Source organism: Corvus cornix, chromosome 2 (assembly GCF_000738735.6).
Source record: "Corvus cornix cornix isolate S_Up_H32 chromosome 2, ASM73873v5, whole genome shotgun sequence".
NCBI classification, from domain to species: domain Eukaryota; kingdom Metazoa; phylum Chordata; class Aves; order Passeriformes; family Corvidae; genus Corvus; species Corvus cornix.
The window spans coordinates 70,069,922-70,185,657 of NC_046333.1; the positions used below are offsets into that span (position 1 = coordinate 70,069,922).

At 40.6% G+C, this 115,736-nt stretch overlaps 2 protein-coding genes across 2 annotated transcripts; one reads left to right on the forward strand and one right to left on the reverse strand.

The window, feature by feature from the left end:
• Window positions 1-19,723: 19,723 nt before the first annotated feature.
• Window positions 19,724-97,804, reverse strand: MYLK4 (myosin light chain kinase family member 4). The gene is made up of 15 exons (XM_039549268.1): window positions 97,531-97,804; window positions 83,300-83,558; window positions 37,304-37,370; window positions 36,383-36,851; window positions 35,530-35,549; window positions 32,670-32,775; window positions 31,729-31,822; window positions 30,599-30,708; window positions 29,334-29,475; window positions 26,994-27,064; window positions 26,129-26,257; window positions 25,455-25,607; window positions 25,037-25,109; window positions 23,406-23,481; window positions 19,724-21,131 (listed from the first exon to the last, which is right to left on the reverse strand). Exons 1-14 carry the CDS (start codon window positions 97,584-97,586, stop codon window positions 23,434-23,436), a joined length of 1,797 nt encoding a protein of 598 aa, XP_039405202.1. The 5' UTR covers window positions 97,587-97,804; the 3' UTR covers window positions 19,724-21,131; window positions 23,406-23,433.
• WRNIP1 (WRN helicase interacting protein 1) lies at window positions 86,852-112,145 on the forward strand. The gene is made up of 7 exons (XM_039549270.1): window positions 86,852-87,413; window positions 96,386-96,577; window positions 97,593-97,837; window positions 104,514-104,743; window positions 109,812-109,967; window positions 110,837-110,916; window positions 111,373-112,145. The coding sequence occupies exons 1-7, from the start codon at window positions 86,886-86,888 to the stop codon at window positions 111,646-111,648; spliced, it is 1,707 nt and encodes a 568-aa protein (XP_039405204.1). The 5' UTR covers window positions 86,852-86,885; the 3' UTR covers window positions 111,649-112,145.
• Window positions 112,146-115,736: the final 3,591 nt, after the last annotated feature.

Genomic DNA, 115,736 nt, shown 5'->3' on the forward strand with positions numbered 1-115,736 from the left:
GGATTTTGGCTAATCCAGCTGGATTGGCGCCTACAGAAAACACAGCCAGGGAGGGTGATGTCCCTTCACCAACTTACTCCAGGGGCTGAAAGGTTAAAGCACTCACTGAGGAGACCTGGGAGACCCTGGTTCAGATCTTTCCTCTGTCTGCAGTAATTCGAACCTGCATAAATAGCCAGTGTGCCAGAAGGAAAGTGAGTGATAGTGTCACAGGCCACACACAAAGCCTCCCCTTGGGATGAATGATGCAGATCTCTGTATTCCCACAAAATGCTCTGACCTCTGGATTTCTCCATTCTGGTGAAGAGTTATTACCAACAAAGCAAAACAGCTTCACTGGTGGGAGAGACTGGGCCTGGGACACCGTGCACAGCCTGCTCATGACTCAAATACACCTTCATGGGAGGTACATTCAGATCCCCTCAAACAGAAGCAAGAATTAAGCTAAGATTTGACACACCCCAGAGTACTCTTCAGTGATGCGATCTGTACCTCCAGGCCATGGCTGGGACACTCATCACAACTTCTTATCTCAAGGATGCCCATAAAAGCCCTGTGACAAATGTCCTGGCTTACCAGCCATTGACTGCCCAACAAGCAGGCAGGTACAGCCACCCTTACAGCTGTAAGAAAATCCCAGCTTAGGTAGCTGTGGTCAGACCTGCAAATCTCAAACAGAAACATGCTTTTCTAGAGTGTATGAAATGTAAATGTTACTATCCTGAGCACTATGACAAGGAAATCTTTTTGAGGATCCTTTGGGTGTGCCGAGATCACAGAAGGAAACCCAATTTCTGCAATGTCCTCTTACAGGAGAGGGAGGATGAAGTAGAAAGGTGGAGCCATGCACATTTCTGATCCTCTTCAAATTTTCCTCTTTTGTGTGTGTGATCCCAGAGACACTGTTACCCCAGTCTGAGTCTTCTGTGCATGCCTGTGCACAGGTGCTCACAAAGGTTTGTAGTGTCCCAAGTAGATGCAGCCAGGTATATCCATTTTGTGTGAACATCCAGCACCTCCTGGTGAGGGGCAGATATAAATACAGCTATAATCCTTCTTGAATCTGAGGAAAAACCTGTAGTTCAAGGGTGTTTGTGCATAATTTCACAGATTAATGTGAAATAACAAGCAAATTCCCATGTGAGAAAAGCTAACCCGAGTGAACTTCAACAAACTCAATTCCAAAGGCTTGGGATTTACTCAGAATGTTGCTCCTAAAAAGCTTTTGTGTTCACTTTTCCTGGTAAGCAAGGTAGCTCTCAGCAAACAGAAGATGTTCATGGTATCCCCGAGCTAATCAGCAGCTGTGAGTTCCAACCTCAGAATCCTTTATTTTCTTCTAATTTAGCTACGATACCTTCAGAGCAAGAAGATTGCATCAGCAAGAGAAGAGACAATACTTCATTTTTTACCCCTTATCTACTTAGCCAGGCCCTGAAGAACCGATTCCTTGGCCAAACTCCCTGGAGCATGCTCCCAGAGACTGCAGTCGGTGAAAAAAGGGATCAAGCAAATGTGGAGAACAAACTCCAGGACCAATCCATCAAGTCAGAAGTCAAAGTTGTTTTAGCGCCTACGTTTGCGCTCCCCAGATGGAAGCACATTCCTGTGCAGCAAGATGTGGGAGCAGACAAAGCAACTGGGTCTTGTTCCTGACTTCATACATGTACATGATCCCTGAAGTGAGTGTCTATGTCAAATATATAGGTAAAACAGCACCCTAATACACAGTGTTGCTGAGGCAATTCAGAGTCCTGGAAATTAGATTGTGGATGAGCAATAACAGAGTGTTAAAATTCTTGGTCATGGAGAGTTAATCTAATGTCTCATCTATAATTCGTAACTACTTTCTATTCCTGATAATATTCTTTCAGTGTGCCTCCGTAAGAATGACCTATGGTCTCTTCTGGTTCCTGCATCACCAACAGAGTTTCTAGGTTCACTCAAAAAGAGCAAACTGCTCCTTCAGTTGTGTTTGGAACTGGAGGATGTAACAGAAACAGAGTGCAGAATTTGATTTTCAGAATCTGTACTATTAATAATGTCTCTGAAGCCAGCAAGATCTTAGTCTGATTTTTTTAGATCTAAGGTGAATCTAGAGCAAATTAACTTCCTATTTGTTCATCAATACATGTAATTCCACATTTATTTCAGCTTTCAGGGTACAAAGCCATGTCTTACTTTTCAGAGTATAATTGTGCTGTCCAAATCCTTAAAAAAATGCCGTTTCTTTTACTGTCACCCCTGTGCATTAAGTAACAGTTTTCAGGAAGAGAGCGTGCCGTAAAATATAGCATTCTGTTCTGCTAAATACTTTGGTGATTATCTCAGATCTAAAAGCAGCTTTGGCTTCAACCTTTGGTTATAGACTGCTCTCTATTGCTTCTGTGTTGTAGAAAAAACATTTGCCCTGTTCCCTTGATAAATAGTTTTCTTTAGTTTCGTCCCATTGCATTTTAACCTTTTGCTACAGAGTTAGCAGAAATGACTGAAGAAGGAACATTTCTTAAGGGCTTCTTATGTGATAGACTTGGAAAATAAGCCTTCACATGCTGCCAAGACTGGAAGGTAAGGAGAGAAAGGGCATGTTTTGGGCAAGCTCCTTTGGCAGGATGGGAATATTTTGTGGTAAACTGTCATTTTAATCTGAGGTATTTTAGGCCAGACAGCTACAGCTGCTGTCAAAGAGAAAAGCTCCTCATTTCTGCTGGTCTTGCAACTCTGGAAAACATGTATTTGCTGCTGCCAGTAAAGCCAAGGGTTCTTCCAGAGGGCACTGCTGATCTAGAGGGCAAAGCTATATATAATATTTTTTGGTATGTCATGATATGTTGGTCCTAAGGGAACCTAAGCATCCAGGAAAGATTGAAGTTAGAAACGTGGGTGGAAGCTTTGCAGCCCACAGATATTTCTAAGTCCAAACGACATCCTGAGGAAGTGAGTCTGGAAAGGGGCTTTCTCATGCTGTTCTCTTTCCCAGCTATTCACAGCATTATGTGCTTCGCAGTACCATTCATGCACCAGAAATGCAATCACTTATCAGAGATGAAGGCTATTTAATCTATTAAGGAATGCAGCCTTTGGATTAATGCACAGCATGCTGCTGCTACTCTCTCTCCAAACATAATGTATTGCAGCCATAAATGGTGAAATTGGACAAGACAGATTGAGGCTTGCAGCCTAACTCCTGCCAGACGGGTTTGGGGTTTGTGTAGCCACCCACACTGAAAAGAGCGTCCTTGGCCCCTCAGATATTTTAGGCACGCTTGGAGCAGTCAAACCTTGAAAGAAATAGTCTGTTTGTAAGAGGCACTGATCAAATCCGGCACTTGGAATGAGATATGCAAATGTATAAGGAATATGCTACTCCAGTGTCCTGTGCGTGTCATTTATGCACTTATCTTTTGAATTTTGACCCAAGTCTATGCTACTAGAAACTGGGCTGCCCAAAATACTTGTTAATAAGCTGGCTGGAGCAGTAACGTCACCTTCATTTGACTCTTTGGTGGAAATTTCCTTGGGTCTCTCTTTCTTTAGTCAACCCCATTCAGTCCAAATGAGATCTCTGTCATTGTTCCAGATATCCTAAAAGTGGGGCCATTTTTTTTACGTTAGTGTCTCATCTCTCTGCCCCCCAGGGAGAGGAATGAATAGTTGAAAGCAACAAAATGAGGGAAAAGGCAAAAATAGCATCTGCAGCAGAACAAGCGATGAAACACATACTCTTTTTTAAAGTCACTGTGTTGGGAGGGGTCTGTAGCTATGCAGTTGGACTCTGCAGATGACTGGACCTGTTACTATGAGAAAAACATGGTTAGCACATGTTCTGCCTGGAAGACTTGGAAGTATTTCAGATTAAGAGATTTGGAGCCAGTAAACCTCATGAATTAGGGACAGGTTAGAAGGAAAGGGTTGGGTTGATAGCGGCAGCTGTGGTAAGGTGCTCAGACATCTACAAAGCTGAGTATTCTGGAGCCTAGGTGACACCTACCTGTCATAATTCACTGCTGACAGCCTCAATAGAAATGGGAAGGAAAATAAATTGTCCCTCCTCCATTTTAGAGGTCTCCAAAGATGAGATGAAGCCTCTTGATAGGGCAGATGTTTATAATGTCATGTGTGTTTTATTAAGATTTTTTCACTACTTACATTTTTCACAAAAGGGATGTTTCTTCAAAGAAAGGAGCACCACCTATCTGCAAATGACTTAATAACCTGTAAAAAAATTATAAATTCAGAAACTCTTACAGGAATAGGACAGATTTTCTGATATCACAAAGAGAAACTCTGCATCAGAACAATGTCTTGTCATTACAGATGTGTGACAAGTAGCTCACTTGGCTGCTGCAGGTTTCAAAATGTTCTCACCATTTATTGTGTATCTTTTCAAAGGTTATTCAGCTGGTTCATTAACAATTTACATTCCTTTAGCTGTGCTATTCTCCTGCCTATTGTGGTCATTCTCCATCCTCCTGTTATACTGTGGTAACATCTGCTGGTGGGAAAACTCTCTATTACAGTAAATGATTGTCAAATACCAAGCAACCACTAAGCAACTTCTAGAGTCAGTTTAGCAAGCTACCTTAAAAAATAATTCTAGGAAATGCTTTTAGGTAGTGTGGATTTCGAACAAAAAATTAGTTCAGATCATACAAATAAACAACAGGGTAGGAAGGTCAGTATGTTCCAGCCGAGGAACAGAATTTATTTCCCCAGCCTCAGAGTTACAATAATATTCAGGGTTCCAAAAATTTTTCTGACCAAATATTAAAACCCTCCTCTCTACAAAGCAGGGTTGGCAATTTTTTTTTTTTTTTTTTAAATAAGGTAGAGGAGCAAGGCCAGAGAGGACATGTTAGTGCTGGAGTTGGGTGTCAGGAAATTTTTACTGGGACACGCGATTTACTATTTCTTACAAATGTGCCATTCTAGAAGGTGATGCTCACAGAAACCATTTTGTGGATATAAGTTCGTCAGTATGAAATCCAGATTTCTTACATCTAAAATTCAGAGATATGTCTGACTTAGGACATGAAGGGCTGTGTTCAGGTCAGGTACCTTTGCAATCATGAATACACCAAACAGTGTAAAAACGGGGGGACCATGAATCTTCCTTCACCAGACCTTATGCCAAGCCAAGGAGTGAACTTTGGAACAGACCTGCATGGAGGAGACATGGTTTCTGGTCATTATGCAGACCCCTCCATCAGGCATGGAGTGGCTGGGCTGGAGACCAGTTTCTCCAACTTGTCTTTGCTCAGGCTTTTCTGGCAGCAAAACTGATGTGGCATCAAAGGGCTCTTCCACACATCAGCACCTGCAGGTCTTAATGCAATGGGGATGATTTCTTTTCTTCCCCTCTGGATCAGACCCTCCATGTCTCTGGTGCTTCCCAAAGTCCCTAGGAGATTATTTCCTGCTGCCTCCAGCAAGTTTTAAATGAAGTGGAAAAAGAAGGAAAGCAGTTTTCTGCATTGCAGAAATGACAAAGGGAGCAGCTCTCCCATGTGCTCAAGGGCTGGGATTGTAAAGACTGATTTGGTGTTGTCTCCCAGCCACAGGTGTGGGTGGTTTATTTAGCAGAGAGGTGAGGCAGGGGGAACTCAACAAACTCATCTGACTTCCTTTAGTTCAAATATTTCTTGTCAGGACTTACTGAGGGAAAATAAGTATTAAAAGAGCAAAAGCAGGAAAAGGCCATTGGGCTTATCTTGTTCACTTCCTGAAATCCAAACAAACTTTCAAAAAAATCCATATCACACCCTATCCATTCACCCTGTTTCCCTGCACTGAGGATGGGAGAGTCTAGACAAATCTAGGCTTTGGAAAACCTTTGGAACTTTTTGGAAAATATGTTCCAAATGTTTTGTTAAAGGCTACGAACATGTTGGAAAACACTTGCTGGGGGCTTTTTGGGTTATTTATTTGTTTTCACTCCAAGCACCATTGCCAAGAGCACAGGAGAGAAAGGCTGGGAGGTCTGAGCCAACGAGTGATTACTCATATGAGGCAGTCTCAGTGATTTCCCCAGGACACCATTTGCCAGTGGTGACTCACCCAGTATCACCAAAAGTCAGGAGCCAGCCCCGGTCATTTGTGGCAGCTCTGCTGGCCCTTCCATGGCAGGTGCTTTGCAAGAGCTCCTGCCCTTATAACGCTCACTCCAAGGTCAGGAGCGTGGTGTTCCAGTGTTTACCCACTTGGCTGTGCCCTGTGGCTTCTCATTTACAGTGAAGTTCATCTGTGTGGCTTCACTTTTTGGCAGGAGATGTCTGGTGCCTGGGGTAAGAAGAAGCAGTTCCTATATCAGGCTTGCACTGTCTGGAAGCCAGGTCTGCAGGCATACACTTCATTTCAAGCGAGATGCCTCAAAGCCTGTGTGAACCTGGGGTTCACTCTCTGGTGACCCAGGGTGCATTTTAATTAGTGGATGGCACTTTCTAGACCAGTGAAAGTCCAATTCTTCTTTACAAGTCAGATTAAACAAAAACAAGATCAAAACAAAAAAAAAAAAACAACCAAAAACAAAACAACCCCCCCCCCCAAAAAAAACCCCTAACAAATGAAAAACACACACAAAAAAAAAAAAAAAAAAAAAAGAGAAGAAAGAAAAAAAGAGCAGCATCAGAATTATCCACCACAATATTAGGGAAGTGAATTTCCTCAGATTGTATGCCCAGCTTCTCTACATGTTCACTCCTCTGGCCTTCTGCTGTGGTTTCCAACTAATAAATGCATTCTCTTATTCTTGAGTTCCACTCTTCACAAATAATCTGTTCTTTCTCATGTCACGATGGCAGAAATGTGCCAGAATGAGCCAGTTTTGTTTGGTCTCCTGGAAAACTTGTGGCTGCTAACTTTATGCCATAAAATAGAAGCAACCAGGGGAGTCTCTTCAGTACTTGGAGAATTAACTGACAGTTCATGGAGCTAAGTGATGGAAATTGGGAGCCTTCATCACAGATTTGACTTCTTATTGTGTTAAGCCCTTATTGTAAGAACCAGGGAATGATCATGTTCTATCCTAGCTGGTTTAGGTGCCTTATCTAATCAGTCTTTTTGCTTAAACACAACAAAAATGAATAGGAGGATTTCAGAACACTTTTACTCCTTGTGTCAACATTTTAGTTTTATTTTAAACACTTGCAAATCCTGATGCTGTAAAACATTTTTTGACCAGCTTCCTAAGGTAATTCACAACTTGAGAAAAACTGTCAGAAAAAAACTCCTGAGGCGATATATCTGGGAGACCACCAGGATTTAAGGGAAAGTGTCACCAACAAGGTGATATGAAGGGAGTTTTGAGCAGTTTCCAGTTAATATGAAAATCAGCAATCATAACACCACATCGTGAGACCCTGAAGTAGCCCAACTCCTTCTTTTACATTATTTAGCAGAGACTAGATGGCTTTGGGGAAAAGATAGCTCACATGTTCCCCTGGAATACAGGCTGGGCTTTGGAAAGTGTGGGAAATGCATGTAAATGTTTTTCACACACTTCAGCATATTTTACATTTAGAAGTGGAAGAAGAGAGAGTGAAACCAGGGTGGGTATTTAGGTTTTGGTGGATCTGTGCTTCTCAGATATCCAAAACCAAGACATCCTGGGGAACTTATAAAGAATCTCTTTCTCCAACGAAGCAAGGACTAATATCCAGTTTGGCCATACAAAGTAACAAGTTTGGCTAATTGCCCAAAAGTTTTGATTAAATTGTTAATAAATTAAGCTTAAAGAGCAGCCAAAAATCACATCGCACTACTAAAATTAATTTTTGATTGAAAAATCCTGCGGTTTGACAGAGGAAGGAATGTTGTGCCAATTTAATGTTGTTATTTGGATTGACATTTATTTGTCTCTTCAGGAGAGGTTCTTCTGTCACCTGTCCCTTGCTGGAGCAGAGTTGGGGAGGGGGGGCACAGACCTCTCTGTCCTCCCCCGGCCCCTCACCTGGATCATGCCCTGCCACTTTTTGCATCAGCAAGCTCCAACCCTGAGTGGACCATGCCTCATTTCAGACAGAGGAAGACAAATCCAAGGCACTCAGCCAGTTTCTAGGGATTAACAGGCATAAATAGCCCTGGAAATGCCTGGAGCTCAACTGACTCCTAAAAAGGAACAAAAAATGCAATCAAAGCCCCAACCCACCCTGTAAATTGCAGCACTAGCACAGAACTTAAAGTTTCATATTTGTGGTCCTCGTTTTTAAAAAGAGGCCTTCCACTGAGCAAAATATATAGGAGATGTTTTTCACATCTTGTAATATATTTTTGACAGGAACAGAGATAGGATTATAGAACAGAGCAGTCCAATACAAACTGTGGTCTCCAAAAAATCGAATCCCCAAACCTTGCACTGTGGGCCTTTCCTCTTTCCTGGCCAAAAATCCCTTTAGATGGATTAGCTTCTGAACGCCCTTCATCTGGTAACTGAGATTTGGTCAGGTAGAGCTCACTGAGTACCACAGAGACAGAGGTGCCTTTTGACAGTTTAAAAAAGAGGGGCGTGGGGGAAAAGGGACAAATCCAGTTTTTGAAAGTTGGCAGAGGCAACCTGCCCGCTTCTGTAGACCACCACTTTTCACCTCTGAGCCAATCCTCTTGCGCAAATATGACCAACCAAAAAAAGGTCAGGCTGGCAGAGCTTTAACTTTGGGACAAAGGGACACACTGGCGTTATGTTTTGCTGTTTTCTTTGGTTTCTTTGTTGAGAGGGTGGGTTATTTTGTTCCTCCTAGTCTGAGCTCCAGTGATTCATCCATCTCCAAATGTTGACATTTTAACCCGATACAAATCCCCCTGCCTAGCTTTCTGTCTTTTCCATTTTCAGTTCAGATTTCCCTTGTGGACTTGCAATTCCCTCTCAGATCATTAATATCCTTTGCTGGCAAATCCCTCTCTGTGTACAGAGCAAGAGCGCTTGCTGCCAACTGATCTTCCTTCACCTTTTACTTCCAATGAGGAATGTAACCTCAGCTGCCTTTCAACATTTCCGGCTTCTATTTTTCTACCTATCATTCCTAGTTGCATAAAGGCCACTTTACCTCAGTTATCAAGGTTCTTTATTACTGCTCACTCACTGCTGATGTTTGTCTGTAACCTCACTTTTCTAGAGGGTTGGCAGACAGGAGGCAAGACAGACTCAGGCCGCTGAGCACAGGCTTTTCTGAGGATCCAGGATGTGGCATAAGCCAAGAAAGCTCCCCCTCCTTCCGAAGAAATATGGACAGGGGGAAAAAGGAAAAAAATGAAGCAGCAAGCAACTCTCAAGACCAATTTAAGCAGAATGAATGGGTCTTTGTTCTCTAGGGCAGGGTTTGCATTTATATTTGCTGTGTTAGCCACGGTTGTGATTTAATTGCACATCTTAATGACTTTCGGTGTTTCCCTTAAAGACCCAGAAGCTGGAATCAAGGGAGTCTATAAGACCCTTTGCACTCATTCAGAGCAGAAGGTAAACCTTACTTTTACAACAAAGAGGAACAAAATTCTCCCCAAAAGGCTCCAAAACCCAAAGGAAAATAAAAGGAAATTGACATTTGTTGTTTTTAAGAAGTCTCAGGATCTTTAAGCCACTCTCAGGATTTTGGAAGGCGTGATGCTTTGATGCTCAAAATTGACAATGCTGCCTTTATATTGAGTGTGCCACCATGCACAAATTTGCTCAAGAAATTAGGACTCATTCCATATGCTACACCAGCCCTTTCAACTTGTTCCTTGTTCTCTTGATGCAAGTGGCAGCAAGGAGAGAAGCCAGTGCCCATCTCACCTCTGTTGCCTTTGGCGATAGCCCATCCCTCACAGCTTTGCTAGTCAGACTCTCATGACCTCTCACCATGTACAAGAGAGCTGGTGTGAGCACACACTGTACACTTTGGAGATGTTTAAATAGTATAGTATTTAAATGGGAAGAAATAGGATAGTATTTAAATGGGAAGACATGAACACTGGGTTGGGGTTCACAGGAGAATGAGACCAATGGATGATCTTTCACTGTCCCTGGGTGAGATCCTTCCCTGCAGACCAGTGCAGCCAAAGACCCTGACCCTGTTGACAAAAATCACCAGCAATGCTGCTGTAACTTCAGTGGTGATCACTGTGGCAGGAAGCAGAGTGTAAGTGTCCTCCTGTGTCCTCCACCTTCTGCATCTAGTTTGTAACTTTCTTCATCCTTTTTCTGTCCTTTATCCATTAATCTTCAACCAGATTCATCACTGAACCACTGGGTTGCTGAGGCTCACATTTACCTTTTTCAAGGGAGCTGGCCTCATTCCCTGTGCATGCCACAGATCTATGCAAGCAGCATGAGCTGTAGCTGGGATAAGCTCCAGAGACTGGAGCCATCATCCTTCCACAGAACGTGCTGACTGAGCCACCAGCTGCAGAGGAGCTGGCTGTGGGTATGAGGAGCTTCACCCAGCCCTGGCTGCTCACTATCTTCCCTCTGCCAGAGCTGCTGTCAGAGCTGCCCTTTGGGCATTTATCAGCTGGTCTCTGTCAGCGTGAGCTGGGTTAGCAACGATCTACTGCCCAAGCTCAGGTTTTACCTGGAAAAGGCTGTGGAATGCTCACAGTAGCGGTGAAGCAGCACACCTGCTTCAGGGTGTTTGTGACAGTATGGATGGGTGGTGGCCAGCAGCTGGGAATGTAGCTTATTGAGACAGGACTGGAGACGAGATGTGTGACCAGACCTGCAAGAGGTCACTGGACTCAGGTCAACAACTTTGCACCACTGCTCTCCTTGCTGCCTTTGACTTGTTTGTCTACTTGGATTGTAAACTGTACAGGCAAGGGATTCTCTCTTAGCTGTGGCTTGGCAGAATAAATGACAGCAGATGAATTTGGTCTCAATTCTTTTATGACCTTATTTTAAAAAATTCTGCTAAATCCTCACGGCAAATATGATACTGATGGGGTTCTTTCCCCACCAGCATCATGTGCTTCCAGTAAGTCAGATTCCTGACTTTTTTTAAGGCTGAATTATTTCTACCTTGTTCCCATACTGTCTGTGGACAGCTACCTTCCCCCGGCCCTCACAAAGAGGGCCTTGCCTGATTTATGTCATGTTTCCATAACAAGTCTTCTCTGTTAACCCTAATTTTTTTTTTAAATTTAAACTTTGATTGAAAGAATATGTAACCCCAGCTTGTTGGTGGCTGAGGTGAAAACTGACCTGAGACACTTGTCACACAGGCTTTTCAACTGGTATGTAGAGAGAAGGTGACGCCACCCAGTGCAAAATTACATTATTTCTGGAGTCCAGTGACACTGCTCTCTGTGTAGCAATGTAGTTAACCAGATACCAAAGGAACACAGGGCCTGCTTGTGGGCTGTCCTGGCTAGCAGGGAAAGCCAGGCACTGGTAACCTGCAGGTCATAGCCAAAATTTAGTGGCCTAACAACCAGTGAGGCTAACAGTGATCAAGAGTGTGGGAAGAGACAAGTGAGGAATTAATAGCAAGGACTTCAAGCTCCTGTTATAGCTGACACTCAGGTGACATTTCCTGGTTGACTGTGTTGTATTACAGTGCCTGCAGAATAAAAATGGTTTTGGAAAACCAACATATACATAAAAAAGAGACTTGTGAGGACATTTTTAATGTTCTGTGGTGGTTCTTATTTTTCCTGTGGTGAAACACAGGAAAAGGCAACCCTATGTTTTGTAAAGAGAAGGGGGAGGGGGGCTTGGACAGTCAGTCTAGAAGTATGCAGATGAAGAAGCATTTGCTAGCAGGGATTTGTTCAGTTTGGCAAATGTAAGGCAAGAACCAATGGCTAGAAGGTGAACAAAATCAGACAAGAAGTAAGTTGTTTTTATTTTTTAATGTGCCATAGTGCAAGAAGAAAATGATTGTGGAAGGTCTTATGTCATACAATGTACCGAAGATCAGATGAAGCCATCACAAAGATCTCTGACCTTGTAATTTCTGGTTCTATTAATGAATAATCATTCAGCTTCTATATGAATAAAGAATTGATAATACTATGGAACCTGAGACCTGCATTCTTGCTCTGTTAGCACAGCAACAGGACTTCGCATAGGGCGAAGAAAAAATTAGTGTTTTAGTACAGAAAGAACTCAACCTAGTAGTTGCCTAATGCTCTCACATCCCATTCAAACCAGCAGAGAAGTACCCATGGTCTCACTTGATGTGTTCAGCTTCTCACAGGATCTCTTTCTCAACACACAAACCATATCGTATGGAGATTTCTATTTACAGCAAGAGTGGGCAAGTTTCTCCATGTTTTTTCTACTCCTGTCAGCTGATTTACATGCAAATCATAAACTACATCTATTTTCTGTTTGTATTCTGCAGGCAACCTAAAGCAGTGCTACTGCCAAAGGGAGAATGATGTAAAATGGCAGTAAGGAAGGAGCACTCCCAGCTGCACTGCACATCTCCCCACACTGAGCAAACTCTCCAACCTTTTTCTGATATCATTCCTCAGGCACTTCCCTGCATCCTTCTGCTTGGCGTGCTAAGGACAGGCTAGGGATGGGGAGTGGTTCAAAGCTGTATTTAGTGCAGTTTTTGCCTGAAAAAAAATAGTGGTTTATTAGTCAGAAATATTTTAAAGGTCACCCGCCTCCACATGCATTGGTTGGCACGGTGGTCCCTAAGTGGGATTTAGGAGTGCCACTGCACTACATAACGCAGCCGGCGCTGGCAGCTCTGGGTGTAACGTGCCTTCCCAAAGCATCCCCTCCACAGACGAGGAAGGGGCCGCTGTCCCAGCTCCCGAACAGCAATGCTGGCCTCTGGTGGCCGCGCCGGCCCTTTGCAGCGCGGTGTCACCAGCCCCGCGCAGCCACCGCCGTGCGCCTCCGGCCCTGGGCAGGGCTGCAAAGGGAACAGGCACCAGACCCACACACCATCCCTCGAAATGTTCCCCACTGTGGGGGCATCGCCTTCCCACTGGCATCAGCTCCCTCCTGGTGGTACTGACTGACTGACTGACTGACAGCTTTGGCCCCAGCTCAGGAGGGTGTCCGCGGTCAGGACACACCTTGCTGTTATGGCAGCAGTCGCTATTGCTTTTGCTCTGACTACGAATGCCTGAGGGACTAAGTCAAACATTTCAGGCCATCTGAATAGCTCTGAGACAGCACTTTCACTAGCGTAAAGATCAAAAAAATCAACAAACTCCTACAATTAGAAAGCTTCTTCCAGTCCATGGAACATGGGCATCTGCAGGGATTAAGAGCAGAGTAGATGAGAGCTCCTTGAAATGGATATTTTCTGCACAAGTGAACCACAGCAAAAAATAAAGCTAAACGCAAAATGAAGAAACTTAGCAAATGTCAGTGCCAGTTAAATATCTCCTTTCAGCAGTATGGTGGTTTGGCTTCCCCACGGTAACCCATGACATGAGCTTTGTCAGTGAGGGATTAGAAGCCCATTATGAACTGCCTGACAAAGCAGAGGGGTTCAAGTAGCAGGTGACATGGTAATGCAGTAAGATTGCTCAGTTGACACGAGGCCACCATATTTTTACAAGGCAAGACCCTGCCACCTGTCTCTAAATTGTCCCTGACCCCTGAGACCACACAGAGTGAAATGGGGTGAACACATTCAAGGCTCAGAGCAGGGGTGTCTTGGTACCCCCTCTGTGAAAGTACTCATGTTATTGGAGAACAGAGGTCATCCTGGAAGTTGTTTGCCCTGATCTGTTTACAGTGGTCAGATGTCACACCTACATAAGTCATGGAGACAGACAAAGATCAGAGCTCACGAAACAGTGACTGGGTGCCTAAAGCAAAGGGAGAATGTGCATTTAGATTAGCTGGTGATGAGTGGACAGCTCTGGAAAAGAATGTCTTTCACCTTCCCTTCCTCATCTCTGCCACAGTCACAGCTCTGTGTCCCCAAGAGGCAGCAGCATGTTGAGCACCGGAGACAGCCTCACATCTGAGGCAGCAGTGAAGATGTTCACTGTGCACCCACTGAAGATGGGCACAAGCTGGAAGCCTGAGGGTGGACAGAGCCCACCCAGCACAGGAGAGGCACTGCTGGGGGTGGTGGCCCTGCTGTGGCACCCGGAAGAGCCCGCACTCCAAATACAAGATGGCTCAGCTCCTGGATCAATTCTTACTGCATTCAAGAGATGTGAGTCACCCGACAAAGTGATTTCCCCCCACCCCCTTTTTTTGGATGAGGAGGCTTCAAGAGAGGAATTTTGAAATATCCAGTCCCTTTTCCAAAAGCTTTCATTAAAAGAGCCTATAAAGTTTTTCTGGAAAATTAAGGAGGCCTTTAAGGAAAAAAAAAAATTAAAATTAAAATTCAGTTTTATTGAATGAATGGGCAGCACTGAAAATATTCAGAAAATTAAAATTAATTTGAAAATAATTAAAAATAAGAGAAGCCTAGTGTATGTTTCCAAGTTCTGGGTAATATTAAAGTAGCACTAAAAAACTGCAAAGGAAATTTACTGTGAGCAGGTGTTTGAAATAATTGGGGGAGAAAAAGGGTTGACTATTAATTAATGAAGAATTATGAATGTCCCTTGTTGGATTTTTTTCCTGTAGTCAACATATTTTTAACCACATGAACTTAGGGAACACATTTTAAAAGTGTGGAGTTGCTTTACAGACACATAGAGGGAGCTGAGCGTCATTTTAGCCCCATTTATTTTATTTTGCCAGTGGCATGCATTTAGCAGGAGCTGTTGAGAGGACCAAGGTACTACAGCAAAGTATTCCTCATCAGTTTTAAAGCACAGATGTTAACATTTTCTGCACAAAAACTCCTACACCAGGGTCAAAGCCACTGAAAACTAAAACACAGCAACTGGTTTCAAGAAAGGCAAATGAAGAGCAAATGTGTAAGGCCTGGTCATGCATAGGAACTCGCTCTGGGCTGTCACCCCAAAAGACTTTCAGGCACCTACTGAACTCCCCAGGGCCCCGAGTGGACAGATGCTGGAGCACAGGTTTTGCCTGGGCTAACCAGCTAACCTGGGCTCCTGTTGAAATGGCTGGTGGTCTTGGGGCTGCCCTGGGCAGGTGTAAAGGGGCAGCACTTTCATGTCCTGTGCTTGGCTACTGTAAAGTTGTTCTCTTGTTGGTTCCTTCAGCCCCCAAGCTCTGCCAGGCGGATTGCGATGGCTTTGTTCCATGTCGGCCAGGAGCACTGAGCTCTCTGGAGAATGAATCCAACCCTTTGGTTGATTTAACTTACGGCTTCATCAGGAGGGTGTCATCTTGTACACTTAGATCTTACACCTGCAGGCCTCAGGCTTGTCAAATATAGGCTGGTATTAAATGGGAGCCTTCCAGTGTAAGAAGCCGAAGTTGTTTCTCAAGTACAGTGCATGTCTCAAGTGCTGCAACCAGAGCTGTGGATAAACCAGCCAGAAGAAGTGCTACTGACTGAATATAGGCCAGTACCAGTCAGAGGTTGTTTCCTGATTTCTTACCCTGTAACCTTTTTCTCAATTTTTACTCTTGTTCTTTGTTTTTTCACTAGCTACCCACTTGAAATTTGATTTAACTCTGTGGGAAACAATATTTCTGATTCCAGACTGTTTTGGTAGTCGATGAACTCCTAGATGGCGTAAGGTTAAAGTGCATTCCCCAGACAGCAATACTGAATAGGCCAGTGGTGCAAGTGTGACAATTTAGGGAGAAAAGTACACCAGGTCCCTTGAGTGACCAAACACCAGAAATTTCAGTAATTTCTAATTTCTTCCTTAGTAACCTGGTCTTAAGGACTTCCAGCAAGACTGCACCTCAAGTCCCAGTTACTTGCAGAGACAGCCAATGTTTTATTACGAGGAGTGAGTACAAACTGTGAGCCTGAGTCAACCTTTGATGTAGGTACATTTGTTTAAATTGAAATTACTTTTCTCTTCATTTATCTAGAGACAGTAGTTGGGAAAAAGGCCACGCTTCTTTCTATCACTAATATAGACAACAGGCACATTAAATACAGCAAACAAAAACCCTGGAGTAAACAAAATCAGCATTTATTCCTCATTCATCTTTTTACAGGATTTCTTCATGATTTTCACAAAAGAACACATACCAGAGATACATGAGTTAATCTACAAAACCAGATATGCAAACCAAAGTGATCAGGTACATGAAAATCCACATGCTTCATGGCTTAGTTGCCACATGCCTGTCATCTAATTTCAAGGGAAGTTGCCATGGGATACACAAACATTAGTTCTGCCACACCAAAATGTGATCGCTAACTCTACGGACACAGCTAAGCAACATATTTACAAAGCACTATCTCTACCAGTCCTCATCTAAGTTTGAAACAGGTAGCTAGTTGTTCAGCTACCAAGCCTTCATGGAAGGTGAAACAGTCCAGCATTCCTAAACAGATTCACGCAGTGTTTAGTTTTATTCACAGGAGACACAACAACAAGTATGTATCAGTGATGATAAAAGTAGTACATGATGATGCATCATCCTCCTGGAAGGAGTTTGGAGCATCGGTGCTCATTCATTCATTCATCACTACTCTGGGTGCAAAAACTGCATCCGTTACCATGTTTTGAAAGTCCACGAGTTAAGAATTGCCCTGCTCACTGGGTCCAGGGGAACAGAATCCAATGATTCCAGGTCTCCATCAGTGGAGAAGAGCTGACAAACACCTTCTTTTCACAGAGCTCCTGGTGGGGGCCATTTTGCTGAAAGAGGCTGCCAGTGATTTATAGTGCCAGCATTCAACTGAAAATGCTAAAATAACTTGACTCTTACTGCAGCAATTTAACCACTGAAGAAAAACTATTTCTTGATTGAGATTCCTTCACTGTTAAAAATATTAAGATTCTTTTTATTTCTACTGATCATCACTGGTGCAAAGTAGATATTTTTGGCGGGAAGGTGGGGTGGTTAAACTGGGCTCTTGTACTAATCACATCACAGAAGGTGGACCTAGCACTTCCCTTATTTATTTCTGTGAGCTATCCTGTTATTCCTGGTTGGAATCAATAATTTAGCTTGGCTTTAACTTTATTCAGCTTCTAATATTAAAGGGAATATGAAAACTAAATTAAAAAGCAGCTGCTCTTGTAATCTCCAGAGTGGATTATCCAAGTTGCCAATTGCTTATGTCGTGAGGGTACCCAGAGGAGCAACTCACTGCAGGTGTTCACAAACATGGACATGATAGTATGGAGATCTTTCTGCAGAAGAGGTTTTTACCCATTTCATAATTTTCAGGATGTAAAACATACAAAGACAGTTGAAAAAGCACTAGTGTCCCATCTTGTGCCAAGTATATTTGCCTCTAATCCTGATGTCAATTTTAGACTACTCTAGTATATCTGGCATCCAGTATACCTACTGCATCTATAGGAGTGGTAATAACAGCATCCTAATTCTTATGAGTGCCAAGTGACACTTGTCATGTTCCCAGGATATGGCCTTTAATTTTTACATGTCAGGAAGAATGCAATGGTGTGCACAAAACAAAGACTGTGTCTGGGCACTTTATCCCTCCCACCACAACTGATGTTTCTATACCATTCTTGAGGCACCTCCAGTCATCCCCGTCTGTCCATGAGTATACAGTTAGATGGAATAACAACAGCTAGAACAGTGCCTTTCACACCCAAACCTGCACAGCAATTCACAGCTTGCAAATGCAATCACATAAACCAATAGGTAGCAAAAATTATAAGCATGCTCACACAGACGTAGGTGACTTATTAGAGCCTAGTAGCCTTAGTATTATTATGACCTAGTAGAAAATAAATGATGATGTGTCAGAACAATAATTTAACACAGCAGGCTTTAGCTATTAGTCATTACAGAACACATTTAAATCATAAAATCATAGAATCATAGAATAGTTTGAGCTGGAAGCGACCTTTAAAGGTCATCTAGTCAAACCTTCCCTTAGTGAGAAATGATGTCTACCACTAGATCAGGTTGCTTAAAGCCCTGTCCAACTCCACCTAGAACGTTTCCAGAGGTAGGGCAAAGTAAAACAGAACCCAAACCAAACTTGCATATGTGAGAACACACACAAAACAGCATGCTGCTCAAAGTGCAACAAGACACAATTAGGAAGCCACTAAAAAGAATCTGTCTCAAGCTATTATTTAACTAAAATTACAACAGCCATAAAAGATCACAGAATTACAGAATCATTAGGGTTTAAAGGGACTTCTGGAGATCATCCAGTCCAATCCCCCTGCCAAGGCATGGTCACCTAAAGCAGGTGACACAGGAACACATTGAGAGGGGTTTGGAATGTCTCCAGAGAGGGAGACTCCATGATCTCCCCGGGCAGCCTGTTCCAGTGCTCTGCCATCATCTTAATGTAAAGAAGCTCTTCCTCATGTTGAGGTGGATACAAGACAAAAATGAACATCTCTGGAGACATTTTTCTCAGGCACATTGCTATACACAGCAGTAATGATTACACGGCAGTCTAATTTTTTACCCTTGGTAACAATAAGGCCCTAGGTAATGTACCTCCCTTTTGACTCCGTGCTGTAAATCCAGCGTCTGTGGAGCAAAAAGCAGAAATGTGCTTGGGATTCTTTCCTCCTCCACTGCACACCTGCAGGTCCACACTTGGGTTTAACCCTGGGCACCAAATGGCACCTTCAGTCACTGCAGAGACTTGCTCAGTCCAACCTCCTCTGGCTGTCCCTCCCTCAACTTCACCCCCACTGCAGGAGCTGTTCCAAGAATGAAACAGTGGGACAATTTACAGACAAGAATCTAGAGTGTGATCACCATTATCCATGTTATTAAGAATGGAAGTTACATGCCTTGATTGTGTTAGCACACTGCCCCGTTGCACAAGCCAGAGGCTGCTGAGGGGTCCCCTCCTCTACTCATGTCTAAATTCTCGAGGTGGGGGAAATACATTCAGCTCTTCTATCCTCCCATGTGCTCCTATTTCTGACAGAGCACTGTACAGATGAACTTGGGGGATGTGCTCAACAGAGGCCATGTTTTCCTACAGCTCCTGGAGGATTTGTGGCTGACTCAGTGCAATGCACTCTAACACTGGGCTGATCTTAATGGCACTAAGCTCTTAATTACTACTCAGATGTATATATCAACAAATAATAAATCCTCTTAATTCAAGTTGAGCAACAAAGCAGAAAAGATTGTAGTCACACTATTATTCTAGTATAGGTAATAAGAGTCAAAATTACATATAATTTATTCCTATCCATGTAAAATCTACCACAGGAAAAACAAAACTCTGATCCAATTCTACAATAGTGGCACTAAAGTGCATAATGAGATCCTGTCATTCCAAAGTGGTTCGCTGCATTTTAGTCTGAGCACTGAGTTGTTTACTGTACAGAAAGCTACAGTATCTTGAAGACAGTCAGAAGAGGAGTGGCATCTCCAGCCCTAACAGAAAGGTAGCTTTTCTATTTTTTTTTGTACAGGCAAAAATAAATGGTGACTAAAAACAAGCAGCCCAGCTTCTATCTAAAAGTCATATGCTCCTTTTCTTGCTTTGAGACTGCTCAATCTTTTCCCAAAGAAACTTCCGTTTCTGCTTGTCAAAGTTTACTTAAGACTACAGATGAGGACTTGAAGGTGGCAGTGCTCTATATTGTATAAAAGTTACATGGTGTGTCAGTGTGTGATTGCAGTATTTGCAACCTCTGGTGCAACACATCAGTACTACCATGATGTCACAGCTGTAAGAAGCCCGGTTCATTTGCAGGAGCAGTCTTAAGAGAGGTACTACAATGATTTTAAAACATCGTATCAAACTGGCTGTAGAGAGTGTGATGGCCATGATGTCCCATTAATGGGCCCCTTTTTATTTCAAAATGAATGCTATCCAGAAAGGACAAAGGTGTGAGAAGCAATTCATTGCGTGGTGATGAATAATACTGTTTTGTCTTTATGTTGATCCCTTTTTTAAAAAGACAGAACTTAAATATATAAACTTATGCAATGCATAGATAAATATATAGAGATAGCAATGTTAATATGTGGTTTGATCATAACTGGATAAAGCAAAGACAGTGTAAAGACACCTCAACAGCATGATTAAATAAAATACTCATTACAATTTGCATTTATGTAGTTCTGAAACCAAGCAGTAAGAAAGCCATATACAGCAGGGAATAAGTCTCTTATTTTAACTTCAGAGCCTTGGCAATTTAGGCTCAGATTCACTTAATGATAAGCCATACTCAAACAATCTCAAGTAAAGAATTCAGCTGTTCTGACTTCCGTTTTTCTACCCAATTAAGAATCAGAGAGGCTTGGGAGCAAGATAAGAAAATTTAGAAATACAGAGGATTTTTTTTTGAGCCAGTAGACAGAGGTTATAATGAGCAAAGCACTGACTCACCTCTTTGCAGTGGTCCTAATCAATTAAATTAGCATTAAACAGATTAGCTGATATAAAATCACCCTCGGTTAAAATAACTTTGAATTATACTTGCGTTTTGAAGAACAGGGTCTGCATGGGTACAAGTGAATAGCGCCTTGTTCTCTTTCTTGTTTAATTAACCCAAGTGTATTTACAGCAAGCAGTAATTCATCAGGCTAAAAATTCCTGAAATGTACCATATCACAGTTGCAGCAAATTCACCTACATGCAAGGAAAGCCTCATTTCTCCCTTTCACTGGTGTTACATTAACATGGCTTTAACTCTGGTTGAGCTAATCCTTAACTCATTTTAGTGTGACAGGAAAAACAAACTTCAAATCTTCTACATAAGGCAGCTTTAAATTTGTTGCTTTTTTTTCTTTTTCTTTTTAAGTTATTTGACTCCAGTGTCAAATGAACCTTGGCCAAAGATACAACATAGTAACCGATTGCCTTCTGGGCTCAGATGAGAAACAGTTAATCTTACACGATAACTTAAAGAGCCTTTGATAAGTAAATGAGGATATAAGACTAGGTAGAGAAAAGTTCATTATGAAACCAAGCTAATGTAGCACTCGCAGGCATGGAGAACATGCTGCTCCAGAAGAAATATGCTCCTACAACCTGGAGGAATACTTTCCTTCTTTCAACAGCTGAATAGAGAAGAAGCAGCTCCACAGTGCTGGGACTTGTCCTGCAACTAAGGTGTTGTTGGTCCATTTAGTAGAAGTCTCAGTCATGGCAGGGGGGTAAAGCACCGAGACTGCTGATATTTTCAAATCTCTTAGCAGCAGTAACCACACAGCAGCTTTTCTGCAAAATAAACAAAAAAAGAATCCAGTTAATTCAGCAGTATATTTTTCATTTGGTTAAGTGTTCTAGGATGACCACATGGTGGTTTCTTTGTGCATGAAGAAAAGAAAGCAGCACTGAAGCTCCCTGCTTACAAAGGATTCTCACAGACACCTTTTCTCTGAAATATTTTATACAATATGAAAAAACAATGCTTCTTTGTTAAGTGGAGAATTGAACCTGGAGGTCTCTCTTGAAATGCAGCTACTCTGCCTTTTTTGCCTCTCTTGTCATACAGATCACAGTATGCAAAGGCATGCTGCAAACCTCTCTATTTGTGTTACCACTGACAGCATTTATAATGCCAGATCTAAATCAACTGGCACTTGAGTGCATTATTTTGGGTTAAATGTGGTAACCATACTACTTGCCTGAAAAAAACCAGCTAAAGGGATTCTTTAAAAATAAAGCACAGCCATGACTTTAGATCCACTCATTAAGTAAATTCAAATAAACTCCAAAAAGAAAAACACACACAGAGGAAATAACACTGCAAAAGCCAAAACCAGATTTTCCTGCAAGTTAGATCATGGGTAGGTTACTATGTTACAAAGCTATTAAAAGTTTATTTAAAAATAATTTTGACTGCTGTTGGACACTCAATTTATCTTAAAGTTGACTTTGGTTGTAATAGAAAATTGTGTAATACCATGCTTCCTGCATTAGAGAGGGAGAATTTTCACCATTTTGTTGCCTTGTTTGTTGCCACAATTTAGTGGCTTGAAATGGGAAATACAAACACCAGTCTTGCAAAAGGGCTGGAAAAGCTGTTTAGAAAACTACTGTGTAGAAGCACACAGGTGAGTGGATCAAAGCTTCATGGAATCTGTCTCAGCACCAGTGAAGTGAGGGTGAGTACTGAGGATCACCAAGAGGTATAAATTCCCAGTGGATTTCCACTCCAGAAGTTGATGATCAGATATTACCGTATCAGGAAGTTACACAGCTTCAGAGAGCAAGTAGAATGTAATAATGGTGCCTTAGTCCTTACTGGCTTCCACTGTATCATGGAAAGGCATCTTCACATCCCCGAAATAGCTCATATAAAGATCATTACCTTCTGTGTTACTGCACTACACTGTATAAAATCTGCTCTAATCTTACTTAGTCAGAACAAAAATTCCAACCTTTCAAAATACTCTCTTTTTCACATCTTCCTGGAAAAAACTCATTGCAAAAAAATGCCAGTCCTTCCATCACTTGCCCTACCAAGCAGATGATGGATGATGGCACCATTAAAAACTTGGTAGTGGTGAAAGGTGGACTACTTTTATTTTGGCATCCTGTTGTTACTCATGACGCACTACTAAAAGGAAGTGGTTTTACAGTGTATGTGTGTGTTCTCAGCCTAATTCACATCTTGACCCTCCACTGAGTTTTGCCCAGAGATGGCCTCCAGAACCTTTGAGTAGTTCCCCTGGTCCTTGAACAGAGCCACCAACTTCTGTGGTAGTTGGTGAAAGTGGCTGTGGGAATTGGAGTACTGGTTTATGGAGACATTTCACTGCCGGAAGTAGCGCAATTTCGAAGTGGCTGAGTGAGTCAGGGACCAGAGACAGAAAAAAGAGAACAGACTTGAGTCTCCCTGATCCCCAGGGGAGGCAACCAAGCCAGCATGAGAACCACTAATGAACTGTTAATGAAAGGGCAAAGACAAGGAGCCAGGGAAATAGGACAGAGAGATGCTCTGTCAAAATAGTTTGGGTTGCTAAAAGGGAAGGTAAGTGCCCTGTCAGAACTGGGCCCTCGGACACGTGGAGCAGCTTCTTTTAGGGGACACCTTGCTTTGATTTCACTGCAGTTAGTCAAGCTGCCCCGAGGGTCTGGCCCGTGCCTCTGCTAAAAAGTTATTACTTTTCATATTTCTACCCTTTTTAAACTTTACTTCTAACCACAGCATGAAAACCCGAAAGCTTTCAACACTGAAAAATTATTGGGTGAAATCTTGCCCCATGAGAGCCAGTGGGAGCATAACCATTCCCTCTAAAATGGCAAGGGTTTGCAGCACATATGGCTCCATACCCATTAATTATTTTGCACATTGCTGTTACTTGGTATAAGTAATAGAGCCAGTTTACATTTTGAATGCTTTCCAGACAGCAGCAGGGATGGTGGTGGTAAATACAATTTGGACCGTGCCCTTTGGACTATACAAGGTTTTCAGCTGCCCACTGATCCCTTCCACAGGGCCTACAGCTTTTACATCTGAAGGAACATTTGGGACCTGAAACAAACCTTCTGTTTGGCAGCTCTTTCAGAGAGGTTATTGAGCCAGGGGTGCTTGAGACACACAGTCACCTTTAGCCTTTTTCTAAGGAAAAAAGAAAAGAAAACAAAAGAAAGAAAGAAACAAACAAACAAGATACCATTATTGGAGCAGTAACTGAAGATCAATCATACCTTACCTCTACTTAAGATAATGGCAGAAGAACACTGCAACATCAGCATGTTTAGTGAAGCTACTTTGCAAATACTGGGGGAGAAGATGCAAAGGAAAACATGAGCTATAAGCTTTGCATTAGGGTAGGCTTTCCTGAGAAAAAGCTGGTGGTAGGAAGAAGGACAGCAGTTTGTGTTCTTGCAGCATTTGGAAAAGCCAGTCTATTCCCCAGATTGAAGAAATCAGAGCTTCTGAAACTGGAGCCCAACTAAAGGAGTCAAATGGTATCCTATGAAAACCTCTGAAGATACATTAACCATGATAAACTCTCCTATTTTTACTGTGCACACACACTTACAAATCTTCTAATAATCTCATGGGAGTTGCTGTTCGGGGAGATTACAACTAAAAGTAAATTTAAGTGAAAATTAGAATAATTTATTTGATTTTTATATTCTATTTTATAGTAATTCTGGTTATCCCTACTCTATAACAGGAATATCTTGCAAGGACAGAGCTGTCATGACACTATTCAGACCATCCCACCACCTCATCAGCAGAGCTGCCTCTGCTTGATTATCATAATAATCTTTGTTCTTATTTTAATAACATTATTTTGTTAATTAATAAGATGGTCTATTAATTCTTAATGCTGGCCGTATATCAAGATGCACCATGACATATACATCCTAGGCAATGCAGCAGTCATTTTATTTAACACAGAAGTGCTTTGCCTGCAAAGGAAGAAGTGAATATTGCACTTCAAATGCTGTAAAAAAATTCTGAAACCTGTTTAAAATTATCCCCTTGTGAACCACTGACTCACAGACTGGACTCAGAAACAGCCAACAGCGGTGTCACTAACAGCATGAATCTCCAAAAATTACTGACACAGGAATAACCAAAGTGATTTAAAATCTTGTTGCTCCTCTAGCTCAGCCCAACTGAGTTGTTTGCTTGAGCAAACAACCTCTCCTTTTGTGTTGGCCACTGAGCTGGTTACCATCGAAGGGCAAGAAGGTGCTTAAGTGCAAAAGTATGCACTAGGTGAAGTTCATAGCTCTGTTGGGAAAGGTATCTCTTCGGAAGAGGTAGGATGAAATCTAACAGCACTCATGGGGGACTTCAGCAAAGCCTGAAAGAGTTTTCAAAGCAGGAGCAAGAATCATCCCCAGCTGGAAAACCCTTTTCATATGGTGATTCAGTGCTCATTTTGCAAATACTTTTATTTTGCTGAGAAATTGATCCACTCAGCAACACACAGCATTGCAGGATCTTATATTTCCTCTCAGACATGCAAGAACTGATGAGCAAGTGTGAGCATGCAAATTTTAACAGCTAAAAAAAGCAATGGGACACATGAGGCTCACAATGGCAAGGAATGAATCAGCAACAAAGACTCAAATTAAGAAAAATGTCAAAGCAAAGTGATGTGGCAACACAAGAGGGCAGCAGCGGAGGCACAAGGATATTTAAATGTAGGGACCTGGAGTCTGTAGTGGAGCTTGTGGTCTGTTAACCATGGGTGTTTTAAGGCAGCAGTTGCACTTAATCTCCAGCTAGAGGAAAACCAGAACGCCATTAAGAGTTTTTCCCAGAATCTTACAATTCAGCAATTGTCTGCTATAGGTCATGTGTTCTGCCATCATGCAACGTTGTCATTTCAGAACAGTATGACAGATGGCAGATGAATTAAGTCTTATTTCACAGCAAAAACGTATTCAGTTCATTTCAGAGCATTTGACGGATACAATGAACATCATCAATGAAGTGTCATTATAATACTGTATGTGGACATAAAAAACTTAGATAAGTCATATTAGTTCTGCAATGGAGCAGCACAAGTGATACAACTGTGTCATGATGGCATGGCACACACATTTCAAAGATACAGGATTATTTACCATTTTTCCTTGATGAGAAGCTTTGATATGAAATCTTTGGCCTCATCAGAAACATCTCGAAATTCCTCATCTTCAAAATCCCAGTTACAGGCCAGGATATTGTTGAGGGTCTCATTGTCATCATCACCCAAAAAAGGAGACAATCCAGTGAGGCTGAAGTGAAAAGGAATATGTTCAGTCCTCCTGTCTTTCCCTCCTTGTGTACATGGTCTCCAATGTGCCAGCTAAGATTGTTCTGTTACTCTGGCCTATCTTAAAAAACACTGCTGTCTAACAAGGTCTCCAGACCATTCCCATTTTTTCAACCACATACATTTTTAAATAATCACCCATCTTTTCTAACACACCAAACATTACTGTCTTTCATGGTAGGTCATATTTTCTAGACCCCTGACCACTCTTGCTCTACCCACTGGGAATTTACCAAGCAGTTTACATTATTCTGGAAGTGTGATGCTCAAACACTCCTGAGAGATATGCAAAAAAAACAAAGATGAAAAGTTCATGGCAATTGGAAAAGAGGAGAGATTTCTCAATATGGAACTTGGAAAGAAGTCTACATTTCCTATTTTGGGTACATATTTTTTCCCTTTTCCAATATAACAGCAAACTTGGATGACTGACACAGTTTAACCTGGAAACAGCTTACAAAGCAGATACTGAATCCTACTTACAGCATATAAGCAATGACTCCTAAACTCCACATGTCTGTAGGAAAAGAGACAAACTCATAATTCACAATTTCAGGAGCAAGAAATTCTGGAGTCCCAAAGTTAACTCGAAGTTTTTCCCTGGGTTTATATCTAGGAAGTGGAAACATTAACAAAAGACATAAATTACAGTTCTTATTAAAGTTGCATCGTTAATTATCTAGCACTTAGAGGAATTCCAGAAGCATACAGAAAATTCAGTAGGAAAACAAGGACAGATAGAGGTACAAACTAAAAATAAATATGCCCATATAGAGAATTAAAAGTGTTTGCAAGCTGTATATCATACAAGGACAAAATGCAGCTGCCATAAAAAGGAAGAAATTCATATTTCAAGGACTTCTCAGAGCAGCTCTTACCATCCTTTTGGGACATCCATATCTTAGGCATGAAATTTTTAACCAGTAAATCCTTCACTGAGATTATAGCACCTAATTAAACTAGAAAGTGATATGGCATGGAATATATTGTAAGAGCCCTCGATAGTATATTACACTCTCTTTTGAAGAGTCTCTTAATACTGGAGACAAGAGACTAGACAAGATGTACCACTGGTTTTGTCCATTTTAGCTGCTCCAAGATACTTTTATGTATGCTTAGTGAGAATCAGCCCTCTTTCAACCTTCTACCTGAAAAGAAGGTTTCAGGACAAATCTTTTTCACTCAGCTCCAAACATTCCATATTAAAATATATCCCTGGTTAAAAGAAACAAATTTGTCCTAAGAACAGTAGAAGACCATTATGTATCAAATACATCATTGTAGGGATGCAATACTTTTTTCATTGTTTCCTAATTCATTTATGATTAGTGAGAATACATGCACATACCTTCTTGCCAATCCAAAATCAATAATTTTTATTTGATTTGCCTCTCGGTTCACACACAGGATATTCTCAGGCTGCCAAGAGAAACAAAAGGAAGAAAAACACTTGAATGAGAAACAAGTATGAAAAACTGGGCTTTTAGTAAACTGTAGGGAGAAAACCACTAATAACAGTGAAAATATCTCATAAGCACCTTCTGCTTTCCTCCTTGTTCAGATCTCTCTGCATGGGTACCCCCCTTGCTGTCACACAGCAATTGGAGCTGAGCATTTTGTGCCTTCCAACTGCTTTTTCTTCTCCACAGCTTTTCAATTTGACATAAGGCAGCAGTTCAGATAAAGAACTCGTTAGGGGGAAGGGGACAGGGAATGTAGACTTCCAAAGAGGGGTTTCAGGATGCTGTCTGTGATTTTACAGACCTTGATAAGCTCACACTGATTTAAAAAAAAAAAATTAAATATTTTAGGCTTTGAAATTTATCTTACAGCTTTACATTTCTGAGTTCTCAAATGTTTATGTTTTTTTCAGGTATTTTAGCAAAAGATAGGATTCACAGGTTAAATGTCTCTGGATTTTCATAGGGCCAAATGCTACTCTTCACTTTCCTGGCAGGAATCCATTAACTTCCAAGAATTACTCCAAATTCTTATAGAAGGAACTGAGAGAAGGATGTGGCCAATTGTCTTTGAAATGTAAATACCTAATACACAGTCCCATACTCACTGCCAGCACTTTTCTAGCTGCTCTGTCTTATTGCTCAGTGAGTCCTCTTTGAAACAAAACAGCCCTCAACACTTAAAACATTAGTTAACCTTTGTCACCATTACTAATTCATTTTACATGTAGGACTTTTAAACACCATATGTTCATAGTTTCTGAGGTCCTGGATGATTACGGTCAAGACGATTTTCTTTCAATTTCAAGCTTTCTTTCCCAAACTCATTTGTTACTGACAGCAATCTATGAACAAGCAAAACAGAAGGGAGAAGCCATAGCTGGCAAGCACATGAAAAGAGATCTCTGGGATTAATTTCTTGGATTGTATATGTATCTTTTTGTCAGCAGTTTGACCTCATACTAAAACTGTGCCATCTCAAGATCATAATTAATGTGTCCCAAAGAACTGTGTGAACTTCTGTTTGACAAGTTTCTAGGTAACTGGATGTTTATAGAGAAAGAGAAAAGTAAGTCTGGTCATTGATCGGCTACTGAAGCAGGTCCCAACAAGCATCTGCTCATTTCCTTAACCACTGCAGTAATATATATGCTAACAACATTAAAGATGTACTATATTAACTCAGTTATTACAAGCCAAAAACAGCAGCTGTTATAAAAATCTCACCAAAGAGAAAACCATCTTCTGCACTTCTTGTTTCTTTTTACTGTATTGTAAAGCTCAGGGATCAATAGGAAGCTTTCTAGCCAGTCATAAAACTAAAGACATCATCCCATTTTATTCCTGCACTAAATAGAGGTAAGAAACAAGTCCATTATTTAATAAAAATTTGGGCTAAGGGAAAAAGAGCCAGCCCAAGTGTACAGTTTAATGAAAAACAATAACAAATGTTTTCCAAGGGGTGGCTGTTGACCATTTGCAGTTGACCAGAGTAAGAATGTGCAAGTACATGGTAGAGTACTTGTACATGTGTAAGTACGTGGTAGAGAATCTGTCACCTTTCTCTGGGCTTTCAGCTACACTAGCAGTTATTGTCTAATCCAACATAGACACACTGTATTGGTTACATTAGCCACTGACTATTTTTATTCCTTTCATTTTAGAAAGTACTTTTTAATGTACTTTCCCTTAATCTGGCTGTCTACTGATGCCTTTTCATGACAGCAGCAGTTTAGTGTAGTTCTCAGAAAGTTGTGTAGGCCTTATACTGATCCTGAATGACCCTTGAATTTAGTTCCACTCACTCATGCCTTTCTGCATAGTAAAAAACAGGGATAATTGCCACCCCATGGCTGATGTGTAAAACACGTACCTCGTGCAGCTGAATTAAATAATATTTGCACAGTATCTTGAGATCTAAATATTGTAATTAAAAATAGCGATGTATTTGTACTCAGCAGCTGGCTTTCTGTAAAATCAGTCTGTGGAAAATTTAAGCACTATGAAGCTTGATGACATATGACCACAATTTTCATCTAATTTACTTAGTCCTGTAGTAATTTAACTGATCTCAATGTGGTTAAAGTAAATATGCATTGAAATAAGGAAAGCAGAATAAGGCTCTTTGTTGTTTCTGCCACAGGAATCTGCTAAGCTTTATGGCCTACCATTAAGAATAGGAATTTCCACATCTGTCATTGCACAAAACATACATCTCAAAACTCTACCTTGAGATCCAAATGAAGAATGTACATTTGGTGCATGTACTGAATTCCATTGCAGATCTGTTTTATGAATGAGATAGTATCCATCTCTGTCAAATTGTAGTTTTCATCAATAATTCGGTCAAATAACTCTCCTCCTTCCACACTGAGGGGAAAAAGACAACAAAGCAGTGACCAAGTTCAAATCCAGTCCCACACAGTAAGACTAATGCTGAAATTATGCTATTGACTATTTTTATCATTCACAGTCAAGTTCAGTAAGATGAGCTTGTACTCAGATCTGAACTTTCTAAAGACTGGGTTCTGATGCATACTGTCCTGAACCTCTTCAAGGCCTGAGAGTCCTGTCTTCCAGCCACTGAAAACCATGAAAGTCTTGAAATTTGAATTTTATGCTGTCTTGAGTCATCATTTTGTACCACTGAAATTAATGAAGTTCCATGGAAAATCAAGACAACATGAGGGAGAATCTGAATTTAAATCTGTGGTCTCTTCCCTCTGAGTTTAAGAGGGACAGGATCCAAAATGTCAATCTCAAACTACCTAAAGTCAACAAAAATTACTTAATTTCTCTTCACATTTCAGTATGCCTCCAGTTTATCTGTTCATAGATACACAGATACTTTTTTTTTATGATATGTTAATCATGTAGACCAAATTCAGAGGATTATCTGAGAAGGTCCAGAACAGTCAAACTCACCCAGTTTTGAAACTTCTGCCATGACTTTCAGTGTTTCGGTTTTGGCCTTGTTGGCTTCCCTAAGACAGCATCTGCTTAACTTGACCTTGAGGCAGGTATTTTGTGCCTAACTAGCCTGATAATCCAGCATACAAAGCAGGTTTATCCTTTCAGGCACCCAGCAAAAGGATTAGGCACAACACCCACATCTGGCTTCTCTTTGGTGTAAGATGCCTTCTTGTTTGCCTCACAAGAGATATTCTGGGAGGTTTGTTTCTTAGCTTACACTAAGATAAATTAAAGTATTAAATGAAAGATAAGATATGTAACACAGCTCCATCTTCAACTGGAGCAGTTGTTTTACAGCACGAGGAATGTGGCACACTAATTGAAAAAATGCATTAATGCCTGCATGGGAAAACTTTTCTCTTAAATTCCCCTTTTTTTCTCTTGTTCATAAGAACATATTTCATATGTGTTTTCTACCCATAAGAAGTTCCATTTCTAATTTCAGGAGAAAGTAAGAAGGAAGCTGACAATTCTAACAAAAGTAGTAAGCACAGAAAGGAAAAGAAAAGAACACACTTACTATTCCATGACGAGTACAATATCATTTTTAGATTCAAAGGCATCATATAACTGGATGAGGTTCACATGATTCAGCTGGTTCATGACATTGATTTCATTTTTTACTTCATCCTGTAAAGAGCAATGAGTATTGCTTGAGATGCCTTTTTTCCTAAGAAAGCTACGTTTGAAGCAAATCTACATTATTTCGTGTTTTCACTTGTGGCAACCAAACTCAGGGCTCCTGCAGTGGTAGAGGTCAAGGCTATAGGAACTAATACACTGAACTCAGAGCTTGAGTGAGGTGTTTCAGTAATAAGGTATTTGCTGGAAAAGGAAGAGACGAGCCCACATGAAGAAGTGGTAAGCTCCCAGGGATGTAAAGGGAAAAGAGAAACAGAGGAAGATTGTTCGAACAGCAGTAGGTGTACAAAATCAAGCTAAGCCCAGGACAGTCCTCAGAACCTAACTTTGCAGTCAGAGGAGAGAGACTAGTGCCTCCATTCAGCCCAACTATTTTAGACATGCTGAATCATTCTCTGAAGGTGTCAGTCTCTCTCCATTCACTCTAAAGGGATTCTTGGTGGTCAGCTTGGCCACAGCTATATCTTAGCAACCCCAGTTATCTGAGACAAATCCTACTCTTGAATGCCCTTAATGACACTGATGTCACACAAAGAGGTTATGCATGTCTTTCCTGTGAAAGCCAGTCCCAGATGGCCAAGAGGTTTGCAAAACAGCCCAGACTAATTCTTCTCATCTGCATTTATGCTGATGTCAGGAGCCCAGATCATGTCTGTTATCAGCATCCCCCACACTGAAATCAAGTCATTGCAGCAAAGGCTACAGTGTGCTTGGGAGGGAATACACTATGTCACAGGCCTGACAAATGTTTTTACCATTAAAGAAAATACTAATAGAACTAGAAGCAGAAAGAAAAAAAAAATATTTAAAAGAAACAGAAAACACCCCAAAAATAGTACTTTGATGGGCTACTAAAAGTTTTGGAGGAGAAGGGAAATAGAACTAGGATTAATGGTAATCCAGCAGGTCCTACGAGTGTGTGAGACACTTGGTCATGATCTGTTGTGTAGCTGAAGAACACTGTGTGAGCACTTGGAGAACAAAAGACTAATATCATGCTCTACCAACCTTCTGTTTTGGACCTTGTGCTTTTATAATTTTGGCTGCCAACTTGAGACCTGTTGCTTTCTCTTCACATTTGTGCACTTGTCCAAATCGCCCTCTAGAAAAAAGGAGGGAAAAAAATCATCCAGCGGTACAGGTGTCAACTCTGAAAGTAAACTACACTATAAACAACCATAAATTATCCTCTCCCTACTGGCTTTCATTTCAATTGCTCTGTGTTGCTATTTTATCTTGTAGATTGTACTTGCTACTAGTCATTTAGGCACACCAACATCACACACTGTTCTATCGGGTACTACTCCACTTGTGTGATTCACTATACTCACCTCATAATATGCAATGACTAATCCCAGGGAAGTCAAGGATGTACTGTAAGGATAATGCCTCACTTATGTGCACCATCTCCCCCTCTCCATCACATCGTTCTCCCCCATGGGAGCGTTGTGATTTCATGATGAAACAAAGCCTTACCCAAGAGTACGCTGCCATGAAAAATTACAATATCCCACTCTCCTAAATAATGTCAGCATGAGAGATAAGTAACTGCATGGCCTGTCAGATCAGCCTGCTAATCCATCTGAAAACATGCATGTTCTTCCTCACTGAATGGAAGAAGACTGCAACATGTCTCTACATACTGCTGGCTGTAATTTGAGGTAAAGTATTACAGCATCCTAGGAGCCCTGTCATAAAGCCTGAGGGCATCTGGCTGACCTAGAACAATGCCAAACACAGGCCAAGTCTGCTGGTGCCAAACAGTAAGCCAAAATTCACTCACACTGTAAAATCAGCCTCCTCTTTTCATCCCTCTATAAAGCACTGTAACAGCTTAGACTTTCATGACTTCAGCTCTAGAGGGGCATGTGGCCTCCATTGACCTCCCAGGGTGCTTGGCTGTAAATTTGCGCCTTGCTTTCCAAGTCGATTTACTTCACCTGACTTACCCTCCCAGAATTTCATCCTCGTTGACATTATAATAATTGCTGATCCCCACCCTTTTGGCTGAGACAATCCGGTGATCAAATGGTGCTGATGGAGTAGGAATATCATCTAAAAAAGACAAAATACACAGAGAGCATATGAGTGGTCACATGCAGTGCTTGTTTATCTCATATTTTAGTTCCTCTTTTTCCCAGATAAGTTCATTTAAGAACTGAATACACTTACTGTAAGCTTTATAGCTAGGTCTTTCTCTGTTATTGAAGAAGGGTTTTATTTCAGAAGCTCTGGCTCAGAAAAAGAGGTTATTGTTAGGGAGCTACACTACCAAGACAAGGACTCCTTTGCTAAGCTATCATCTTCTGTACAACAGTAGGGAGAGACAAAGTGAAGACCACTGGACTATACCACTGTAGCTTCATACTCACAAGGGGCCTCTGCAATTCAGCCTAATCTCTGATTTTTTTATTACTTTTTCCTCCTCGGGGACAGTTAATAGGCGAGTATGTACTGTAACTCTCCAGTGGGGTAGGGAGAGAAACAACTCTCCTGCAGGCTCAGCTAAGAGAGGCTATTTCCCAGCTTTTGGTGTTCACAGTGAGGAATCCCCTCTTAACTGATTGACAAAACTTGTCCTTCTCCACAGTGTGGTCATCACCTTTAAAGATCACATTTAGAGCTTGTGCACATGAGGGAGTTTCACCCTGGCGGACAGCACTTGGGGTTTCCAATATGGTTCAGGACACACGGTAACTCATATGCTGCTCTGAAGAATTTGTGTCCTTAAAAAATGATGGCAGATAAAAGGTAAAGACGGGCACAGAAAAGTGATGGTTCCCAACATCACACTGCAGCAGCTATGGAGCTTTGGCAGGTCTCTGGTTTCTGGAGGTTTCTGGACCTCCACATGATGGACCTTTCTGCCATCCTGGTGTCAAAATCCCTGCTGGAGACCAGCCCTCCATGCCTAATTTGAACTTTTTGCAGGCTGTTGTGACTTCAATTTCATACCCACATTGTTTTTCATTTGATTGATATTCCTGAGAGTGACCTTTGGCTGACCAAGGTGACAAATACTTCTTCAACCGTTTGGGAGGGCTACAGCCCCAGTGTTTCAACATGAGCTCTCTGGTTTGGAATGCCAGCTCCTTTTTGTGTGAGGCTTGTTGAGCAATTTTAAAACCATTCATTACTCCAGTGAAAATGATCAAAAACACAAACAAGAAACCCCATGACAGCATGTAGCTGGCAGGAACACTTTGGTCATTAATGTAGCTGTAGATTGTCCTTATTCACAGTGAATGTCCATTTTTCCAGGACACAAGCTGTGTACCTAGATTTTTTTTTGACAGTGTTAATAACTTACATGGTCAGGAAGTTAGTTCATGGTCAAGGAATTGTGAAAAGCTGGGGCTTCTGGAAGTTTGCCACCTACTTGGGATTCTGCAAAGTTTGAATTGCAAGTCTGTAAGTATGGGTCTTTGCACGTTACCGAGACCCACAAAATGCCAAGAAAACCTCTAACCTAAGGCAAAATTTGACTCTAACAACACAAATTCCATCAGCACCAGCATGTAAGTGACAGAAGAAAAGGTCTTTTTGAAAGCTCAGCTCAAAACATTACCAAACTTTGGGCAAGGAAATATTCTTTTAAAGACGCCTGACTGCTTTTCAAAACTATGCTTAAGTTTTTGCCTTCAAGATGTTCCCCATGACAGACCCTCTATTTTTCTTTTCCTACAAACCAGAGGGGATTTCTCCCTATTCAAGAACAACTTTCTATTACAGATCGAAGATGCTCCAACAGAGACACTCTAACCTTAACATCATCCCTAACTATCTACCAGGGCTCACAGCAGTTTACGGATTTTAAAGCTTTTGGGCTATCTCCTGTTTTCTGCTACAAAAACCTAGCACAAACCTGCCATAAACATTTCCCTCCCACACTCTCACCCCATTCCCAAAGCAGATAAGTTCATCCTGAGTCCTGTGTACGCACATGCACACACATATAGCTTCAAGTCTTTCACCTCCTCACATGCCATAATTTCACATACAGGAATAGGCACCGAAATTCTCAAACTGGAGGTCTAATATTAGAAATCTCTGCCTCACCGTGGTGAACACTGCTTCAGAGTTCGGTGCCTGAGCACCGTTTATCTGACTGCTCAACAGCATCACTCAGGCTTCCACACAAAAGTCTGTATTTCTTTGCTTTGTAGACTGCAGTTGTTCTCACTTCAGATTACAATGGTACAAATATGAGCAAGCTGGTTTTTCAGGCTATGACCACAGCATTGCAGATTCTCTGTTAACACACATTCTCAACACTTCCACAGGTCGACCGAGTTTGCTGCACCTGATATAATTTCTCCCTCCACTCTGTACTTAGGGGTTTTAGCTCTTTTGTTAAAAGAAAAGGGAGAGAGGGTAGTATTAGTGGAGTAATTGTGGCAGAAGCAGATTAATTGTGAATAATTTCTGACAGAACAGAAGCCTCTAAGATGGAAGCAAGCAGAATCATGTTACTTCTCATCAGTTTAGGATGTGGTCCATGAACAACTGTTTCCCATCAGAGGAACCATGCACACCTTTTTCCGCTACTAATTACAATCACAAAATCATTCACTTCTACAGATACTGCTCTCTGCTCATCACTGCAATACCCATGAAATCAAATGCTTTGCCTTTAGGCTAGTTCCTTGCTTTTTATAGTTTTACATATGCCATCAGTGCTTCCTGCAACTACTCTGCTCTTTTTGTTGTCATCTTTGACTAGGCCTTCATCATGCACTTGATGCTCACTGCTATCACTATGCTCAAATTGGCAGGTCTGCCCAGGGATTGAACTAGAATTTCCTGTACCTTTTTCGCAGCTTTTACACCTGCAAGGACAAAACATGGTATTAGTGCAGAGTACACTTAAAGCAGAGCAACTTTAGAAACATAGGTGAAAAATGCCTACACAGCTATTGAATTCAAATAACATTAAGCTATTTTGTTTCACGGTGTAAAATTAACTAGTTTAATATTCACCTTGAGAAATAAAAATGGCTCTTAAATTAATCACGACAGCAAAATGTTTCTCAGTTACTGAAAACCTCACCTGAGTTCTTCTAAACTTGACATTAGGCTATCAATCTCACCTTTAAAGCAAGGGGAAAGCATTGGAATTCCACTTTGTACATACAGGTTCCTGAGAGCTTAAACCTGTTTATCCCTGAAAGGCTATCTATTAAATCCAGGAAAGAAAGAATTGCAGTAAACAAATTTATCAGGTCAATTGCCTGGGCAAATTATCACATTTTTATGTTGTCCTTTAAGTTACTACATTTTGCAGTAAGTTAATTCCCAGCTGGCAGATGGCCTAATCTATTTTGCTGATGTTATATGATGTTGCAGTATATAAACAAAACTATGGGAGAATTCTCCTCAGAGATAAAGAATAGCCTAACATAATTCCCGTGTTCCTGATATATTTCCCAAGCAAACAACCATAACACACTGCTAATACCGTTTGTGGTAGATTGTTTGCCAGTCTTTTTTAAGAGTATCATTTCACTTAGATCAGAGGCATAAACATATTTTTCACTTTTGTATTGGGCTAAATTTTCACCAATACTTATACAAATCAGCCACTTGGACTTGAAACTTGAATTACACATTTTTTTGAAGCAAGGGTCTCTTCAGAATGTGTAGTTTGAATTTCAGATCTTACCTTCCCTCTGATACCTCATCATCATGACTTTGTTCTGCCACATTTTCCTTTTGGGAAGGAGCTGGTGGTTCCTCAGCACCTTTTTTACTCTTATCAGCATTTCCTTCCCCTTTATTCTCTTTCTCCTCTTGCTGTTCCTCAAATGCATCTTCAGGCACTTTTTCCTTCTTCTTCTCATCTGCTGGGGACTCACTCTCTGTCTCCTGCACAGTTAGTTTTTGACAAGCATCATCAACAGCATCTTCTTCCTGCTGCTTTTCTGGAGTGAAGGATTCCTGAAAAGAGCGTCTCCTATATTCATAATGGCTTCCTAAAGACAAACTTTCTCCTTTCTGCTCTGACTCTTCAGTATCAAATTTGGGAGGATCCACTTCAAGCAGAATGGAACTTTCCCTCTTGGCATTTTCCTTGTTGAGCTTATCAACTTCCTCTTCCCGAGAACAGGACTCACTCTGCTGGATGCGCCCATCTATAAGTAAAGAGGATGCAAAGGAATCTGTCAGTGGTTTCCTGATAGTCAGTAACAGTATTAGAGTAGGGCTGCACACTTAGCATAACTCCTGTTGAATTTTGAACTAGGCATTTGCTTTCCACTCCCACTTTCAAGGTCCATACAAGTGTCACCTAAGCAAGAGCAGACTACTTATTTAAAACTGGGATTTCATGGGTCACAAATGCTTTCTTTGAGACACAGCACTAGAAAATGTTTTTCTCATGCAAAGTTAATGTCAGCCAAGTCAAGGTCAATAAACTCCTCATGCAAAGCATCTTGCCGAACAGTTGGATACCCTGTGCTCACTTATGCTGATGAACACACATGTATTCCAAGCAACTTCACTGGAGCTGCTCAGGAAAGTCATGGCTATTTCTGTTCTATTTCTTAGGAACTAGAGGTTGATCAGAGAAAAAAAATAGTCTAACCTGTTGAATCTGGTGGTTTCTTTTCTTTTGTTTCTGTTTCATTCAAATGTGACCTTTCTTTGATGACCTGTGGGAAGGCAATTGACATATTAGTCAATTTATACAGTGCACATGTTGTGTTCGTCCTCATGAAATCACAGCCATCACAGCCTGTTGTTTTTTTTTTTTTTTTGGTCAAATTCTCTGTGTTCTAACTCACACATTTCTATAAATGATGGTCCTTATTTTAATCACTACAAGCCGATTGAATTGATACCAGTGCAACGCAAGAGAAATTATCTTGGTTGTAATCAGCATCAGTGTTGGCATAAAAACAGCCTAGAAAGGATCAGAACTGAACCTCAGAGACCAAACCAAAGAAGAATCCAGGAATCAGCTGCTGCCCTGTACTAGCTTTTGCTGTTAAAAAACTAGGTTAAACCAGATCTCAGAATATTTAATATTCTAGTAAAATGTTCAGTAATGATCTTACTGACACATATCAAAAATTTTCTTGCTGTTTAATCAACCGTTGGTAATGACTTTTTAAATGATGCAACAATTTATTAAGGGCTGAGACAGTAACCAGGATTTGGAGCGTATAAGCCCGTAACTTCAGCTTTGTACCCTTGTCTTACCTACATTTTACAATGTTGCAGTGACATCTAGAGGTGCTTCATACCAATCCAGGTCCTCACCTCTGCAATTACTGTTCCCTTTGTGGATATTAACTCCTGTTTCTACGCTGTGTGCTCGATATGTTTTTTCACGGGCCACTCCTAGACTGGTTTAGTAGGTGACCACAGCACAACCTGGTACTTGCTGTTGCTTGGTGCTCCTTTTTTCACCTGCCTTCTTCCTCTCACAGTGCTATGGAACTGGCACTGTCATTATAACTATTATTAGATCCACACAGTGTGAAAAGTGCAGATACCTCCAAGTACTTTCCGGACGGACTACCAGCTAAAGCAGTATTGTACACATCCCAACAAAATATACAGGTTCAGGCACTTACTTTTGAGTGTCTTAACCATGTGATCAGTCCCACAGCTCTGGCCACCAACCAGTCCTATTACTAAACATTTGTTCTGGTAAGCCCTCTGCATTTTTTTATGCTTTATTTTTTTATTTTAATTTCATCAGGCTATATAGAAATTAGGCATGAAATCAAAGCAATGTGTATCCACTATAAGCAGAGTTCAAGGGAAAGGAAATTCCATGAGAAGCCAAAAGAGTGGAGACAAACTGAATGTAACTGCATGGAGCGATTTCAACAGGACTTGTTCACAAAATCTTGATCTGCAAGGGACAAAGAAACTGTAACAAAAGCATAAGACCTGAGACTGACAATTATTTGGGATGCAGTTTGTCCCAGGAAACTGCAGGCCACAAAATGAAAAAGGCCACAATACAACCAGGTAAATACCCTCGAAATATAAATCGGAGCCTTGTTCCCACAGAACTTAAATATAAATGTAATGTTGCCAGATGGAACACAGGGAATCAACCAGTGCTCTAAAAAGCAATAAAAAAAATAAATAAAATAGGGAAAAGCCACAGACTTATTTATTCTGCCCTGTGTTGGCAATTAGTAATGCACTCGGATTCCTGTAAGTATGTCAGCCTCTCTGTACCGCTGAGGACATCAGCTCTGATCAAACACAGTCAGCTGAGCAAATAACCAGGGAAATGGCCTCCAAGCTCTTTGATGCACGAGGCCAGGTTTCACTTTTGCATTCAGAATTAATTGCAGACACACAGCACTTCCAACTAAATATTGCTGTAGTTTTGCAGGTGTGAAATACAGAAGCCAGCTTTTGAAAATCCGTCTAGTGGAAGGAACACTGCACAGTGCTGAATACCTGAGACTGCCAGGGCATTACATAAATTACTACCGTGTTTATTCAAGCACCATTTCTGATCTCTGACATTTTACCAGCAGATGCCAGCAGATGAGGAGTTCATACTAATTTAAATGAAAAAAAAAAAAAAAGAATACAAATGAATTATTTACTGATCTCCTTCAGAATCAATTTGCAATAAATATAGGGTCAAGAGTACACTAGAGTAAGAAATACAAATATAAGGACTAGATATTGAAGTACTTGTAAATACATGAGTAGTTTATATATGAATAACCCAGTTTTCTCCACATTTTGCTGTTTGTAGCAACATGTGACTTCAATTTGTCAAATCTTGACCAGGCAATAAAAGCAAGAACTTTTGCACATTATTTCTCCCCTCTAAAGGGTGGGGGTTCTCCAGGTTCTCTAGAGCTGACAGAAATCAAATTATCCTTCCCATCCCAGCCACAGGCGGTACAAAGACCTCCTTGTAGTTTGTCAGGGGCATGCGTGATGTCCAGCCCCAGGCAGCTGAGCAGCTGCTCTGAGAGCCCACAACTCCCAAAAGCTGTGACACTCTTTGAAAATCTCATCTGAAAGGTGTGGTGGTTTGTTAAAGACCTCTATCCCACCTAACTACTCTTCACACCACTCCTCTTCCCTCAGTCTGTTAGAGCTTTCTTAAGGCTCTTTTTAACTTAATCCCTAACAATGTGTTATTTATTTATGTATTATTCCTCCAAAATAGGTTACATGACTTTCTACAGTCTGTATTTTCTAAAATGACTGTAATCAATATTTCTTAGTAGAAAACATTTTTTCCCCTTTCTGTAATGATTTGAATATTAAAAAAAAATTAGGGAAATGGCAAATAGTACTTTTTCCTAGTCATACAAGCCAAAAACTTTCAATGAATTTTACATTTTCATTTCACAAATATAAAAGTTTGTGTTGTAACCCTGTAAAGTATACCACAGGAAAAAGATGTCTGTATCTACACAATTTTTAATTGTGTCTTCAAAAAAAACATTTTCTAGACTTAAACATATTCTTTCACAGAATTCTGCCAGACCCTAAGCAAGAGAGACAGATTAAAAGCCCAGGTGATGATACAAAATAATGTGAGATAGTCCAGAGGCTGAAACTTCAGTATAGACCAATGGAAAAAGAAAAAATTGGAAATTATTTAAATTGACTTTAGAAACCTGCAGAAATTAAGCAAAAAGCAATAATATATATAAATATAATATATTCTAATAGAAATTTCAAATGGAGCAAGAAATTAATGTCTTTTATAGACATCTGACTCCATTTTAATGATCTGTACATGGTTAAATTCCTTCTTTATACTGAAGCAGTCCTACCCTTGGAATGTTTTTTTAGTTAACTTCCAGATTTTTTTATTCACCTAATAAAACTCTTTGATTCTTTTTTTCCTACTGCAAAAATTTCTGTAATGAATGGCCTCATGAAGCAGCCACAACCATTCAGTTAGAGGTCCTTTATCACCCCTTCACATTTCACTTGATACCAAGACAATAACCTCAGCTTCCATTTGCCAATACCAAGACACAAACCTTTGCATATGCCTAAACCACATTTTAACTCTGTGTCACTTTCTCATGTTCTTGATAGTTTGCAGAGCTCTATTATGTCAAGATAACCTGGTTTTGTGTAAGATCTGACCACCACTCATTTATCAAAATTATTAAGTTACTTGAGATTTGCAATTAATGAGTTTCCCTAACAGCCAGAACCCAGCCATGGGCTTTGCCACCTGAGCACTGTACTGAGGATGCTCCCAGTATCTCCTCACTGGTTCCCAGGAGAGTGCAGAACGTATGACAGAGCCCTCGGGGCAACCACATGCATGGTGATGTCTCCTGTGCCATCCACCAAAGCTGGAATCCATCTCCTCCTGCACTTTCATATTCCTCTTCAATACATACCCTTTTCTTCCCCCACCCCCCACAGCAGTGTAAAATATTCAGTGAGAGCATTTTTGATACAAACTTGTAAGTGCTAAAAACCATACACATGGGAGTTCTGCTTTTATTGGTAGGTGGTGCATCTGCTTCCATGTCATTATTTTTTTTGGTACACTATAACAACTGCTGGCAAAGATTCTGACTCTTGCATGATTTTGATAGAGCTCCTTGAACTAGATAAAGAAATCATTCCTCTGTAAAATAAAAACTCAATCTACAAATATTTTCTAACCACACACAAAAAATAAGCTCTGAACCATGAGAATTGTGATTCCCCCAATACAAAATACAAGAGAAGTTCTATGTGACCTGCTGCTTTGAAAATACGTAGGTAATGAGGTAACAACCTCTGTATGTGAAAAATCCCTCAGAGCAATATCATCCTAGGGAAGAAGCAGAAAATCAGTGAAGCCAAAGTGCTGTCCATTCCCCACGAAAGTTTGCTGACTTCCCACCCCCTGTGCTGGAGAAGAAGTGGCTGTCCTGTTTCAAATGGATGCTTCCTCCTGCCAGGCCATTCTTCTCAAAACCACGAATCTTACACAGAAGAGTAAAAAAGGCTTTCATGCAACCAGGCTGAGGACAGAGACCATAGCCTTAGTGAAGATGCAACGGGTTCCACTAACAGTGACAGGTTGGTTCTAAACATCTTACTTTTGTCTTGAGGTCTAGTTGCTGTCATTTAACAGAGTCATTTTCAGGCACAAGAAGAGCTCTGGAGGTAGATCTTTTAACTCCAATTGATTGGTTCCCTTTTAATGTCTCTGGAATACACAGAGGCCTGTAATAATCACCAACAAATCTGAGGCTACTGAGACACCCACTAAGACCAGAGTACTCATCATTATCTGGCTTTGACACATCCTTTCACTGCATCTGGGAAATCAAATCAACCAGTTACTATCATTTTTGAGTTTCTCAAATCAGGAGCAATGTCAGGCAAGCACAAGTACTGAAGATTTCAGCTACTTTTCTTACCAACACATTGGACAGCCTCACATCTATCCCTTCTCTATACTGCTCAATGTCCTTACATGTGTGATGACTGACAGGGTGCACATGTGCCTCATATGCACCTGTGCCACTGCTATTAAATGGGTCATCCTCCTAAGTGGGTTCCAGTACTGTCACAGTGTGAGAAAGGAGGAAAAAATTCCATCTTGAAAGCCAAATCACCAGCAGATCTTTATAACTGTGGGGACAAACCACCCACTTGTCAAACTACTCAGGCAATTTTTTTACTACAGTATCAGTTAAGTAGCCTCACTATTAAGAGAGTATTTCTCAACTTAACTAACTCAGCTGAGCTAAGCAGGCAATGGTATGGATGGAAAATATCTTCACACTCTATGAACTGCCCTTCCTAAACTTTTCTCCAAGATCACACAGTTGTGAGATTTCCATCCAAAGGGTTATAAACTTAAGAAATCATCTCCTACAGCTTTGATGACTCACTTTGAATTGGACTCCAGAAATGCAGGTTTCCTAACAATTCATTTAAGAAGAAGGGAGTTTGGTTTGAGGGGAAAGACCTGTTTGGGTTTTTTTAAATTTTTCCCTTTATAGAAAGACTGTGGTCCTGTGGCACCTCACCATGCAGAACCCAGCGAATGAAATGTGGTGGGGCTCATTCCAGGCTCTCTTGGGGCTGCTGCCCAGCCACCCATCACTGCTCCTTCTCACTACTGCATGTGTATGCAAAAGCCAGGGTGCTGCCAGGATGGCACCAAATTAGTTGTGTTTCAAAGCAGCCACCCTTGTTACTAAAACTCAGTGTGGTGGAGACGCCACATTTAGTTGCAATAGCACTCTGCTACCAGAGGATATGGTCAACCATGGTACCCCTACACTTTCTGATAGGGGCTGAGAGGAGCCATTACCAGAAAACTGCCTAAATGTCAAGGATATCTGATGACAAAAGGTGAATTTTAGATGGCTGCAGTGGACAAAGACTTCCTCCCTGAGCAAATCCCTCCTACCGCTGTCTCACCTCTTTGAGTAACCTTCTGCTTTTACAGGACTGCTCTCTGATGAGCTGCCTTGCTTTGCTTTCCTGCACTTAGCAGTTATCTCTTTATCTTCATCATAACGTCTCCCTAGTTTTGCAAAGGAATTGTAATGGATTCCTACAATGGTCACTCTAACACATAGGCATTCATGTCAAGCCCGAAACCCGTCCAATGTGGCATGTAGGTATTTAGGAATTAGCTGTGTCTACTTTGATTTCACACATTTTCAGACTTGCAGAGACAGAAAAACCCCAACAGTGTTCAGGAAGGGATCCTACGCAGGGAACATCGTACAGCAGACAGCAAGTTCTGAGTGTAGATGAAAACAACGTTAAACAGCATTATGAATTGAAAAGGCACGAAACAACTCCTATGGCTGTCACTAAGGGAGAGAACAGGGCAAAACAAGATGGAAACATTGTCCTGAGAAAACTTACCAGTTTTAGAGAGAGAATTTTAACTCTGATATACTACAGCTCACTCAAAAGCTGAAATTCTTCTACCAAGATATTTAAGTAAAGGCATCAGTCCTGAGGGAAAGAAGAGCATTCTCAAGTATAATGGCAACTGAGAGTGCTGACCAGCTGCATTGCCCAAGCAACACGCAACCCATCTGCTGAAATTCTGCAGAAATCTCTACTATTGAAACCACTGACCACAGCAGAAACTCTTGCAAATAGATTTTAAAAAGAAAAAAAAAAACAACCCAATTCCTACTTATTTGGCTGAAAGAATAAAAATACACGGAACATGGCCAATTTGGAGAGAATTTAAACAATACATAAGGGACCTGTTAGCATTTGTAGGCAAAATGAAGGAATCAGAACAGTTATAGACTGAGGCTGAATGGATCTTAAAACACATGTGGCAAACAGCAGTTTCATTGTGGGCTCCTACTAAAGCAGCCAGTGACCTGCAATTGCAGTGTGATACCTGCGCAGGAGGTACACAGGGTTCAAGCAGAAAACACAGCTCCCACCGCTGGCATGTCTTTAGTGTGGGAAACAGCCCCAAACTGCTAATGGTTGTTATTCCTCAAGCAAAGCCTGTAGAAATATCAGGAAACCAAAGCTACAGACACTTGCAGGCAACTGCAGGAAGTTCAACACTACTTTACGATGGCAACAAAATGGACTTTCTGGCTCTCCAGATGAGTATTTGCAGGTTAATAGTACAGAATCTCTAAACTCTTTAATTTGGAGGAAACAAGTGAAGTATTATTTTACCCTCTTTCTTCATAAGTGAAAGAAGTAGGATGGAAAACGAGTTATAGACAGGAACATTTTGCAACAGGATTATCAGACTACTTAAAAAGGTGAATTTGAGGAAAACCTCAAGGCTTTTAAAGACACTTACTGTAGAACTGCTGATTTTCCTGAGTGGCAATAGTGACAAAATAACTTAAACGATGAGTAGTACACGCTACTCCTCTCAGCCATGTGGTGATAAGGTCATGCTGCACTCAGTGGAAAACGACTGGGAAGCATTTGGCAGCATCGACAAAGCATGAAGTGTCTCCAAGCTATACCATATAACAGCTTCAACCCAAACCAGAAAGAAACTAAACTCCTGTATGAGGCAGTGGAGGTATTTCAGGATGGCAGTAAAAGGCAGGAAAGCAGAAATTTGCTTCAGAAGAGAGCAATCCCTATATTTTGCAAGAGCACAAAATATGCCTGTGGAGTCTGTGATTAGGAAACTGTTCCAGCTGCTGCTGATGCCAGGAGAGAGATTACACACCCCAGCTGCTTACTGCTCTCTCATTCCCCATCTTCCCTCTCTGTTCTGCCTCTTTCACAGCTCTCTACGTAATATGGTTCTGTAAAAAGAGACAGTTAGGAAAAATTAAAAAACAGTACTACATTAAGCAAAGAGCAGCACCTCTCTAGAGAAGGAAGGATGGAAAGACAGGTAAGCAGTAGGTAAACACTATTCACTGCCTTATCCTGTTGTACCTATGGCCACCCACTGCACCACCTACTAGTAATTCATTCATAAGTTATGATTGGATTATTTTGCAGAACCAGGCTGGGGACAGACAAACATTTTTCAGACAGCTCAGCTGTTAGAACTAAGAGATGGCATTTACTCATAGCTGGAGCAGGGTGGATGACAAATAGGAACATCATCCAAAACATCTGACCATCTCCAGCAGTGCATAGAAGTGGCTACTGTCCTTCTGAACTAACTGTAGTGAATAGATTGCCTTGTTCGTGGCTGTACAGAAACAGAATAGGACTGTGCATGTCTAAAGGGATTGAAGGGTTGCTCAGTGTTGCCACACAAAGTCCACCTAGGATACAAGAGGTGTTGTTCTTACTGCCTGGCAGCTTGCACTTCTATGGGGTCAGCACTGTTCAAAATTGTCATCTAGAGACAGGAACGAGGATTCTGTTAAGAGAAGCAAGGATTGGTATTTGCACATTTGGGTAAATTTGTTCATTGCTACATCAGGTATTAGTGCTGTATTTCAGGTGTAAAACTCTTCAAGGGTGAGATCCCCTATTTTTCTATTCCTTTGCTTTTCCTTTTACTTTAATCACAACTATAGAAAATATATAGAAAAATATGGAGATCCAGTTCAAATATGGAGGCATGAGCAACCAACTTCACAGTGCCTCCTGGATCAGTATTTTCACTAACTTGCTCAGAGATCCTATTCTTACCATCTCACCCAGAGGAGAGTCTGCTTGCCCTAAATGCTGGTCCACACTGTCTCCTACTAAGCTGACAGCCAAGCTCAGCAGTCTCTGCTGAAGGATATCATTCCATGTTCTGTTACTCCTAATGCAGGGCTGACTTTAAGTCTGTTTTTACTTAAACCTAAGATGACTAAGTGTTTACCAAAGCCAGCTGTTGTTCACAGGATAGCCTGGTAATTTTATGATGCTCCTTTTCTAATAAATCAAACACACAGAGAGGAGGTAACGACAAGCTAACATATGTATGCTATCTCATAAAACAAACAAAATATAAACATAATAATATCATCAGCGTGATTCCAGACATGCTCATGCTGCCTTTCCTAAGCCCACATGCTAGACAAGTTCCTACCAAGTCCACTCAACATCTCCAAGAGTCTGCCTAAATAAAAATGAATCATTGAGGGGATTACAAATGTAGCTGCTGTTGGAAAAAGACAGAGACTCCACTTACTCCCCTCTTTACTGGGTCCTTGTCTGTAGGCTACCTGTTTTCATCACGTTAAAGGCCCCTTGCCTCTACTTCCAGGTCTTTCATAGCACTGAACTCTCCATGGGGCACCTGCATCTCTACCATCCTGGCTCCTCTCTGACCCACCAGGAGCACAAGCTCCTCCTGTTCTGCTACACCCGTTGGTTACCACAAACTTACCAGCAAAGCCTCCAAGGTCCTCTCCTTTCTCCAAACCAGTGTTTCTATTGCAGAGAGCCTTGCACCTACTCTGGTCTCTAGGAGCTGCCAGTTCATTAATGTGGCAGGCCTGATTCAGTTTACATTTATAAATAGTTTAGATGAATATATACTTTCACCAAGATAAGTAGATCTCTACCAAAAACTGCAGAGATGGCAGCATTACAGAGATGACCTGTGGGTCTCATTCCAATGGGGCTTTTACAACAGAAGTTTTCATTGATGTTTTGAAAAGTAAAAGAAGGCCTAAACTCAGATGCTCAAAATAAATAATCTTTTCTTATCCAAGTAATTGTATAAAACAAGAAAACTTCTCTCTTGTTGAAACTCCTTTTTTTTAAACCAGCCCAGCCTGATGTTCAAGAAGGGCCAGTGATGACGATTTTTGTTGTCAGTCTTCTTTGGCAAGGAAGCTATTTTTCTCTTCAATTAATGATGCTCTGGAAACAAGGATGCACAATTTATATCCTTACATAGTGAAAGATCAGTCAGTTCAGCTGATAGAGCTTTACAAGATGTTCCTCTGTTGCTACTCAGCACTGACTGATATTTTTATAGTTTCCTTTGCAGGCTCAAATGCTTCTTGTCTATCAAAGAAGTGGGGTTGCCTTAGGGTAACCAAGCTGAAAAGCACACGGTTTGCTGACCAGGCTATTTTGAATAATATTGGGTGCAGCGCTTCTTTTTTTCAAGGAACGCTGTTTCCATTAATACCTTCACATGATGTTTTTCCTGCTCAAAAACTTTAGAAAAACAAACTCAAAAACTATTCTTTAAATGAACCAAAGAGTAAAGCCTGCATGTGAATTTTTGGGAGAAAAAAAATTAAGCAAAACAAAACAAAATATGAAAGGCAACCTTTTTGGTTCACTGTGGGTTAATTAAATACCAGCATACTTTGTCAGAAGAAATGCCTTAATTTTCTTTACCAAAAAATAAATACTCAAGCTACCTTACAAGAACTTATTAGAGTCAATAGAGTCTTTCAAGAGATTTTTGGTGGCTTTTAATCTGAACTTTAAAGAACATGATGGAACTCTCATTATGGTAACACAGGCATTTTTTTACCCAGGGAAGTTTACACAAGCCACAGCTCCAGTTACGGTAACCCTACCTCAGATCCCAGTTTAGAAGTCCCCTAGTCCTCACCAATGCAGAGAAATAGCAGATCAGAACAGCACACTTAAGATGTTCTTTGAAATAAAGGACAAACATATGTACATGCCCTGACCCAAGGAGGCTTTTTACCAGTTCCACTAATCTCTAGACCCTGGTGCTCATAATATGGCTGCTGCAACTTGATTCCCCCAGATAATTATAAATCCAGAAAAGATCATTGTAAAATTCATGGCCAGGACCCAAGACTCCTGAAGCCTGTCAATCTTTGTTATGTTCTTTGTTGTTGCGTTTTACAGCTGCAAAGGAATAATTAGGAAAAAATGAAGGTCTGTATAACAAGTAGATTTTTCTATATCTTTTCCACTGAAACTTGCTCAGCTTGTCCTTATACTTTTCACTTCTAGAGCACATTGGTTGTTCTTTCTTAAATGTCAACAAAACGAAAAAGCTGAGCATATAGCAGAACACATCCGTAGCTTGCAATGATTCCTGCCAAGATGAAACACAAACCTGGCTCACCTTTTCATTTTTCTTCTTGAGCAGGTCACCAGATGTTGTCTCTGAGAAAATGTGCATCCTAAAGGGATGTCCAGCTCCTGCCTTGCAAACTTTACGTTTTTTAACATGATGTTTTACACTTGAATTATGAATTATTAATGTTTTCACCTTCTCTACCAGAGGTCCTACAAGTTTCTGTAGTCCAGAAACACTTTGTTCAAGTCCATCTAGCCTTTTAACCTGCTGCTCTGCTTTCCTGTTTATATCAGAAAGAGATTTTCTCATTTTAAGGCAAAGTCCCTTCATTTCGTTATTTTTCAATTTTTTGTTTCTTTCCATCCTTAATCCAGGTTCAGATGCTTCCGCCTTTACCATCTCAATGTCTTTTTCAATGCAACAGATTTCTTGGGAAACACTGTTAAGCTTCTTAAGGACATTGTCTTGCAGAGTCAACAGTTTATCAATTTTCTCTTCAAGGGAGGCAAACTTCACATCCATGATGTTGAAACTTTCAGATGTGCTGACATTACTTCTCGCAACACGAAGAATTTGAGGAGGTTCCATTCCATTACCTGGCCCTTGGTTTTGCAAAGTGTTTGGATCGAATATTTTGGCCAAATTGTTGACCATAGACGTAGAAGAGCTCTGCCTGCTGGATGTGGTCATTTTGCTGGTTTGGGTATGGGAAGGAAATGCTCTGATGATCAGCTGCTTGAGGACAATATCAGTTGCAAAGGCTTTCCATCCAGGCTGCTCAGATATACAGCCAAGTTTGGCAACTCCAGCTCAACTAATTTAAAAACTACTCTCATATATTTGACTAAAACAGAGAAAAGAGACACTCAAATTGTTTAGGAGAAAAATGCCTTTCATCCATTCTTTTCTTTACAAATATTTATCTATCTGTTTCTAAATTAAGTGAATATGGAGATGCATATCCTAAATGCACTCGGTTCAGTGATATCAGCCTAGCAAGGTCTGAACTATTTGCACTCCAATGGCATTTGATAGCAAAAAGGCTACGCGATACATGAGAAGTCATTAAGGGTAGAGAGAATTTGGCAGTGGTGTTGCTGCTTTTCAAAAGCCTAGCATGTAATGTGACCCCTGCTCTGAAGAGAATAAGGGTCCTTACAGGGAATTTAAGTGTGGATGCTTGAAATTGCTATGTTTTAAGGTAAATTTTTCAGATGAAAACTTCTATTCCTTGAAAAGCCTGTTATGCCAGGCAGGAAGTCAATAGAGTGGTAAAAAACAAATACATTAAAGAAAGTAAAACAAGAAGGAGATGCTGGAATGCAAATATTTGGGAAAAAAAAAATCAGAGCCTTTTTATCTATCTTATGTCTCAGCTATCACATAGTTAGCTGTTTATGCACAAGTAGTTAACTCCATAGCTAACATCTTAATTTAGTTCTGTATTTATCAAGACTGTTCTAATTTGCTACAAATTAAGAGACTTGTGTTTTACTGTGATCTGGTCATACAAATACCAAAATAGAACATTTGATACTCAGCTCTTCTTTGTTTCCCTGACAGTAAATGTCTTGTGACCAGTAATTAGTATTCCTAACTCAAACAGTTTATTTAAGTTTTGCTTTTGCAAAAAGACTTCCGTTTCTTTCAGAAAGACAGCACTGGAGAAAAAAGAAATTCCATTACTAGGAAGAGGATTCCCCTAAGGGTAGGTCTGAATTGTTGAACACCTTTCATGTTGGTTAGAAAAATAAAAACAGAATTTGAAAGAAAGAATAAAACCAGCATTTCTCATCTCAAGTCAGCTATACTCCACAGGAGCAAGAAGCAAATCAGTATGGATCAGCTTGATGGAGACAGACTGCCTCTGAAACACAAAGAAACAGCTACCTTGGACAAATGTCTGCCATAGATTGACCACACATAGGCCAGTCTGCACTGCTGCCACATCTTTGATAGAAATAAACACATAAAGTTGGCCAGATGGTTGAAAAACAGCCAGACTGTTGCTCTGCTCAAAGGATCAAGAGCTTCTTTTGTGATCCCTGTGAACTATTTCTTTTGACAACCCCAGTTTCTCCATCCTTTAAACAGGGAGCATGAGGGATAATTAGGTAAGGGACATAGTGAGTTCTGAATACCTAACACACTAAATAGTCTTTCAAAATTGCATGGTCTTCTCTTCAATTTTAGGTGCCAAATGTGTCTTTTAGAGTCAATCACAGCTGAAGTTTTCAAAAGCTTCCGAAGGCATTCTTCTGCAATCATTTGTGACTCAACATGTAGTCAGTGTTGATAAGGATAAGCCAATTCAGGAGTTTATTCTCCAGTTACTGCAGGTTCATAAGTACATTTGTCACCACCTGGGATCAGTATGTTACTGCAAGTGAAAGTGAACTGTGTTCATGCATGACCCTAAAACATGGATTGAATGTTTTAAATAACAGACATTACCAAGAGCTGGCCATCATGTGTTACTGTGCACAGCACATTCACTGAGAAGACTGAGAAGGTTAAATATTTTTTAAAATAGGAAACAAGATTAAAAAGAACCCCAAACAGTCTAAAGATCTCTATTTCATGAAAAGAATAATATACAGGACAGCAGTTAAAAAAGAGGAAGTAATAACAAAGCAAAGAACATCACATCAGTTCAAGCAGAGTAGGTATATTTGAAGACATTTTTCTTCTTCTGTTCATCTCTGCTAGAAACATGAACTAAACTCTCCTGGCAGTTTCATATCTGCAGAAGCCCCTGTTGGACACAAACTTCCAGAAGAGGCATTTGCATATCTGTAAACTGGCCAGGTTTGAAAAGCCATTTATCTTGGATGAAACATCCCTGCAGGCGTTCACAGTCAGCTTTCCCCTGTCCCCTGTCCTCCCTGCACACAAAAAAAATAGGTTAGAGATTTATTAGATCTTGCCACCCATCCAGCTAGGACTCCTGATCGGGGGAATTTCAGAGGCAAAGACTGTTAGGCACAAGGATCCTCTCCAAAAGGAACATTTTGTTGAAGCAAGAAATTATTAAAAGAAAAAAAAAGGACATACAGACAGCAGTGGTAAAAACATGTGTTATATTACTGTGCACAGCCACATATGTTAAACATTTAAATCTCTGCTAAGAGTTGCCCTGGGAAATGCTATGTGAAGTACCTCAAACCAGTACTATAAACACTAATAAAAATTTTAAGCTCTCTGAGGTAAGATCCTATTATCAAGTATCATCTGTAAAGTCCTACTGATTTAATATTTTACCATGACATACAAAAATGCCAGACACCGAAAGGGTAGAAAGCAAACTATAGAAATGCTTCATTAAAAGTTCATCAGTATGTTTGTGGTTCTGTCTGAAGCTGAACTGAGAGAACTGCTGTGTAGGGGCTTGAAAATAGGAATAAATGAAAGAAAATGAACATCAGCTTGTTTTCTAGGCTCAGAAAGCTCTTGCCAGTAACTTCTTCACAGCAGGGAATCTGTGATCCCTGTCTCTTGGACTGTAAAATTGAACCAATCTTACATATCCAGATACTTTTCAGGAGTTCAGTGAGAATTAATTACTTAAGGGAAAGTGATCTGTAAAAAACAGTGTAATTTAAAGTATTTGAACATTTCCTTCTTAGTGCTGTGAATTATTACTGCTACGCTATGAAATTCAATAGTACTATATGTAAATAATTTGAGCCATTTATAATAACCAAATAGATGAATGCAGCTTTCCTAGAAACGAAAATAATCTCTTAGCACCTGCACCTATCATAAATGCACAAAATAAGCCCATATAACAGCATTCTTATTTTCATCTCACAAACTTTAATGATGACTGATCATTGGATTTGCACAGCACCAAAATTACTTAAAAGTCTGTTGGAAACTAAGGGTGTAAGCTGCAGCAATGGTTACTTTCCATGAATTGAAAAAAGAGAAACACAGCTGACTGAAATACTTTGGAAAGAAAGCAATTCCACTAGTTTTAAAGATTACATGATTCCCCATGTTCCCAACATTGCATAATACTACAATTCAGAATATTAACACTAGGCCGCTGCACCATGGCAGAGACCATGTGAGCTCAAAGGCTGACATTGAACCTTGGGAACTTTTGCACACAGGTGTAACCAACACCTGCTAATCAACTGAGAAAATGTATGGTATTTGATAATCTGCCATACAGCCTAATTTCTTATATACAGCTGCTGCCGTGTTGATGATGAATTCTTTTGAGTGGTTTTTACATAATAGAAAATTAACCTGTAGTTCTCAATTATTTCAAGGTCAGTTGGAAAAGGCCTTAAAGCAGTGTATATTATTTTCCAAGTATAGTGGCATTGAAAATTAGGAAGAAATAGCAATTAAGTACCAATGGATACACAGTAGCTCCTACTGTGGCTTTCACATTTTTAACGTATCTGCAGACATGGTACAGTGAGCCTGTAAGAGATGTTACAAAACTCTGTACCTTACATAGACATAGTTAAATGGGCTATAGGTGAGGATTGGACAGACTGGAGAAGTAAATTTTTCTTTCTGATTTCTCTCTTGAGCTCAAATTGCAGCCAGTGTTATTTTCTCTGCACACACAAATATGGAAAGCTGGCTAGCATTAGGAAATTATCCCAGCATACCTATTTGCTCCCTAGCTCTATAAGCTGTCTGCTTCTGAAAGTGATCCTCCAGTTCAGAGATGCCCAGACCAAGCTTTTAGCACATTCTGCCCCAAAGCCAGTAAAAGGCAGGAGGACCTCAGTTCCACAGTGTTTGTATCTCAGTTTCATAGGCATTAGAGAAAAAAAATGGAAAAAAAATGTCATAGCCCAAAACATCCAAACAGTTTCTAATCAGTAAGAATATGTAATATTTGTGGTTCTTTTAATTTCACGTGACAACTTACCAGTCCAAAGAAAGCCTGCCTTCTGCTTAAAAAAGTTGTTCACTAAGTTTTCACCAATTCTTGGTCCTCTGATCATACAGCTGAGCTGTTAACTACCCTGCCTTACCTTATCTTGTTCTACTGGACCCATGCTACCAGGAGTTACCCTCTCCCTCCCTGCTTTTTTAGACTGACTCTTTTCAATTTAGTTCTGTTCAGTTCTTCATTTTTCCTAACAATTAAAGGTCCAGACAGTGCACCTCATAAATTTATGTCTGCTGGCATCAAACATTATAAACAAGAACACAAGTGGAAATGTTTGAGTTGTAGAGTCTTATTCCAACGTTTTTGGGCTGTAAGCCATGTATCAGGATATGCCATATTTTGTGGAAGACTGCAACCACTGAACTTTATCTGGAGAACATGGTACACATTCATCAATCTTGAGTTGTGCTAGATAAGGTATCTCCAAAACTCCCATGTCCAGTTTAATATTTTACTGCTATGGAGGAGGTGTTTTCCCCTCAGAAATAACATGGGGACACCTGCCATGCATGAGTTTGCAGCATGTGTGTGATGCACGCTCCACATTCCAGCCATTCCTCACTCATATGTGTAAGCAGCATATGTTCTCCTGACATTTCTGTACCTAGGTCCTGGCAAGAATTGGGTTTAAATAGGGAATATATTAAGGAGAGCAGGCTGCAGGTATGTGAACAATTAGCTCTGACTTCCTGAGTTTTCCTAAACCACTATCTAAATTTTCCTTGGTGCATGCAACTGAAGCTGATTTCTTCCTGTGCCATCCATGATGACTAGAATAACTTGTTCTCTTCTCTTCTGAAAATACATTTAATGTATTTGAAGTTTATTATTATGTCTCCCTCTCAGTATTCTCTCAAATATGTAGTTACTTTGCACACAAAAACATATTACCATTTCCTAGAAGTGATCAGTATTAAGAAAAATGGGGGGATTTTTTTTCTTGAATATTTTTCTGGAGAAGTTGCCTTCCTAGATGAAAAGAAATTGCAGATAGTCTGTGTTTGTGGATTTTTAAGAAATTCATTTGTGAAAATTGTACAAGCTGACATGTTACGCTGTATCTCCTAGAAAACAATGTTAGATTTGTCTTTCCTTAGAACAATGGATCTTCTTTTCAATTAAAAATTTGTTTAAATCTTTAAAATAAAACCTCAGGACAGTGAAAATAAAAACTGCATAAACATATAGCATGAGTCAGCTTTTCAGGAGCCCACATAAAATTACTACCCATTGTTTTTTATTTCAATGAGTTAAAATAAGACCTTTGTAAGATTTTCTACAATTATCTTACTTTTCTGCTGACTTCTCATTTATTTTTATTCTTCTCAATGTCTAGTTCATGCCTTATATATCCCTGCCCTATATATCTGGAACTTCCATATTCTTCTTCCTTCCTTAAAATTAATTATCTCCTGCCATTCTGACAACTGTTTTGTCTTCAGCCTTTATCTTATGGTTGATCTGCATTCACTTAATGAAAACTCATTCATAAATTAAGAAAGATCAGGGAATATTTGTTAACCTATTTTTATGAAGTTCTAGTTCAAATTAACTATTTTAATGCTCTATGTTCTACAAATTAAAACAAAAAAACCCAAAAAACCGACAAGACAACAAACCCAACAAACAAACCACTCCTTTTTCTGAAACTCTGATCAAGAGAAATACTAATTTTATTCTCAGATTTTCCGCAGAAATGTGTATTTTGTGGCTGGACTGGTCAGAGCACATCGCAGAGGAGTTCCAATAGTATCTTTTATATTTGAATCACCAACTGTGTTTTAGAGATAAATCACATCTTTGTATTCTTCCCTATTGTGATAGTGGTCATAAACTGTAGACATCCCTAGAAAACAAGTCTGTCTCCTTTAATCAGTTGCAAATAAGGTGTTTTGAAGAAGACCCTTATATCATTCACAGAATATTTCTGTAGAAGTCTCAGTAAGATCCATATCTCAATAAGTCTCAAAGAAGGAACAACTTGAGACTTTGGGGAACAGGAAAGTCACTATCCAAAGTACTCAAAGATTTCTATGTGCTAGTCACAAAGCAGAGAACATACACAGTAGTGCACGTGAGAGCTAAAGCACATCTGCACTTTCTCTAGTAGGCAAAAACAGCTCCCTGAGAAACAGTTTAAGCTTACAGCTGCTCAGCTCTGAAACAGATTAGAAAGCAAACATGAAAGCTATGAACCAGACTCAGAAAGTCATGCTGTTTACTGAAAGTTCACAGATGTCCGTGATGGTAGAACAGAAAAACCATTCTCTTCCCCCTGCCCTCATTCCTCCCACCCTTCCCAATCAAAAAAGATCCATCAAGATAGATGAGGAAATTTATCCAAAATGATGTATTTCTACAATCAGCAGTCATGTTGGACTCCTTCACTGTGGGGGCTGAAATAACTGTGTGCCTAAGATTAAGTGACATACTGTATCATAAGTGATATACCTTTATGGCTGCTCTGGGGTCTGCCCAAAACACTTGTCTAGAACTCTGCTTAGGGTCAGAAAAGGAAACAGCTTCATACAGTGCAGGAGCATACAGCAAGAAAAGTCTGGCACCGAACTTCATGAGGTAGGACTAGGGAATTTACTGCTCCACAGGGCTCTCTGCACACAACTACTCTACGACCTGTTAATTAATTATGAATTCTGACTTCCTTTACTGTAATGACTCTGGTAACTAAGTACCCTGGAATATCCTAGTGATAAATGATGAGAGCAAGTCCCTGAAACAAACTACAGAGAGATCCTATTATAGTTCAGTGATCAATCTGCAGATGTCTGGTACTGGTCTTTTAGATATACTAGCACCCTCAATTTTGAGCCTCTCTGTAAGGGTTTATGTGACCACCTTTTGCAGGAAAATAAACGTTAACTGATCTGTATATCCTTCTGTAGAAAATATCTTTGAAGATGAAAATGATAACAAGGCAAAATCCATATTTTGGGGTGAAATCTGTTGTACTCTGGAACTCTGCAGATCTCTTTCATGTGGAAAAGCATTTGCACAGGAAAAGTAGTGCAACTGCAGGTTGCATGGTGCAGCATGCAACATTTATCCAACATTTATCCAACAACTAACTCACACATTACATCCCATTGTTAACAGGTTTCTTTGGATGAATAAGAACCGCACAGTACATTTAAAAAGTCACCAAAATCAGCATCTGTATGCTTAAAAGCCGAAGTTCAAAGCATTTCACCATCAAAGTGCAGAGCGTTCTTTCACTGAGGGTTGGTCTCCACTATCATCTCCTGCTGTCAAGATATCACATCAAGAGTCTCACCTTTGCTTAGCTGTCCACAATTAACTATACTAAAAACAAAACAAACCTCAAAACCCAGAGTTTCTTAAGCCTGAAAAATACTGTGTGATAAATTACCCATTAATAGCCTAAAACTCTATTTCCAGGAAGCCTGTTTAAAGGAAAATTCCTGACTTTCTGAGGCTAAAGCAGAGGTGTCATAACTCTGAAGCAGAGCAATGAAAGAAGTACTGTCTCCAGGTGCAGCAGGAGCTGTACCTCATTTCATCTGCTGGGTAGACTGGTTAAAATCTTTGGTTGCAATCCAAAACTTTCTGGCAGCTAGCATCCTGTATTAAAATTTATAAACCACAAAAGGCCTTTTCTTACAAAAAAGTTAATTCAGGATGGATAGGCTGAAAAGACTTGAAAGGGACAGTCATCAGAAGTGGTTATATGGAAAATTGGATGTAAGTAACACCTTTCCCTCCATCAGAACATACTAAAAATACAGTAAATGCAATTTCAGTGAGAAAGGGAAACTGTGCTGATTAAAAGATCTTTAAAAGAGCTGCAGAGAAGAACCCCAGAGCCGCCTGTCCTGTTGGGAGGTAGAAGTTCTACAAAGCATATATTATCCTCTTCAGAAGAAACACACTGATAGCTCAGCTTTCTTCAAGCTGCAAAACTTACCTGCTATCTACAATATCTGAGCCTTGGTCAGAAACAGTGGACATCCTCTGTGGTGACTGCCCACTCAACAGGCAGAGCAGTCAAGACCCCTGTGTGCCTTGGGCTGTCACTCTGTGATCAGCTGGCTTTACAAACTAACCCTTACAATGCAATTATCTTCTGATTCCCTCAGACTTAACCCATATTCTCTGCTATAAGAACACTCCAAAGATAACAACACCAGGCTAGTGAAGATCCCAGTGTGACAAAGAGTGCTCTTCTGATGAATGACTACTGATTCATTTTCACTTGTGGTGTTTGTTCCCTGCTGCCTTCTACTGTGAGACCAGCTGTGGCAGTGCAGAAGTGGGAAGGAAATTTTGTGGATTTTTGTTTGTTTGCTCCTTTAGAATAACAGTAAACACTACCTACAAGCACTATTAGCCCAATTCTGTATCATACACTTACTGCACCAAAAAACAGGAATTCACTCATTCTGTAAGCCAGCCAGGGCACCAGTTATTTATTCAGGCAGACTCTGCTGAAGCAAACATTTTTTTACTACTATGACTGCAACCAGAGTTGGAATTAAACAGACTTTAACTAAGTAAATCAGCACAAAAAGCTGCATGCAGAAAATGCCTTGACTCATCTCTTGAAAACCTAGCACCAGAAGAAGTGAAATAAATGGCACATTCATATTAAGCATGGATGTCAGAATCCAGGATGGTGTAAAAGAAAAAAGAAGAAGCACCATGAGATGCATAGAGTGGCAACCAGTGTTTTCAGGAAAGGGGCAATTTGAGCTCATTTGATCTGTAGGGTTAGCTAATTCTGGTGAATGTCGATATTTTACAGATTGTAACCTGAGCTTGGCAAGTTTCCATAGCATTACTTTATGCTTTAGGGATGAAGAATTCAAAGGAAGGGTGTTACCTAAAATTTAACTTCTGGGCTGTATTAAAAAGCCCTAAAATCCAGGAAGCTAAGTATTAAAGTATTTCTCCCCTTTGATCTATTTGTTTTATACCAATACAAATTGCCCATTCTGCTCAATTTCATGACAGAATGAATAGACATGAGGTAAATAAAGGTCACAGAAATCTTTTTCCTTGTCTTCCTGTTCTGCCCAAGGTGCACATTAATAGCATTTTGCACTAGTGTATATTTTCAGCAACAGAAATGTCTTTTAGCTACATGTCTTCTTTTTTGGCTTTTTTCGCCCCTAAAGTGTTCATTCCAAAATGAAACATGGCAAGTTCCCAGCCTTATAGCCGAACTTTGAAAGCCATCACAATCATCACCTATTTTTGTCTCCTCTAAACCCCATATATTTCAACTAAATGGTCATTCCAGATGCCCAGCCACCTGGCTGCAAAGATTAGCCACATTCAGTGCCCAACCAAAGACATTCAGCAAATTAAGAATATCAACAGCTGTTACAGAGACTCAGCATGTCACTTCTTCAATTTTGAATTACCTGGTGACTTCTAAAAGGTTCTATTGTAGCTGGTAGGACACTGATACACAAAATTAGCTGAGATTGACCAAATATCTTCTAGAATAAAGCTTTTTTGTTTTAATTTGCCAGGTTTTGTTCAGCTTGAAAACTTCCGAAGATGAGCATCAGTCTTGGTCTCATTGTCGTGGGAACTTCCAAATTAAATTATTTCCAAGATAAAACAAAATTTAAAAGATGTTTTGTGTGTACTAAATATATTCTTACGACCATTTACACAAAATCTGGGGAGAGGACTGTTGCTGTCAAGTATTTGCCTTTGCTAACGGAGGAGGACTTTCCTGGCAGACACAGGGAGTTTGAGCAGGATTTACTTTGCAGAGGCTTCTTTCACTTTCAAGAACCCACAGTGGCCCTGGCAAATGCATCCCTGAACACTGATATCTTTTCCTCCCATGCTTTCACTTCTCTCTACGACACCCTTCAGGAGTTGTAGAGTATGTAAAGAACCTTTTTAAATGTAGCGCAGTGAGTATCATGGGGAAGGATACACTAAATAAGAAGAAACAAAAGTTCTGAAAGTCAAGCTGTTGTAAACAGGCTTCTGTTTACCATCCAGGAAGGTCCCAAAAAAAGTAGTATGCATCCAGATGTCAAGACAGTCCATAAGAACTGGGGGAGAAACCCTGAGGCTGCACATTTGCCATTTTCCGACTTCAAGTGCTTTTCTTGGGAAGCACTGCTCCTTAAGGCAGGCCAGGAATAAAATAACAGCTGTGTCATCCAGGAAAGAAGAGCTAAGGTTTTATTTTGTGGTGATGCTACAGGAAAACTGCTTTCAAAGGTCAGTTTGGGCATCTGGTGAGCACAATGACACAAAGGACACAGAGTTGGATCACAGTGAACACAACTGAAACACTATTTCTCTATCTTAATGCGCAGGCTAAGTAAAATCATGTAAGATTTAAAGTGCTTGGCCTTTGGGCCAACTAGCTAAGCAAAAAGAGCACTTGCTTTGGCCAGCTGTAGCTTTTCCCAGACAGAAGTTTCTTTTCACAGAAATTTTATCAACATGTAACACTGGGTAAGTCTGCAGTTTGAATAAATAATAAAGTACACCAGTGTTACAAAAGTTGGCTAAATAAAACAGAGGCTAGTATTACTAATTCATTAATATTCCTGAATATTAATGTGTTTCAGCCTGTAAATACAGAGGAAATACTGTTTTTCTTTTTAGGAAAAAAATATTTCAGTAGTTCCATGTTGCCTGCTGAGAAGCCTCACCTTCCTACCATATTGTATCACTTACACACTTGCAGTCCTACCTCTTAAATCTCTGATTTCATGCAACTAACAGAGTTTTCTCTTTCTTTTTTCTTCTAGAAAGTCCAATGGAGTCTTTAAGGACTTTAAAGAACTCAGTAGTCAGGATTATTAAACTAGAGTCCAAAATGAAAGCCTTGTGTTAAAAGAACGGCTTAAGTTAGATCACAAGTGCCAAAGGCCAGATTTTTTCTCTCAGTGAGTACAGAAGAACCAAACCAATGGACTCAGTCTGTCTACTGAAGCTCAGCAGTTGTATCACTTCTTTGCCAAAATGCAGACATTGTGCTTTCCTGTTGTCACCTGCTCCAAATTAAAACTCTGTTACAGTGCACACCTGCAGGCCACCAAAGTGAAGGCTCTAAGCCTTTGCTTGGTTCTTGCTGTGGGATTCAGTATTCATTTTATGAGGATAACTTTAAGCTACAGACACAGGAACTGAAGTATGAACCATATAGGAGGGCCCATCCACACAGGTGGCCAGAACAGGTGCAAGGTAACCTCTGCTGACAGTAGTCATGTTTCAGAGTGTTTCACCATCTGACGTCATTAGCTGCATCCAGAAGCATTTCTGACTGCTTTTTGAAAAGCCTTTGGGGAGAAGCTTTGCCTGCTGCTCATACTTACTTGTATGAACTTCAGAACTCTAAAGCCTTCTGGGGTGTTCAGGTGAAAACAACTGTGCTGCTGTGTGATAGGAGTGGGAACCCTTCAGAAGCTGAAGAAAAGAGCATTCTGAACAATTTATGCAGGACACAAGCCACGTGCACTGGTAAGCAGGCCTAGCTCCTTAGTGAAGCAGATGGTTGGAACAGTGCTCTCCTAGAAACTTGTCCAGCAAAAAGAAAGACAGGTGAAGAGTTTGTACCCTTATTTTTCCCACTTGCTCCATGTAGTTGGCCCAATCACTATCTGGATTTCTTATCCTATCTGAGAACAGAAAGGGGGATGATGATGTCTAGACACCATGGCTTTCTTGCACCTGTAACTTCCCCACAACTTGCACCTGTAACTTCACAACTTCTGCATAAGAGGGGCTATAGGCTCTCTAACTTTAAATGGTTAAAATGCAAAGAAACAGCAACCAGAAATGTTAGGGGTCTTGCTGCATTGCACAGCTGATCACAGCGAACATCCTGTGTTATGCAGGAGTAAATTATTTTATAAACCTCATAAATAGGAAACTCTGACTTGAAAATACAGCAGGAGTAAGAAACATTATACCTATGCAATAGAAGAAAACTAACATTTCCTAAGAGCCAGACCTTTTGCATTTACTGAAGTGTTTTCAGGCTAAATTGTTACGTAATTTTTGTATTGAAAAAAGGAACCATAGCATTGCTTAGAATAGGTTTGTTGTATTTATATTAATGAAAGATCAGATCTGGATTCCTGAGTGTCTAGTGACTGCTTCTGGGACAGGGAAACACGAGAAGAGCAGTCATGTTATGAAACAAACTCTCCTCTTACCTCAAAGTCACTTTTCTCTCTTCCCCTGACCTATCCTCATCTGTTCCCTGCTTCTATTTGCAGAACTCCATTAACGTTACACACTCTAATTTGATCACAAGTTTTTGGGTTCCATACAGAAACCCAAAAACAGAAACTCCTGGCCGATTTCCATGGCCTCTACACCATGGAAGGGCAGGCTGAAAGATAAAAATGGTCCCTTCTCACTTCATGCAACTGATGAAAGCCTATGTTATAGGCCTTTTTACCTTTTAAACCCTGTAATATTTTTGGGATCACAGATACAAGTAACACCCTCTTTCTCTCTCCTGTTTGAAAGGAAAGCAAAGATAGATAAAGCCCTAATGATATCCCTGTCTGGCTTTCCTCTTCTTCTTAGCACGACAGCCAGCTATTACGCCTGTTAAAGCTGAATATAAACAAAAGGAAATGAAGTTACAGAACCTCTAGACCCCGTAAGATAACTCTAGTCATCTAAAAGATGTTTAGCCTAAGGTAGGCATTCTCTATAGTCAAGGGAGAGAAAAAGTGAGCAATGTCTACAGGACAGTTCATCCCCAGGTTATGATGGAGCACAAATGGAAAGAAATATCTGAGGTGGTATTGCTCTCCTACCTGACTAAAGGAGGAAACCTGTTACTGTTTCAAGGACTAGGGGCAGAGATGACTAATCTCACTTTTTGCCCTCACTACAACAAAGCTTAGAAAACAGTCTGTCATCACAGAAACTTGAATCATAGCTTTCAGCATTGTTTAAGTTATGTCTGTCCCTATCCTGGGCAAGAGCCAGCCTTGTAACCTTCTTTCTACTGCCCTGTCATGTTAGGCTCTAATGAGAGAGCACAATGAAACAGCCTATTCTCATCTCAGAACATCAAACAGTGGGCTTTGATTTTGTGAGATGTGGCAGATGGTATTTTCATCACGACTTCTATCAAGTAACTCTCATGAATGTTGCTAGGAAAAATGGCATCGGCAGGAATCATGGATTAAGTTTTGTCCTAAGGGTATGAAATATAGGAGAACTGATCAGAAATCACAAAGTATTTCATCACTCTGCCTACACAACACAGATGAGCACTGCAAAAGGGACTGTTTTTCTCAAAATATCTGATTTTCACTCTTTGGAAAGGCAATTTCCACAAGCTGGAAAAAAATCCACAGTCTTTGGAAAGGCGGGGCAATTTCACAGAGCAATCTCACTTTGCAATTAGGCTCTGTTGTTCAGTTTCTTATTAGTCTGCTTAGCTGGTTTAATGGTTTCATAAAACAGTTCATTCCTCTCTCACTTGCTCTCTTCCCCCTCCCCCCCCCCACCTTTTTTTTAAAGAAATACCTGGTTTCTAACTAATCCTTATGCCTTAATACTCACTGAAGGGTCACACATACACCTGTGAATAGTGTCTTGGCTCTAGAAAATCATGATCATTGTGACAAGATTAATAGGGAATGACTGACTGCCATCTCTCCCAGTGCAAGAGGATACAGACACTCAAAACAAGTACTGCACATCAGTTTCAAATCAGATTCTCACCCTAATTACTTAGGAGGAGCTTACTGCCACAGAATATTGATGAGGTGGTGGAGTAAGGGCAGATAAAAAGGCATTGGACAAAATTATGAAGGACAGTTGCATTAGAAGCAATAGCAAAGATCTTCTGGCCATGGGCTTCTGTCTGATTGAAGCTCAGAAGGTCTCCCTGGGTAAGAATCTCATCTTATGTTCCCCAATTTTAGATACTGCTACTAGTCACCTGCAGCTGGGATGCTGGCCAACCTCTAATTCAAAAATATTCACATGAAAACCCCTGCTTTATTGCTTGTAAGCCTTTCTTTCTGCCACTAGAACATAGTGCTTGCACCTGGAAACATTTGGAAGCCTTGCCACGACCTCACTCACCTTACTGCCTCTGGGATTCAATTTCATGACTGCTGCAATTTTTTTTTTACCTAAATTTTTCATCTGACACTATGGAAAATGAACTGTGATTACCCAGAGTGCAAGCCTCTATTCCCTGACCAATTCATATGATCCAACATGAGAATTAAAAATAATTGTCACTGGAGCTAACCAAAGACTTTTGAAACAAAACACTGGAATGTGTTGGAAAATTATGGCTCATGAAAACAGAAGACTGACCAACACATTATGTGCTCTTCCAAGTAAAATTAACTAGGGAAGAAGGCAGAGCAATACTTGCAACCCTGAACAAAGCATGTCTATTTTTCATTGCAGTGCACTTTTTCTATTGGAGCCCTCTCTTCAAGGGCATGGAATTATTACAATGAAATTCAAAACTTTCTGAAATGAACCAGATTATAAATTTCTTTGCAAACTAATTTCAACCAGCTTGCTTAGTCAAAGGCATTTTCTATCTTCTGTAAACCCACTGACTGAACTGGAATGTATTTACTGTGAAATAGAATCAACCAAACTTGACATAAAAAGACAATTTTACATGAAGCTGAAGGAAGCTAATTTTGGTTTTAGATGCCAGTCTGTGTTGAACACAGCATACAGAGTTAAGAGCGGGAATGTCAGAGCAGGAAGCTCTGACAACAGGTAGAAGTGCTGGGATCTGCACTGATTTTTTCAATATTTCCTCTTTCTTTTCTCCTTTTAACCCTGCATCTCTACTTCCTGCTATTTTCCTTAAAAGATGGCGTTTCTTAACATCAAGTTTCATTCACAGTATCTGCAGAGCACAGCAAAATTCTTCAATTCTTTGGTTCTGCTGTACTAGCTGTTTCAAGTTTACTTTCAGTGGTAAACATGCCACAATGGGGAACATCACCATATATCAAGTAGCTGTAATCAGGCAGATCAGGTAGCAGTAATTTTCCTAATAGAGATCCAGTGTCAGAGATCAAGCATGAAGGCTCAGATGTCTGCATTGCCACCGTCCAGAATCAAGTGTCAGGGATCGGGATTGTAACTGCCAGGAATGAAGGGTCACGTGTGGCAGAGCAGGGAGAGGATCCCACCCCAGAGCTCAGTGAGGAGGCTGTGTCTCCACAGATTCACCACTGGGCGTCGAGGACTAACACAGCAAAGGCAAAGGAGGCTAAATGTTTGTCTTCCTGGGGGAACCCAGTGCTTCTTTGCCAAACACTGATTTGTTCATGCAGGTGTGTCTCTGGGCAGGCAGCAGCTGCAATTCTGTGTGTGCAGTTAATCTTTCCAGACACTGCTAGTCATGCCTTTGGCTTGCTGCTCAATATGTAAGTACTTGTATGTTTTCTTAAGGAATACATCCTGAATGCATGTAATGGCAAGGGAACATCCCAAACTTAAATGGCTCCTGAACGGAGCTAAAGTGTCATAATTTCTTGAAAATGTTCAATTTGTATCTCAAGGACCTGCCAGTGCCCTCTACTCCTCTTGAACATATTATCAGAATGCCCAGTGCTTTAAAACTTAGTTGAAACTGTAGTAGAACATGAAGAAGAAAAATAGGAAGAAAAAATCCTAGGATATTTTTTTAATAGTAAAAAAAAAAAAATTGAAATATTTTCTCTCATTTGTATCTTGTTTCAGTTCAGATTTTTGACATCAAGGGAAAATAACAGGGAGCTAAAGTCAGTCAGCTGTGCGTCCCCTGAGGAAGTTGTGTAATACCTTTCTGATTCAGTTTCTCCTTTTTTTCAAACAGGGATAATAATACAGAACTATCATTCAGAGAAGCTTTGTGATTGGAAGGAAGCATCAGGCCACGAAAATGCAAAGACTGTTATTCTGAAAGCTCTCCACAGGAGCAACTTTAACTGTCATGGACATAATCAGAGCTGGAGTGGAGTGGATATGCATCACACTAAGAGAAAGAACAATTATGCCTCTCTTGAGTAATGATAGTTAAAGTAAGCAATCTATTTTAACCTTTCCACTGTTCTGAAGAAGTGCTCATATGATTGCTTATTGCTATGAACACAAAGTCATGAGTAACAGCCAAAGAGACGTGATTCTTTGAAATCTCAAAACGTGATTTTAACTTGAATATCAAGGACCAGTCAGCCATCTGCACCTCTCAAACACATTATCACTGTGCTCATATCCCTGTTGAGAAGCATGCTGTGCAAATCTGTTGAATCTTGTAACCTGGGTGTTTGGACCTGACAGAACACCCAGTGGCAGCATGCTCCCTGGTCACACTAACTCCACGCAGAGCAACCCTTAGGCTCTCAAAGAATGAAGAAACATTCAAAGAATCATTGACTTAATCCATGTGGTAATACTGAATAAGTGAAGGTTAAGTAGGGAGAACCTGGTAGGCTCTAAATCCACACCATTTCAGTGCTCAAACACATGTTCACCCACTTGAACGGACTAATCCAAATCAAGGAAAAATTTCACCAGGCAAGGGCACTGAGGGAGCATTACACACAACAAACAATTTACATGAACTTTGAATACCCTACTCCACTGTGAGGTACAATAATTTATATGTACCAAATAGAGATTGAGATATTAATGTGAATAGGCTTTAATATGAATAAACAATGCAATTTCTTCTCAGGGTTTCAGGACTCATTAGAAATTGCAGAGACAGAGTTAAACCTTATAGCAAAGTAAAAGTTTCGGATGCTTCATTAGTGCTGCATTCCCTCTCATGGCACTGTAAGTTAGTCTGCTGAAGCTCAGGACAGATTATTTGAATACAATTGTTTTAAAATTTAGTTTGTCTTTTCAAATACTTAAGAGAAGAATCTGAGGCAACAACATACAAAGAAGAAAGACAGAATGAAAAAAAATAAAAAAAGAAATCCATCTATTCCCTCATTCCTCTCTCCCCACCTTGCCTCTCCAAACTATAGGTAAATATAATTGTCATTTGGAACAAGAAACCCTACAAATGCCTTTAAATTGCAAAGAGCTCCAGTGGCTTGCATCCCAGCTTTCCTTCATCCAAGGTGGGATACATACAGGTTTCCAAGGAAGGCATCAGAAGCTCTGTTTACAGTGATATCATTCACTCCTTATCTAGACAATGATCATCTGGAAGCACGAATCTTGTTTTTGCCCTGCTTCATCTTGAGCTGGGAAATAAGGTTGGTGGATGCAAGCAGCTTTACCTTTTTTCTTAATCTAATACACAAAGCCACAGATCTGTAGATTTTAGGATAGGATGGGCACCTTATAATCATGTATTCCAATTAGCTTGCATTACTTCCTAAAGATTATCTTGCAATTCTCAAGAATCACTCAGAAAGCAATTAATTGTCAAGATGTGTACCACTGCTGAATCAAAAAAGAAACACCACTGTCCTCAGGAAGCACTTGTGGAAAGTACTGGCACAAGTAGGTTCATGGAGAATATCCAAAACTATAGTTTGAAGCTATGACACATTTTGATAGTGCTCGGTATTAAGTCCTTGGCATATGAGCCATCTGTAAATCCTATCTATTATTAGCAGGGATAAAGAAATATGACTGGAGCCATTTAAGGAGCAGAAACAATTGGGGAGAGGTGGACTCATTAGAGTTAACATTCATATCACTGAACAGCACAATTAGAAAGTCTCATAAGCCCACAGGATTCATCATCATCTGCAGGTACTTCAGTTCCCAGTTAGCTTTGATGTAAATTATTTATAAGCCAGAAGAGCAGAGACAGCTACAGCCATTGCACCCCTACATTTCACGTCATAGGTCTGAACCTTTGTCACTACAACACCTGCTGTTCTGCTGACAACTACAGTCTTCTAACTGCTCAAGCTGCTCTGACACCATCAGCATCTCTTCAGAAGTCCATGGTGTCTCAGAAAGGCATGAAACCTGATGTCTGTGTTCCACTGCCCAGAGATTACCAGTGAAACCAGCACATGCCTGCCACAGCAGAACCATCCATGGTTATGTCTATCACCAGTTCTTCATCTCAACTCCAATCTGAGCCTTGATTTTTGCCAGCCTGGATAATCAGATGAATGGACTATTTTTATACACGTTTACTCCACAGCCATGAGAAACATGCATTCAAATTCTAGGCATTTACAGGGTTCACAAGGAGATTCCCAGGAAGCTAGCTGGCACCTTGCCAGCATGGCACCCAACCTCCCTTCCTATAGGATTTGAATATTCCCATTTACAAGGATTGTTACCCCCTTGCAGCCCAGATTAAGGAATGCAGGAATATGGTCAACACACTCTTTTACACTGACAGCAGGATCTTTCATTGTCAGTCACTGGGGTTGTGGCAAAGGTACAGAAAACCTCTGTAAAAGAAATACAACAGCACCCAACTGATTTTTTGGAGAAGGACTTAGAGAAGAGACGGCCCAAGCACAATCTGTAGTAGAATATTTTGTGTTTTATCTTTCAGTGATGTGTTATTTAATTGTTTCGTTTGTTTTCCAAATTCTAGCCTATCCCAAGGAGGACAAGGCACTCCAACAACCTCTCAAATACCATCTCAGAGGTCCAAAGAAAGTCAATGAGAATTAAAGATCCATTATAATCAGCCAAACTTAGTTCAGAAAATCAGCAAACAAGATTTTGTGCAAATTCTGAAACCTGATCTTCATTCCTGTTTGGATTTTATTCTGTTTATCTAGATATTCCCAGGAAAAGGCAACTCCCAGTATAACCACATTGGCAACTCGGAATATGTCCACTCAAGTAATGCACATGTGAATTCACATCCACAGCAGCTGTCTTAAGTCTGCTGATTTCTGATCCCTTGCATGTCTACCACAGAGCACAGTTACTTGGTATATGAAGTACAAAAGAATAGAAATAAATCATCTGGGAAAGGCAAGTGATTCCTGTGTCATATTAACCCACAAAAATTTCCTCCCCACCCTTATAAAACCACAAATGACCTGACATCTTGACTTCTCTTTGTAGAATCCGGCTCCATTTTCCTTCCTGAAGAGAGCTGTCTATTTTCTACCGGGAAAGGTCAGTAATGCTGAGAAATGGAAGTAAAGAGTTACTCTGTGCTGCCCATAGCACACAAGTCAGTGTAGGCAAGGACAAATATTCCTCTATTAAAATTGCTGTGAGGGACTCTAAAGCATAAAGGTATAGTCTGCCTTGAAGAATATGGAAATATTTTCCCTTCACCCCCAATGGCACATTCCAGCATCGATTCCAAAAATCTATTCTTTCATACTATTTGTGGGGTCTAGGCTAGCTAAATGGCTAAACCCTTGCAGAATCAACTCTCAACACAGACCACAAAAGAAACCAGCTTAAGCAAAATGCAAAAAGTCCTCAATGAACAACATATGTAAATATATGGGAAAAACAGAAAGAAAGATGTAGAAGAAGCTTAAAAGAAATTATGATCATTGAGCAGACTATTAAAAAATCAAGATTTCTGAGGGAAAGAAGAGCAGAATTGATCTCATGCCATTATACCAGGAGACACCTAACCAAGCAAAGCTTCATACAGCTCATATACAATATGGCTCCAGTAGGACTATTGTCAACTATTGTCAGTCCAAAAAGTAAGAAGATTCTGAGAGGAGAAAGAAAGAGGAGAAAGAAGAAAAATCCAAGGTTATTTTTTAAAAAGCAGCAACAGAAACACAGAACAAAACATGATAAATTGGAATGTGTTATGTGTTATTCTTTATAGAAGTGAAGCTGCATCACCTAAGCCCTCTGAAGAATGACTTTCAGATAAAATTGGTTATTAGCTCTGTCTTTCTTCCAAAAGAGGGTTTTCACCACTGGAGGTCACTGTAAACTGTAGTTGCTCTTTATCAGCCTCCCAAAAGAAAAGAAAAAAAACACTGCAGGCAAGTTTTCCAGGATGCAGGATCTGAGATGAGCCAGAACTAAAATTCAAATTGTAGATAATTTGAAAAACACCCGTAGCTAATTGGTGAGGACTTGTCTCTGCTGGAGACAAACTTAGACTTGTTCCAACTCATTCCAAGCAGAGCAACTGGCAGACTGCTGAGAGTTGAGACATGTGCCTGCCTATACACAAGAGCCTCGTTTTCCATGTCAGCTTGCCTCTCTTACTGGTCTTGCAGACACTCTCCCTGAACACCGGCAAGCTAACAACAGCTATGGTGATGGGGACACAGTGGTGATGGGGACCTATCATTGCAACTCATGAAAATCCTGGGGTTTTTTTTTAGAAAGCCAGAGTGGGATTACCTGCATTAGGATTAGGATCTCTAAAAAAGACAAATGTTTGGCAACAGTTCCTAATAAAAACAAAAGCCTCTAGGTTTGAAGGTTTATAGCCTATATAATCCATAGATCACAGTTCATCTGAATGCAATTTTCTTCCCTCATTTCATTGCATTCAGATAACCATTACTGGGAAAAATCTTCCAAACATTTTCTAGCCCACCACATTCAATCAGATAGCAGTGCATACATACTGTATACACTGCTGATTTCAAACTGATGCTCAGACAGTGGAGGGAGGTTAGTCGGAGTTTCTGTCTCCCGTACTCTATGAGTCCTACTGATATGAATATCAGAAGGAAGAGCCAATGCTCACAAAACAGAGGTGGTGGGCCACTTTCAGGGGAAACAAGTATGAAAGCACTGGAACAGAATAAAGATAAATGATCTCGGCTAATTCCCAATGAATTTAAAAAAACAAGCAGCTTCATAAACAAAGAATTTACATTTCGCGTACATATCTGAAACTCCCACTTGACCGCAATTCTGACAACGCATCAGTGACAGCTGGGCAAGTTTTATCTGAAATACACCATTTTACACACTAAGTTATGATTTTTGAGATGGAAGGGGAACCATCCCAATGCAGGTTTCTGTATTTTCAGCTCAATGAAACACAGCACACCAATTCTAGGCTTGTGTCAACCACAATAACACCAAAGGAGTTTGGCCTGGTTTGATCTAAATTGAGAACTTCTGTAAAAGACAAATAATCTAAGTGTCTGAAAAATTGGAAGAAATTAAAAAGGGACCAGCTTTTCTTCACTCCTCTGATTTATCTTTTCGTTTTCTCTTTATTCTTATGCACTTTAACCTATTCCAAGGAGTCAGTACCTGAAGGCTTATCACACAATCCATGGTACAGCAAAATCCTAACAAAGACCAAACCCTGCAGAATGAAGCTTGAAAAAAATCCTCTGATGCGATTAAAGCATTGCCCCTGTCAAGCAAAGGCTAACTACAAAAACAAATTCACTGAACAGTAATGTTATTGCTTTGTAGTGTCACTCTCCTCTCGTTTACATTTACACATAGAATATGAGCTCCTTGAAAATGCTGTTGTCTTTCCACTGGATGTATGCTCAGACAACCTCAATGTAAATGAATGCATGAAACCCAACAACCCTGATTTAACAAAGCATTTCAGCACATGCTTAACTTGAAGTATGTGAAGAGACTCACTGTAAATAATGTGTAACCTGAGACCACCCACATGGTGAGATATCTCTGGCCATATCCTTTTAGCATGTCATTTGGACTTACTGGAAGGTAGAAAATCCCATCTTTCCCCTGGAACAAACCATACTTGCTTGTTTGCAATCATAGTTAACAAACAGAGAGCAGGACATGAAATGTCTTACATAGCTCAGAAAGCTATGCTTTAGTTTCAGTTAGTTCTTTCTAATACTGAATGAACCTTTTGAGCTACATGGAGTACCACAAAGACCAAACAAAGCATGCTTTTACAAGCTGAGAGAAAAAATTAACCAGGACAGATATTGAACAATGGATAAACAGATGCTCCAAAGCAGTAGTTTTTCATTTGGGTTTTTATTCCAGAAAACATTTATTTGGCATAAACTTCAGTGTTTCCCTTGACAAATTAATTCTCACTCAAAATTCATGCTGATAAAAGTTGTTTGTAACACTACAGACTTGCACTACTCTTCTTCTTGACTTCCCTTGCATTGATGGGTCTTTATAAATTATGATAATTTCAAAGACAAAATGCAGTTTCTAAAGTCAAATGTTATTGAAAGATTATGCCAGGGGGAGGTTATTTTTAAGAGTCTAATTTTTTCTATGGTGTCTGCTGAACATTTTGGAAAATTCATAGTTCCAGACACTGCATACATTAAGAGTGTGATCCCACATGCAGGATGATCCTGGAAACTATAGGAGGATTGGCAGACATGGAAATGGAGCTTAAATCATTATTGCCATCCCATATTCTTTCAATTATGCATTCCAATGATTTTTGGAACCCAAAGATAGCTAAGCAGCCAGTATTCTCTACTGCAGTCACATGATGCTGAAATGGAGATGACTGAAGAATTCCTGGGGGGGGAAAGTATATCCCACATACTTGGCAAATGCCAGCTGATAACACGAAGGCTTTCATACAGTGTGCCTCAGAGAATACAGTCCCAGATATAAGAAACAGGTGTGATAACCAAGACATTTCTTTCACTGCAAGGGGGTCCTGCTACAGTAGCAGCATGACTCAGGCCCCAGTCTGGAAGTTAGAAAGTCTGACTCCCAGCCCTGTTTCTGTAACAGATCTGTTGGGTCACCTTGGATGCTTATTTCCATCCTTCTAAGCCCCTGCTTCTCCATTCAGTTTCATAACAGCCTGTCTACTTAGACTGTTGTGTCTCTGATGTGACAACTGTCACTCACAGTGTCCATATATAATCTCTGATACTTCAAAACTTTGAATTGTCTGGGGATATAAGGAGCAAATTGTCGTTCTGAGCTGGCTCCTGAAATATCTAACCATCCATGAAATTACTGCTAATGAAGCAGGGGGACCTTGTAAAGCACAGTGTGAGCCAGGAAGAGTGCATCGCACAAGCTTTCTTTACAAGTCCCATGCTGGCCCTCAAACATTTTGAATCAATCTGTTGGCAGTCATTGGCAGCTAGAACACCAAGCTAAAGATTTTCATGCCTATTCTCTGGAGTAGCTGACCAAAAAATTGTAGTGCAATTTTTATGCAGCATTAAGTGCACAAGGCATTCTCCTTAAGTAAGAAAAGTGGTGTAAATACTGTGTTTAACAAGCCAAGTAACTAACAATGACAGGAGAGGCAGTAGTTGCATGTGGAATCAGCCCACGGAAAAGAAAATGCTTTCAAAAACCTGCCCAATTTAAGGTTTTGGAAAAATTCCTGCCTTTCCATGTTTCTCTATTTTAACAGGCACTGAACTGTTCTATAATTAAAAATGAAGTGCACACACAAGGGAAATTAAAGTTACAGGTCTTGGATGTAGTGCTGGAAAGATGCATTTTAGGGGCTAGAATATTGTCTTGAAAAAAGGACAGCTTAAAGGATTAAAAGTGACTAAAATAGAAACATAAATTTATCATTTTAGTAAATTTGTCCTATTCATTTGTCCTAATCTTCTGAATTTTGTTCATTCTTCCATTTTAGTAATACTATATGAAGTTATGTTTAGACCCCCAAAACTCTTTAGACGCTCTCATCATCAAGTTACATTTCCATACTGTACATTTCTATTCTTATAGAATAGGTTTCTTATGAAACCATTATAAAACCCTGCGAAGATACGAGTTGGAAGAAATACATAGGGTAGGTATAAATAGGAGAATGTAGGATGCCTCTATTATGGTCTAAAACATGCAAGACCAAGAGGCTTTAGGTAATTGCTCCAGATTTAGAATTACCAAACATGGGTCTACCACAAGTTTCAGAAAGGCAGCAGAACATGTTTGATTTGATAAAAGCAATAATTCCCTTAGTGAATATGTCCTTTAAAATGTTGTGATGATAATAAGCGCTATGGCACCATCAAAGGTCAAGAGAAAATCATCCCACACCTTGTTGTCTCCCTGCAAAATAGTTGTTTAAAGACTGAGATTTTCTCTATCATCTTCAACTACACTCACTATTTAAGATATGAGGTAAACTAGACAGACTCGTAACTAGGTAGGGTCATAACTGAAATTAAACCTATCTGCCCACATACCTGCTCTATCACTTAGTCCAGGCATGGTGTTAGGGAGATCTCGTGTACCAGCATGTCTGCTTAGTTAGCCTTGAAGACAGGGAACTATGGAAAAATACTCTCTTCTTTTTTATTGTCAATAACAAATTAATTTCTGTGTACTATAACCACACCATGTGCATTTTCTTTAGCACAAGGTCATTTATAAAGCCCCATTTTAATTTCTCTCAAGAATTTCATTTGTAAATGTCAAATAAGCACTTTAATGCACCTGCCTACACAGTACTTAAAAAAATCCTCCCTTACCTATGATACAATCCATGCCAAACTTATGTTTTCAATATAAGCAATCAAGCAATTTCTTTAACTCAGGAGAGTAAAAAAAAAAAAATTTTCAGCAAACACAGCTGGACCAAACACCAGGAATTACATCAGGTTGTCCACATAAGGGAAAAAATGAAGATACTGAACCTCTCAAAATGCTCCTTACATGTGAGGTTTCAGTTCAAGGTAACAGAAATGTGACCTCTCCCATGCAAGTGCCCTTGTTTGGAATTCTCATGCCACACTCAGTGCTGGAAAGTCACTTTTACTGCACCGTGACTTCTGCTAAATGTGTCCACAAGACATCGCACAAGGGTGCCAGAAGAGAAAGGTCACAGGGACAGTCTGAATGTCTCTCCCTGGACCTCTGTGTATTTTACAAATTGGTTGGGTAGGTAGTCTGTAACAAGACACTTCTGAATGATCATGGCCAAAAGAATTCTTTGCTAAGCCATGCACCTAAGGTCAAAAAGATGTTTTTAAGGGAAGATAGACAAAATGCAACATCTTTTACAGAGAGATAAATATATATGCCTTTGCTGTATTGAAACTGATCTAATTTTCTGATGTTTTAACAGTAATATATTCCAAAGGTTACAATAAGCCTCTAACCATGGTATTCATAGGATCTAAATAAAAACCAAGGAAAATTAACAGGGTGAGGAAAAAGTGAATTGTATGTAAATGAACCCCAGAAAAATAAAGAAGATATCTGGAAGATGTTACAGATTTTTTAAATTTTAGATCCTGGACCAAATGGTGTGCAAGAGCTTTGTGAAGTAATCAGCACTCGTGAAATGACTGGGATCCAGCAGGCGGAGGGTTCAGAGGTATGCCTCCCCTCAGATCTCAGCATACAGCCATGTAAAGAGAACACTAGACAGAGAGTCAGCAATTTCATTTGCATATTGCAGATGTCTCTGCACAGATGTCACAGATGACTGAGAGCATAACCTTAGCATCATCTTCATCCATCTCCGTACCTGTTTTTCATTTCACTTCTCCCTCACCCAGCTGTTTAGACAACGAATTCTGTGGAGTGGATCCGACCTGTACTAAGCCTTACACAATCCCAGTGTTAGGGACACTGTTTGCTCATAATAACACATATAATTATTACCAAAGGCCCTTTACAACCCGCTGAACAAACACAGGCTTACCAACAGTACAGTTACCTCCTGCTGGCAGTAGTGTTCTGCTGTAGTATCACACACAGAAACAAAATGGATTTACTGCTAGTTACGTTTTATAGCTCTAAATCTTCTTCCTCAATTAGCACTTCTTTGGGGAAGGAGCATCATGATCAAAGGGTAGCACTGTTCCCTTAAACTCTCTTAGGAAGCCAAACCCATATTTTCACCAGAACCACAGAAAAATGAGCAAGACCCACAGAGCTCTTTTGATGCGATCCCCAGTTTTGCTCACTTTGGGAGTTTAAGGAAGAACCATTCTCAAATATGAATGCTGGTGAAGATCACCAGCCTTTCTCATCACAGCAGTCCAAACCTCCACAAGTCTGAGAGCCATGGGACACATATCAGCATGCAGAGGGACAAGGGAGCTCTAGGAACTGTTTCCTTGCGGGTGACAACAATGCGTCTCTAGAAAGGGAGAGGGAAGGATGAGTCTGGAATGGACATGCCATGGGGTCCTGAGATGACACAATAATCTTGGTTTCAGGCAGCTGTTGACTCATTTCCTCCCAAAGCTAAGGATTCCAATTACCCAGGAGTACTACTGCATGAGCACAGCCCTACTGACAGTTCCTGGAAAGGACACTTGCCCTGCCCTTGGAATACTTGTGAGTCCGTGCCACCTTTCTATCTGTGAGGACTTAGGAGAGAGCCTGGGAAACTTGCACTTCATGAAGGACCTTTTAACTCAAAAGAACAAGTGTAGCATATGCAGAGAAATAAAAAAAAACAAAAAGGAAAAAAAAGGTCTGACAGATATTACCACTCTGAATTTCAAAAATGGGCTCATGATGATGTGCAACAAAACTGGCAAAGAGCTCTGACAGTCACTGACATGCTAAATTCAGGAAAAAATACTTTAGTTCTGATAAGAACTAGAAAACAATCTCTGGTAGTCTTAGTACAGGGTATTTTAAAATGTGTTTTCTTCACAGTACAATGGATATAATTCTCTTGCTACCAAATATCACGTATTATGTTGGCGTTAAGTCTTAAAAAACTGAAAAATAAATTGACCATGGCAGAACAGTAGAAATGCAATACAAATGGAAGGAAATTAACAGGAAGGGCAGTGGAATGAAATTAATTTCTTTTTCATTTCAAATTACAGTTCACTCAAGAGAAAATGCAAAATCTTAATGAGCTAGGCATAAAGAAAAGAGTGGATCTTTTTTCAAGTTCATGTGCAAGTGCAGGAACAGTTTCAGACAAAATGCCAACTACCAACAACAGATTTGACCTTTTTTTTATTTGCCAGGTGATTTCTTCGTGAATCTTATTCATCTTGAGTGCTGATATGTGTAGCAATATTTCAATTATTCTCCTTATCACTATACTGTGAGGTCCTTACACCATGCACGAAAAATTCTTCTATAAATTCACACAATAGGTCATGACTCTTTTTGGCTGATAACACTGGAAGAATATACAAGTGTGAGGTTGCAGACTTTTCAGACCTTAAACCTTTGACATGAAAACACTTTTGAGATTCTGTAGGCGGATCTCTTCCCAGAAAGAAAGAAAAATGTCATTTGTAGCAAACTAAATAAAATCCTAAGCATTTTGGCAATCTACATCCTTGGAGATACTTCAAAAAAAAGTGTCTTCCTTTTTGCCTTTCTAAACTCATCTATTTCTTTTGTTTAAATAATGTTTCCTGTTAGGAATTCTTCTAAAAGCTCTTGAGCTACTACACGATGGGTGATCCCTGCATTACTTTCTAGGAAATCACAGCAAACAGGTATACTATCTTTGCAACATGATGTAATAACTAGTGATGCTAATTCTTTGGGGAGATAACTCTACATTCACTTGACAACAGCAGGAAAATCAGGGGCTTACTAGGGATCTCTGAGTCCCACAGCAAGGGCTGACAACCTTGTTACCACCATGCCCACGGACGGTAACCTTGAGCACTCCCTTGTACTGCACCCAGCAGAGGTCACTAGAGGATGTTTTAATGCCAAGACAAAGCCTTCCAACTGAAGTGATGCACCTTCCGGAAAAGCACATCATCTGCCTAGGATTTACTGCCAGGTAGACCTAGATACTGCCAGTGTGAAAGAGAGAAATAAATGCTGCTCCAGGAAAAAACAAATAGGTTTAACTGGCTACATCCAAACACAAGCAGCATTCATCCAGTTAAACAATACTGATACTGAGCAGTGAAATATATCTCATTTATTAAAAGTATATCTACTACCTGTGCATTTCCAGATGCAGGGATCCCTTTCTTTCTTCCACAGCTTAACACAGTCCACAAGGTTTGCCAGAGATATGAAGCCAAAAGGCAGAAATTATCTACAATCCAGGAAGCATTTCTTTGCAGGATTACATCCATTCCTTTAATTTTAATCATCTGATTAACTTAGCTCTCCTGCTGTAGCAGATGCAATTTGACAAGCACCCTCAAAACCCTCCCCAGCTCTGCAAGTACCACCTAGCTAGACAAGGCTTGGACACACAGCAGGGTCCCATCTCACACTTCAATGCATTCCCTGAACCTATAAGGAAAAGAAGTGATGGATCACTGACAAGCATGAAACAGGTGGAGGGATCTACACGGGATGTGTATGGCATGCACTTGAAGGCAATTACTCTGACATTCCAGAACTTCTCCAATGAAAGCAAACTGTTAGCATAATCCCTTTGCAGTTAGCATTTCAGGCCACTGATAATCTTTGTTTTCCCTTTTATTAGGCAAGAAATGGAAAAAAAAATTCAAGGCAATAACCTAAAGTGTGTCATGGTGCATATGCATAGAAAGGTCAGTTTGAAATGCTGTAGTTTTACTGTCTTCAGTCCCTTCTGTTCCTGTGCTTGCAGTCTATCTACATTGCTCCTATATCCAAACCCACACCATGCAGAAAGGAAGTCCTAGCTGCCTCCCCTTGTCATATCCAGCATCTGCTCACCTGCCAGCCATCAATTCCTTGATTCAAAGGATAGAAGGTGCCAGATTATTTCAACCAAATGGATATGAAACACTCAGTATTATCATAAAAGTGTCTTCTTTCCCCTAAAATTCCCAGAAGCAGATAGAATGCTTTAGTTGAATTTTCCCAAGCAATTCAATGTGATGCAAATTCTGCATGGAAAATATTTACTTGAGCAGACAAAACCTGGGAAATTTCTAAACAACTAAAAACAAGGTATTAAAACTGGAAATGGTAAGTAACTTTAACAAAAAAAAAAAAAAATCCTGCTGCCAGCTCCATTGTAAGCCCAGGGAGATTTATTTCTAGAGATCACAAAATAAAAATCTGAGGAACATAGCTTGGTGGGGTTTATTGTCTAACACATAAGGATATATGTAAGGATTGTGAAGAACCATTACATAAGGTCTCAGGTCTATACTTATGGAAGGAATTCCTATATGTAAGGATTATACATCTTCAATGCAACAGGTGCCATTAATTACAGCGCACTAAGAGTCATTGTAGAAGATGAAGCAGTAAGAAGAAACAGCACCATTTCTTCTCTGCTTGGGTATTTACCTGATCAGAGGTGAATAAGCAAAGAACATGAGTACCAGAAATCTCAAGTGCTTAAAATTCGCAAATCAGCCTACAAAAATCATGATATCGCTTGGAAAAGAAAGTCATGAGATTAAAAAATTTTAATGACTGTTGTCCTTTCCTCAGTCTGCTTCTGACTTCTGTGACTCCAGAGCACTCTCAAGCCACCTTTGAGTTTGTATGTAGCTGTTATGTTGGGAAGGGTCAGTTTAGTGATAGGTTTTTTCAGCCGGGAAACATTGATATTCCCTTCTTTCTTACTAAGAACGACAGACAAATATTCTCACAAGCATGGGAGCCAGGAGCATTAGGTAAAACGAAGCTACCTGGAATCACGGAATCACACACATTGGCACATGACAAGAGAGTGCCATGAACTTGGGACGTGAAGAGGGCACCACAAAAAGGATATTCTGTAAGCTGTGCCAGGCTGAAGTTGGCAGCGCAGTATCCCATGACAGCATTCCAAGCAAGCTGAAAAGGCGCTTGGTAAAACAAAATGGGCCCAAACTTGGCTGAAGTCCACTTCCAATTTCCTGACCATACCAAGGCAAGCTTTAGACACGGTGCTTCAATTTCAAGGCTGAAGAAAGCTATGATGGTTTTGATCTCTTCTTCATTAGTTAAGAAGTTTTACTATAAATGTACTGAGTCCCTTCCAGGGTTTTGTTAAAAAGCCATTCTTGACTAAAACTGGAAAACCAGAAACAGGTTTCTGTCAAAATATATAGCTCAAGATCTTGAACTGTTTTAGGGAGCAGAGGAAATTTATTTGAAGTTAATCAGTGATCATATTTTCTCTGTACAAAATATTGCCATGACTCTGGCCTCCCCCGGAAAAAGGAACTTGTTAAAGTATTGTTACCACCACAGTCATTTCCAGCACAGAACCTGCAAGGAAAGTAACTGCTAGAGAAAGGGTGGTGGTGGTGAAGGAGGTGAAAAAAGGCTCAAAGGAGACAATACTCATCTTCTGACTGGAAACAGGGAATTAGAGGACAATTAGCCACCCCCAGCCCTAGCTTAACTGAACACCAAATACTGAGGGTATCCAATAGTTCTAGATGAACTAAATATTTATAAATTAGTCCTTAAACTGTTTTCAGAATATCAGAAAAAGGATAGTTTTTCATAGAAAATGCTGTAAAATTATCTTCTTTGGGATTAGTGACTTGTGTTTAAACCTCGGCTCCACAATTCACATGTGCAACTTGATTGTTTTATAGTAGCGATGTTCAGAACTATAGAAGCTCCCAGGCTCCTCTTTACCCAGTTAACCCACCCACACTGGGTAATAATTTCATGACCACTTTTTGCAGATAGCAATTCAAGATCAAACAATTTGAATTGCATTCTGACACCAAATACTAACCAGGAAAGAGCCAGAGGTAAGAGCCAGAAGATGTGATGACCAACAGTGAGCAGCATTCACTGGGCCATCAAAAGCAGTCCAGGTGTTAAACTGGAGCTCATTGGGACCTGATGCAGCTGGGCCAATTGTGTGGCAGTTTCACAATCAATTTACATTTGCACAAGCTGGTGCTCTTGTCAAAAGCAATTATTTCACCTTCTCATACCTGCTTGTTCCTAACCTGTGCCACCCCCTCCCTTGGACCGGCACGTTCAGACACCTTCGTGTGTCTATTAAGTGCAATGGGTCAAGGACAGGTCTGGAATTTTAGTCTTCCTTTAATTTGGTTCTCAAACATCAAAACAAAAAGTCTCTTACTTGCTAATGTATAACCTGAAGCAAAACTTCATGTTCATTAAAGATATATCTCAGCCAAGATACAAAGACACGTGCTGCCAACAGTACAACTGGGGGACGAGAGAGCAATCTGAACAAAGCACACGCAAAACGTGTAAGGAGAAGTTTTGTCATGAGTTGTTTCGCCATCCTGTCCAAGAGGGAAACGGTCAATTGAGAGCTGGAGTGGCAAAGGGTGCCATCTAGAGGGCACCGACGGCACAACTTCTCGACAGCACCAATCACTCATAATTGATGGTCAACGATTGAGGGGTTTGCTTTCCATAGTAGCCTTCTAATAGCTATGAAATTATGGTGACGATGATGATGATTATTACTGTTATTACTACTACTGCTACAACATTGTGTTTGGGATTGGGTGTTTTTTATAAAAATATACGGTACCAAAAGATGAAAAATATGTTTGCTTTTATATATATCAAAAAACGAAGTCTAGAAAAATAGTTGTTTTGAGGAAGTGGATCATTTTCTTTTTTAATTATAATCAGGTCGTTTCAGACAGAACTATTTCCTCCAGCAAATACAGACTTTGACCACTCTCCCCTAGATGGTCTCTTGAGCTCCAACACATTTCCATTTAAGTGAGTGGATGTTTTGTCATTGCTTTCACCTTCATCAACAGAAAGTACACACATAAGTGCATACACCTGGGCAAGGTTTACTATATTTCCTGCCAACACCCTCTTCTTTCCTTCCTTTCCTGATCAATAAAATAAAACTGCTCATCAGGCCAGCAGACCAAGCTAAGAACTTTTAAGGGAAGGTCTTAGTTTTCCTTTTATCAATATTAACAGACAGTTAGGGCCCAATTTTTTATCCCACTGAGAAATTCCTGAAAAAAAAAATAAAAAAACAAACCAAAATGCTGTGTGAAAGTCAAGTTTTAAAAGCTTAGGAGAAATATAACCAATGTTTATGTATCTGGAAGCCTCACTCTAGTGAGGTATATTACCAGAGTTCAGTTAGATTGTCTTTCACCTTTGAAGGCTTGCTCCCAGGAGACTGATGAGCTAAAATGGGAATACAGAGCTATTTCTCCAGCTTGCAATTAGCCACCAGCTGTTCATTTTCTAAATGTATTCCTTTCTCCTCTACTGCACCACCAAAAACTCCCTACCCTTTCTTACAGCGCTCTTAAGAAAGGGCCAGTTCCAACCATCAGACTAAAGAAGCAAACATCAAGACCATGAGTCAAGAGACTCTGAAGCGCAAAGTGGTGAAAAATCCCAGCACCTTTAGTGACTATCTGCAATTCAGCATCAAGCTCAGATACATTAACACAGGCAAAGCAGCTCTCTGTCCTTTTGCTGACCATTAGGCCCACAGGAAGAGCTACATGGAAGAAACAGCAGTTTTTGCTGTATCACTTGTGCAACTTGTTATTTTCACACTGGAAGTATACTCTCTTAAAAGAGCCAATAACATCTCCCAAACTCCAACCACCCAATTGTGGGGGTGTTTTTTTAATTTTCACTTTCACTGTAACACTAAATGAAACTCTCCAAAATAAACACGTCCTACTTATATGAAATATGATCTGTTTGTTTCAATATGAAGTTCTCTTTCTATGTCTACAAAGTAAAAATTGTAGTACCTTACTGAAGACTGGAATAATTTTGAACAGAAGTGACTCAACAGATGAAGGAGTATTAAAAATTCAGTTTCTTGAGTTGATAATACAAACGGAAACACCATGAAATTTCCTTTACACCAATGCTCCAGGGTATCATCTGAACACAAAAATACTCAGAATACTTGAAAAACTGCTCTACCATATCAGCACAAGCAGCAAATAAACAGCCACAGCACAAATTCTTCAAGTCTTTTCAAAAACTGGTATGTAGAATTAATCTCTTAGTCTCCTACTGCAAGTGGATTTTCTCAGTTCTTATCTAAATGATGTGTCAATAAAAATACTTTTTCCTCTAGATTCTCGCATAGAAAAACCCAGAATACAAGGAAATTTGCTATTATTTCTAAACACATTTTGGCTGATCACAGAGTCATTTTCCTACCAGAGACCCCATACCATGATGCCCAGCACCGTTCTTAGTGGAGACAGGTGGAGAACAGAGTTACACTGACAACACTCAGCCCTGCAATGTGACATTCAGCATGTAACCGTACTCTGCTCTCCAGGCAGTGGGAAGCAAAGGACAAAGCTGCCTCAGTTCCTTTTGGGAATCTGCTTTTTCCATCGAATTCATTCAATCTCCACAACTCCAGAGCTGTTAGACATGTACTTTCAAAACATGAATCCAACAAAATCCATGTTTACCTTCTGATTTTGAAGAGAACACACAACCCTTTTACAATTTCTGAATATTAAGTCCAGTAGTAATTAAACCCCAGAATAACAACACATGTGTTTGCTTCTACGAACACAAAAGATTAAAAGATGCTGACCAGTCTGTAAGAACCTAAAGATCACAGTTGCCTGTCCCAAACACTGTTAGGGCCATAAAAGGACTTGGCCACAAGATAAGCACAGAACAGGGCAGCAGTGTGGGGCTAACTCCAGACCTGGCAGAGGAGAGATCTGGCTAGCACATATTCAGGAATTCATCCACATAAAAATTCCCAGTGTGGCAAACTGTGTAAAGAAGCAACTGTTTATATCCCAAGTTATGGGAGAGATGGCATCTTCCACCACCAAAGCCCTCCCCCAAACAGTTAAGCCACTGTAACTTTCAAGAACTTGAAATAAGATAAATACGTTACTATTGTCTGAGTGTTATCTCAGACCGAGGAAGGGGTTAACAAAGCTGGGGGAGAAGAATGTATCACTGAAAATGGACACAAAGACTGCAGAACTTATGGGCCACAAAGAAAGCCAACTCAGCAACTGTGCTGAAATCAGCTCTGACTGGATAAAAATTAATTGCAGCAGGGGGAGATTGCAACTGCCCACAACTCAAGAAACCCACTGACCCAAAAGAAGAGAAACACTGAGCATGTGCATTACTTAGTATTAGAAGTGAGGAAATCATCTAACCAATAGAGTAAGAGAACTGTGTAGCCAATGAACTTCATTGAAAGACCTTAATTCCTTTCTTTGCTAAGATATATAAATAGTGAAAAGTGTTGAATGACCTCAGGACCTCCACCACTGAGAAACCACGGGTGAAAAAGGACCAATGGGACACCATATGATTCAGAGGTGGTGACTAGCTTCTACTTGATCTCTCTTCCCCTCTTTTCCATTTTTATCTCTCTACCTCAAATTCATTATTAAATAAAATCCATACTATTGACTTTGGCATAGTCTCATTTGCACTTTAATGTGGGCAGAGGCATCTCTCAATAATCAGGTCTTAACACAGTCTTTCACAGCTACAATACATTTTGATAGATGATGATGAAAAATTCAAGTCTACTGGGAAATACACATAGTAAACTCCTTAACTAGCTGAAAAAAGAGGCAGTACTTTGGGAAAACAAAGTTAATTATGCAGTTAGTTACCTTTTTATCTTCTGTTCCAGGATCTGATTCACTGAATTTTTCTTCCTGAAAGCTTCTAGTCATCTTCATTTTCTCCACACTCTGAAAAAAGGCTGCTTTTTCTAGTCTGCTTGCGCTGAATCGTGTATTTATCTCTTCCAGCCTGTTAATCTTAAGTAGCTTCATACTATGTCCAGTTAATTTACTGTCTGTTCTCCTCTCCACCTTAGACTCATAAACCAGTGAACACTCGTAACTTCTGATTTCTCCTCTTTCTTGGCTGTACAAAAGAAAGACAAATAAGAGATCTCAGTGTTATTCATGCATTTTGGCTTTCCAAAAAAAAGTGTTGCAACACTCTATATTTCAACTCTCTCTCCTTATACTTGCTGAACAAATACACAAAGTATACGGCACTAGCTGTTCACAGAGACCATTCTACATTGAACACCAGATAATTCAAGCAGGCTACAAGACCAATATAATTTAATTTGTTCATAGAAACTATTTAGCTCAATGAAATCAATACCTACTGCTGTTGCTGCAGAACTTGCTTATGGAGCATTCCTCACTTTTTAGCCACCTTAGTGCTTCCCTGTTGCTCAACGTATTTTCTTTTCTGCTGCAGTTACAGTAAGCTGATATGCAAGGACCCTGCTATCAAGTCCAGAAAGATTTTAGATACCAAACAAAGTAGTACAGGCTTGAACACAGTCCTTTCCTCTCTCTTCCCACTATCCTGTACCACAAAAATAGGTAGTTACCAAAATGGTGGCAATTTCTGGCCCTCTGTTGAAGGCTGTAGAAGAGCACAGTCCTCAGCTGGATTCTTCCCCACTGCAGGACCTTGCAATGTGCCTGATACGTACAGGATGTAGGATCATTGAGGCTTGTCTAATGGTAGGATTGGTTGGAAGGCACTTGCAAGTCAAGCTGTTAGCACTGACTCTCTGTAGAAGGCTTTTTATTCCTCAGCAAGGTCATGGGTTCCCACCTCGAGTAATCATTTGGCTACACTTGGAATATATGTCCTTCTGAACAACTAACTTTTGTAAAAGAGTAAGAGAAACTACTCTAAAATTTCAGCATCTCTTTCTACACCCAGGAAATAGAGGACCAAAACATTTCCATTGCTATTATTGCAACCCTTCCTTTGCTGTACTGGAAATGCAGCTACAAAAGCACAGTGCTAATGCCTTAGCTCTAGAAAGCTGAATCTGTTAAATCTCATTACACAACTCATAGTTTTCAATTTAACTTGCATAAATACCATAAATTATATGGTGTAATTAAGAATTTCTATACAACTTTACAGTCATTGGCAGCACAGAGAAACAGCTTTGAGTGTACAACAAAGACCCAATTAAATCAGTTATTTTTTACCCAAACACCTTCTAACAGAAAATGTTCCTTAGTGTTTTGACCCCACATCTGTGCACGTGCAGCAGATTAAATGTGTACCTACACCAACTAACTGCTCTACCCACAGTTATCCCTGCAAACTTCCCAGATGTGAAAGATGCCACATGCTATCCCATGTGACACAGGAGATGGTTGGATAGTGGTGACATTTACAGATGATGGACAGCAAGGAACCATGCAAGCTTGAAGTTTTCAAATGAGCCTTCCAGAGAGATCCCTGCTACCATGTTGTTGTAGTCCTAGATTGTGCTGTTAATATGGGAGATGCAGGGACACTATCATGGGACTGTAAGGCATTCATCATCTGAAGTAGTTGTGCACCCAGTATGTAAAAATGTCCAGGCTGCTGCTTCTAGCATCTCTCACCAGCTTTCACAGTTCTGGCATCCCTCCCTTTCCATTGCCATCAGCTGAAAGAACACTTTATGAGATTTTCTTCTCCCATTTCTCAAAAGCAGGCTCGTGGGTTTTCTTAAAGGCTCTGACAATTCCAGGTGAAATACCCAATGGCTCAGTCTGACCTTCGAGCCATTATTCTACAGCTCGTTTGATCTCCTCCACGACAAGGGAGGATACAATATAATCAAAAGCTGTCAGAAAAAACGGGAAATGTTTCCAGATGCCCTCCTGCTACCTCCATGTCTGCAGCTACTCAAATCCCACAGTGATTTAGAGAGACCTGGCTGTGAAGACTGCTTGTGGCCTGACAGGACAGCAGCCAAGGAGAGCTGATTCAGGCTCTCCATAGCTCTTCACAGAGCACATCATCCTCTGCGCTCTGATCACCAAATGTGGCCATCTATCTAATGAGAATGACATGTCCTGATTAAAGGACATGTTTCTTCAAGCTGACCAGTGAGTCAGTTACCTGACTATTAGTGGGGTGGCAAGCTCAAATGTCTTACTGGGCTCTATTACCAAGCAGAGACTAGGACTGAGTCCAAACGTGATTGTCCTTTCCACCATCATTACCTTAACGCTTCCCTGAAACAAAAAGCTGAACAATGGAAAGTGAAATTTGTTTGCAAGTGCCTCCTCCAAAGCCCCAGAGAAGAAATCTCACCCTGGTCATGTGTCACTGAGCAATGGGAAACTCTAACCTTCACATGGTGTGAAGCTCCATTTCCCCCAAAGGAGGGTGAAAACCTTCCCCCAATCATCTACATTCCCCAGCTTTGGCCTGGGAGATACTTTTCTCTGGGTCATCTTCAGCAAGTCAATCTCTTACTTCAAGCAAAATATCTTGCTTCATGAACCACATTTTTACTTACAAGCTCAGAGACCACACATGTCATAAAACCACTGCCTAGTTGTAAGCACAGGCAGTGCATACCTGTGGTCCTGCTGCTTCTTCTGCCCCATAGTAGCAAATCAATATATTTGCATTATAAAAATATAAACAATATAGTAAGTGTTTATAAAACTGATCAGGAATAGAAATGGGTAGGCAAAGAGGTATTAGCCAAAAAGTAGAACCTACAAACAACCCATTTCACTTTCAACATCTGGGTTTACGTTGCAATCCCTTCAGTCAGAACTAGGTTTACATGATGAGCTGTAAAGCACTTTGCTTCAAACTCAGTCCTTTGGCCTCCATCATCAGTTCAAATAAAAATTTTATTTCTAACCTGTTGGCCACTTTCTAACCAGCCATTTTCAAATTTTAAGCCTGGGGGTACTGTTAGGCAGTAGCTAGACTTGTTTACCTCTTAATACAGCTGACATTAGACTGACCTGAATTTTACAAGCTGGGAACTATTATGTCACGGTGTATAATTAAACCTAAACATATACTTTAAGAAAGAAAACAAGATGTAATAAGGAAAGAATTGCCAATTAGGTCAAGTTCGGGTCATAAATTAGGATGCGAATGGTACCGCTTACTGTGCCCATCTTTGAAATACAACCTGCCCCGCATTCTGCATAATACAAGAGGTGGGTTTTGAATCTAATTTTTTTTTAGTAGCAGTAATTTATTGATGGTTTTCCCCACAGAGAATGACGTTTTCACATATTTCAATGAAAGACCAGGTAGACCCGCAAGCCCAGAGACCGCGGCGATGTTGTTTAGCACGCCCCGAGAGGCAGGGAAGTCCGGCTGCCGGGGCGGGGAGTGGGCCCGGGCGGACTACAGCTCCCGAAGGGCTGCGGGCGGCCCCGCTTCCTGCCCCGGCCGCGGGAGCCCATGGAGCCAACGGAGGGCGCCGAGGAGGAGCGGCTGGTGCGGTGCCCCGTGTGCCTGCGGGAGCTGCCGGGCGCCGACATCAACCCGCACCTGGACCGCTGCCTGCAGGCCGGCGGGGCCGAGGCCGAGCCCCCGAGCAAGCGGCCGCGCCTCGCCGCTGCCCCGCCGGGCAGCCAGGCCGAGGGGCAGCCGGAGGAGGCCCGCCCGGCCGCCGGGCCCCCGGTCTTCTCCCTCTTCCACAAGGGCCGCGGCGGCGGGCAAAGCCCGGCAGCCGCCGGCGGGAGGAGCGGCGCGGGGCGGGACGAGGCCGCCGTGCAGCCGGGCCATGGATGCTCGGCCGCGCTGTGCGGGGAGAGCCTGGCGCAGAAGCTGGAGGGGAAGCCCCTGGCCGAGCGGCTGCGGCCGGACACGCTGGGGGACTACGTGGGGCAGGAGCGGGTGCTGGGGGCGCAGACCCTGCTGCGGTCCCTGCTGGAGTCCCACGAAATCCCCTCCCTCATCCTCTGGGGGCCGCCGGGCTGCGGGAAGGTGAGTGCGGGCGGCGAGCGCCCAGCCCCGGCTCACAGCCTGCGGGTTCGGCCGGCGCTGCTTCACGTGGCTCTTGAGGCCGGCGAGCTTAAAACCTGTTAATTTCCGGAATCGCTCTTTTTTTCGCCCCTCTGTCTTCTTGGTTTCTTTGGTAGTGTCCTTGTGTTGGCTGATGTCCAGTAGTTTTCACTTAAGAGTACAAAAAACACAGCCTGCCTCGTGAATAAAATAGTTGGTCCACCCCCATCAGCTCCACTCCATGCAATTTGCACTTTGATTACACAAGGCCTCTCTCGCTTTCAGATAACTCAGATTTCGTAACTCCAAAGTCCGTACCTAAAACATAAGCCGTGGTTTAGTTAGTGGCTGAGAAGCTGAGAAACAGGAACAACACAGTCTGTAAACTCTGAAACAAGGTGAGATACCAGCAGATTAACACAGCATGGTTTGCGAATGCTGCATTTGCTTTAGCCTACGAATTCTTGTCCTTGAGAGAAGGCAACACTGGTGTGGAAGAGAGATAGCCAGACACTCATCCACTTTCATACACTTTTAGGCTGGTGGGTCTTTGCAGGATCTGACCACTACATCTTCTTGTTCTGCCTCCTTTAAGATACGTGGGGCCATTGTGAATCCCAAAAGGCCCTATAGCACAGCTGTGAAGGGATTCACAGTTGTCGTGAGGGAAGGACCAGAGGAATTCCTCAGGTGTGGTCGAGCACTCTTTTAAGATCTTGCCTTAATTTTGTCCTGTTGTTCCACATACTTCAGACTTGTGGTGTGGCAGGGCAAACAAAATACACAGTTTTCTCTGTCAGTCTAATGTGTTCACGGCATTAAGTTTCACACATATATATAATTCAGCATGTCGGCTGTATGAGAGTATGTTTGAGAAATCTGGGATAGGGGAAGTAATTAATGCTTAGCAGAGGAGTTAAGGACAGAGCAGCAGCTTGCTCTTCTCAGCATACTTAATTAAAAATAAAAAAATACTTACTATGTGTGGTGTTTGAATAATAATGCCAGTAAAACACAGTAAATAAGGAGCAGGCAGTAGAATTACATGAATACCATTAGCAATGATGCAGCAGGTTGTTTAGGCTAGATAACATACACCTGAAAATAACCAACCAGTGAACTTAAATAATTGCCACTTCCTTTAAAATAACAAAGTAATAGCAGAAAGCAAGAGCTCAGAATAGATGGTGTAAAGAAGAGCTGTTTCTGGAAGTAATGATGAAAGTAATGAAAACTGATTAATGGAGAGGTGGATTGACTGAAGATGGCCAGAGGGAGAAGTGGAATTCAGCTCTTTAGCAAATAGGAATTCTCCTTGCTGAATGAGTAACACATTCAGGGGCTTGCTGCTGTATTTATTTGTGCTCTTTTGCCTTTTGTTTCTTGTTGTCTCAGTCAACAGCGCGTGCTTGCTCTTTCTTGAAGCCCTCTTTGTACAGGAAAAAAGCTGTTACAAGTGCAGTGGTAGCAAAGCAAAGGCTGCAGTACAGTCTCTGCAGACTGGCACTGATTTCAGTGGCCTTTGGGTTGTGATCTGATGACTGCACCTGGCTTTGACCATGAAAGTGCTTTTTCATGAGCTTGTGACAGCTTAACAGTTGTGTTTCAGGACTTCTTTAGGAACCTTTGGTGGTACTAAAAGTGTCTTTGAGTAATGGGTGATCTGTTTTATGCCTGTAATATCACAGCTTTCACTCTCTATTCTTATGACCCATCCTCCTCACCCGTGTGCTTTATGCAGAATTGTATTTAGTAAGCTTGCTTTTCACAGAGTTTAAATTCTGTTGCTCCTCACTTGTCTGACTTGCATAATTTCTGTGCCTTTTGACCCATCAAAGAACAGTTCCACAACTTACCTGTTACATTTTTACTCACTAAGTACTTAAGCTATTGGGTAACTCATCTACTTTCTAGATTATTCCTTTTCAGCAAGGAGTTTTGAGTCTATGTGCTTTCACCTGGCTCCTGATGAAACATCCATTATTGGCTGAACCAGAAACTCCCACGAAAAGTTGAACTTTGCCCCTTCAACCATGTTTATCAATATTTCTAGGATGGTGCTATAGTTTTTTCTCAGGCCTTCTTCCCCATGAATCATATTGTCTGTCCCAGTTAAATATCTGCAAGTTCTGTCCTTTTCTTGGATTTTTTTTATAAAATTCCTCTCCTGACAGATTTAACATGCAAGCAACGTAGTCTGCCTAAAGATGGAAAAGGAGATCTGTGCTTGCCTGCCTGTCCCGTTCACGTATTATTTGGGTTGTATGTATACAGTGTGCCTAAGAAAGCATTTCATGAGAAAGCAACTTAGTGCTTGAAAACTTGGAAGATCTTGTGAAAGAGAAGTAAGTGTTCTCACTGCCTCAGGACCTGGTTGGACTGATCAGCAAAAACTTCTGTTAAGTACAGTCCTTTTCAGCAGGAAAAGTACTAAGAAATAACTGCATGTTATGTAGCTTTGTATGTAACAAGGCCACATGCTAAGCTCTGCTCACCAAAGAGCTAAAACAGGAGCATAATTAGATATGTTGGTCTAAATTCAGAAGTGCTGTGTAAGATGGTCATACACTTTTTAAACCTCTTCATGCTCTTGCTGCCCATGGAATCTGGTTATTGCAGCCCATCTATGCCTTCTTCCCTTTCTACAGCCACATGCCATGCTACCTGATACTTTGGAAAAGGGTAGAGCAGGACTGTTAAAAAAAACCAACTGAACATGGAATAAATCATCAGGGCCAAATTTCAAATCAATTTATGTATTATTTTTCAATCTGGACCTTTGTGAGATAGTAGTTCAACAGACTTTTTCTAAGCAAGAAGAAAATAATCTTTCCTGTTAAAGCGCTCTAAATGCAATATTTCATATTGCAGGTCAAGAATATTTTTGGAGGATTTTTATCATGAGAACAATAAAGCTATGTACTGGAGTAAAAATATGTATGCTATGTAACTGCTCTGCCCAAGTCAATTTTGGCCTCAGCTGCACCTGAATATTCAAGGAAGCACCCTCAAAATTAAAAAGACAAAATTGATGTATTTCTGTTGCGATCCTCTTTTCTTTTGAGTTTCCATCTGTACTGAGTCCTCTTACTTTAATGGAACATGATCTTTGTACTTTGAATTTGTCATCCTAATATCTTAGGAAGCCAAGGTGCTCTGGGTGAAAAGTCTTTCACGTTTTCTTTGCACTTTTGTTGCTTTTAAGTTGAACATGAGCCTATTTTCTACTTTTAAGAAGCTGACCACACTCAGGCCAGAAGAAACGCTGCCTCAAAGAGATGCTGTGGTTATTAGCTTAGGAACAGTTAGCTTGTTCATCCTGACTATGCAAATTTTTAAAGGCCTGTAGGAATCTGAGTGTAATATGAGTAAGCTGTACTCTGATTTATGGCACCTTAATACAGGGATTTAGATTTTTGCATGTCTGCCATTGGGGCACCAATTTTAGTAAAGAGTTAGCAGGGGGACACAGCGTAACTTGAGCACCAAATAATTTTGCTGCCACAGATGAAGTTTAAGCCTTATAAACATGAACATTCTGTATTTAAATACAGTAAACATTCCCTCTTATGTCTGCTGTTTAACAAAAAAAACCCAAATAGGTAGCAAGTGGCATGAACCTGCTTCTTACAGAAGATAAGACAAAGAGCATTCATGCATGATTTTCTGAGGTTCATGCGTGCACTCTAGTAATAAGATAAAATATGCTATGCTGATATGAGTGCAAAACATTAAAACCCCCAGTAAGTGATCTTTGAAGTTTCTATCAAATCTTCTCTGACATTATATTTTATTTCTAGGACTCCCTTGTATTTCTTTTCTTTGTTTGTATTCAGTAAATGACACATTGAAACACAGACAGCAAGTCCGACTTACCTATTTTGCTGCCCACGTTTTTATCATCCCTTCCCTCCAGTGCTTCCTACTTTGCTAAGTGGTTACCTAACAGGCTGTTTGATTGCTTGAGTGTATTTCATCTTCTCTTACTCATACAGCTTGGGTCTGATTTGAAGTAATGAGTTCTTTCAATTGATTAGCATGAAATTTTTAACTGAAAATGCATCATGTCTTTCACTGTAGTGTAAAACCGAAAGTCCGGGACAACTCTGAAACATGGGTTTGTCTTTGCAGTTGCCTGGGAGCAGTATTCTAATACAGTGTGCTTGGTTTTGCTTATGCCAATTTAAATCAGGAATAACTTGGGATAGCTCTCTAGGAAGAGAAAGCTGGAAGAGAAAATACAATTGTATTCATAAAACAGTTGGAATAGAAGTACGCAAATCAGAAAACAGCAAATGGCGGTACAGCTCCATTTCAACAAACATTATGCAATGACCTTGCATCTGTTTGTGCTTGGTTGGGCTTGGATTCTGGAAGTGCTGTAAAGCACACGCTGTGGCTCTTGTTCAGTGACACTTACTCCTCCAGTAGTATCTCAGTGGGCTATTTGGGGTGTGAGGAACCAAACAAGATGGGTAAGAATAGCATCTGCCCTTATATAAATGCCAACTGCTGCTACTTTGATTGTGTTTATCTGTATAGACAGTGTCCCCAGGCCATGTTCATCTGCTATGCTGCCAATTTCCTTTAGACACGGCCTGTCTTATCTCCTGTGAGGCAGTGTGGTACAGAGAACATCCACAGAGCTACATCCCAGAGAACGGCTGCCCTATGTGGCATCCAAGGATGTTGTTGGTGTCTCCCTCAAGGCATGGCCTTTCCTGATTGCTTGGCAACCACAGTATCACCCTCCTGCCATCAAAGAGAGGGTTGAGGGTGAGGAGAGGCCATTGATGGCAGCACCATGTAAACAAAGGTGTGGAAATCCTGGCCAGAATAAAGGAAGAGCAAAAAATAGCCAGAAAGTCATGGTCAAACAGCAGCAAAGAAAATCAGGTTGCTAGTTCAGCACTCTGATAACGTAGCTTCGACGCTACAAGTCTGTAGGTGTAACTAGCCTGTTGTGTTTTGCACTAGGGTTATCAGTCTCTTGTCATCCCTGCCACAAACATAATTCACACTGTGGTTTGCTCTGGAACAAACCAGCAAAGTCACTTGTTGGGGAAACCTACATGCCAGCTAGATTATCCGTGCTCAGGAATAATCCATGCTGCGCTGCACTTGTGCCAATCTGTGCCAGATCTGCTTTGGTCACCTAAACATGGCCTGGCAGAGGCTACAACCTTCCAGACTTTCTGGGAGAAGCATGTATGTTGGAAGGACCTCACTTTTGCAGTATTCTTCATATGATCTAACCATATGTGCTAATCCCATCCCAGTTTTTTTCAATTCCACTTTCTGAAGTGAGCTAGGCAGTACCATTCTTCATTCCTGTAAGGAGCTTTGGTTAGCTAAAGTGATGGGCATAGGTTAATGGCCTGGTACAGGTCTGCAAAAATCAAAAAGACCACCTTACTTCTAAGAGGATACTGTAGTCATTGAACATCAGCATCAAAAAGACTGGCTTAACTTGTATGTGCTTTTTACTGTTTTCTTCCAGTCTTGGGTGTGAGGTAGCCTTGACTAGTGGCAGTGCAGAGAGGAGGGAATTCGTTTATTCTTCGAGTGTTGCCCAGTCAAGGAAACTTGTGGGTATACAGAAAATTCTTTTCTTCTAGTACAAAAACCCAGCTAACCAAATAGCAAATCTGATTGACTTCTCTGCTCTGACAGTGGGAGGTGTGTAGAGCCAAGCATGCTTTGAGGGTTGCTTTTGTTTCATCCGTAACTTGTATCAAAGCCTGGAAGAACAGATAACATAGTTGCTGCGAGTGAGCTTGTTTGGTTATTTTTTTTTGTTTTGTTGCTGGGGTTTTGTATATCTCAGACAGTTTCAGCCTTTGGGAAAGGATATTCTCATTTGGTCTGACACAAAGCACAGGATGTTGAAGGAGGCTTTCAGTAGTTAAGTGTTTGTTCTGTGTGTAATGGGTCTGGAAATAAATCACCACAGGCTGAAGTTAAGTGTTATTCATTGGTGAATAATGTTTCGGAAGTTTCTTGGTGAATATGTTTCTGTGTTTCAGAACAGCTTTATGGTGTCACTGCTTTAGCTCGTCTAAACAGTTAAGTCAGTAAGATCTCACAATAGTCAGCATAAAACTTGAGATAATAGGTATGAGTTTGAATAGTTTGGTGTGATAGTAGAAGAGAACTAAAATGGTTTCTGGAAGGGACAATTACACAGTGAGCTCTGTACAGTGAAATTTTTAGTGACATTAGCAAAAAGTTAGTTTGTAGGATCACTGGATCACTCCTTAATTTATGGGAAGCAGTATTCCTGCTCCTCCCCATAAGGAAAAAACCGTGAGCTAAATAAGAGACACCTGTATAACAAAAGGGACACATTATTAACTTGTTTAGATTTCCTTTTTGTGCTTGTTGTGCAGGTTCTGATACAGATGTACTCATTCATATTAAATTGCAACATCAGTGTCACTGTTTTAAAAGATTTGTTTTCCAGTGTAAGAATTAAACTTCAAAATTCATTTTAGATGATGAAGGATAATCAGTGTGGGTTTTTTGCCTTATTTCATATCAGATTTTTAATTTTCTTCTTGGCCCTTAAATACATTGCCCCTGAGGAAAACTAGGAGTCTAGCATATGAGTTATAGTTGTTCTGTGCTAATGCCTTCATACTTAAGCTACTTTGCTTACATGAATTCTCCACTAGGTTATGTGTTCCTTTGGGTTGTAACCTGAAGTAACAAAGAGAGAGAAAACTGTAGCTTGTTACTGACTTTTGCTTGAGATGGTAGGACAAAAAGCAGCATAAACAACCTGAACTTGTGGGAGGTAAGTCTTTCAGAGGACCAGGGAAAGTTTGACATATATGTGATAGGCAGTTTGACTTGCTGAATGATTGATTGTGCAGAACAGAAGGAAGAGGCTGTGAACATGCCAGTCCTTGTCAAGCATTGCATTTGAGAGGCAATGTATGTTATTGCAACCTTTGGTGACCCACAAGTTGGCAGAGCAGGAGAGGTATCTGCTGGCTGAGATCTGTGCAGCAGATTTCAAGTAGATTCTTGGTCTAATAGGAACTTTTAAACAAATCTGTTGGAGTTTTTTTTTTCCTGAATTAGAGTTAGAAATATGAACTCCTGTGCATGTGTTTAAAGCAAAATAAGCAAAGTGCTTTTTTTGTAAATAAAGAAACTGTCTGAATGAGAGGGTACAATGGGAGCTACCAGTCCAAGTGGAACTACAAGAAGAATAGCTGGTTTGTTGGGTTTTTTCTTCCTTCTCTCACCACTGCTACTTTTAAGAGAAGGAAAAGGTACATTCTTCCTTTTTTCATCCTCAAATTTGATGTATTGGGTGTTTCTATGCTTTCAGAGATTTTTAAGGCATGGGTACATCCTCTGAAGGTACATTCTGAATCATGGGCCTTTTATAAGGAAACACAAGTTTTGATTTTAATTTGGTAGCTTAGTTTAAAAGATAGTTTTCTTTAGTTTTTTGGGGGAAGTTGCTTATTTGTTTATTTTCTCAGATCTTTCAGATATCTATAGGCTTTGCTGCAAATGCTTTCCAGGTGTCTTTCTAGTCTTGTCCTCTGCAATGATACAACTTGGGGATTGAAACAACTAGTGGTTTGAGCTCCAGGAACCAAGGGAGGATCTGACATGGGATGCGAGTCTTGTAGCAGGACCTGAAATGACACCACTTCTGAAGGCAATCAGGAAGCCCTTACTAAAACTAAAGCAAGAATAAATAACAATACATCCTTCTCCTTAACCTCCCATTTTCTAACTTGGGCTGGTTGCCATTTCAGGGACAAGGAGATCCATTAAAGGGACAGAGCAGGGTACTGCAACACTGCTGGTAGCCAAGTGGCAGGTGCTTGCTTCTGCAGCCTCCCTGCAGGAGGATCAGGTTGACACCACCTGCTGCTTTAACCTCAGCACTTGGAATATCTTCTGAGGTGATTTTGTTGACACCTGTCCCACTCCTCATCTGCTGAGGCTCTCTTGTCTTCAGTCTCCTTTGGATCCCTCTCTAATAGAAGAGTGAGCTTGATAGAAGAATCACCTGTTTTCTCTAGCAGTACTTTCAAATAGAGATACACTTTCTTTGGGGCATACACCTGTGTTTAGTAAGGGTTTTGAAGGGAAGTCTGAAAATCATGTCTGTGATATGTTCAGGTGTAATAAATCTACCCAGGAGGTTGGTGGAGGTTGCTTCTGTGCTTTGGTAGGCTAAGTGAAATTATCTATAAATAAATTTGGATTTGAAGAGGTTGTTCATAAGGACAGAAAAAACAACATAGCTGCTCACTAAAAACAGCCAGTTTGTTCAGTCAGCTGTCTTTTACTTCCCTGGGCCAGCATTTGTTTACTGTTGACTACTTAGATTTAAGAGTTACGTTTTCTTAAGTACACATGTAATTTTTTAGTACTAATGTTCTCATGCTTTTGTAGAAACTGCTGTCTGATTAATTTCATTGTTATGTGTATTGGATATATAAAAGGATTTAGTTAATAACATTTTAGCTTTTTATTTCTCATATGCAGTTATACTGTAAACTCTTCTGCAGGTGTCTTTGGGGTAGTCCAGCTCTTTATCCATTAACATACTCCACAAAATAACTGCACAGGGAATTGCGGTCAGCCCCTCTTCTGTGACAGAAATGTATTCGGCAGAGAGTTATTCCATGACAAAGGAGACAGCTGTCAGTGCTGTCCTTTTCAGTATTGAGGCTCGCTGGGTCTGGTACGTAAAAGTGCAGGCATTAGAAATGCAGCGGAGGAATTGGCAGCTACCTCTAGCAGGAAGTTTTTAAGTCTTCTGTGCACTAGAATAACATGAGCTAAAATGCCTTACTCTGTGAACTGTCAACACTGTCCCTATGTGCAAAATATATAGCTTTATTCTTTACATATTTCCTTAAAATTGGTACTTTCTGTGTCCGAAACAATTTTTACAAAGCTTTCTCCTGTTGCCATTTCAGACGACACTGGCACACATCATAGCCAACAGCAGCAAAAAGAATGGCACAAGGTTTGTGACGCTGTCGGCCACAAGTGCCAAGACAAATGATGTTCGAGATGTCATCAGCCAAGCCCAGAATGAAAAAAGACTCTTCAAAAGAAAAACTATCCTCTTTATTGATGAGATCCATCGTTTCAATAAATCTCAGCAGGTACTGTACTATACTGCTTTCTAAAAAAGTCTTTGTCAGCCCTACTGTAAAATTTCCCACTTTGCCTTAAGGTGATACCTTCCTTTGGGCTTTTGATTTCAGTGTTAATACTTTTAGTAGATGAATTTGGGAGAAACATAGAAATTAAATTCCTTAGCTAACTTCCAATCAACATTTAATTACTGTGATTCAATGATTTAAATAAAACACTGAGCTATACTTACAGTTCACTTATGTGCCAGTATGTATATGATATTTTTATGAAATTTTATTTCTGCAAAGTCATGTTAGTAATGTTTGCTGCACACATCTTCATTTCAGCCTCCAAATGGGGGATAGCATTCTGTATTACCTTTACAAAGGTCTGGAATGTGAATGTGCCAAAGGCGGGTATTTTAATGTTGTCCACTCTTCTGTGTGAGAAAAAATAAATTGTGGCATGGTACTTCAGGATAGAACTGCAGCCATCACTTGGGGCTTTTTTTCTTTTTCCTTTCCTAGGTATAAGTTTTTTTCAGTTGTGCCATGGAAATCTTGAGTTCTCTACTAGAGGTTGCAGTTTTTAAATTGAACTGTACTGTAATCTTCCTGTAGTTTTCTGAACCATCCTATAGAATTAGGTAGGGAATTGTAGCCCTAAAGGTTGATTCAAAGCATATTTAGGAGTAGCCTCACAATTCGTTATACTTGGTAAGGCAATTTCATGATTTCTTATGTTGCCACGCAATAAACCAAAGTCACACAAACTAAAAATTTGCAGATTTCTTTACCCTATTTCTTTTCAGCTGGTAGGGTCATTCTCAGTGCAATCATTTGTTATTAAGGTGTTGGGTGCATGAAATACAATCATTTCCATATTTGTGCAGATGAACTGCTTTGTCAGTGTGGTTATTTGTCATACCAAGAGGGAACCCAAATTCTCACAAGACACAAAAAAAATGTAGCCTACTCACATGGGAAGTTTCAGGTTGTCATTGATCGAGATCAGCTTTTTCTGCTTCCCTCCCATGCTCAGGACACTTTCCTTCCTCACGTCGAGTGTGGGACGGTGACCCTGATAGGAGCAACCACAGAAAACCCTTCCTTCCAAGTCAACGCTGCTCTCCTGAGCCGATGCCGGGTGATCGTCCTGGAGAAGCTCTCGGTTGAAGCGATGGAGGCAATTCTGATGAGGGCTGTCAGGTCCTTAGGGCTTCAGGTTTTGGGCCAGGGCAACCAGCACGGCACCCCTGCGACTGGCAGCAGCAGCAAGAGCTCGGAGTGAGTACTTTATGGGCTGCAGGGTGTTAACATGCACAGCCCGAGGAGCTGACTGCCTGCCAGGGAGAGAATGAAGTAGTTGGGGGGGTGGGAAGAGAAACCCTAGCCACTTCTGATAGTAAAGAAAAGATGTGGCAGCATATGGCAGGGGCGGGGGTGACAGGAGAGAGAGAATTCAAAGCATTGGCTCTCTCCATCCAAAACATAATCTCACCGTCTGCATTAGGAGAGAATATTATACTTGTATCCGTAACTCCTGACTCACCCTCTCAGGATATTTAAATCTGTTCTGCTGCTGAGGATTTGCTGTGGAAGCCTGTAGCTGGGTCTTTGTCATGTCCTAATGTGTGTTACTTCTTGCTACCGCTTGTGAAAGTATCATGTTACCGTTAAGTGCTGCATGGGATATCCCCTCTTAGTTTGGAAGTGCCTTCCAGAAGTTTGTTGTTTTCTGAGAATTTTTTTTTAGTAATACCAGGGAGGATGCTGCTGCTTCTGTTCTTTAGTTGCAGGGTAAGTCCTGTGCTAGGTTTTAGGATATCCTGTGAGGAGAGGAGGCTGTTGCTGTGAGAAGTTAATAGATTGTTTTAAGAGAGACTTTGTTTTTCTCTGCTCTTTGATGTCCAGACAGATAAATTCACATTAAACACTTGAGAAAGTTTTGGAAAAAACAGCATCCAGATTTGTCTACAAGAGGTGTTATCTGCCTTCTGAAACAGGAGGTTGGCAAATAAGAGTAATGCGTGATACTGTGGTACTCAAATGCAAGCTATTACACTTCCTTCATGTTGGTTCTTGGCTGCACTCCTAGTAATGTACAGTGCATTGACATGGTGGTGATTGACAGACTGTATGAAATAAATGAGAGGGAATCCACTTGAACTTTATCACAGAATGTAAGCACAAAGAATTGCCAGCATGAATGCTGAGGTCATGGCAGGTAAGGAAAGGTATTCTTTTTTTATTTTTAGGTTACCCTGCCTTATGGTTTACTCATTTGTAGCTTTTATGTGTTGTAGTAATGTGAATTTTAGAAGAGAAGGCACTACTGCTTGTCAGCATTAATTTAATGGCACAGCTGTGGTTGTGACTACACCCTGACTGGTTCAGACACTTTTCTTTCTGTACAGGATTAAAGTACAAGGCATAGTTTCAGCTGCAGTTGTTTGGGTTTGGGTTTCACTAGACTCTCCGTGTCTGTAACCGTCCGATAGCTATGGAAGATTTAAAGAGCATGGTGCTTCATCAAACTGAAAGAAGTCTGGCAGGCAGACTGTCAGACTTCAACAGTTTCAGAAATCTCTCCATGAGGAGAGAGGGCCACACTTCAAAGGCAGTCATGGGAGCCAAGCATTTAAAAATATAAATGGGGTTTTGAATTGAGGAAGGTTTGTTGCAGTTGTGTGTCAGGTCTTTCTTGTCTTTCATGATGCAATCTGGTTCTGGGCCACAGTTCCTACATTCTGTTGCTGATAAGTTTGGATATTTATAAGCCATCCTGTCCCTTACTGTGGTTCTGTTTTGGCTTCCTCATTAATTCCTGCTTTTTGCTTCGGTGTTCATACCATTTCTGCTTCTTCATTTCCTCTCCCCTACTCTGCAGGAGCAGCTGTCTCATCTTTTTACCCCCTTGTATCTATGAAACAGGACTGTCGTTAGATGCAGGCAGGTAACTGTTTATACTGTCCTGAGGAATAAATGGAAATCACCAATTACAATTGATTTGGTTGTTAATGGTGCTCATCTTTATTCCAGAGTGAGAAAAGGAGCTGTAAGGCAGCATGTCCCCAAATTGTGGGGTATACGCACTTTAAAAATGCTGCAGAGATCTAGCAAGAAGGCATAAGAGACATGTACATTGAATTTTGGGTTTCATTTCCCATGTGAGTCTCCCTTTCCAAGCCACAGCAGTGTAGTATGAAGTACTGCATGTGCTGCTTGGCCTCAGTTAATAAGGTGGTTTTAGTATCACATCACTTGTCTGACAGGATGACTTACTTAAAAGAGGTTTTGAAGGAGAGGACGATTCTTTGTGATCTCTCCTATTACCTTGAGGAATAAGGTGAGGGTGAATCTTCCTTGGTCTTTGCAGGCATCCCTGAGTGATTCAGTGGATTTCATCACCTGCACCCCACAAGGAAAGTGTGCTCTACCCAAATCTGTTTCCTTAAATTTTCTTGGTGGCTTTTTCTTATCTTGCTTCCACCATTGCTGCAGGTTTCTGATAAGGTTAGATCACCTGGAGTCTCTTTCACTCCACTGTGGCCTTTCCTTGCTCTAAAGCTGAAACAAGTAGCAGGGGGTGTTACCTACTTTGGTATCTTTCTATTTGTTATGTCATCATGGCTCATAAAGGTTCTTTGACAGAAATTTTTTATGTTAATTACTGGATTTATTTAGGATAAGATGTGCTTGTTGTTATATTTTCATCAGCATTACTGCTATCAAACTGTTCCTCTAAAGTCTGCAGTAAATCAAGCTGAAAGATGGAGAAACAGGAAAGGAAGAAACATACTCATGATGAAGAAAAGTAAGAAGTCAATGTTAAAGATTTTTTTATTGCTGCAATTGCTTGTGCTTTCTGCAGTTTTTGCTGGGTCAGTAATAGCACAAGCTGTTCCAGGTGTGCACTGATACATTACACTTGTACTGTGTCAGTGGTGGAAGAAACCAAATTCTTCTCTTGGCTTTTTATTTTTGTCATTCAAGTGCTGCCCTCAGAGTGGTATCTCTAATTGAAGTCAGACAGTAAACTGTATGGTTGATTAATGTGTTTGAAGTTAGATAGCACAGAAGGCACACAGCTGAGGGAAATGGAAGGAACCCCAGTTTCCTGTTGGCAAGCCCAGACATCATGCAGTTCAGCTTGTTACTGGCTGTATTACAAGTTCTGGCGCGTTTTGAATTCTCTGGTTCATAAATCACAACACTGAAGATGGAATTCCTTTGGATCTTCAGTGTTCAATACTTTTTTGAAAATTATTCCTTAATTGAAACATCCATTCAATTTCCTTGCAGGAGATGGGTTGCTGAGGTGAGAGGCAACACTGGAAGACAATGCTGTAAGGCAGTGAGCAGTGCGTATCACACTGCAGTAGCTCAGTTGGAGAACTGTGTTTGCCTGTGAAAGTGTTGCAATCTGCCAAGGAGTGAATGTAGTGAGAGTAATTGCATTGAGAAAGTAAGAAAGTACTGATTTATATGGGAAAGAAGCAGTGGGTACTTTATCTCATGTTTTGCTCGCTTATTTTTTAATCTTTGATCATACAGGTTCTCCTTGCTTGAGCTTCCTTATATTTATTCCCTGATACTATTTATGCTCTCTTGTCATTGGCTCAATTGCTGCAGTGCTGTATGGGTTTAACAGGTAGTTCATCATACATTTCGTGTTGGTTCTTGGCACAAACTGTCTGAAGGCTATGGAGATACAGAGGAGCTGGAAGAAGGATTTATTATCCTGTAGTGGTAGTTTTCCATTCCTTGAGCTAGTGTATCACCTTCAGCCTAGTGAGTGATGGATCCCAGTATGTCCCTTTTGGCTTGTTTATGTTTTTGTCTCCAAGTATCATCAGTTACAAGGTACCAACATTGGCCATTGGCATCCAGTGGGTATTCGGTGTTAATTTTGGAAGTTGAATAAAATATGGGATTGCCCATCTGCAAGAGTATCAGGAGCTTGGAAATAAGTCAGAAAGCATGGAAGTTATTCTGCCTTGCAGTTCTGATGGGTGCAGAAGTTGGGTAAAGTGGGAGGGAGTAGGGCACTTGAGGTTCTGAAGACAGAATGGGTTTAAAAATGTAAAATACAGCAAGTGGTTTTTGGAAGCCAAGATGCTGAAATAATTGCCATCCTGATTTTGAAATTACATTCCTGCCTGGTAAAGTTAAATCATCAGAAAATGGAGTTTAAGGTTTTAATTGCTCAGAAAAAAAATCTGAATTCAGTTATTCTGAGTATAACATTTTATTATTTTGAAATACTGAGTGTGCATGGAGCTGAGATTATGCAACAGGGAAGCATTACGTTACTTCCAATCAGTGATTCTCATCAATGTGCTGTGCAAACTGCTTGTATGTGGAAGTTTTCTCCATTTATTCTTGTTCTTTATCACATCCTGCATGTCATCCTACTGTATGCATGGAGTGGATCAGCCCAATACATAATGCATTATTTGGATTGGAATTGCCATTATGGTTATGTTGCAACTGAAATTACACCATGGAAAGGGACAAGGCCATTTGCTTGTAACCAGATTTTTCATACGTTCTTGTGAATATTTGTTTCAATTTCTGTAATATAAATTGGTTATGTTGAGCCAACAGGGCATTTAGAGTTCTGTAGTGAAACTGAAGAGACAGGAATACAACTGAGCTTTAAATTAGCAGATAAATGGCAAAAGTGCTCTGAGGCCTCAACTTTCTTTGGGACAGATTGTACTTAGTTTCTTCCAAGGCAGTACCTGCCTTTTAGTGCTCTCAATGCTTCCCCTCCACTTGCAGTCACTGCCTGCAGTTGTGGTATCAGTGTGAGGAGGTCTCAAGCACAGGGAGCCCTGACATTGCCTTTTTGTACGCCACTGGTAGTAATAGTAACATATCTTTTGGTAGACGAAGTGCAGGGCTGTTGCGAAGCATTAATTATTTGTTGCACAAGAGCTTCATAAGAAATGACCTCTCACACCAAGCTCTATGTGCTAATCCCTACTGATACCTCTCACTCTTGATTTACAGTCCAGCTACTAGAAGTGGCTCAGTTAGGGCCATTACTTAGTGCCATGTTTTAACTCCATTAGCTGCTGTCTCTGAATCAGATCAGTTACACCCTCTGCCTGACAACATCTTAGATGCTACCTTGTCTACATAACTAAGGTTTGAGGGTTAAATCCTCAACAGGGTGCCTGTGAAACCTGCAGAGGTGAACTGGTTTGGATGTGCCCTAACAGTGGGGACTACAGCCCCGCAGGTGAAAACCTCGAGACAAAACTTGAGGACTTTGTTGTTCTCACAGATTTTTCATGGACCCACTAGAAGATCTCAGGGGATCCTGCTGCTGCATTTCTCAGGTCTTCCCATCTTCTTAGAATCACTGGATATTCTGAGCTGGAAGGGACCCACAAGGATCATCAAGTCCAACTCTTAAGTGAGTGTCCCATACAGGGATTGAACCCCGAACCTTGATGTTATCAGCACCATGCTCCAAGCAAGTGAGCTAATCTCAGTCACTTGTTCCTTTAGACTGTGAGTTCACTGGAATTTGGCCTTTTTCATGTGTGTCTTGGGGTGACTTTATGATGCGTATCCCCCTATTGCCTGCTCTGTGCCCAGACATGAATCCTGTGCCTCTCTGTGCCTTTAAAGCTAGCTAAGGGAGAGGGGGGAGAGCTGGTGGAATTCCTTTGGCACTGTGTTCAAAACACAGGTAAGCTCACTGGTTTCTTCTGCCCAGCTGCTCTGCTTCTGCAGCAGGGAAGAGAGTTACATTCCTTTTGCTTTTAGCTAGCTTCTCATTCATTAGCTGAGGAAAGAGGTTTTCGTGTGACTTTGGTTTCTTCTTCTTCTCTTCTGGACTGTTCAGAATGCCAGACCATCAGAACCTCACTGGGAGGCCTTTCCTGCTTAGTTTCACTATTGTCTACAGCCATACCACCCTGAACGCCAGATCTCGTCTGATGTCAGAAGCTAAGCAGTATCAGGCCTGGTTAGTACTTGGATGAGAGACTGCTTGGGAATACCAGGGCCCGGAGTGGCCCATGCTGAGCTCCAGCTCCGGAGAGGAGAAAGCCACACTCACAAAGGACTCTGAAATCTACCCAGGTTCTCTCCACTGTGAGAGGTTTTTATTATTTAGCATTATTCTTTTCCCATGCCTGTGTGCACTGTGCTTGTTAAATAAATATTTTTTTTTTCCTTTTTCACTTTCCTCCGAGGAATTTTCTTTCTGTCTTTGGAGGGGATGTTCCTCCCAGAGTGTTTCCCTTAATTTGTCTCAAACCAGGACAATGTGTTCGTATAGTTCTGGCACACGTAGAGCAGTAGATGGCAAGAAGAGTGATGGGCATGTATTGGGATACAGTTACTTTCTAGTAAAATTTTTTTTTTGTACCGCAGTGACTAAGTTGTAATACTAAAAAAAGTAGGACTCTTCTGTTTTACATTGTAAACAATCCTTTCTGTTGTTGCTCTTTAAAGAACTGATAGCACCTCCTGCTGGAGTTAGTAGTTAGTTCAAAACCTTACACTAATTACTTTATAACTCACTGTATTCTCTCACCTGCATTTGGATAGCTTCCTACCTTTCCACTGTTCTTCCACCGAGGAATATGAAGTGCTAGCAGTGAAATGCTGATGGAGTAAAACCTTGTAAAGTTCAGCTGTCTGTGTCAGAATTGGGCTCTGGCAAAAACCTAACCCTAATTTTTGTTGAATTTAATGAGGTGAGGAAAAATAAGGGGGTTAAATAGGTGAGAGCTCCTGCCCTATATTTTTCACATGCAGTTGTATTGAGCAGGCTTGGAGCAGCAGGAAGAGGGTCAGCCCCTGGCTCTGCAGGATGAGTTAAGACAAATTTAAACCCAGGTGTGTCTCAAGAAACTTTGTAAAGAAACGTCATCTCCAGCAGGATAAGCAAGGAGAGGGGTGTGATAGGGGCTAAGGGTGTGTGGTTATTCTGTTGCAGATTTCCAGTGTACATAGAGGAGAAAGCTCTGAACACACTTGCCTATCTTTGTGACGGGGATGCCAGGACTGGGCTGAACGGGCTCCAGCTGGCAGTTCAGGCCAGAGTAGCAGCGGGAAGGACCACTCCTTTGAGCGCTACCGAACGTGGTGCTGCAGATGGCATTCTGGTAACAGAAGAGCATATAAAGGAGGGGCTGCAGCGGTCTCACATCCTGTATGACCGAGCAGGTGAGTAACTGATGCAGTTTCTGAGATGCAGTGTTCTCAAGATGTGATAGCCTTTCTAATTTCTCTTTCTTCTCCCCTTTTCCTACCAGCTGCTCTACTGAAACAGTGATTGTACTAAAGTTTGTCTTAGAAGTTACTTTTCCTCTACAATGTAGTTCAGCCAGAAATTCCTTCTAAACAGTGTTTCCTCTTAGCAACTATGAAGCGTAGATTAGCTGAAAGACCTGTTTGCTGTCCTGAAAACAGTTGCATGGTGAAATTATTTGTTATATAAGGTTATATAGTCTTCTATGAGGGTTTCAGTGTAAAGAGGCAGAAGAATTTGATGAGGACATATTTCTTGGAGGGTTGGATATCTTCCATTACACTTCTACTCCTTTGAAAGTCTTGGAAGTGCTCACATTCACAGCAGTATGTTATGTCAAAACCTGGGCAGTTTGCTTTATTTTTAGAGTTGCTTTTTAAGGTAATGAATGCTGTAGCTTGCCTAGGGCAGGCCACATAAATCTAATTTCATTTAAGGCTTCCTAGTGTTATAACTACTCTTGCTAAATTTGTGACTTTGCAATCTTAGGCATCACAGTAGTTGGCCACTAAACCATTTTATGTTAGAGGTTTAAAAATCAGTAGTGTCAGAGATTAGGTGAATCCCCTTGAATGCATATGCTAGTTCTTCAGCAATACTTGAATGACTGTGCACAACAGTGTGAAATGATTATGCCAAGCAGTATGTGAAGAACTGATTTATTTTCTCTCTCTTTTTTGGCCACTGTTTCTGATAGGCACCATTAACTGCCACTGTTCAAAACCTGTGATGAGATGTTTCTTGAGGTTGGTTGTAACATATGCCCGATTGGAGCCTTCTTGCTACAAAGAAGTAATGATGACTCACTGTCAGGAAAAAGGCAGCTGGGCAGATACTGATCTAATGGCAGCTGAGAAGTCAAGGGTAGGCAGGGGAAGGGAAAAGAAAACTTTCATGGGGTCTGTGGCAGGAAGAGGTCATGATTAGAAAGAAGCGGAAAATCTGACCCGTTCCCTGGTGCGAGTCTCCTGCACTGCGTAGGTCCCTTGTGTGTTTGCTGTCGCCTTGTGGCCGCTGTCACACAGAACTCTTGGCTGTGTCCATTGCTCCCAGCCCTCCTACACCTTCTTGCTCTGGTAGAGATGGCACAGACTGCCTCTTCCTGAGGCTTGCATCAAGTCTGGGTAGCGTGTGTCAGGCCCTTCTCTGTTGCAGAAATCCTTGTTGTGGTTTCTTGTGGGTTTTTTTGGTCAGAGATTTTCAGAGTGGTGAGAGCAGTGAAAACTGTGTTTTTCTGGATTGTATAAATGCCAAAGAGCCTGATACAGATATTGTCACAGTAGCAACAGTTGCCCAAGTACATGCCTTTACAGAATTTCTCTCTTCTGTGGAATAGTCTGTGTTGACCACTGACTGTTGACTCCAGGTTGACCACTTTTGTCCATAGTAGAGATAGCTGTTTGTCCTTTTAATGACAAAGGACTTCCAGCTAGCAGCTACTGTATATACAAAGATTTGGTTTTTTGGTAGCATGTTCTGGCTCATACATTTTGAATCACAGCTGTGGTGATGAGATCTACAATCCTCTAAAATAAAATGCTTCAGCCTCATAAAGCAGAGGGTCTAATCATGATAGCAGCAACATACATTTGAGTGTAGCGTGTTCATGTAGAAAGCACCAAATAATTGATTCGTGTTCAGAGCTGTGAAAACATGAAATTTTTATTATACATAATTTTTTTTGTTCCCTTCTGCAAAATTTGCCAAATAGATGTAGTTGGGCATTCTCTTCTCTACTTTCATCAAGTAATCTAGGAAAGAAATCATTCTTCGTCCAGTTGTTAGGCTGTTGTTCTGATTTATGTGCAGACATATAAGGAAAAGGTCTTTGTGCAGATAGTTTATGCATTTTAGCTGGAAGGACAAAGAAACAAGTTTAATCAAATTTCACTTCCAGCAGCCACCTGCAGCCCTTGCAGTGTGAGAGGAAACAAAAATTATTCAGTCATATTTTATCTTTTAATTGCCGTTGTTAAAATTTTGATCCTTTTAGAAAATTATATAGCAACCAAATTCATTAAAGTTTACCTGCAGATGGACAGTGACTAGATCTTTTAAATAGAGTTGTATTGTTGCCCCTTCTTTTTACATATTGTATCACTCTGCTAACACTGATTTAAAAAGATAAATGTCAGTAGTTTCACTCTCTGTTCGGTAATATCAGCTATGATAAAGACTGGGAATGTGTTGAGCTGAATTTAATTTATTCCACAATCCGGAACACAGTTTTTCCTTTCCCTACTCTGGAGGAGAAAAGAGAAGGTGTTTCACAGCCCAGGGCTTGCTCTTGGGGCAGAGCTTAGAGCCACGTGGGCAGGGCTAAGTTGCTATTCCATACCGTGCACATCATTGCTGGGGTAGGGGAATGGCTTATTTGGAGTTGATTTCCCAGCTGGTGTTAAACCACCACATCCACACCATAATGTTTTTTTCCAGCTCAGTTTTGTTCTGCTGGATCAGAACAAGAAATCTTTTTATCCATGCTGTTGCTCTAGTCTTACTTCCAAGGCTGTCTTCCGTCCTTTATCAATGAGCAGTTGATGTTTACTTTTGGCTAAGAGAAAAAATAATGTGAGATGGGGACTGTGATTTTATTTTTGTCTGCTACCTTGTGAACAGGGATTGTTTAAGAAGCCCAAATGTTAATTATGGTCAGTGAACAAGACCTTTTCCCTGCCTTCTACCAATATGACTTTAGATAAATCGGCATCTTAAACTAGCCTGAAAACTCCTCATGAGCACATAAAGCAATCTGTGGACATATATCAGCAAGATTTATGCATCTGTTTATGTCAGGCCCTAGAAAGCCCTCTCTTCCACAAAGCCTCTTGTGTAGTATCTTGTTTCAGAAAGGTATTTGCCTTTGTGGGAACTGCATAGAGAAAATGTATTTTGATTCCAAAAGCTCTTCATAGTTTTGATTTCAAGAGGCATCGCTGATACAGAACAGCGGAGATAGATAAGCTGGTATGTCTCCATCTCTCAACTGAATTGATAAGGCCAAAATCTATATGTTGGCTAACTAGCCTGAGAGAGCTAATAAATAAAGATCTACTAAAAGTTCTAATTTTTTTTTTAAACTGCTTCTGGTATCTCAGGCTATCTATAAACTGTATTTTTTAGACAGAAATGTGAGACCTGTCTCCACTGCACATCACTGTATTTTGCTTTTAATTGAAGCTGCAAGTCTGATGTGTAAGTATTGTCACTGTGGCTCTGTCACCAACATCGGCTTTGTAAGGAAGGAAGTAAAAGGAGAAAGCTAATTCCCTCTTCAGCCTGAAGTCTGAAATTCCCTGCAGATGTATATATCTAGACCCAACCTATCTGCTGGATTCCTTCTGCCTCTCCAGCTGGTATTCCTACGTATGACACTTTACAGTAGCCCAAACAGCATATAAAAGCCTCCAGCAGAAAAATCTGGGTGAGTGCAACCTCTAGAGATATGTAAAGGCCAACTTCCTTACTTTTAAGAGACCAAGAGACGCCTCCTGCAAGAGGATGACGCGAGTTCAGCTGCTTGAGTTTATTGCTACTGACTTAAGTGTAATGATGGAGCATGGACATGCTGTTTGTGTTGGCTCGAGTGAGGGCTGCATACCAGGGCTCTTTGTGTGGAGTCCTAGCAAAAATAGCTGTCTGACTGCCTGTGCTCGCCGGCAGCTTGTCGAATTCCCCACAGAATCACACTCCAGCAGGAGAGAGATGGGGGGAATGGACTGGGAGGTGGAGGTCTTGCTGGTTACAAAAGGAGCAACTGCAGCAGCATGGCGATTTTGGTTCTCAAGCTCACGCATGCAGCCCTTTTATTTTTCAGGGCCTACAAGTGACTGGTGTGTTCTGATATGGCCCTCAGGCTGTAAATCCTTTTATCCTTAGGAAGAAGAGGAATATTAACAGATGGCTGTGCATGCAGCCAGTTGCCTTTAAAATACGTACTTAGCTGTGAGCCAAGGAATGCCAGACACTTGAAAAAATAAAAAAGGCAGATAACATGGAAAGTTTAACAACGATATTGCAGCAAAGTACTCTTACAAGTTTGATTAAAAGACATGCATAACAATCAAAACCAGCTGCATGGAGGAAAATTGTAAGCAGGGAAGGGTCTCATTCAATGTTTTAAGTGTAGCCCTAGAAGATCTGTAGAATAGCTTTGTTTCTCCTTGGAGTCCATATCTAATCGTATATTAAACTTTAATGTTAAAAAAAAATTTCCTTGTAATTCTTTCAGTCTTCCCACTTTTTATTTAGTAGTCTGGCATTTCAAGTATTGTTGTAGTAGTGCAGGTGTCCACAGTTGAACTATTATTAGGGGTTTGCCAGGGTTGTGCACTGCAATTCTGTTGTCTCCAAATTGTATAATGTTCCATTGTATATCCACAGCATTTCCTTTTTTCTCACCTCTATACAGCACATCAAACTCGTGTTTTACTGCACACTTTATTTTCAAGTTTTAGATGATGTGAAATTTCTTTTTTCTAAAATATCACTACTATATAGCACTGAATTTCTCTGATTCTTGTGTTGTCTTCTCAGAGCTCTGTGTGTGTCCAAAACCAATGGTCAGTTGTTTGTTTGTGCTCATACTTTACCCTTTGGCAATTAGGAGCTATTTATGTAGAATTTTCTTCCTAACTGCTTAAAATATCTGGGGTTTTCTTTGTTTTTTTCTTTTGAAGGGAAGGTCGTTAGGGTACAAAACCCAAAGTGCTTGCCTTGCAATGTTTTAAAAAAAAAACCACTTCCTTTTCGTCAGCAGTTGCTCTGTTTTGCTTATGTAGTTAGGGAATGATCCACATGGGAAACCATGAAAGCACTGAAAACATTAATGGGTGCTGCAACCACATATACATAATAAGAACTTGGAAAAGCAGCTTCTGTTTACTGACGTCATCTAGTGAAATACCTTCTGTTCCCTGTCATGCATTTCACTTAATTTCCTCCTAACAGCTTTACCTATCGCTTCTCCCCCATCCTAAACAGGAGAAGAACATTACAACTGCATCTCTGCCCTGCACAAGTCTATGAGAGGCTCCGATGAAAACGCCTCCCTTTACTGGCTTGCTCGAATGCTTGAGGGCGGTGAGGATCCTCTCTATGTGGCAAGGAGGCTGGTGAGGTTTGCAAGTGAAGATATAGGTCAGTATTAGTATTTCACATTGGAATATCACACTTAATGAAGATCTGCCAGGCTTCTCTGGTTTCTAAAATTTGGCTTTTGAAAAAAGAAGAAAACCCTAAACAGTTGTATGCAAAATAGGTACAAAATACTGAAATGCTCCACATGCAACAAAAACTTTGTGTATGCAGGCAGAGACATGTGGTATCATTGTGATGATCGCCTATTTCAGGAGAGACAAATGTTTTTGAGGTCAGGTTTGGTGTGTATTAATATCAATTCTTTTCAGCCCTGCTGGCTGTAAGTCACCAGTAAACTTGTGCCACAGGGAGTATGTGTTTCAGGGATGTCTGATTTTCTTATGTGTCTGGCACGTGAATGCCTACCCTGAGCTGCAAACCTCAGGTTTGATAGCTGGCCCCCTAGTTGTAAGGCATCTTGATTGACTTATCCAAAGTAGCAGATCCAGCAACACCTTTAGCTCATATGTGATGCGTGAAGAGTTAGGAGGTCTGGGGAAGCTGTGTCTGTATAGCAATATTTCCCCATTTCTTTATCAATTTCAAAAAGTAGGAAAATCATATGTGGTCAGCTACTGCTCAGGCTGCCACTGTGTGGCAGCAGATTCAATCTGTAAATCATATCCATGACTTAGACCTTTTTTTATTTTCTGGGGAGGAGGAGTACAGAAGAAGAAAATCTTGGAGGGGTTGCATCGTATGTATGGTGTGGTACTGTACCAGAAATTCCAATATCTGAGGAAGCAACTCTGAAATGTGCATGGATACCTTACAGGAGAGGAAAAAATAAAATTTTTTAAAAAATAAAAGAGAGACATTAAGTGAAGTAAATTGACTTTAGCCTGCTTTTATCTGGTCCCTTTCTGTAGGACTGGCAGATCCTCTGGCTTTAACGCAAGCTGTTGCTGCTTATCAAGGCTGTCACTTCATTGGAATGCCAGAATGTGAGGTAAAGGCTTCATTAATTCACTGATTTGAAAGTTCTGCAATCTGTAAAACCTATCTGTAACTATAAAAAGAAGCAGATTGCAAGGACAGGGCAGACTTAGTTACTTGTTCATTCTGCATGCCCTATCTTTGACAAGAGAACATTGTAGCTCTTAAAACAGATGCTGTAGTTTAAAATAAAAGTTGCTGCGTATTTATTGTTAAAATGTGATATGTGAACACGTATCATTTTTCTCTATCCATTTTTTCTATTATAAATAAAGTAGCTATTATTTTCTAGTAGTGAAAACCATGAAGTTGTGTTGTTGTTAAATAATAGTATTCATATTATAGTAGCAGGCAGAGATCAGTTTGAAAACATAGTCCCTGCCATGTTATACAAACAGCCTGATTAGCAGACCTTTTCCCAAAGAGCTTAAAAGAAGTCATTTAACATTTTCCCTGTGCTTGTTTGCAGGTGATTCTAGCACAGTGTGTAGTGTACTTTGCCAGAGCCCCAAAGTCTATAGAGGTGTACAGGGCATATGGCAATGTCAAGGAATGCTTGAGGATGCACACAGGACCACTGCCCCCTGTTCCTCTGCACCTGAGAAACGCCCCAACAAGGCTCATGAAGAACTTGGGCTATGGAAAAGGCTACAAATACAACCCCATGTACAAGGAACCTGTGGAGCAGGACTATCTACCAGAAGAGTTGAAAGGAACAGACTTCTTCAAGGAACGAAAATCGTGACCACTGCGCTTGGAATGGATTTGATTTTATGACTCGTACATTTCTGCTGGGGTGAAAATTTCCCTTACAGTGTCAGCTGCCTGTTACTGTGGTTGAAAGGATTAAGCCACCGAGCCTTCCAGATACTTTTTTCTCCTGGTTTTATTGCTGCTGTTCTGAAGGTATTTTGTAAAGAATTGCAGTTAGGCAGTGTAGAAATGCAAAAATAAGCTTCATCCATATAGTGCTGTCACTGGTTCACGTGAAACAGAGAGAAAACAAGAGACTTGTATTTCTGGCTCTTGCTGTGAGACAAGAAATATTATTGTGCTGCTTTTTAAAATCAGTTTCTATTTCAGATTTTGAGAATGTTATTTTCCAGAAAAACAGTAAATTGTACCCGCTCTGCTAAAATACTGTAAACAAAATATAATTACAGAGTAATTTCTGCTCTTATGATGTTCTAGAGACCAATTTTGTACAACAGTTATTAAACCAATAAAGCTGTTAAAAATAATGTCTGTGCATTTGTTTAAATACTCCTATGACAGCAGTGTGGTTTTGAAAGTTTGATATCCCTTTAATTTTATTATCCCTACTTCCCAGAGCAAGTTTAATTCATTTTGTAAGTAGAATAGTCATGAAAATGGCCACTGGAGCGATACCGAGCTCTTTTCACCTCTCTCCAGCTATGATAGGACCCAGCCCTGTCTGGAACACCCCAGTTGCAGGTGGGTATTCCTTGACAGCAGAGGTATTTGGTGCTGTGTGGGGCTTAGATCAGAGGAGCTGCCACAGCTGCACATGTGGAGCTCATTGAGAGCAATGTTCACAAGCCAGGAGGTCTCTGGGCTGAGGATGCAGTGCCAAGTCCAGAAGCCAACTTTATTCAGCTTATTGCTCTTAATTTCCAAGACAGATTGCTGACCCTTGGCCTTGATCAAAAGTGTTGGATATACAGCCTCCAAAACTTTGTGATTTGTATCAGAGATTAATTTTGTTGTGAGACTCCCTTCATATGAAGTTCTGCATGATGTAGGACTCCAGCCAAAAATCATGGTGTAACTGAAATGTTTCAGAAATCAAACCTTTTGCATGATTGTGTACTGTTAGAGGGTTTGAGTCATGTTCTTTTAAACATTTCTATGTTCTCCTACCTCAAGTATAGTTTTTGAATGCTTTGAGCAAAGTGTTCTTCTAAAGACGAGCAAGTATTTCAGCAAGCTTCATTTATGTAAATTTGCATGCTTTTCTTTTTAACACAATTCACTTTTTTGTTGTGATTTGGTTGGAACTTTCTTGTTGCATGAATTAAGGGGGTAATTAATTAGATTAGTATTTTTATCCTGATGGTCCTCTGAAATGCATTTGGAGGAATAAGGCAAGGTGTGGTCTTTTCCAGTGCTGGAGTAAATCTGAGCAGCATGTGCTCACCTTCAGAGGGCAGCACAGGTTGGCAGAGGGTTCAGAGGTGGTGTTTCATTCCTCAGCCTCTGATGGAGGCAAAAAGATCATGGCCCTCAGGTCAGATCCATCAGACAGTGCTGTCTAATGGGCTACCAAAATATTGTAACAACAAGTAAATATTTCAAAGCCATTGTGCCTCATGGCTGTTCTCCAAGCAAAGTGTTATTTACCTTTTCCCTTCCTCCTTGTGGTAATTAGCAGCACTGGAGAGTGGCTGCTTCCTGCTCTCTCCCTGCTGCTGATGTGCATCTCTTTTATATTCCCTTAAAGAGGGTCATCTCCTCTGAAGAACTCCATGCTCCATTAAAAATCCATCAGGACCAGATGCACTCACAGATGGACATTTCACCCCGCACCATCTCCCATCCCTCCAAAATAGACCTAAGGCAAAAACATCCATTTCCTCTCAGGAAGGTGTATACAGTCTCCACATAGGATTGGCAATGCTGCTTTCAACAAGCAGAAGCCAATCTCTTAGTGAAACTGCTTCAAAAGCACAAGTTGAAAGAATGAAATTAAAAATCACAAAGCACGTTTCTTTGTTTTCTGGCTTTTGACTACCTGGGGTTTACCCTGAGAAGCTCACTGAAGGGCAAAAATGGTTATGAGTTGCATGCTGATATAGTGGTGTATTTATTTACCTTCGGAGTGTAGAGCTGTAAGGTAATACCAGATATTGCAGTGTCACTGGAAAATTTGGGATGAGATTTGTATCCCATCAGGTCACAGTTGCTTCTGCTGTAAGAAACACCATCAAAATCCACTCTGCCTCAATCTCTTTTTCTCTTACATAAGTTGGCCCACTAAGAAACAGTGTAGATGATGAGAAAGGCCATGCCATAAACATTCCATGTTGGAGTATTCAATACTTTGAGAAGCAAATTGTACTGTATGTTGCTTCTCCCAGTAGTAACATGCCCATGTCAAAGATACGGATAGCCACAACAGAAATATCAGTTAAATAATGCCCCAAATGAGTTCCACTGCAGGGGTCTTTTAGAAAATTACCTAATGAATATTGTTTCCATCATTTAGCTTGTTTGACTCTCACAGATAAAAATTTGGATGATAGAGCTGGCAAGGAGTTGTCTGGGCTTTTATACTAAATATTTATGTGAAATCATTACTTGTATTTTGTTTTTCTTGTCTTGTTTTCCATGCACAAAGAGTTTAAACCTTCAGTTTAACCTCTGGACTGCATTTTTTTCCCTTCCTGTGAGCATTTTCTCTCATGTTGAGAGAAAAGCCCTTAGCCAAAATGATTGCCTAGCATTTTCCATTAAATGACTTAAAAATGAAAGTGTTTATGCAAGCTGATTGAATTCCTGTCTATCCTGAAGATACATTTTCTGGCTGCTGTGGCAAGTTCATTATCTGAATTGCCAGCAGCCACTCTGCATGTTCGGCATGTTTCCAGACAGGCTGTGCTCTCCAGGATTTTGGCTGTGGTTTTTGTCTTTTATTGTTACTAGGTAGTCTGGGATTGCATAGGCCTCTTAATGAATATGGCTAACAACATGCATTTAGATGGTCCATGAGATAATATGACAGAGCTAGTGGTTCACTATGGTTAAAAAAAAACAAACCCACCAAACAGAAACAAAACAAACCTGAAACAACCAAAATAAAATCAACCAACCAAACAAATAAATGAAAAAATCCAAACCAAAAGCACAGTTCTGATTCCAATTGTACCTTTTTATCTCAATAGGTGCAAGGCAACTGGACTGGTCTTATTTCTGTAATAAACCATAATGAACCATATGAAATCAAGACAAACATCCATCTCCAAGACTTGATCAGGTTTATATACTTTACCAGGATTTTGGTCATATGTAGACACATACCAACATTTAACAGCAAAAGTATAACTAACATGGTCTGAGTTAACTCATCTAGGTTTATCTCTAGTATAAGGTGACGTAAAACCCAGAGATAACTATCCTCCTTATCCCCTCTATGGTATGTACTTGTTAGGATGAGCAATTTCAACTGCATGAATCAGACGAAAAGCAGACAGTTGGTGGTGGGTGGTGGTGGTGGTTTTTCTGTTTAAATTACCAAAACCAAAGGGCTTTCCTGAGAAGTGTGTTGGCAGCAGTACAAAGTTTAGATTACTCATCACAGCACAGTGAGCAAATATCTCTGAGTTTTGTCTTGTTGTAAAGCCTGGTCTGCTTAGGAGAGTCCAAAACTGAGAAGGAAATCCAGCTACTGCTATCCCCTGTTCCTCTGGAAGAAACTTGCATGCTGTCTACTCAAACCAGCAGCCTGTTGCAAATTAGTTTTGAACAGAGTACTCAAGTACTCAAAGTGCTCAAGAAGTTAGCATTTCCCTCCTAGGAAGTTTAACTGCAGTCAGGCTGACTTTTTAATGTTGCATTCCTCAGGGTTAACATAAACCAAAAATTTTGTAAGCAGTATTTTTTAATGCGGTGGGTGTGGACTTATGACTGCTACCTAGCTAAGACTAAGGGTAAGCTCCTGATTTTGTGTTGAGACTTGTGATGTGACATACTCTCATCTTGTGTATCTTTAACACATTAAAATTACATTTTCTACCTTTTTCCTCAGTTAGAGCATCTTGTACTCAAAATTACCCTGCTTTGAACTCAGCGAGGCCTGTGTTCATTCAGTAGTTC

Excerpts from the sequence above, each read along its gene's own strand:
- WRNIP1 (XM_039549270.1), top strand. The coding sequence starts at position 86,886 with ATGGAGCCAACGGAGGGCGCCGAGGAGGAGCGGCTGGTGCGGTGCCCC. Across the intron at positions 97,838-104,513 it reads AGCAGCAGCAAGAGCTCGGA|ATTTCCAGTGTACATAGAGG; the intron begins GTGAGTACTTTA and ends ATTCTGTTGCAG. Across the intron at positions 104,744-109,811 it reads CATCCTGTATGACCGAGCAG|GAGAAGAACATTACAACTGC; the intron begins GTGAGTAACTGA and ends CATCCTAAACAG.
- MYLK4 (XM_039549268.1), bottom strand. The coding sequence starts at position 97,586 with ATGGGAGGGAAGCAGAAAAAGCTGATCTCGATCAATGACAACCTGAAA. Across the intron at positions 83,559-97,530 it reads GACAACCTGAAACTTCCCAT|CCAAGAAAGAGGAGAAATCA; the intron begins GTGAGTAGGCTA and ends TCTTTTGTACAG. Across the intron at positions 27,065-29,333 it reads TTCTTCATTTGGATCTCAAG|CCTGAGAATATCCTGTGTGT; the intron begins GTAGAGTTTTGA and ends TTCTCTTGGCAG.